Source organism: Psittacula echo, assembly GCF_963264785.1.
Source record: "Psittacula echo genome assembly, chromosome: 21".
NCBI lineage: Eukaryota > Metazoa > Chordata > Aves > Psittaciformes > Psittacidae > Psittacula > Psittacula echo.
Genome location: NC_137757.1, coordinates 6722365 through 6861617, shown reverse-complemented (window position 1 = coordinate 6861617; position 139253 = coordinate 6722365). Strand labels below are relative to the sequence as shown.

At 52.5% G+C, this 139253-nt stretch overlaps 9 protein-coding genes across 30 annotated transcripts; 4 read left to right on the top strand and 5 right to left on the bottom strand.

The window, feature by feature from the left end:
• Window positions 1-12228: 12228 nt before the first annotated feature.
• LOC308228828 (gap junction beta-5 protein-like) lies at window positions 12229-13044 on the top strand (the record flags this gene model as incomplete). Its single annotated transcript, XM_080632413.1, has 1 exon — window positions 12229-13044. One exon carries the CDS (start codon window positions 12229-12231, stop codon window positions 13042-13044), a length of 816 nt encoding a protein of 271 aa, XP_080488539.1.
• Window positions 13045-20979: 7935 nt separating this feature from the next.
• Window positions 20980-21741, top strand: GJB3 (gap junction protein beta 3; the record flags this gene model as incomplete). Its single annotated transcript, XM_080632401.1, has 1 exon — window positions 20980-21741. The coding sequence occupies one exon, from the start codon at window positions 20980-20982 to the stop codon at window positions 21739-21741; it is 762 nt and encodes a 253-aa protein (XP_080488527.1).
• Window positions 21742-23790: 2049 nt separating this feature from the next.
• On the top strand, window positions 23791-27037 carry GJA4 (gap junction protein alpha 4). Of its 2 annotated transcripts, none has more exons than XM_080632372.1 (2): window positions 23791-24223; window positions 24830-27037. In XM_080632372.1, exon 2 carries the CDS (start codon window positions 24851-24853, stop codon window positions 25880-25882), a length of 1032 nt encoding a protein of 343 aa, XP_080488498.1. In that variant the 5' UTR covers window positions 23791-24223; window positions 24830-24850; the 3' UTR covers window positions 25883-27037. The 2 variants fall into 2 exon arrangements, with proteins under 2 accessions (XP_080488498.1, XP_080488497.1); XM_080632371.1 differs by having other exon boundaries at window positions 23861-23982.
• A 4945-nt stretch (window positions 27038-31982) lies between these two features.
• On the bottom strand, window positions 31983-33232 carry SMIM12 (small integral membrane protein 12). Its single transcript, XM_080632329.1, has 2 exons — window positions 33180-33232; window positions 31983-32971 (listed from the first exon to the last, which is right to left on the bottom strand). The coding sequence occupies exon 2, from the start codon at window positions 32953-32955 to the stop codon at window positions 32677-32679; it is 279 nt and encodes a 92-aa protein (XP_080488455.1). The 5' UTR covers window positions 32956-32971; window positions 33180-33232; the 3' UTR covers window positions 31983-32676.
• A 2097-nt stretch (window positions 33233-35329) lies between these two features.
• On the bottom strand, window positions 35330-42085 carry DLGAP3 (DLG associated protein 3; the record flags this gene model as incomplete). Its single annotated transcript, XM_080632238.1, has 10 exons — window positions 35330-35548; window positions 36005-36148; window positions 36315-36406; window positions 36663-37087; window positions 37881-37966; window positions 38074-38414; window positions 38938-39172; window positions 39293-39359; window positions 39958-40163; window positions 41060-42085. The coding sequence occupies 10 exons, from the start codon at window positions 42083-42085 to the stop codon at window positions 35330-35332; spliced, it is 2841 nt and encodes a 946-aa protein (XP_080488364.1).
• Window positions 42086-60928: 18843 nt separating this feature from the next.
• On the bottom strand, window positions 60929-62076 carry LOC308228970 (platelet-activating factor receptor-like; the record flags this gene model as incomplete). Its single annotated transcript, XM_080632639.1, has 1 exon — window positions 60929-62076. One exon carries the CDS (start codon window positions 62074-62076, stop codon window positions 61078-61080), a length of 999 nt encoding a protein of 332 aa, XP_080488765.1. The 3' UTR covers window positions 60929-61077.
• Window positions 62077-63860: 1784 nt separating this feature from the next.
• On the bottom strand, window positions 63861-64770 carry TMEM35B (transmembrane protein 35B; the record flags this gene model as incomplete). The annotated part of the gene is made up of 3 exons (XM_080632541.1): window positions 63861-64225; window positions 64317-64497; window positions 64663-64770. 3 exons carry the CDS (start codon window positions 64768-64770, stop codon window positions 64095-64097), a joined length of 420 nt encoding a protein of 139 aa, XP_080488667.1. The 3' UTR covers window positions 63861-64094.
• Window positions 64771-67277: 2507 nt separating this feature from the next.
• SFPQ (splicing factor proline and glutamine rich) lies at window positions 67278-82523 on the bottom strand. Of its 13 annotated transcripts, XR_013958256.1 has the most exons (13): window positions 81341-82523; window positions 80891-81079; window positions 80493-80794; window positions 80284-80379; window positions 78751-78947; window positions 78377-78461; window positions 77962-78079; window positions 77698-77746; window positions 77497-77618; window positions 68500-74909; window positions 68242-68313; window positions 67679-67748; window positions 67278-67360 (listed from the first exon to the last, which is right to left on the bottom strand). XR_013958256.1 is itself a non-coding variant. In XM_080632312.1 (11 exons), exons 1-10 carry the CDS (start codon window positions 82100-82102, stop codon window positions 68602-68604), a joined length of 1941 nt encoding a protein of 646 aa, XP_080488438.1. In that variant the 5' UTR covers window positions 82103-82521; the 3' UTR covers window positions 67278-68313; window positions 68578-68601. The 13 variants fall into 13 exon arrangements, 2 of the variants coding, with proteins under 2 accessions (XP_080488438.1, XP_080488437.1); XR_013958254.1 differs by having other exon boundaries at window positions 67679-68313; XR_013958255.1 differs by having other exon boundaries at window positions 67278-67748.
• Window positions 82524-92688: 10165 nt separating this feature from the next.
• LOC308228756 (zinc finger MYM-type protein 4) lies at window positions 92689-127676 on the top strand. 9 transcript variants are annotated; one of them, XM_080632304.1, is made up of 30 exons: window positions 92866-92942; window positions 101518-101670; window positions 103475-103517; window positions 103911-104447; window positions 106042-106109; window positions 106704-106874; window positions 109650-109728; window positions 110148-110400; window positions 111001-111175; window positions 111288-111500; window positions 111935-112085; window positions 112734-112849; window positions 112980-113252; window positions 113738-113888; window positions 114149-114321; window positions 114690-114840; window positions 116310-116450; window positions 116733-116770; window positions 117320-117464; window positions 117748-117863; window positions 118228-118399; window positions 119344-119397; window positions 119508-119687; window positions 120461-120555; window positions 121096-121267; window positions 122958-123109; window positions 124352-124463; window positions 125543-125791; window positions 125906-126035; window positions 127468-127676. In XM_080632304.1, the coding sequence occupies exons 4-30, from the start codon at window positions 103934-103936 to the stop codon at window positions 127673-127675; spliced, it is 4452 nt and encodes a 1483-aa protein (XP_080488430.1). In that variant the 5' UTR covers window positions 92866-92942; window positions 101518-101670; window positions 103475-103517; window positions 103911-103933; the 3' UTR covers window position 127676. The 9 variants fall into 9 exon arrangements, 8 of the variants coding, with proteins under 8 accessions (XP_080488429.1, XP_080488428.1, XP_080488431.1 ...); XM_080632303.1 differs by lacking the exon at window positions 101518-101670 and having other exon boundaries at window positions 92689-92942; window positions 111938-112085; XM_080632302.1 differs by lacking the exon at window positions 101518-101670 and having other exon boundaries at window positions 92689-92942.
• The last annotated feature ends 11577 nt before the right edge of the window (window positions 127677-139253 follow it).

Genomic DNA, 139253 nt, shown 5'->3' with positions numbered 1-139253 from the left:
TCTTCACTTATATTTCAAATCAAACAGATTGCACAGGGCTCGGGATCGCACTGCAGTGCTGCAAGGGAAAACATGGGATACATCCTCACACAGCAGCGATGCAGAGGTCTGGAGGTCGGGAAGCTGCTCTCAGCAGCCTCACGAGATGCTGTTAGCAGATGGCTGGATGAGTGGCCTTGGCGGGTGTCTCAAACCATATCCAGTGTCGGGGATTCACAGGGACAGCACCGCAGAGGCTGGTGTGCATTGGGGTGGTGGCTGAGAGGGGTGAAGTGGCTGCTTTGGAAAGCAGCTTGAGCCAACGGGGCCATATCCCTGGCTGCCTGAGCTGGGGATGACCGCAGCAGCCAGATAAAGGGATGAAGATTTAGAACCAGCTTTTCTGGGAGAAGCAGTTTGATGCTGTTCTTGATCTTCCCAGCACAGGGGAATGAATTTCACGTTCTCCTGATTACCACCGAGAGGGAAACAATAACGCTTTCTGGGACACAGCTTTAGCTGGAGACCTGTGGGTTTGATTTAAACCCATTTATTTTGTAAATCATCCCACTTTGCATGCTTTATTTTTCCTCCCATCCCGCTTCTTTCTTTCTTTCCCCCATAAAGGGACATCCAATAAGTGACTTAAGAAAAATAACAGATGGGCTTAACAATGGTCTAAAATTCATGACTGGGGACTCGGAGAGGAACATTCTCAAGCAGTGACATGTGTGATGGTGATGGATCAGGAGGGAAGTGTGCTGGGGAGATGAAATCGCTCCAGACTGCAGCAGTGCCTGTGTGTTGGGATGGGGCTCAGGGTGCTCAGCAGGTCCCCGTGTCCATGATCCCAGTGATTCCCCTGATCCCACTGCCCAAGGAGCAGTGGGACCGGCCCTTCACATCACCGATGCTTTTGCTGCAGGTTGCAGGTTGCTGCTCTGCTTTGCCATGAGCTGGCAGTGATTTAAAATCATCCTGTGCTAATCCATATAAATTCTTTTAATCGTGGATTTAATCTTTTAAGCATGCGGTAATTAAATTACATGCCAGTCAGAGGCACGTCAGTGTAACATGGGAGGTTGGCAGCCCCATGGGCAGTGGGGAAGAGCCTCAGCTCAGCCGGCCCCATGGCTGGGATGTTCTGCCTCTTGCTCCCTCCACTGTTTCCTTGTCATTAGTTTTAATCCCCAGCATCCCAGGAGGGGATCTGCTTTTGGAAAGTCAAAGGTGGGTACCTCTGAGGGTATCCCCTCAGCAGAGCAGGCTGAGGAGCATCCCAAGAGAAGATATTTCCTCCTAAGCCTTTTTAACCTGTCCTCAGAACCTCCCTGCATCCTTCAGGAGCTGAGAGCTTCACCTTGGGCAGGAGCCGGGGCTGGCTGAGCCCCAGCAGTGGAGGCACATCTTCTGCTTCTGTGCTTGCAGATGCCAGGAGAAGGAAGAGGAGGAACAGGTGAGGAAAGATAAAGCCCCAGGCCAGGAGCACTCCTCTATGTGCTGGGATACCCTTGGAGAGTGGGAGGAGACCCAAAGAGAGCTCCAGAGCTCCCTGTGCAGGACACTCTGATGGGCTGGTGGTAATGGAGGAAAACACCAAGGCACAAGGAGCAATAGATTAAACTTTGTGGTGAGAAGGGGAAAGTAGAGCTGAACTGCTCAGTAGAGAGGTGCCTGGCTTTGGGAATGTGACAATTACTGTACTTAATATCTTTCTAACATTAAGAGCCAAATAGCAGCATATATTTAATTCATTAAACCAGTATGAAGTAGCTCCCTCCATCCCAATGCAGTTAATCGGCGCTCAGTGTCTCCTAATGAAAGGGTCCCTGTAAGGTCAGCCTGGCACTTGTTAGCTAATCGGAGACTTATTTGTTTTGCAAATTGCTCTCCCGTTTTGAGCACTGTGCAGTAATTTCCATGGCGGGGAAGCAGGAGAGGGTTCACGGGGCTGATTTGTGAAGCCCTCGATCTGTCACTGGGAGGAGGATGAAAATAGCCTGGGAAAGAGAAGGAGCAGGGTGCTGGGTTTGTTCCAGGCAATCCAGCCCCGTCTCACCTTGCCTGGCCAGGCGCCATCATCCTGCCCTTTCCAGCTCTGCTGTCAGCCTCCCAAGGGAATTGTGTGGTCCATGGGGGTCCTGCTGCTGCTGCCCATGTTCTGTGTCCAGACACCCACATTAGGTGCACAGAAATCTGTGCACAGAACCACGTTACCTGGCTCCCTGGTGACCAACCTGGGATGCAGCTCTTTGATCATGAACTTCTGGCAGTGGTTTTCCCTTGGTTTCAAAGCAGGAGCACTGGGAGCAGACCATGCCTGTCCTGACTGCTCCTTGTGCTTGGCAGTTGCTTGCACATACAGCAGTGTACTGATGGGGTGGGAGAAAGCACCTTTATTTCCCAGTATCATAGACAAAAATAAATAGCCTTTATTTTGATTTCACCCTAAAGTAGTAAAGTCTATGGGGTAAAAGAAGCATTCCAGCGAGGCAGAATCTTTTCCAAAATGTCATGAAAATGCAGGCATTTCAGCATCTGGTTTTGTGTGGAAAAGAGAAGAGAAAGGAGGTTAATTTTCCAAGGTTACATGGCTGGCAGTGCGGTGTGAACCTGCAGCAGGGCCCTGTGCTGTGCAGAGGGGAGCTGCCCTCTTCTCCATGGGAACATTTCAGTTCAGCATCTCCCCATGCTGAGGCATCTCCAGTGCAACATGGCAAATCCTGAACCTTCCTGCAGTTCTCCTCTTGGAGACCTTCCTGATGCTCCTCTTCCAGCATCTCCAGAAACCTGGGATTTGGTTAATTCCTGAAGCAGCTTGCAAGAAGCAGAGACAGCAGAGTAAGAGACAAGTGGCAAAGGCAGCCTGTGGAAGCATCAGCAGTGCCTGTCTTCTGCACAAGGAAAGTCTTCTTGTAGCAGATGGGAGTTGGTGAGTTGGTGTCTCCTTGGTTCCTCCACAAACATTCTTTGTCCCTGGGATAGCTTTGCTGATCTGGCTTCACATTAGTATAGATGGACCCAGTTACCTTCTTCAGGCACTTGCTGAACTTGTATTACGGTGTCTGGCCTGGACATCAGCTTGTGCTATGGGGGCCGGACAGACAGGCTCATGCAGAGTCTTCTTTTCTTGCCATCAAGGCAACTCTGCTTTCTACTCATGGATGGTGCTAGTAGCAAGTTCCATCTTCTTCCAGAGCAGTGGGGCACAGCCCCAAGTGACTGCTTGCCATCGTAACTCATGGGATCTTCTCTCCCTCACAAGGACTAGAGTTTGGGGTGAAGAAGCAGAAAGCGAGAGTCAGAGTCTCTCTCGTGAGAACATAGAATCATAGAATCCCAGCCTGGTTTGTTTTGGAAGGGACCTTAAAGCTCATCCAGTTCTAACCCCTTTCCATGGACAGGGACACCTTCCACTAGAGCAGCTTGCTCCAAGCCACATCCAACATGAAAGCATTCTTAAATCCCAATGACCAGAGTTTCCTCCTGGAGCCCCTTTTCTCCTCCTCCCTGCGGCACAACCTCTGTCTGGCACCAACGCAGTTGCATGAACGCTGCCTGCCGTCATCAGAGCTACATCAAGCATGATCCAAGGCTGACCCTCGTCAGCGTGCGAGAGGCGGTGGAGCTGTACGTGTAATGCATACACATAACTCTGTCTCCAGGAGGCAGGCTCAGAGCTTGAAAGCCACCTTCCCCGGGTCATGCCCTGCAGCGTGGGGCCGGGAGCAGCTCCATCCCTCGCTCGGTGCAACCGATGGTTCCTTGCGCTGCCCGAGCGATGCCGGGGCTCCGGGCTTCAATTGCAGGAGGAGGGAACACTTCGCCTTGATCAGGAGGGATAAGAATAGCGAGCGGCAGGCGGCAGCCGGTGGGGTGCGGATGAAAGGCGGCTGCCTCTCATCCTGCCCCTTCTTTCTTCAAGCCATAATTGCAGGCCATGCCGTGGATGAGTGTCACACTCCACCAAAGCCAGAGCACCGCGAGGCCAGGGCTTCCAGGCTCTCCGTCAATGAGCGGGGAGGCAGGGAGGATGCTTTTGATCCCACTCTTCTTCCTCTGCCACACTGAAGGATTATTAGACTCTGAGGAAGGTATTTCTCTAGCGTGAGCTTTCCCTTGCCCTGCAAAGGAGACCATTTGCTGCTCTGCTGTGTCCAGAGGGCTGTGCTGGTGGCCTGTGCGGCATCAGCCGATCTCACAGAAGATGCTTGTTGGGCTTCAGGCCAAGTTCAGACCCAAAACCAGCGTCTCTGAGCCCTCCACAGCACCCAGACGTTGTGATGGTGGCCTTTCCTTTCAGTGGCTTCTGCTCTTGGACATCATGCTGGAGACAGCCTTATCTGAGGCACCGCAGCCCTTTGAGGTGTTGTGCCACCTCGGCACTGAGATTTCCAGAGCCAGCAGCTCTGGTCGGACACCATGGCCTCCTGCCTTCCTGTGTTTTCTCAGGTGCTTCCTCTGGCTTTGCTTTCATCAATTCAACATGCACACACAGAGCGTAAGTGGGCTCCAACCTCCACATCCAGCACCTGATATCCACTAATTACCCAGCGCAACCCACCTGGAGAAGCAAGTTGTGAAGAAGTTCGCTGTGTCCTTCGGAGCAAGAGATTATCCTGGAGGGCAAATTACGGCTCCAGCAGCCTTACGGGTACAAAAGGTAAAATGAATGAGATGGAGATTGAAGTGATGCACTGGAAAACTGTGAGCAGGTGACACCTTGATCTGGGAGAACTCCAACTAGGGGTTTCCTTTTGGATGAAGGACCTGGCAGCAGTGCTGGAAGGAGATGGAAGGGAAAACCCTGATACTGGTGGTAACAAATGGGGGATGGAGGTAGAAGAACAGCGGGGAAGCCGGCATTGCCTCAGGAGGTTGCCCTGCAGCTCCGTGTGCTTCAGCACATCATCACAATACAGCTGGCTGGTATTTTGGGGCTCTGTTTTGTCCTGGACAATTGTCCTAAATTTCCTAAAACATTGTTTTAGGAAATGCTTTAGATGGCAGCTCATTAAAGTGCTGACATTTTAAGACACGATGATGCGAAATCTCCTGCTTTGAGCCAACTCTGGGCCGTTTGCAGAGGTCAGTTCATGGATTTGCTGCCCAGAATCCCTGGGAGCGGTGCAAGCAAATTAAGAGGGATGATGGTTTGTTGTTAAAGTGGTGTTTTTCTTAGGGTATGAGCAAGATTTTAGCCTTTGGCAGAATGATGTAATGTCAGGCTGCAGCATTCTGGAGGTTCTGAGAGCTCCAGAAAAAGCTGAGCTCCTGGGGTAATGGTTGGACTTGATGATCTTAAAGGCCTTTTCAGCCTCCTTGATTCTATGATTCTCTCTTGCAGAGGTGCCTGTGAAAGTGTTTGAGTTTTGGCTCTGCTGTGTGATACCCAGCTCAGGCAGGGAGAACAGGGGAGGGGGAGTCCCAGCACCATGGGATGGGGTCAAGGGCAGGAGAGCAGCCCCAGAAACGGTAGCCTCAGCCCAGCAGCTCTCCCCTGCAGAAGCAGAGTGATGTGAAGCCCAGCTTTGCTGTTTTCCAGAGGATTGGAAGCTTTTGGGGTACCCCTGGGAGGAGGGGAGGCTGCAGCGGTGCCATTCCATGTGCCATCAGCACAGAGCAGAGATGTGGTGTTGAGGCTGGGGCTGGCTGGAAGGGAGAGAGCTGCAATCAGGAGATGTATTGTGGCTATTGAACTGCCTGCACAATGCAGCAGTTAGGAGACAAAGAGCAAAAGTCACCTTAGCACGGTGGGGATGCGGGAGGTGAACAGGGGGAAGGAGATGCTGGCCCTTCGGTGCAGGAGGGAGCTGGAGGTGATGGGGAGCGGGCAAAAGGGGAAAGAGCACAACTGATTCTGGCTGCTGCACACAGTCCTGGCTCTAACGCTGTGCTGCAGGTCTGCAGGGTGAGCATGCCCATGCCCCACAAAGAACATCCCCAGGCTTGTTCCCAGGGGCCTGGGAACACCAGCCCCAGGGGTACTGATGAACCCAGGCGAGGGGGGGAGCGAGATGCAGCAGGGCTCAGCTTTGAACTCATTTTAAAGCCCTGTTCCACCCTTGTGGGGCAGCCGGGTGCCTGTTGTCACATCTGGACATGCACCCATGGAGCCCCTCCATGGCCGTGCTGGTGCCAGCGGTGGCAACTGGGCTCTGGGGAGCAGCGAGCAGCTCTGTGAGCTCCAGACCCCAGCTCCTCATTGGGAACAAAACAAAACGTGCTGGGAGAAAGCCCTGGCTCAGCAGAGCAGCAGAACTCAGCCACCGTGCTGGCCATGGGGCGCCGCAGCCCGCTTGGTGCGGGTCGGTGTGGGGATGGAGGCTCGGCAGCCTCCCCACCCAGCAGAGACATTTTCTGCTCCGTCATCCTGAGTTTTCCGCTCCGCTTTGCCAGACTGTTCCAGGGAAGGCGGCCGGCGATGCCGCGTTCTCCCAATGCCACCTAGCGTCTGCTCCGGCGCTTTATTCCGAGGCATCAGAGCTTATTTATTGCAGCACGATCTTTGAGGGCCAACAGGCTGCTGGGGCTGATCATTAAGAGCGGTACCTGCAGCACGGGTGACTGACTGGGGGGTGCACAGGTTGGGTTTGGTTGTTTTCTCTGTCACTCCCGTTTCGCACTCGAAGCCCACCCCGGCAGGATGGAGCGAGGATGCAGTGACATGTCTGGGGTGACTAAAGGCTTTCAGCCTTCAGCCACTTGTCTTTATCCCCGACATCACCTGAGGCTTAATCACTCAGAAAAGTGCTGTCATGTCCCATTGTCACCGTATTGGGGCTATGACCTCTTTCCCATTTAGCTGCCATTTCAAAAGAATATAACTTGCCAGGGGACAGGCATGACTCAGGAGACTGGTAATAGGATATAAAGACTATGACCCGTGGGTCGCCCATTCGAATGATGCCAAGGTCAGTGGCAAGAGCAGAGATGTCATTTGCGCGTTCATTATTTGGCCAAACAGCCCAATACAGACGTAACTGGGCCCCTTTGTGGCAGTCAGCAGGGGCTGAGGGCTGGGTTGGACTCTGCTCCCACTTGAGAGCATCCAGGGACCCCAGCCCCTCCCTTGCCTGGGTTTCAGGACGTGGGACTGCCTTCAGTGCCCTCTAGGTTATGAGTTTGTCCTCCACATTCTTTCCTCACCATCATTGTAGGGGCATGGTCTGTACAGACTGGGAGCACTCTTATTTCTCCCTCACAGGGACAAAGTGCCACAGCAGCATCTCCCCTCTGTGCCCTGTTGATTTGCTTCCCAGTACAGAGAAAGGTTTTGCAGGACAGGCATCCCCCTCTCTTCTCCCCACCATCATCATCATCTGCCACGGTTTAGGTCCCTGTAACCTTATCCATATCCTCAGCCACCACTAGCCATGTGAGTTTATCGAGTCAGTTTGATTCCATGATTAATTAAGCCCTCCCTAGAAATGAGGTTACTCCCTGCAGTCTCACTCATAAATGTGAGCAGATTAACGGGTGCTGGCCATGTTACATGGTCATTACCAGGCTGGGCTGAGAAGGGTTTGCCTGATTTCATCCAGACAGTCCTTGAATACAAGTTTGCCAGAGGAGAACTTCTGAACAGACCCAGCGTATCTGCAAACCACCATCCTGGCCGCGTGAAGGAAACCTGTGCCAGGGGAGGCATTAACATCAGCGGCTTTTACGGCAGCTTGGGGTTGGTGCTGACATGAAGCAGCAGAAGGTCCTTTCAGCATCACTGTGCTGGTGGGTGCAGTGGGGTACAGCACATTGCTGCTGTTCCCCTTGTCTCGTGGTACCCACAGGTCCAACTGCAGCAGCATCTCAGTGATGCTGGATGCAGATGCCTTCGCCAGCAGACCCCATCATTAGCACCCTGCCCTCAGCTGCTGCTGTGCCAGGGCGGTTTCATTGCTGTCAGCCTCATCAACAGCTCCTCCTTCTCACCGCCCTCCTGTAATTGCAGCCTCCCTCCTTCCCCAGCAGCACTGAGTGAAGCGCTTTGGATGGGAGCCTCCCGGGGCCTTGTGGGACCTGTTAGAAACAGGGTTTGCAGCCCTGGTTCCCCCTCTCCCTTCCTGCTGAGCCCCTGGCTGTGGTGCTGGGGCTGCACTGGCTCTTCCCACGGGTGCTGGAGATGTGAGGTCAGTCCCATGGCTCATGTCCCTGAGCATCTGCAGGGCCTTTTACTGCTCTGTGCTGGCACCTCCTGCTAGAGGTGGAGGCTAAAAAGGTTGGGAGCCCCTCTAGGAAATCCTGGGGGTCTCTGTAACAGCATTGGCAGCTTGGGGAGGTGGTGAATGCCCCTGTGAGCTCTGGGATGGGGGATGCAGGGGACAGCAGTGGGGAGCCATGGGCTGGTGGATGGAAGGGGCTGACCCAGGCATGGAGCACTCTATTCTGCTGCAGCAGCTGAGCCACCCTCCAGCCTCTGTGTGTTCATTTTCACTGTTCTCTTTGGGGATTCTCAATTATCTGCAAACAAGCTGCCACCTCCTTTGCATGATAGTGGTGCCAGGCACAGGGAGCTGGGGCAGTTGATCTGGGCAGCACTTCCCTGCTCCCCACCCACTCTCTAACTTCACCCAGGACCTGTTTTTCTCTATTTATTCAGCATCAATAATAGGATTCCGCCCTGCTAACCAGCATCTGCATGCAACATCACAGGCAGCAGAAGCGATTCCTGCTGAGTTAGTGTATGAAAGCTTTTGCAATCATCTTGTGCTACACGTCTGAAAGAGGATTTAAATATAAGGCTCTTTAATAAGATGAAAATAGCCCTTTCCCCAGCGCTTTTCTGCCTGCTCGCTCTTGCCACAGCAGTCCTTGGGTTGTGTCAGGGCTCGTCTGGCTGTGGGCTGACAGGTTTCCAAACCGCTCCGAGCTTCTCCCCTCCCTGCGCCATCAGCGCAGTATCAGTATCGTGGTGCTGGCTCCTGCTGCTCCTCGCCACGTGTGTTTGGTCCTAAAACTTCCTCACTCTTTGCAGCACAAGTGTAAACCACGTCTCCTGTTTTTGAACCTGCAGGAGCCACAAGGTTTGCTGTGCTTCACATCTGCAAAGCCTGGCAAGGAAGGGACCAAAAGGACAAAAAGAGCTATTATTATCATCATTACCGTTGTTGGTTTTACTGTTATTTTACAAAGGGAACAAACTTCTCTTGCCATTCCAAAACGTTCCAGGAAAAAGGCACATGCCAGTGGCCCAACAAAGTGTTTTGCTTTTCCACAGCAACTTTTGCCTGATGATAGCAAAACCCCGCAGAGCACAGGGCCAGATGGAGATGCCCCATACAGGGTAGGTGTCCCCATGGCTTTAGAGCGGTGGCATCCTCTGACAGAGGGCAGAAGAGTGCTGGTGGTCTCACCCATGACAGGCATTGAGGAAACCCTGTGCCTCGGTGTGCGCTGCAGGAAAACGGGTATAATCCTATTTACCTGCCTCCTCCGGAGCAGGCTGTGATGTTTGATTCATGTCAGGAGCTTGGCTGGTGACTCCTGGATGAATGACGCTATATAAATGCAAAGCGTTATTAATATTTCATGTTGTAGTGAAAATGTACTAATGGGGCTTGTTCCTGGAAGATAAAGTGCTGCCATTAATACACCTCCATGTCCCCAGCGCCGTGGACTCACATGGGCTGGCTGGGTTTGCCTGGTGCAGGGTGCAGCCTTCAGCACCCCTCTTCTGCCTCTGCCAGACTGAAATCCCCAGCCAAGGTGAGCAGTGGGATGGCAGCTTTGGCCATGGGAGCTCAGTGCCCACCAACCCAAGGGCAGAGGATGCTCCCTGAGCTGCTCCTTTTGGGCTCTCAGTGGCTGGTGTCAGCCCTGTCTGCACCAGAGCAGCTTCTTCCTTCTCCTCACCCTGTTGGTTCAGTTTGTGCTTCCACCAGGTATTTACCTGGTAGATGGGGGCTGATCTCCACGGCAGCTCGGCTGGACCAGAGGGACATGGAGAAAAGCTCTGTGGCCGCCCACCTTCTTGTCCTGCCATCAGAGCAGGGCAGGGGGACCAGGGGATGCCGTGGCTGTGCCCACACTCACCAGAGGGCTGCAGAGGGGTGAGGTGTGCTCTGCCTGCAGCCCAACGCCAGCAGGCACTGCCCATCACGTCTGGCAGCTCCCCAAAAGAGGGGATTTTAACCCAGAAAGCGGGAAGCCACAAGGCGCCCTTTGGACACCCACAAGCCAGAACATCCCCCCCACCCAGCGCTGGGTGCTGCCGTGTCCCCCCCCCATGCCTGCCCCATGGGGAGACACAGCCCTCGGCACAGCCACTGCACAGGCATGTTATAATAACTAACTAAACCCAGGCTTGTTTGGTTTCAAACTGCAGAGCTCTCCCCCGGAGCTGTCCGCAAACAGTGGTAATTTACTTTGCAGCTGGTTAGATTTGTTTCTCTCCATCACTTTTGTTTCCAAACCCAGGAGAACTGCAGACCAAGCGCGTTTGCTCCTCAGGTGACTCCTGCTGTCACTGAGCTCATGCACCCGACGCAGCAGCAGCACCCACTCCTTGGGCCCTGCTCCCTGCTGCACCCCAGAGCTGTGAGCTGGGAGTCAGGCCTCAAAGAAGGGGTTCTCTGCACTGGAGGCTGGCTCCTGGGTCCGGTGGCAGGGCTGGAGTGATGGGGAAGGGACTTGCCCCAGCTTGCAGGGGAGGGGAGCAGAGGAGAAGTGATTAATGAATTTCCAGAGAAATAACAACTGCCCCCCCCCGGCAGGAGGTGGGGAGGGATAAAGGCTCTTTGTAAATCACTGCCATGGTGCAAAGTTTGTGTAAAATGGGATTATGAAGGGAGGTGTTCGCCTGAGCGGCTCCCAGTGCCTCGGGCTCCCAAGGCTTTGGCCACATCATCCCTGCAGGTCCGAGCAAGGGAAGATGGGTGCAGGGAAGGGCTGGGGACCCCAGGCAGCACAGGGCAGTGGATGCAGCCGCTCCCTGCACAGCAGCAGGATTGGACCCTGTGCACTGCGGGGCAGCTCTTCACCCCCGGGGTTCTGACAGCCTACAGGACACGTGGGGACCTGCCTCGAGCCTCATCCCTTCCCCCTTGGGAATCTCCTCCTCGCTCAGGAGCCCAGGGATGACTCACGTGGCGCTGGCACCGCTCGCATGCACCGGGCGATGCGATCCTGCCGTGGGCAAGCACTGACAGCACCGGCCTCAGTGGAGGACACCCCGCAGGTAAGCGGCATGAACCCCCCCTGCTGCAGCCCCCAGCCCTGGTGAGGGGCACATCTGGAAGTGTGCATGGGGAAGGAGAAATGTGGGCTTTGTGTGTGTGCGTCCCGGGATCCAACCAGTGAGGCAGGAGCTATGCGCTTGGGGAGCGTGTGGCTGCACGGGACGGGCTGTGCAGAGCAGGGGGATGGTTTCACCGCAGGAGCCCTGCCAGCGAGGGGAAGTCTCGTTGTTTTACTGATAGGTGAAATGTTTAAGGAGAGCCAATGGCAAATCCAGCCCTGGGAATCCCACTCGGCTGCGGCCCCACATGGCCTGAGGTGCCCTTATCCAGCATAATGCAACCAGGGTCAGCTCAGCTGCCTGGGGTCCTGGTGCAGGCTGAGATGGGTCTGAGCTGATGAAACCTGGTTCTTGTGCATCCCACATTGCTGTGCCCGGCACAGGTCAGCACCGGGATCCTCCCGCGCTGCCGGGCGGGAGCGGAGGCGATGGCAGATTCCAGCGATGGGAGAGGAGCCGCTGAGCTCCGGGTGCGTCACGGCCCAGCTGCTCCCACTTGTGTCTGCCGGGGCCAGGCCTGGCAACGTGAGGAGGATTCATAACAAATACCTGCGCGGCGAGGCGAGAGACGGGGCAGGCGCAGGACAGAGCCGCAGGACAGCGGGAGCTGGGAGGGAGCTTTAAAGGTCACCTTTGAGGGATGGCAGAGGGCTCACATGGACTGCAGTGGGTGGTGAAGGATGCTCTTGCCACTGGAGAGCCATCAAGCTTTGCCAGGCCTCCATGCCCAGTGAGCATGCAGAAGGGGATGGTGCTCTGCAGAGACCAGGTCTGAGCTGGGGCATGTGTCTGTGTGTCCCCATGTGCAAGCAAAGGACAGAGATGGTCCCCAAGGCCACCCAGGCAGGTGTGTGGCTCAGTGCTTTGGGGCACATGGGTGTTCTGAGTGGGACTTCTTGCTGCTTCTTCGGTGTCACTGTATCATAGGATGGTTAGGGCTGGAAGGGATGTTGAAGACCATCTTTCACCTATCTTCTCTCTCCGCCCAGGCCAGCTAACAGGACTGGGGGACCATGAACTGGGATCTGTTCGAAAGGCTCCTCAGTGGGGTCAACAAGTACTCCACAGCCTTCGGCCGCATCTGGCTCTCCCTCGTCTTCATCTTCCGCCTGCTGGTCTATGTGGTGGCAGCCGAGCGCGTCTGGAGCGATGACCACAAGGACTTTGACTGCAACACGCGGCAGCCGGGCTGCACCAATGTCTGCTTCGACCACTTCTTCCCTGTCTCCCACATCCGCCTCTGGGCCCTGCAGCTCATCCTGGTGACCTGTCCATCCCTGCTCGTCATCATGCACGTGGCGTACCGGGAGGCCAAGGAGCAGAGGCACCGCGCCAGCGGTGGGGACAACGGCCGCTGCCTCTACCCCAACCCCGGCAAGAAGCATGGTGGGCTGTGGTGGACGTACATGCTCAGCCTGGTCTTCAAGGCTGGCGTGGACATGGCCTTCCTCTACATCTTCTACCACTTGTACAGGAACTACACCCTGCCCCGGCTGGTGAAGTGCGAGCTGTCCCCCTGCCCCAACATGGTGGACTGCTTCATTTCCCGGCCCACTGAGAAGAACATCTTCACCCTCTTCATGGTGGTCACCACCTGCATCTGTATCTTGCTGAGCCTCATCGAGGCCACCTACCTCATCGGCAAGCGGTGCCGCGAGCACGTGCTGGCCAGCAGTGGGAACAGCCAGGACTGCTCACTGTCCAGCGCCGAGCCCGTGGGCATGGAGGGGCAGGTTTTCCATGGGGTGGACTACAAACTCCCCGCAGCCTCCATCCCCCCCATGGCCTCCAGCCCTGAGCAACTGCCTGAGGAGGAGACTCTTCCCTAGAGCATCCCTTGGGCAGCTCTAGGAGCCGCACGCTTTCATCCCTCTTCTCCTCTTCTTCCTCCTCCTCCTCTGTCCCACTGGTGCAGGAGCACTGGGCTGGCAGCAGCTTGGGTTCAGGCTGTGCTCGAGGGCTCTCTGCCTCTTCCCTCCTGAGGAGGGCACGTTTTGTTGTTCTGCTGAACTTGGGGTACAACCAGGTCCTGTAGGACATATGCAGTCCCCAGGAGCCCACGGGGACAAGCAGCTCTGTGGTGGCTGTGGACTGGCAGCGGTACCTAGAGGTTGAGCTGGTCCTGGGGATATCCTTGCAATGAATAGAAATTCCTATCCCTTAGAAGTGATGGCCAGCGCAGTTGTTCTCCTGCTCCTTGGGCATAATCCTTGCATCATAATCCAAGAGCATTCACTCCTGGGAAGGCATCGCTGCCACGGGCAGCTCCAGGCTGGGTTTGGAGCAGCGGCGACAAACCAAGGCTCGTCCTTGCGCCCAGCAGTGGCCCAACCCTTGCTGCGGTCAGCAGGCACTGGCTGCAGGCGAGCAGAGGGCAGCGTCCGTCGGTACCTCCCTGTAACCCCAGGCTTTACAGTAAATACGTGAATTCTCGATCTCCAACGGGCTGCTGGGCGCAGGCAGGCGCACCCAGAGGTGTGAGCGTCCCTGAGGACCCATGGGTGGCAGAGCCCTCTGCGGCTGTGGGACAGTTTAAACATGGCACAAGTCTTCAAACCAGGTCGGAGGCGGTGGAGAGGGAAGAGGAGCCAGTGAGGAGTCGAGCTCCCCAGGGAGCCCCTGTCCCCATCCCTCACCCTGCACGAGCCCCACCACAGGACCATTTCAGACTGATGTGATTGTCATTAATAACACTCATTAACTGAGTGGGGACAAAAGCACGTGTTCATTGTGGCACCATTGTGGTGCAGGGTGAGGCTTGCCATGGGCTGCTGGCTCTTCCTGCCTGGCCAGAGGAAAACACCTGAGCAAAACAGCTGAATAAAGGAGAGGAAAACCACCCCAACCACTGATTAAACAATAACATTAAATGGCAGAATATGATCTTGTTTATTGCTGTAATATGTCGCGTTCTGCCATGACTCAGGCAGCGCTGCAATTTAAGGCCATCAGCAGTAACTGAGCATTAGCTGGGATGAATAATTAACAATAATTTCATGGCAAATGCACTCGTAAGTAACATGAACATTGAACATGCAGCTCGAGCTGTTGCTGGATTCGCTTTATTTAGAAGGGGTGATTATTATTTTCTTCCATGAGCATTTGCTGTCTCTGCTGGGAAGGACGTGGGATGGGGATGCCATCTCCGTGTCCTTTTGGACCAGGGTGCTCTCAGTTATTGCCACTTCGCAGCACGCCTGACCCAATGAACCAGCTCCCCCTGGAAAGGCTCACGGGGCAGAGCTGGGCTCCTTCCCACAGCCCACCCTGGGGAAAGGAACCAGCCTGGGTGTGCTGAAGGGGGATGCTGAGGGCAGGCAGGGCTGCAGCATCCGGATGGGAGGACAGGGACAGGACCAGCTGCCCCCCAAGGGTGGGGATGGCCGAGGAGCCCCGGGAGGATCCCTGCCACCAGCCTGGGACTCTTGGGCACGCTGACACCAGTCAGGTTGGAAACATGAAATAGAGGTGGATTCCTTCCATCTCTTTTCAAGTGAAGCTGTGCTGATCTCTGCCTTCCTTCTGTCCACGCTCACTGCTGTGCTTGCTGGTTTGGGTTGGAAGGGACCTTAAAGCCCATCCAGTTCCAACCCCTGCCATGGGCAGGGACACCTTCCACTAGAGCAGCTTGCTCCAAGCCCCGTCCAACCTGGCCTTGAACACTGCCACATGAAAACTTTCTTTATGAAAGCCTTTAACATCTGAGGGTAGAAGCTGTTCTCTGTGTGCAAGCCATTGCCTCTGGTTCAGAGAGCTAGGGCTAGGCTGCTTGTTTTCAAGCCTGCTCTTGATCAAGCCTGTCCTCAATTAGCAAAACCCCGAGGTGTTCCCCAGCTGCAAGCACTGATGGCAGCAGAGGTGAGACCAGAGCAGCCACCCTGCCCGCCTGCCCTGCTTCTGCACATCAAAGGGGCAGCCGGAGCTGCTGCCTGTTGTGGGAGACCTGATGAGCCGGTTGCATTTGTTGTTGTGCTGCCTTATCTCGCTTGGAGCGAGCATTGCAGCTGCCCCACAAAGCTCCGGGTGTCTTGCACCATCCAGGCTTGGGATCAGCAGCGGCTGGTGGGATAGACAGGGGGATCTGGCTTCCTTTTGATGTGTTTCTGTGCTCTGCACCAAGGGGAGCTGAGGTTGCCCTGCTTGGTGCTGCAGAAGTGTGGGGCTGGAGGATGCACAACACTAGGTTAAGAGGCAGGATTAGTGTCGGTGGTAAAGCAAATCAGCTAGGATGTCATGGTAAAAGCTCTGTGTTTCCCAGACTTTGCATCATTACACAGATGGAAAATGCTTGTGGGGTGCCCAGAAGGCCCCCGAATTTGGGGGAGAGGGGATTTAAACCAAAACAACCCCTAACTCCAGCCCAGCCAGGGGTGTGGAGTGGTTCACGTGTGCAGCAGCACAGGTCGGGGGTAGCCCATCCTTCCGAGCAGGGGCTCATTTGTTCCCTGCCTGAAAGCTTCCCGCCTGTTTGCTGGGAATTCCGAAAATCCTCTTTGCTGGGAATTGAAGAGAAGCTGATTCGTGTCCAGGCTGCTGGCTCCCAGGCTCCCGTGGCTCCCATGGCCCAGCACTTGCTGGGGAGGTCTCCTCCCTGCAGATGTGGCCCTGGAGCGGGATGGATGAGATGCTGCTGGCAGGCAGGGAGCTGGATATAAAGGCAGGGCTGGCTCCCGCCCCAGCCAATGGCTGCCCCCCGGGGTGCCCCGTTTTAGACCCTTTTAAAGAGACTCTAAGGCTTTCCTGCTGGTTTGGCAGCCGCCTGCTCCGCTGCTTGGGATTTTCCTTTATGGAGGACCCAAGGTCAGGCCACTGGAAGTCACCGGGTGTTTCAGGGATCACATCCAGCACCAAAGCCTTTCACCCGTCACCCACTGGGTTGGAGCAGGGTGCTGTACCCTGGTCATGGACCCAAAGCTCCTCCGAGGGCTCCCCGGCACCGAGAGCTGCTGAACGGCGTTGGCACCTTGCCCCGGTGCCCACGCCAGATCACTCATCGGAAGGGTGGTGGAGGAGGCAGCGGGACTTGCCCTTTGCTGGGACGCCCAAATCCGCTGCTTAGCACTGCAAAACACTGCCAAACACTGCCCAACAAACACTGCCAAACACTGCCCAACAAACACTGCCCAACAAACACTGCCAAACACTGCCCACCAAACACTGCCCACCAAACACTGCCCAACAAACACTGCCAAACACTGCCCACCAAACACTGCCCAACAAACACTGCCAAACACTGCCCACCAAACACTGCCCAACAAACACTGCCAAACACTGCCCAACAAACACTGCCCAACAAACACTGCCAAACACTGCCCACCAAACACTGCCCAACAAACACTGCCAAACACTGCCCACCAAACACTGCCCAACAAACACTGCCAAACACTGCCCACCAAACACTGCCCAACAAACACTGCCCAACAAACACTGCCAAACACTGCCCACCAAACACTGCCCAACAAACACTGCCCAACAAACACTGCCAAACACTGCCCAACAAACACTGCCCAACAAACACTGCCCAACAAACACTGCCAAACACTGGGTGTTTCCATTTCCCACCCAGCTGCCTTAGGGAAAATCATCTGCCCATGCCAAGACACCTGAACTTTCTCCCCATGGCCCCGTGGCCTCTCCTGAAGTTCCAGAATTGGAGACCAGAGGTTGCTGGAGGCACCTGGCCCCGCTCCTCACCTGATCATTACAGGGGCAGGGAGCTGGTGCCTCTGCAAGCACTCAGACCTGCACATGGCTCCCCATGTCTTCCCTCTCTGCTGGGTTTCAACTCAACAGCCACAGCCCCCGGATTCCTGCCGCCTGCTCCGGTTCCCTGCAGCATAGCTCGAATTCCTGATCCTGCCGATAGGACCGGGCAGAGGCACTCGGGGTCAGGGGAGGTTCCTGGTTCCCGGCTCCAGAGCTCCCATCAAGGGTCCCTGTCTGCCCCTCCTCCAGCCTGCCCCTGCTCCGCACCCACGTTCCCAGGAGTGTTTGCTTTGGGTCTCTTGGGTTCCCATCGCTGCGGCCTCTCCCTGCTGCTGTTCCCAGCCCAGCAAACCCTCACATGCTTTGTGTGACCTCCTGGAGCCCAGGAGCTGCTGGGAAAGCGGCTCCTTGTGTGCCACAAGTGCGGGCAGCAAAGCTCTCAGGGCTCCGAGCACCCAGCGGGGCTCTTCAAGCGCGTCCCTCTGGGATGGGTGGCCCCGGTGCGGCACCGGGGAAAGCCCAGCGTGTGCTTGGCAAGAGGAAACACATTCCTGGCCGGGCCACGGGGGTACGAGATGGGGCTGTCACAGGGGGAGGCTCTGGGGAGAGGGACGGGACCTCCCTTGCAGGGACACATCCCGGGTCCCATGAGGATGTGGCAGGAGGCAGGGTCCTGCTGGGTGGGAACGCTGCTTCCATGAGCTGACACCCGTTCTGTGCCATGGTTTGGGAGAGGTCTAATCCAGGACACCCCGGTGCCAGCGGGGCGGTGGCTGCAGGTTGCTGTAGGTTGGAGATACCGATGAGCTGTTGCAAAACTATTACTAAGGCAAAAGTAATGCATAAAGTGGGTTGTGATTGCGTAAGCTGTGGTTCTTAGCAGTGGGTGCTGCCTGACTGCAGCTGGGGGACTGCTGTGAGCCCAGGGTCAGCCCCCGGCTGCCCTGCTCTTGTGCAGGGTTTGCTGCGCCTGGAGCCACCCATGCAGGGACTGAGCATCACCTGGGCAGGAGCTCCTGGTGTTGCTTGTGGAGGAACCCGGCCCCGTCGCTCTCGCTGCAGGATTTGACCCGCCTTTATTGTTCAACCTGAACGTGTGCGTGCGTGTGCGCAGACAAGAGCCTCTACAGGAGCTGTTTGCCAGACTCACCCAGTTACTGGGAGCAGAACAAACCACCCTTCCCTCCCCACACGCTCAGCGCCACGGACACAACCTGGGCACGCAGGAGGGCTGCAGGCAACGCAGACAGGAAAGAGCTTCCCTGCTCCGATCCCGGATCCGACCACCTTCCTCTGGCCCTTTGCCGGCCAGGCAGGTACCTCCAGGGTGCTCACAGGGACCGCAGGGTGTGGGGTGTAGGGGGACAGATCCCATGGTGCTCACGGGGTGCCGGTGGGAGATGTGTTATGGCTGGGGCTGCTGTGCCTGCAGGGCCCCCAGTATTGCACAGTGCCCATTGGGACCCTACCGACAGTGCTGGGGCCACTGCTTGCTGGGGCTGCACACCCAGGTGAGGAGGGCGATGCAGGGGGATGGCATTGCCCAAGGAGCAGGAATGGCCACCCCAGGCCTCGCTCCTCTGTCCCACCGTTGTCCCCAGGGACTGAGAAAGGCTGAGCCTCCCCCAAAGGTGCTGCGCTCGCACCCCAGGCAGGAGCTGGGCGCTTTCAGCCCCACACCCTGCACCCACGCGGGGCAGGACCTGGCACCCAGTGGTGACGCAGGGGGCTGGCACGCCAGGGGCTGGTGAGGGTGCTGGGCTCCTCGGGAGGCAAATCAGTGCTGCCCACAGAGCCCAGCACACCGGGAGCGCTGTCCCTGCTCTGTGTGCTCCTTGGGGCACACAGCACGCACCAGCATGGGGCTGGGCATGGAGCTCCCAACCCCTTCTTGCCCTGCCGCGGGTCCACGGCTGGAGCTGGCGCTGGACTGAGCCAGACACGTGGGTACCGGGGCAGATGGGTGCTGGGTATCATGGGTAGCACTAGGAATGGGCATGGGGGAATTGGCTGGCGAGGGGGCATTCACCCTGGGGCTGTGCAGGGACTCTGGGCTTCAGGCACGAGCACCAGCTTTTGGCTGAGGAGGGGAAAGCAGGGGCTCCGGGGCAGCCCCGCAGGCTCTGGGCACTGCTCCAGGCTCTGTTCCTTCCCTGCAGCCCCAGGACTCCCCGGACGAGAGGACCGTGATCACCCCTGTGCCATCGCACCCCCAGCCATGCCCCGCACTGGGCACTTCCCATCACACAGCCCCTGGTGAGCCAGGAAGGAGCCTGAGCCCCCTCCAGGTACGACTCGAGGGGCCTCGGTTGGGCAATGGGCAGCGGCTCCTTGGGAGTGGGAATTCTACTGTGAGGGTGCTGAGGCGCTGGCACAGGGTGCCCAGAGAAGCTGTGGCTGCCCCATCCCTGGCAGTGTTCAAGGCCAGGTTGGACACAGGGGCTTGGAGCAAGCTGCTCCAGTGGAAGGGGTCCCTGCCCGTGGCAGGGGTTGGAGCTGGAGGAGCTTTAAGGTCCCTTCAACCCAAACCATTGCATGGTTCTATGATTCTGTGTGAGCACACGGTGCTGCTTGACCTGAGTAGCTGGGACGGAAGGAATTAGCGCTTGGGGTTGAATGAAGCTTTTGATCTGGTGGTATCTGGGACGTGTTCCCACTGGAAGCATTTGCCAGCCCCGGTGCCACCTCCTGGGCCCTGGCCTCAGCTTGCTCTGCTGTGCTCTTCACCCCTACACTGCAAACCCCCTGTGCTCATGTCAGTGGCAGCGGGGGTTCCTCAGCTCCTCAAAAGCAGGGTGAGACCAGCCTGGCTGTGAAGCCGTGTGCCAGGGGAGGCACCTTTACAGCACAGTGAGGAGCTGCCAGCTCACCCCTGGGTGAAACCCACCCGGGTTCATCAATCCAGGCAGCAGCGGCGCTCCGGGTCAAAGCCTTGCACTGAGGCAGCCCCAGGCTGAGCCGTGGAGCTGGTTTGGCCGGCGCGGGGCCCCGGGGCCGCTGGCAGTGCTGCCGGAGCAGGGAGGTGCTGGTGACACCCTGGTGACACGCATGGACTCTCGCTTTCAGCAGCCCCATTCTCAGCCATGCACGGCTGCCTCGGGCGTCACCTGCGGCAGCAAACGCTGGTCCTGGTGTCTCCCAGCATCCCAGCTCTGCAGCAGCCACTGCCCCTTCGGCTCTTGGCGTTAGCAAAGCATGGCGGCTGGCTTGTCCCGTTTCACCCATGGAGAAACTGAGGCTCAGGGAAGGCTGGGACCAGCTGGGATCCCATGAGATCTCCGTAATGGTAAAGGGCAGCATCCACCCCCACAATGTGCTGGTGCCGGGTGTGCAGGGGAGGGTGCTGGGGTGCATTGTTGGTCTGACGCTGCACCCATGGGGAGCCAGCTCAGCCCCGTCACTGCCAGGGTGGGTTTCCAGGGGGCTCCTGCTGCCTCCCATCCTTCCCACCATGGAAGGGGAACATGAAGCAATCACTGACCCTGTGCCTCAGTGCTGGGAAGCCAAAGGGGACTGGCAAGGCACTGGGGTCCATCCTGGTGGGCACCCGCACATGTGCCTGCAGGCAGCGGGGGAGGAGGAAGATGCGGTTGGGATGGAAATGTGCTGCAGGGTCTCCTCCCACCCTGTCCCAAGGGACCCGGTGTACACACAGACCTTTGCTTTGCTGAAATCCCAGCCCCGCCCCCCCCGCTGCCTGGGCACGGCCTCTCCCCGTTGACCCTGGCCTGCTCCAGTGGAGCACGCTGCCAGCTTACCCCATCACACGCAATCAGGCTGGATTTGGTGACAGGCACTTGGCTGCGTGGCTCATCCCTTACGGCAAAGGCTCTGTCAGACGGAAGTGCAGTGAGGCTGAGTCACCTCCCCCACCAGAGGAGTGTGGGGATGGGTTTTATTACCTGCAGGTGGGATTGTGCCCACATCCCAAACCCAGGACAGAACCCGGGGGGGATGGAATGAAGCATAGCAAATGATGAGGTGCCTCCATTGCTCTTCACCCACTGCTTCTGCTGGGGTTTCTCCAGGTTGGGTGACTCTGGTCTCCATCAGCCACCATGGATTGGAAGACGCTGCAGGCGCTGCTCAGTGGGGTCAACAAGTACTCCACAGCCTTCGGCCGCATCTGGCTCTCCGTGGTCTTTGTCTTCCGCGTGCTGGTCTACGTGGTGGCTGCCGAGCGCGTGTGGGGAGATGAGCAGAAGGACTTCGACTGCAACACGCGGCAGCCGGGCTGCACCAACGTCTGCTATGACCACTTCTTCCCCATCTCCCACATCCGCCTCTGGGCCCTGCAGCTCATCTTTGTCACTTGTCCTTCCCTCCTGGTCATCATGCACGTGGCCTACAGGGAGGACCGCGAGAAGAAGAACCGGGAGAAGAACGGAGAGGATTGCCCCAAGCTGTACAGCAACACGGGCAAGAAGCACGGCGGGCTGTGGTGGACCTACCTGCTCAGCCTCTTCTTCAAGCTTATCATAGAGATCCTGTTCCTCTACCTCCTCCACAAGATGTGGGACAGCTTCAACTTGCCACGGCTGGTCAAGTGCACCAACGTGGACCCCTGCCCCAACATTGTAGACTGCTACATCGCTCGGCCGACCGAGAAGAGAGTCTTCACCTATTTCATGGTCGGAGCTTCCTCCATCTGCATCGTCCTCACCGTCTGTGAGATCTTCTACCTCATCTTCAAGCGGGTTGTGCGGCGTGCGCGGAGGTGGAAGAAGTCCACCAAGCGCTCAGTCAGCTACAGCAAGGCCTCCACGTGCCGGTGCCACCTCAAGAATGAGGAGAAGGACAACAAGTCCCAGACGAGGTGAGTGACCACCCTGCAGGCCTCAGCTCCCAGCCTCGCTGCTGTCTGATGGGCTGCTGGGAGGGCAGGAGGGAGGGAGAAGTGTGCAGGGGTGTCAGGACCTCAATGGCTGTAAGGGCAGGGGGACACATCCATGGGAAACTCCTGTTTGGGACTATGGGCACGTTCCGGCTGTGCCAGCAGCACAGGCAGGTTGGTGCTGGCTGCCCATGGGCATGTCTGAGGGTCTGTTCTTCCCGCAGAGGAGAGGAGCTGTGAGCTGTGAGCTGTGAGCAAGCCCATCCCAGCTGCCTCGCTTCCCCGTGGCCCAGACGCTTTTCAAGCCTCCAAGTCCCTGAACCCTCAAGGTGCGAGAAATGACTGAACCCAACAACTGAAGTGCCCCAAGAGAGGACCGTGTGCGGCCGAGCAGACGCAGGTAAGGCGAGGGCAGCCCTGGAGCTGGGCTGACTGCTCGTGGTGGTGCCACAGGGCTTGGACATCACAGCAATGCCCTAAAGAGATGCTGAGCTCAGCGCCGTGGCCAGAGCCCTCTTCATGCGCCAGAGGAGTCACAGAGGAGCAGGGCTTGGTTGGCCCCATTTGCCCAGTTGGCCAGTACTGGGGCAGAGAACCAGGCCCCTTTGCTCATGCAAGCACCATGCTGGTGTCCTACCCAGATGCCCTCGCTGGCTCTGCTGCTTCCCTTGGTGCCTTTGCATCCCCCTCACCTTGGACAGATGTCACACACAGCATGAGCTACGGATCCAAAAGGCCAATAAACGTGTTGTCTGTGGACACTGGGATCTGCTTTGTGCGCTGTTAACTGGGGGGACCAGTGAGGGCAGAAGAAATGGATTTGCAAAGGTTCCCCAGGAGACCGCAGCTGGGCCCCCCCCACTCCCACCCATGCCAGTGTGGGTTGAGCCCTGGCACCGGTGTGCCTGGTGTCCATCCTTGCCTCCTCCCGGCTTGTCATGCGTCGTTAAACTCCAGTTCAGCCAGAACCGCACACTGGTCCCCAAGGAAATCAAGGAGGGATCAGCATCAATTATTTACTAAACCTTGATAAATATTACAATAAATAGCAATGCTTTGTGTTTAATCTCTCCTTAAGAGCAGGGTTTGCTGATGGCCGGCCAGCTGTGTTTCCACGTTGTTCATGGCCCCAGCCCCATGAGTGTTTCTGTGGTTTTGGAACAGCCCCTCAGAGGTGAACATTTCCACCCGTCGAGGGCTTGTGGGGCACAGAGCATCCCTGAGGACAGGCACCAAGAGGGGCCATGCCACTTGGGCAGCCACAGCCCAGGGGTGGCGGAGGGGAAGTGGCATTCACAGTGGGATGGCTGGATTCTGCAGCACCCTGGTGTCATGGAGCAGCACATGGGCATTCCTGAAGGGTGGCAATTATCTTCTATTAAGTATCAGGACGCTGTTCCAGCCCTGACACTGAGGAGGAAATGCCACATCCTGGTGTGGGAGAGGTGGCAGCTCCCACCTGTGTGTGCAGGCTGGCCTAGTTTCTGGTTCTATAATAGCCCAAGTCCAAGCTCCCCACAGCCCATGCCAAGCCCTCTGCAGCTCTGCAGGACACCGAGTGGGGGCATACGCAGAGGTTTTGCACCCCCGAAGCCAGCAGGACTGGAGCCTCTGTATTAAACAGCAGCACTTGCTCCCTCGCTGCCCCAGCTCCGTGTTACGAGGCCTCCGCACCCCCGCAGAGCCCCCCGACAGCAGAGCCCCGCTCCAGACCCGGGGCTCGGCCCGGCGGGGGCACGAGGCCGGGCAGTGCCGGGCTCCGGTGGGGCTCCAGCACCACCCAGCGCCCGTCGCGCCGCACGGACCCGCCGCCGGAGCGGGCAGGGAGCGGAGCATCGCGGGGACGCCCCGGGGCTGGCTCCCCTCGGGCAGGGAGCAGTGGGGTCACTCGCTCAGGGTGCGTGCAGCGCCATGGGTCCCCCTCCCGATGAGCGCTGGCGGAGCCGCAGCCGGGGACAAGCGGGCTCCCCACCGACCCCACCGGCTTCGGCCCCGACGGTCCGCGCTGTGCCGGGGGTCCGGAGCTCCGCGGACCCGCCCCGTGGGGGCCGCCCCCCGGGGGCAGCGGGACGGGGCGGCCCCGCACACCTGCGGCCCTGCGCTAAGCCCCAGCCCCTGTTTCCTGCCCGCGCTCCTCCCCCGACTCCCCGGGCCCCGCACGGCCAGAGCCGCCCCGCAAACACCCAGCGCGGCCCGAGCCAGGCGGGACGTGCCCGGAGCGGCGGAGGTGAGTGCACGGCGCCGGGGACCCCCTCGGGGCACCGGGCACCGCTTGGGAACCCTGTGCCTGGGGTACCCACCGCTGCCGGGCGTCCCTTTAACGGCGCAGCCGGCTCCTCTACCTGCTTAATTGGCAGAGGTTAATTAGGAGCCAGGGCTGCGGCCGCTTCCCAGCTCCCCCAGCCAGGCTGGGCTCGCTGCAGCCCGGGGGAGGCTGAGGCACCTCGGAGCAGCAGCGGGTCTGTGCGGTGAGTGTGGTCTTGGGGGTGTCCCTGGGCAAGGGGGAGTGCTCCGGGGCTGGGGTGTCATCGCCCCATGGAAAGGGAGCTGCGTAGGGACTGACCCTTCAGTTTGGGGTGAGCCCTGAGTAAGCATTGGGGTGGCTGCTGTAGCCTGGGGTTTGCGGCTCCCCTCCTGCACCCCTGCTGCTTTCTGCCCTTCGGTAAAGCTGGGCTGTAAGAGAGGCAAATCTGCCCCTGCTGTGCCCCCTCTCTGGGTGCTGTGGGCACCTGGGGCAGCCCCAAACCGAAAAGGCAATGAGCCCTTTGCTGTGGGATGCTTCCTGGGAATCCAGGACGGCCACAGACCACGGGCACTGTGGGTTGGGTGCTCCTGGAGGAGGTAAGTCCCTGCACTGTCTCTTCTCCCCCAGCCCCATGTTTCCCCATTGGGCAGTGGGGTGCTGGAGGAGCACTCCTGAGCCCAGCTCCATCCCTCATGTGTGGGATGTTCCTCAGTGGGTTTGCTGGGCCCCTGTGCAGAGCAGTGTCCTGAGGGGTTTAGGTGGCCCCATCTGTGCTCTCCAGCATGGAAACAGAGCATTGACTTGGCTCCTCTCCCCTCTCCATCGGCAGAGGCACGAGGCTCCATAGAAGATGGGTGACTGGGGTTTCCTGGAGAAACTGCTGGACCAAGTCCAGGAGCACTCGACCGTGATCGGGAAGATCTGGCTCACCGTGCTCTTCATCTTCCGCATCCTCATCCTGGGCTTGGCTGGGGAGTCTGTATGGGGGGACGAGCAGTCAGATTTCGTGTGCAACACCAAGCAGCCTGGCTGCACCAACGTCTGCTATGACAAAGCCTTCCCCATCTCCCACATCCGCTACTGGGTGCTCCAGTTCCTCTTTGTCAGCACCCCAACCCTGGTTTACCTGGGCCACGTTGTCTATCTCTCACGGAAGGAGGAGAAGCTGAAGCAACAGGAGAATGAGCTCCGGGCTATCCACAGCAAGGACCCAAAGATCGAGCAGGCACTGGCAGCCATAGAGAAGAAGATGTCCAAGATCTACGTGTCAGAGGATGGGCGGCTCAAGATCCGAGGGGCGCTGATGTGGACGTACATCACCAGTGTGATCTGCAAGAGCATCTTTGAGGCTGGCTTCCTTGTTGGTCAGTGGTACCTGTACGGCTTCTCCATGGTGCCCCGCTATGTGTGCAAGAGGGACCCCTGCCCGCATCAGGTGGACTGCTTCATCTCCCGCCCTACTGAGAAGAGCATCTTCATCATCTTCATGCTGGTGATGGGCCTCATCTCCTTAATCCTGAACCTCCTCGAGCTCTTCCACCTCTGCTGCAAGAACCTGCTCAGCAACATCAAGAAGGTGTCGGACCCAGCCATCCCAAGCCAGGACGCCTTTGCCAGTGACATGGTCTCAGGCGCCTACCCACACAAGCACTACCCCTTCCTGCCCATGGCCGAGAGCCACACACCGTCCTACCAGGCCTTCCACAAGCTCTCCAGCGAGCAGAACTGGGCCAACTTCCACAACGAGGAGAACCTGGCGCTGGGCAGCAGCAGCAGACCCCTGTCAGACCCCTATGTCCCCAGGACTGCCGATGCCCCCCCCCCAGAGCAGAAGCTGTGCAGCCGGCCCGGGAGCTCAGCCTCCAAGAAGCAGTACGTCTAGAGCCAGGCTGGCCCTGGCTGGCCGGGGGGGCACGTTCCTTGGCCCCTTGTGCCTTGAAGGTGCTGGCCATGGGCAGGCATCTGCCTTCTGCCTGATGCTGTGCGGTACCCAGGCCCCTCGGTGGCTGTGCCCACACTGACCTGCCTGCCATGGGACGTGGTGCTGGGGCTTGGGGCTGAGCACTGCCCTGGAGCAGAGCCTCTGCTCTCTCCTGTTTTCCCCACTAGACCCTGCAAGGAAGGAAACTGCACAGAGTTCCCCGGGACACCGTGTCCCACGTGCTGCGCCGTGGGAAAGGGAGAAATCCCTGGAGCCACGCGGCTGGGAACAGGCTGTCCCCGGGGCCATGGCGGGAGGATGCTGCCCTTTAGGAGCTGCGGCTTGGCCGGACCCTGGGGCTTTCTGGAGCCGCCGCCAGCACCGGGAGATCCAAGCGTGTGGCCGTGGGAAGCCGCTCGCCTCCAGCCTCTGCATGGAGCCTGTCAGGGCGGGGGCACCACTGCTTGAGGGGTCCTGGCCACCAGCCCCTTGCTGTCACCCTGGAGGTGGGACCAGTGGCTCCTGACCAGGCTTTGCTGGAGGAGCTGCCCCTTCCCCATGGACACGGGGGGGTTAAGCCAGCAGCAGGGCTCTGCAGTGACCAGCTGATCCCGATGGCTGCAGGGTCACCACTCGGGTGCCCTGGGAGCGCAATTCCCCCCCCGCGCCTCCTGGCCCTGGATCCTTTCCCATGGGATGCGTGTGTCTAAGTTATTTTTAACCTGCTGGCCTGAGCACCGAGTTTTCTGCCTTAAAGGAGCAGTTGTGCAGGGGCTTGGGGAGCTGTGTCCAGCCTGGCTGTGTGCCCCTGAGCCCGGTGGGTGTTTTACAAAGGGAGGAATGAGCCTCACAACTACCGGTTTGATGTTACTGGTTTTACTGCTTTGCACTGGTCGTCTCCTGCTGTGGGCTGAGGTGCTGGGGAGAGATGGAAGAACCAACTGCTGCCACACGAGCATTGCCTCTGACTGCATCGCACCAATGCTGTGAAAGGGGAAGGTCCTGCGTGACCCAGGCATGAGGCTGGGATGCAGGCGCTGCCCTCCGTGCTGTTCCTTTCCTCCTGGCAGACTCAGTGTTGTACCTTGTTGAATAAAGTTGGATGAATGAACAGAAGTGATGTGTGATGTGACTGCTTCCTGCAGCTGCCTCTGGGATGGTGGTAAGGGTTTGGGGATGAGGGATGGGGATGGGTAAAGGGGAGTTGTGCTGCTGAGGCTATGCACCCACTGAAAGCACAACTCTCACTGCTATAGCATCCTGTCCCCTCGAGCCCAGCAGCAGCCCAGGGTCTGCCTGGGGCCATTGGGCTCCTGGTGACCCAAAGCAGAGCTCAGCCTCTCTCACCCTGCCCCAGCTCTGCTGCAGATAAACCCAGTGGAGGCCGTGGAGCTGCTCGTGGCTGCATAATAGGTGGAAATGAGCCACAGATAAAGGCACACAATGCGGCTGGGGCTGTTGTTTAGGTTCTCTGGCCTAGCCAGCCCAGGGCAGAGCCTGCTGTCTGCTGAGGGCCCCTTCAGCAAGGGTGGGACGGCCTAAAAATACCCTGGAGAGAATGAAATATGGGTGATGATAGGGGTAATATCGCTGCCATCAGCCGCTGAAGGAAGTGCAGAGGGAGGCACCCCTGGTGCAGAGCCTGGGCTAGCAGCGGAGCCTGCCTTTGGCTCCTCTCCCTGCTGGGGATGAGGGGGGTGACATCCCCTGGGGGGGTCTGGGGTGCACGCAGAGCCCTCACCCTCCTCTGTGCCCTGCGTGAGGATGCTGGGGCAGATCCCCTCTGCAGGGACCCTGAGGAACCCTGGTCCTGTTGCCTGGGAGGGATGTCCTGGGGCACCCCAAAGCAAGAGGGGGCCACAGCCCCGTGCTCCCCAGGCACCAGCAGAGCTGCAGCTCTCGGGGAGCAGCCCCACGTCCTCAGCCAGGAGGAAATGCCCGTGTGAAAGGTAACAGCGCAGCCGTGCCGTGTGCTCACCCCTCCGCTCCCCTCTCCTGGGCTGATATTTGTGTTGGCACCGGGGCAGCATCACGCTTGGAAAGCTGGAAAACAAAGAGGGACGAGAACCCCTCTGCTTGGCCACGGTGCCCGGCCGCCGGCGCTGCGCAAACACAGCTCCACGTCCCGCTATTGTTCCCGTGTTGTGACAAGGCGGCTCGGGGTGGCTGCACTGACCCGGTGCCCGTGGCACAGGCCAACAACAACAGTGAGGGTCTCACCTGCGGGGGGGGCCAGGGAGGGGGCAGCAGTGGGGCTGGTGTTGGCAGCAGCCCCCCCAAAGACAGGCAGCCCTTAGGCAAATAGAAGTTTGCTGCTGATAAGGGCGCAGGCAGGGCCTTTGGCACAGCCTGGGGACAGATAGCGGGGGCCGGACAGGCTCGGCCTTTCTCACACCTCCGAGCTCTGTCCTGAGTAAACAGGCTCCTCTGGTCCTTTCCTGGGAATGACACTCGCTATCCCGGTGCTGGGCCATGAACTGTGATGCTGAGCCCTGCGACAGCACAGGCAGCCTGGGCGCTGCGGTGAGGGGCTCTCCACGGGCACCCTGAGACTCAGCTCTGGACCCAGAGACCCAGTCCACGCTGGGCTCCCCCTGCCCTTAGCCCTGTCGTGGTCTGAGGGAGAGAAGCTGCAGCAAGGCTCTGCCCGAGGAGCTGGCTGAGCACCAGGAGTTTATTTTTAAGCTCTCCCAGCATACAGAAAGCAGCAAGTGCCTAAATCCAGGCGCCACAGGAAGAGCCACAGCAGGAGCAAAGCTGCATCTGAGAGGGGAGGAAGGGCACAGCGCTGGGCAGGGCGATGCCAGTCAGGGCCACAGCACGTCCCCCCACACACACAATGCTGGATCCCCCATGCATGCCCAGGGCTCTGCCGCAGCTTCCCAGCGCCCATTTCCTGCAGCCCCTCAGGGTGATCGGGCAGGAGCATCCTCCTGAGCTGGGCACAGACCCCATGCCGGCAGCACCCACCATCGAGGCGACACCAAACCAGGTACAACCCTGCCCTTATCAGCACCGCTGCCAACAGTGCAGAGCGAGGGAAAAGCAAACCCCAAAGAGCTCCCTTCCTCCCTGGGCCCGGGGTTATATTTAGCCCTCCACGCGCGGGCACGGCAGACAATGAATGTGGCCCCGTGTGAGAACCGCGGGCGGGAGGAAACGCGCTCAATAGCCCCGATGACTTCCCGCATCCTGACATTGTCGCTCCCCTCCAGCCACTTCCTTGTGCCGAAGCAGCGGGACCGCGGCGCCTGGCACCCCCTGCCCACCACAGGCTGGGACCAGCCCCTGCCAGCGGCATCGTCCCTCTGCAGCACTGCAAGAGCAGGAGCTGCAGCAGCTTTTCCTGGCATTGGAGGATGATGTGGCCTGAAAGCAATGAGCCGAGATGGGGATGGGGAGTCAGCCCTGAGCTGTGGCTGCGAGAGGCAATGCCAAGTGGGAAGGAGCCATGTCCCACTGTAGCTGTGCCCAGCCAGGACCCAGGGACGTGTCTCAGTGTAGAGCAAAGCTGCTCCTCTCCCACAGCACTTCAGGGCTTTGCTGGCTGCAGAAAGGAGCCATCAGGCAGGGCACGGAGCACATGCGCAGGGAGAGATGAGCAAGATGGGGAGGCTGGGAAAGGACTCGGCTGCCTTCATGGAAAGGGCAGAACTGGAGCCTGGGAAAACAGCCTCGGCTTTAGGACGGGAGGGAGCAGATGCCCCCAGGGGCTGCGGGGGATGCACCATTTGCTCTCTGGTGGAGCTGGGGTGAGCACCCTCCATGTCCTGGGGCTGCAGGGACACCGGCTGCCTGCACACCCTGGGTGCTCCGGGGTGACTGTGCTGCTCCAGGATGGGACATGGGAGCATGAGGCCCTCAGGCTCCAGAGCCCTCCCAGAACAACATCACTCCAGGCCTTGCGGGCTCTGAGCAGCCCTTGTGCCAGCGCAAGGTCACCGTGTCCCAGCCCACGCAGCTGGTGCATCCCTGCTGTGACCTGACCGGACACCGCTGCGGCTGTCCTGGTGTGCCAAGCCATGCCGAGCTGTGCCAAGCGGCTCCCACTGCTCCTGCCTGCACAGCAGCCTTCCCCGTGCCCTGGGCTGACCCCAAAGAGCTGGGGCACAGCTCACCCCTGCACAGCCCCCGTTTGCCCCATCCTGCCTTGGAAACCGCCACCTCTCCCAAGCTCTTTGTGGTGGAACCCCAGGAGCAAACCCAGCACCAGGAAGGGCAGAGGCTCAGCCTGGATGCTGCAGCAAGGCAGCAGGACCATGACAAGAGCTAAAGAGCCAGCTTGCTGCTCCTGAGCCTGAAGCACAGCCACCATGGATTGGGCAGGGACAGGCAGCACTTCTGCAGCTGCCGAATTGTATCCCTGCTCTATGGCACAATGCAGCCTGCCCCAGAAGCTGGACCAGCCCTGGGAAGATGCTCTCGCATAAAACACAGGCCTGGGGACAATGCAGTCCCACTGCAGCTCCAGCTGTGCCATGCTGGGAACAGCTGGATTACCCAGTGCTGGACCAGGCCAAGGACTTGCACTTGAGGGGCTGTGTGCAGTTTCTTGCCATAATGGCTTATTCAACAAAGCTTCCTCTCACTCTTCATGATGCACTGTGGCTGCTCACCCCAGCCCTGACTGCTCGCCGGCTCCTATTCTTGTCCAGCCGGCGCTTCCCAGGCAGCACATTGTTGGGATTCAATGGGAGGAAGGGTGGGTTTACAGCACCAAGGCCTTAGGAGAAAGGCAACTGGTCTCTGGGAAGCAGCTTCACCCAAGCGCCTGCCGGGACTCCACAGCCAGCATCTGCCGCAGGGATGGATGGAAGACACATGGAAACCAGCGGGAAAGGCAGCAGGGCCAGCAAGGCAGTGGTGCTGGGAGCAGGGCAGAGGCTGTCCAGTGAGATGCCATCAGTGCCCTTGCAGCCACATTGGGACTCAGCCCTTCCCAAGGGCACTGCACTGGAGCAGCCCCCCCAGCCGACACCGCTTGGGCCCAGGGGAGGAAACGGGGCAGCGAGGCCCCGACAAAGCCCGATTGTGCCCGGCCGGGCCTGGGAACAGGCAAATCAATGGGCTATAAACAGCCGAGGGAGCCGCTCCGGCGTGGGGAACAAAGGCATTTCAGAAGACGTTTCCGAGCTGGGTCCAGCTGGTCCCAGCCTGGGGGAAGGGACAGGACCATTCCCACCCCAGAGCACAATAGGGAACCCTCAACCAGGCTGGGGAGGTGAGAGGCCAAGGGCAGGAGCTACCTCAAGGTAGTGCCAGGGGGACCACGGTGGTGGCACAAGTGGTGCTGTGAGCCCTAGTGCAGGAGGCAGCAGCGGGGCAGAGCTGGGACAGTCAGTGTTGTCCCCAGCCTCCTCCTGCACTTTCCAGCCCAGCCCCACATGCCGTGAGAGCGGAGGCCTGTGGCTTCCCGGTGGTGCCGGGCTCTGGGCTCGGCTGGAGGGCAGCGATCCAGCTGAGGACAGCAGGTCGGGAGGTAAACACAGCCGGGCAGCGCCGGCATGAAGCTGTCAGCAGGGCCCTGAGGAAGTGGGCCCGAGCGGTGTGAAACACCAAACCGGCTGCTGACCTCAGGGCTTTGCACCAGACATGGCAGATTTATCGTCCCTGCGAGGGGAAGGCAGGGCCAGGGCCAGGCCTCGCTCAGGCACCAGGGGAAAAAACAAGCCGGGAGGCAGCGATAACCACAACACACAGCCCAGGATAACCACCACGCACAGCCCAGCCCAGTGGGACACCCCCCCGCCGGCCCCTGGGACCCTACCCAGCACTGCCACAGCCCTTCTTGTCTAGATAAGGAGCTGAGAGGAAGCAGATGATGTGGCTGGGGAGCTGGGAAGGAGGAACAGCCACAGCACAGGCTGGGATCTCGGTGCCTTCCCCTCCCTCCTGCCTGCCACCCCACTGCCAGGCCCTGAGGTCAGTGCCCGTCAGGGACAATGATGGCATTTCTGCCAGGGTAGAAGGAGTGGAAAACACAGGGAGCAGAAGCACACCGTGAGCCAGGGCTAGGGTCAGGGGCTGGTGCAGAACACACAGAGGCCCAAGGACAGACAGAAGTTTATTCTGGCTGTTTCCATACAGGGCAGAGATGTCCCTGTTCTCAACACACCAACCCAAAGTCACACTCAGAGCTCCACCACAGAAGCAGGGCCAGGACTTGCACCTCCCCTGTCCCTCTTCCTCACTTTGAAGCCTTGGGACGACACAGAGAGGGGTTCCCTGGAGATGTCCACTGCTGCTCAGGCTCCTGTGGGTGTGATGCAGTAGCGTGGTGCTGTGGTTGGGGTTGCAAAGAGCCATGGCAGAGCTGTAAGCAGGGCAGCAGGTCCTCCTGAAGCCTGACCCCAACCCTGTGTCACTCAGGGCCTTGCTTCTTCTATCCTCACACCATGGAAGAAACCAAACCTAAAGAGATGTGGGTGAAACCAAGCCCAGCGGGTTTTGCGCTTCAGGGGCTTGGACAGGCTGACAGCTCATGAGCTGCAGACACGTTCCACCTCCAAAGCACGGCTCCCTGCCCTCCCTGCCCCACAGGAGGTCTGGGTGCTGTGTCTGGAGGGCAAACCCCGACCCTCTGGAGGGTTGCGCGGGGTTAGAGCAGCAATGGGCACAGTGCACTGCCCAGGCACGGTGCACGCCAGGGGTGTGTGGAAGATGCGCAGGTGATGGGGGAGTCCCCAGCCTGGTGCTGTGGGACACAGCCCCAGGGCAGTCACTGCAGGGCTCCCGTTTGTCCACGTAACTCTGCATCAGCTCTTTTCGGGGCGGTTCCTGTTCAGTACGGCGCGGGGGGCGAACTCCAGCTTGTCCTTCAGGCTCACCACCTTGGTCAGGTCCTTGCCCGCGATCTCCTGCAGCTTGCGCTCCTCCCGCTGCTCCGAGATGCTCTTCTCGTCCTCGGCCGCGGGCGGCGGGTCTCCGCGGAGGAGCCACTCCAGGTGGTAGCCCACCAGCCCCACCACGAAGGCCACCGGGAAGGTGACGTACGGCGCCTTGGAGCGCACGGCCGCCCACAGCACGGACCACATGGCGCCGGGGCTGCGCCTGCCACGGGGGGCGGAAAGCGGCGGTCACAAACCGGGCCCGGGCCCTCCCGCGGCCTGCGAGGCGCTGGCGGGACAAGGCCGCACCGTGCGGGCCGCGCCGGTACCTCAGCACTGACCCGCAGGGGCTCGGGCTCGCCTGGGCCGCGCCAGACCCCGCGGGGCTCCCGCAGCCGCAGCCGGAGCGAGCCCCCGGCGGCCCCGCTCACCTGGGCCCGGCTGCCGCCGCCGCCGCCGCCGCCGCCCGCCTCTTCCGGTCAGCGACAACAACGGCCCAGCTGGGCCCCCTCGCGGGGCGGTGCTGCCCCCTGGCGGACAGAACGGTGCTGGAGGAACGGCCCTGGCTGGGGATGGTCCGTGGGAAGAGTGAGGGGGAGAACCGGGGGAGATCCACGGGGAGATCCACGGGAAAATCCATGAGGGAAAACCATGGGAGAGAACCATGGGCAGAGACACACAGCAAAAGACCCATGGGAGGGCCATAGGGAGACCCATATGGAGATACCCACGGAGAGAGACCCATGGGGAGAGACACACAGTGGAGAAAGCCACAGGGAGACCCAAGGGGTGATCTACAGGGAAAGACCCCCAGGGAGAGTCATGGGGAGACACCCATGGGGAGAGCCACGGGGATAAACTCATAGGGGGAGAGCCCCATGGGATGCCCTGCAGACACCCCCCAGCTGCCTCACGGCGAGATCGCTCCCACCCGCCCGACACGAAGGGCAGTAGACGGGGGAAAGGCGAGCCCGGTGCCGGCCGTGTCCCCGCGGGGAGGCGGCCGCTGGCCCGGAGTAACCAAAGTCATCTTTATTAACTGCGTTGGTTCGGTTCGGTTCGGTACAATAAAAAGGGAGCCACGTGTCACGGTCACTGCACGGCGCTGGCCGGGGCGGGCAGGCCCTTCCCGGGCGCATCCCTAAATCCAGGGTGCGGGGGGGAGCAGGGAGGGAAACGGCTTTGGGTGGCTGAGGGGGCGCTGCCGTCCCGCGGGTGTTCAGCACGGGCAGAACGCCCTGGAGCAAGGGACGCCCGTGCTTGGCCCTGGCCCCCTCCTGGTACATGGGGAGCACAAGCTGGGCCCCCCCCCAGCTGCCTTTGATCCCGCTGCCCTGCCCCAGGGCCCTGGGAGACGTTTGGCCATGGATTTCAGGAGCTCCCGGCACCTGCCGGCCCTGCCTGGGGGTGGCTGGTGATGCTGCGTGGCAGGGTGAGGGACAGGGATGGGGTCCTCCCCTCTTCTGCCACCAAAACGGACACTGGGGGGGACAGGATGCTTAGAGAGGGACCAGAGGGCACCAAGCGCATGGCAGCTCCGTCTTGGGGTGTCCCATCCTATGGGAGAAGGGGTGACCCATCAGGGGGACCTCCAGCAGCCCCACACTCAAGCGTCAGCTGCTGGTCATGTCCACGCTCCCATCCAGCCCCCACCGGCAGAGCCATGGTGGTCCCTGGCACCACAGGCAGGTCTCCCCATCACCACCACCTCACTCACACACTGGGATGTGTCTCCTGTTGGTGGCAAGGCACAGGGGGACTGTATCCCCCATCCCTGGCTAGTGCCACGCTGCAGAGGTGCTCCCAGACTCCAGGCTGGCAGGAGGGAAGGACGGACGGATGGAAGGGCAGACGGATGGGGAAGGAGGGCTGAGCAGGAAGGGGAGAAGCGCATGGCGATGCTCCGTGCGAGGGAAGCGGGGCTGTGTCCAGGGGCTCCTGCTGCTCTGGTCCATCCCGCCAGGCAGAACACAGCGCTGGGCATGGGGAGTTTCTGGTTTATTCCTCAGGTTATAGTTATAGATCTATATAGGGAAGGAGCCCTGGGTCCCCCGTGGCACCTGAGCTGGAGGCAGGCAGGGGCAGTGCAGGGGATCCCTGTGTCCCTACCACATCCCAAGGCCTGGTGCTGGTGGGGCTGGGGGTCCCGTCCCCACTGGGTTTGGGGGGATTGCACTGAATACAGAGAGGCTGGGGGGGCCTGCCTGCAGCCCCCTCCCCTCCAGCCCAGGGGGGCCGGAGGCTGGGGGTCACCTCTCTTCCAGTGGGGACACAGGCTGGGGAGGGGGTGCAGGAGGGGTGGGAAGAGGACAGAGAGCTGGGACGTGGCCCCAGGGAGGGCAGAGGGAGGGAGAGCCCCGGACCCCGGGAGAGGCTGTCAGGGGCATGCGGGCAGGGGGGGCAATGGGACGGGGCAGAACCGGGCTTGTGTTCCCCCGCCGTGGAATCCACGAAAGGTCTAAGATAGAAAAGAGAGAAGCTGTGAGCGGGGCCAAGAGCTGCCCCAGGCTGTCCCCGCGGCCCCCGTCACAGTGAGCTACGGCCACGCCGTCCAGTCCGGGTAGAAAAGCGGAGGCTGCGGTCAGAGCCGGGTCTGCGCCTCAGGGATGTAGATCTCGATGCTGTCCGCGCTCTCGGTGGCCGAGCTCTGGCGGAAGGAGGCAGCGCGCTTGGCTGCCAGGAGCCGCTTGCGGGCCTCCTGCCGCTGCCGGTCCACCGAGTCCAGGGAGCGCTCCTTCACCGGGTGCACCTTGGAGCGCGGCGGCTTCTTTGGTATCGGGGGAGGCACCTTCTTCTCCTCCTGCGCAGACAACAGCGGCTTCAGGATGGGCTCTCCGGGAACAGGCATCCCGGTGGGCTCGGCACAGGCAGCAGGAGTGTGAGACGCCTCCGTGCATGGTGGGTGCCAAAGCCATGGTGAGATGGCCCCACAAACCCTCCTGCACACCAAGGTGCACGTCCTTTCATCTGCCTGCACTGGTGTGAAGGATCCTGCCGCAGGCTGCCCATGCCAAGACCCTGCCTGTCCCTATGCAGGCAGCGCTGCCCAGAAACGCCCAGCGAGCCCATGGCAGGGAAACTGCCCCTTCTTTACCCTTGTGTTTTCCAGCTCTATTTTCCAAGTGTTTGCTAAGAGCAGTCCCCTGCAGCAGCCCAGCAAAGCAGTGGTGCTTTGGGTGCAGATATGCTTGAGGAGGAGGTGAAGGTAGGGAGAGGTGATGAGGGACGAGTGCCTGCAGCAGAGCCCTGCCCTTACCTTGGGCTCCACAATCTTCCACCCATTGGCCTTGAGCTGCAGGAGCTCTGCAAACTTCATGCTGACATCCTCAATAGAGAGCTGCAGGAGGTCCCAGAAGCCGGCCAGGTCTTGGAAGGTGGGTACAGGGAATGCGTTGGGATCCTGCAGGGACAGAGTGTCATCCACATCACCCTGTGGGACATCGTTTCCACTGGCCATAGGGTCATCCCGCCACCTCACTGCTGGGGGATCTCTGTCCCCATGGCATTACCAAGTCCCTTTCCCACTGGCCATGGCTGACCCCATGGCACCATTGCCTGGCACTCACCATGTTCTGCTGGCAGAGGCGGTAAAACTGCTGCACCTTCTGGGACATGAGGAGCTGGGCACTGCCCACGGCACTCCGGATCTTCTCCAGGACTGGCAGGGGGGAGAGCAGACAGTCAGCGCTCCCATGGGGCACAGAGCCTGTCCCTGCATGGTGGGGACCTGCACCCCCTTGCACCTCGCTAAACCATGGGGCAACTCCTCCCTCCTCCAGACCCCACTAATCCCAAAGGGTTTCCTGGTGTTCCTTGTCCCCACTCAACCTCTTTAGCCTTGGCAGGGGAGATGCTCCAAAGTGGTCCCAAGGTGGTCCCAGTCTCTCCCAACACCAGAACTCCCCCAAACTCACTCTCCTCCGGCAGGTCATAGTCCTCAGCCTCCCTCTCCATCTGCTGGCACCAGCCCTCCATCTTCTCCACCTCAGCCTGCAGCAGCTTGATGAACCATTCCCCGTCGCGGTGGCAGGGGGAGGCACGTCCGGAGTCGGGAAGGCTGCGGGAGCCCCTTTCCATCCAGGCATCCCGCCGGGGCACCTCCACCGTGTCGTACTGCAGCTGATAGTCCTCCCGGTACGCCCACTGCCCCTGTGTGTGCACCGTCTTGTACACCGCGTACTGCCGGCCGGTCTCGGGCTCCGAGGAATGCCGCTGGAAGGGGCGCCCGAACTGCAGCGCTTTGTCCTCAGTGGCCACGGCCAGGCCGGTGAAGCCCTCGAGCTCCAGGTCCGCCTGCACACCTGCCGTCACACTGTTGGAGCGCTTGAAGCGCGCTCGCCTGCAGAGAGCAAGAGTGCATGGGGACCCCCGCAGCCAACAGGGACAGCCCTGGTTGCCCGTCACCCTGCTGGGCAGGGGCAGGGATTCCCACAGGCTTGATGGGGCCGGGGATGCTGTGATCAGTCTGGATCCTGAAGCATCTGGGGCCATGGGAAAGGCTCTGAGCAGCCGCAGCCAACAAGGACAGCCCCACTGCTCCGTCCCCTCGCTGGTTACCGTGACAGGCAGGGGTTGAGTGAGGGATGCCCACAGCCACAATGGGGCTGGGAATGCCGGTATCAATCTGAATTCTGGAGCATTTGGGGCCATAGGAACAGCTCTGAGCAGCCACAACCTGCTGGTCCCTTATCTCCTCTGCTCTTAGCCCGTTTCCATGGCTACCAGCACTGGACCAAGGATGGAGGAGCATGCACCAGGCTGTGTGGGCACATTGCAGGAGCTCCCCTCCTGCAGGCCATGCAGGTCTTGCCACTCGGCATTCCCAACCCAGCCAAAATGTCATGTTTAGCTACAAGAAAGCCCAAAGCTTTCATGTGTGCAAAGCCCAGGGCTGAGCCTCAGCAGAGGGGACCCAAGCACAGGGAGGGGAGCAGGCAGTCTGCTTGCAGCAGTGAGGTACAAGGGCAAAGACAGGGCAGATCCTGCCCAGGATGGGGACAGTGCTGAGCTCTGGGGGTCTCAGCCAGGGGAGAGAATGAAAAGCTGCTGTGGGGCAGTGATGGAGCGTGCTGCTCAGGGACCCACAGTGCAGTGAGTGTGGCAGGTCTCAGCCCAGCCCGGTTGCGCGGTACCTTTTGTCCTCCTCCACCTGCACCCCAATGGAGTGGAATTCCCTCTGGCTCCGGCTCTCCGTATCTGAGTCGGAGATGGCCTCAACCTGACGAGGGACAGAGGGAGGGTGCTGGTACAGCAGCTCATTATGGCCCATGCCACTCAGGCAGGCTCGGAGCCAGCTTGGAGCCCACAGGGAGGAGCGAATCCCACCTGGACGCCGATGGAGGGACGCCACTTCCTCTGCCGAGCCAAGCTCCGCAGCTCCTCCCGGCCGGGAATGGCCTTGATGATGAGTGTGGAGGGCTTGGGAGCAGCACGGGGCTGGACCGGAGGCAGGTCAAGGGCCACGGACGTCACCTTGGAGGTGTCCAGGCTCTCAGCCGAGTTGCAGCGGGCCGCGGACTCTTTGGACCATGCGGAGCTGCGCGTGGCCTCGCTGGGCAGGTAGCTCTCATGGGCGGACTCAGTGCTGCTCTGCGCCGTGACGGAGATGAGGGGTTTGGCTTTGGTTCCTGGAGGGATGGGAGGTGGAGCTTTTCTGTAACTGAAGGCTGTGGTGGGAGAGGCGCAGGATGAAAAGGACCGTGAAAACACAGACACTTGCTCATTTCCCGCCACGAACAGGGGCCCCAGGAATGGTGCCCACCTCCTCCCACAACAAGGGGCTCGTGAACCCACCAGGTTTGCACCTCAGCTGGATGAGATCCAGGCTGGAGCTCAGGGGGGCTTTTTGGCTTGTTTGTCCCCACTGGAAACCACCCCAGACTCACGCTGGCCATGCTCCCACAGCACCCTCAAGGGGCAGAGATGGGGATGGAAGTGGGGGGATGGAGGGAACAGCAGTCGAGTGCTGGGGGCACAGAGCAGCCCCCTGACCAGGACTGAGCCACAAGCAGGATGCTCGCACCCCACGCCAGGGCTGAGCTGCAAGCAGGATGCTCGCACTCTGCCAGGGCTGTATGGGGCTGGGGCAGGAGTGGGGACATCAGCAGCCCCTGGCATGTTCCCAGATGAAGGCAGGGAGATGTGGGGGTCCCTCACATGGCCAAGCCCTCACCACCTCCCAGGACTCACAAGTGCTGGGCTTCAGGATGCTGCTGGTGATGGACGGCCCGGCTGGGGCCGACATGGAGAAGAGCGAGAGGCAGTCGTCATCCTGGGAGCAGCCGGCCTGGATGGCCCGCAGGTAGCTGTGGCTCCGCATGCGGAAGCAGCCGGGCAGATCCAGCGCCTCCACGGCCTGAGACTCCACCTCACCAAACACCGACTCGCAGACGGCTTCGAACTGGTGGTTGAGCTCATCGTTGATCTGGGGAGAGCAGCGGGTGAGGCTGGGGGTATCGAGATGGGGCCGAGCAGGGCAGGAGATGCTATGGGGGACATCTACGCCTCCCTGCCCCAGCACTGCCCCGCAGCACTGGGACCGTACCTGGCCGGTGGTGAAGGAGCGCCCGTAGCTCTGTCCCCGCGGGAGCATTCGCGGTGGTGTGCAGCAGCTGGGACAGTTACAGATATATGAATCAGAATAGTGCCTACTTGCAAACCTAATGAGAGACAGTGGGAATAGAAGGGATCGCACCAAAAGCAACATATTCAAGCAGAGCATTTGGAAACGCAGCCGTAGTGATGCTCATTATGGCCATTACCACTGTCCCCACTCCTCACTGCCCCAAAACACTGTCCTGGGGGTATGGAGCCACCCCCCAGAAGTGCAAGACTGATGGAGAGGTATGTGCCTGCTCCAGGCAGTGGGAACGGGGACAAGGAGCCACCCTCCAGGACTGGGGCATGTCCCAGTCTTCTCCTTTTGAATGTGCCTCCAGGACTGCGCGTGTTTCAGTCATCTCCTCTTGAACGTGCCTCTTTTCTCCAGCCTCTGCTGTGGCTGCAGCAGCAGGTCCCACCCCAAAGCCCAGCACAGCCACGTTCATCCTAGCACCCACTAAGGACAGCTACAGCTCAGGGGCAGGGCTCAGCACCGCTGCACTGGGCTGTAAGCAAGGATGATGCTGCTCATCCTCCCAGGGAGCTCCAGCCCATGGCCCCGCTGCTGCCTGCAGTGCTGAGATGGGTCTGGGTGGTGAGAGCCCTTACTTGGTCCTGGCCTGGTCGGCGCTGGAGGAGCGGCGGTAGCTGTCTCGCCGCGTGGCCGCCCTGGGCAATACTTTGGAGCTGATGTCTGAGTCGGCGCTGTCCTCGTCGCCCATGGCCTTGATGTAGCTGCCGCTGCGCATCCGCCGGCAGGGAATCTCCCCGTCCTTGCCCACCGCCGGGTACCCGCTCCACTCGTCCTGGGGCACCTGGAGCGGGAGGCAAGCGTGGGAAGATGCAGTGGCTGCGGTCCCGTGGCCATGATGCCAAGCGCCATGCCTGCCACATGGCCTGTGCCATCCCGAGCCCCGGTGTGCATGCATGGCCCAAACACAAGGCTGGTGCCTGCACTCCACAACTCCCCTGCCCTCCCCACAGCACCCCACAGCTGCAGGGACAGACCCTGGGGGCTCTGAGAAAGCCCCTAAATCCAGAGAGCTGAGCCCTCCCAGCAGCTACAGCTCCCTGTGCCCAGTCCCATTCCTAAAACACGGGACAATGCAACATCTCCCACCTCGCAGCCCCCCCGGCAGGCACGGCTGGGCCAAATCCCACCCATGCCAGCACAGCCACCAGCTGCTGGTCCTGCCGGCACCACGGGGTCCTTACCGGGCTGTGGCAGAGGGACGGTGCCCCCCAAGCCCCATGGGGAGGGCAGTGGGGCCAGCCCCCTGCCCAGATGCCCCCGCTACTGGCAGAGAGGGGCCCCAGCCACCCCCCTCCCCTGCCCAGCGCGGCGTTGCCAATCCCTGTCTCCTTCCCCCGGGAAAGGAAGAGAAAAGTTAATTAGATTTTAATTGGAAGGGGGGTGACCTAGAAGGGACCCGGTGACAAGGCAGGGGGTGGCACCCAGCCAGGCACAAGCTGGATAAAAGCCACAAGGAGGAAGCAGACGAGAGGCCACCAAGCCAGCAGAGCCCCAAATCCATCGGGTACAGGGTAGGAGGCAGATGAGGGACAGCAAGGACCAACGCAGGACATGGAGCAGAGCTGGAGCATCCCCACAGAGCCCTGGGGTGCTGGGGTGGAAGGTCTCAGCCCTGGCTCACCCCACGGCATCACCAGCCACAGTCCCTGGGGTGGCAGCCCCTGCCCAGCCCCTCACCTGCAGGTACTGGTACGCTCGGTCTTTGGCCTTTGATTCCTGAAGCATCAAGGTCTTCTCGGTGCTGCCGGCGCTGGGGTAGGCTTCCCGTGCCTGGCTGACGGTCATGGTGTGCCAGGCGCTCCTCTTGACTGTCTGGCCGTCCAGAGACATGGACATGCCGGCACAAGCCAGGCATTTTCCTTCCCCGCCGCCTTTTAGACTCTTCAAGGTCAAGTCTCTGAAGGCACTTTCGGGAGCGTCCATGCAGTACTGGGTGCCCTGGTCGGCAGCGTGCCGCCCGGACACCATGTAGCTGCTGTCGCTGTCCAGGTTGTCATCGGAGCTCCACCAGCCCATCATCTTGGACCGGTGCCGGGAGTCCACCTTGCGGTCCTTGCTCTTGCTGCGCTTGCCGTGGCGGGACTGGTGGTGGTGATGATGGTGGTGGTGGTGGTGATGGTGGTGGTAGCCGTCCCCGCGGCCGTCCATCTTGGCACCGTTGTATTCCCGCTTGGCCGGCGCCTCCAGGGAGTGGGACTTGGCGAAGAGCTTCTGGACGGAGTGGACGAGGTGGCGGATGCGGCTGGGGCTCTCGCTGCGGGGCTCGGCGCCGCCGGCCCGTGGGTACTGCAGTGTGTGGAAGCCGTCGTGGTGCAGCGGGAGCTGCTTCTCGAACTGGTCCAGCAGCGTGGGGGGCAGGCGGTTGATCTTGCTGGTGGGGTGGGCTGCTGTCGCCATGCATTCGTCGCAGGAGTCGTACGGCTGCTGCGCGTGGTGCATCCTCGGGAAGGTGCTGCTGGCGCTGGCCGAGGGCAGCTCGCTCAAGGGCCCACCCGGGCACTCGCTGGCCGCGCCGGGGCTCCGCGCCGGGCAGTAGGGATGCTCCAAGGAACACGGCTCGCTGGGGCTGAGGGGGTACGGCGGCCGGCCCTCGGGGCCGTGCTGGATGTAGTCAGCGGGATGCTGGCAGTCCTCTGGGATGCAGCGGCAACGGTGGCCGGAGGAGGGCTGTACCTGGCTACGCTCCCCATGGTAGCCCTTCATGGTTTCAGCACCCGCCCCATAGCTTCGGCATCCTGCAGGGCTGTCCCTGCGGGCTCATCTGCGGGGATAGGGACAGACACAGCGTCACACTCCCACCTGCACCCCACCGCCAGGAAAACACTGGGGCTCCCCCATGGGAATGGACTGAGAGGGTTGGGAAGCTCTCAGGGCAGGATCTGGCCCTGGTTGAGCCCCTGGAATGCCAGAAACCTGGTTCTCCATGGGGCAAGGGGGGCACAGTGCCGGCAGCGGGAAGGAGAAGGCGCCGCCAGCAGCAGCACAGGCAGCATGGGCCTGCAGACGGCGAGGGAGGACACGCTGCCATCATCAGAAACTTGTTTTCTTCTCCGACACCAAATATTATGAAGTGTTTCTCCATGAGGAAATGGCTCTGGCTGGGATTTTCAGCCGTTGCGATTCACGGAGCCGTTAATGAGCTGCCGCGGGGCGCAGGGGAGCCGCGCTCTGATGCCTCCATCCAGCCCATCTTCCCTGCCCCGTGCCCAGCCGCGGATGGAGACCCACAAGTATCTGCCCCACCAGCTCCCACAGTCCTTCCAGCCCCCACGGATGGAGATCCAGGGAGCGGAGATGGCTCACAGAAGCAGGGGGATGGATGGTGTTGAGCCAGGCTGGCCTTGGGGACACTGGAGCTGTGTGCACCCACAGAGGTTTGTTTTCTTTATGGTCCTCAAAGGCTGTGCCTTTGGTATGACTGTAAATGAGGAAATTACTTATTCCCCAGTGTAGCTCAGCTAATTAACAGGCATCATTAATGCTCTCGTTATCATATGCAGGCAGGGTGCTGTGGGCTGCCTGTATCCAAGACTGACTGCAGGAAAAGGTGACTGTGGGATGGGAAAGGTGACCGTGGGATGGTCCCCATGCACATGGGGTCTGTCTGACACGTGGGGATCAGAGGGACACTGGGAAACCCAGGAGGGGAAAGGGGCTGGAGGCCCCTGATGGTCACAGGGTGGGTAGTGACGTGTGTGTTGGTGGCAAGCAGCAGACAGGATGCAGCAGCGCCCAGGGCACACATCTGCCCTAATAAGCCTCCACCACCTCCTTCCTTCCTTCCAGGCTGCAAGGCTGGATGCTCAGTCCTGTGCCTCTCCCCCTGCCCTCCCAGTCGTGCTCCAGCTCTAATGAGGCTCCCTAATTGCTGCATCTTAACCAAAGTATGCTGCAGCCTCCTGGGAGAGCTGCTGCCAGGGACCGAGCCTGCGATCGGCAGTAGGATGGACAGACAGACACACAGGCTCCCGGCTCTGCCTCCCCCCCCGCGGGCTGAGCTATCATCTGCTCGGGGAGGGAAGCTCTCAGGTGATCCAAATATTGCTGCTGCAGCAGGGAGAAGAAGTCAAAATAGTGGAGCAGCCCATCAGCACGAGCCCAGCGGGGCTTTGTGCACAGCAAGAGCAGGAGTTAAACAAAGCTGGGCCCTGCCACAGCAATCCCGCAGCCACCGGCAGAGCAGGAGATGGCAGAGGATGGGGATGAGCCAAGGTGAAGGATGGTGCATCCCAGCCAGAACCAGCTCACCAAAGCCACGCAAGCGCCTGAGCCCTGGCCAGGGACCACCTGGTGCCCCTGTGGGTACCCTGGGGATGGGGAAGGGGTTGGGAGCGATGCTGTGGGTCTCAGCAGAACAGCATGGCCAAGGGTCCCCAGACCCGTGTCCTGGGGGAGGTAGCCACTTGAAGAGGGAGGGAAAGCTACCAAGCCTGCTCCTCAGTCCTGTCCAGCATGGGCAGTGCAGGCAGGAGGCTGCCACATGGGACAGGGGGATCCAGCCAGATCTGTGTCCTGCTGAAGGCCACTCACACTGCACATCTCGTGGGAAGAAAGGGATTTGTGCCACCAAAACACAGACTCAAAAAGAGAGGGGCAAACCCAGCCTGGCTGAATGTTGTGCCATTTAACACCAGGGTAATTACCACCAGTGGGAACCTACCACCCACATGATTATGTGCTAGGATAAACTGGAAGAGCATAATTACCATTACAAATAACTCACTCCTTGCCTTTATTGCATCCAAAGCCTGGAGAAACTCCCACTGGCGATTCCCCACCACCACCTCCCCTCTGACATCTGCTTCTGCCACATCTCTCCCCACCACGAGGGTCAGTACGGGGAGGAGAAGGGCCCACAGCCTCCAGCCACGCTGAAATCCAGCCTCCTGCTTGATTTCCCATAGGAGCACTTGGCAGAGGCGGTTCTGCTTTCCAGCAGCCGCCCAGTGAGATCTCTGCCTTAGAGGCAGCAACGTACTGGGCTCAGGGACATGGGGCAGCCCCAGCAGGAGCCTGATCTCTCCTGGGACCCTGTGGCACCCCAGGCCCCCCAGCCTTCCTCTAGCTTCAGGACTAGCAGTGGGGAGGTGATGGGACAGCAAACCCCCACCACAACATCTGGGTCCAGCAAACCGCCCTGCACAGGGCAAGGCTGGGTTTTCCAACATCTCCAGGTCAAACCCCAAGAGCTGGGGCTGATGGACCTGTACCTGGGGGTCCTGACCCCCCACTCCACGGGCAGCATGTGCCGGGGTCCCAGTGAAGCCCATCAGTGGCACTTACCGCCCTGCGCTCAGGGGGATGCTGTCCTCATGGCCCCGGCCACCGATGGCTCTTCCACACTGGATCTCCTGGGGGCAGCAGGCTCTAGGGGAGCAACACAAGGGGGATGAAGCCCAGGCAGGAAGAACAAGGATGCTCCTCCCCAGAACCAGCCTGACCCCACTCCCTCTGCATTTTAACACAGCCCAGCCTTCCCTGCTCCCCGGAGGCCAGCCCGCACCAGCGCTGCCTGCACCAGCAGCGATGGGGACGGCTCAGCACGGCCACAGCCACGTGTTTTGCCCAGCTTAGCCCAAAACCATCCCCAGCCCCATCCTCTTATGCAATTCCCTGCCAGCGGGCACCAGAGCTGGCCCAGCAGCCGCCTCGCCATCGACTTTGATTTGCTCCAGATCCAGCCATATGCTCCACAAAGCCTCCTCCTGCCACCCCGGCTCTCCGGCGGGAGCAAAGGGATCTTATCGCAGCCGCTGGCCCGGCAGAGGCGCAAGCTCGGCCCATTCTGCTTTGCAAATTAGCACAAGGTTTTGCCAGCGCGGGTCCTGCTGCGGAGCTTTGTGGCCAGGGATGAAAGCAGGAGAGAACAAACGCGCAGCGAGAGCGCCCGGCACCGCACACGAGCTGGAGCCTGGAGGAAAGGAAAGAGCCCTGAAGTGGTTTTCCCACTTAGGAGCTGAGTGAATCTGAACTACGGTCACGGGAAGAAAACACATAGGGAATATCGCCAGGTCGTTTCCACCGCGCTTGTAATCTATTGACTTTCCCCCAGCTCGCTGTAAGCGAGAAGGGTTGTGGAAAGCAAACATTTTATTTTATCTCTAATTGCTCTGTTATTTTATTAGGCTGTATTAGTAAAATTTACTCAGCCCGGAAAAAAAAATATAAAATGAGAGGGGCTTAGTGAGAAATCGCCTAATTTAGCACATAATTCTGTGCCGAGTCATTATTTTCTTAAAAGTTGAATTAGCTGCAAGCAGCTTGCTGATGGTTCATTAGTGATGTCAGGCAGGAAGAGTGTCCTTAGGGAAAGGTTTGTTACCCCAGGAACATGGGGTAAGGGCTGGCCAGGGGAAGGGGAGTGAGCAGTGTGCAAAGATCGCAGCAAATGTGCTTGGTGCAATCTCGAAATCAAACCCAATTCCTGCTAATAGAAGAAAACCGAGGGGGCTGCAGGTGGGAGGGTTGTGAGGGGCAGGAACTGACCGGGTGCCGCTGGCAGTAAGGGATAACGCAAGACGCTGGGATGTCATGAAGGGCAAATACCCGCTGAGGAATTGTAAAGCTGAGTGGGGCGAGAAGTGTTTACAGAGGCTGCCGACAGCGGCTGCTGGAGCCAGGCTGAGGGGACCCTGGCACCCCGATGCTCAGCCCTTTCCCTGCACATCGCTCCTCACTGGGCACTTCCCAGGTACCAAACCCAGCGCCCCCAGGCTCTAGCCAGCACTGCCTCCACGCACCGGGATGCTGAGGACAGGCTGTCGGGCGGGAGGGGAGGTTGTTAGGTTATTAAGTACAAGATTAATTTTGGCACTGGCTGCCTGGCAGATCCTTCTCCAGGGTTGGGGAGAGCGAGCGTGAGAGGTGCTGCCTCTGCTGATGCAGCGGTTGGTGGGATGAAAAATCCTGCAATGCAGCACTGCTTCTTAATGAGCCATTTGTCTTTGAGTCTTCTTCACTCATTATTATGCCGGGAGAGGGATGGGAGTTGCCCCAAATCCCCATCTGAGCAATTACTCCTGGAGCAGAGCGAGGAAATACGGCCACGATGCGCCCCAGCTGCCAGGGATCCCGCACGGCCGCCAGCACCGGGACTCCCTGGCACAGCGCATGTGCCTCCAGCTGCTGCTGCTGCAGGGAGCAGGACCCCTTCATCCAACCAACATGCACAGCCCAGCCCAGACACCCTGGTACCCAGCGTCAATGTCCCCAGGGCAGGAGCCATGCTCTGAGGTGTCCTAGACAGCCAAAGCATCCAGAGCTGCCAGGACAGAACCAGTGCAGAAGGGAGCCTGGTGCTGCATCCCTACAAAGCCCAAACCTGGATCTTGGTGGAAGAGCCACTTCTTCAAAAGCCCTGTACGAGAGGACGGGGCCAGCAGTCAGAGCCCACGGTGACGCTGACTTAGAAGAAAAGAGGTGGCACAGGGAAGGGGCCATGCCAGCATCCATGGGCGGGAGCAAGCAGAGGCAGGGGTGTCAGGGTGAGCTGCACCTCCGGCCCCCTCAGCCCTGCAGCGATGCTCATCCTGCCCATGGGAGCTGAGACACGACACATGGGACCGACTGCCAGAGGTGAGACCCCACAGCCAGAGCAGCAGAAGCCAACTGGGTTGAGAGACCACCCTGGAGGGACCCTCAGTCCAAGCAAGGCCCTGGGGACCCCATCCCACTGCAGCTGGTGCAGGGTTCATGGGCACTGCACTGCACGGAGGAGCACCCATCACCGGTTATGCCCATGGACAGCTTTCCTCCCATGGATGCACTCGACATCTGCCCATGCTGCCAAGGGCCAGCAGCAGCCAGCATGCTCCCCCAGTGCCTCTCCATTGCTTGGGGAGGGGGGGACATGCAGGTGACCCCAGGGAGCCCCATGGACAGAGAGTTGACACAAAACCAATGTGCCCAATATTCACCTGCAGCAAAGGGAAGGGATGAGCAGAGGCATCCCCCTGCACCACGCTAGCCCTGGGCTTCTGCCTGCATTTCCACTGGACACCTGCTCCAGTCCTAGTGAAGCCCCAGGCGGGCAGTGGGCTCCTGGCATCCTCAGGAATTAGACCTGCCCCATCAGAGGGCCCTTTCCAGGCATCTGGGGCCCATGGCAGCCCCCCCATGCATGCCCCAGGCTGTGCCATTTCTTCCTCCCTGCTCCATCGGCAGGATGGGCCATGCTGCCTGGGCTTAAAAAGCCACTTACATCCCCGGACACACGGTGTAATGACTTAAGCCAGGGATCACTCCAAAGCTGCTTTGGGAGCTCAGGGCAGCACGGTGTTAGCACCAAGCACAGCAGCAGCGATGATCTCTGCCCATTCCTGCTCAAGTAACACCCACCCCAGTCAGTTCCCTTTGCAACACCATCGCTTCCCACGGTTCTTCTTGCAGCGGGGCCGCAGGGGCCAGGATTTCCAGCAAGCAGGACTTGGGAATGGCGAGGAGGCAGAGCCATTGGTCCCTGTGCCGGTAGTGGTGCTCTGGGATATTGTGCCCCATTCCCAGGCTGCATCCCACCCGTGGAGCCCCTCAGGGCCAGGACTGGGATGGGTACACGGAGCCCGGGGCACAGCACAATCCCCACTCACTAGCGGAGGACCCAAACTGCTGCTTTAATGGATAGGCTTAATTTGCAAAGCTGATGAAAACCTAAATATTTAAATACATAATTCTGCACAATGCTCTTAGCACAGCCCACACACAGGGCAGAGTGAGGGGGGTACGGGGTGAGCAGGGGCACAGCAGCAATGGGGAACACTCCGGTGGGACCACGCTGGGCACTGGCATCCCCATCACATAAAGCATGGGGACGGTGCCTGCCCTCACAGCAGGCAGCACAGGCCAGGGGGTGACGGGGTTCTCTGCGATAGGCACTGGGTCCTGCTCTATCACCAGCCTCTAAAGCATCTCATGGGGAAGACGTGGGGAAAAGGAAGCACAGTCATGGAATCACAGAATCAATTGGATTGAAAGACCTTTAACATCACCAAGTGCAACCCTTACCCCAGCACCACCAAGGCCACCACTAACCCATGGCACGGAGGGCCTCACCTACACAGTGTGTGAACACTTCAGGGTCTGGGGAGCCGTGCAGGGCTGCGGGATGGGCCCTGCAGGGATTACAGCACCGATATTCCTGCGACAAGAGCTCAGAGAGAGAAGAGATTTGCAGGATTTACCAGCACTACACATCGAATATTTAATGCCAGCTGCAGGGGAGGAGCGGGGGCTCAGCCCCAGGGGCACAGGGAGCTGTGCAGCAGGCTCAGGGCTGCCCTGCCTCCAGGGAGGCATTTCCAGCCCTAAGGGGTACAATGATCCCAGGGCTGACACCAGGACCAGGCACCCTCTGCCCAACCTGCTCCTAATCCCACCAACGGAGCAGCACAGCTTCTGCCACCATGTGGGAGCTCTCTCGGGATCGCCCTGGGATGAACCACGTGTGTGGCTTCAGTGGCAGGGATGCTCTGGGGGACTCAGGGGGGACCTGGTCCCCACACGCTGCCCATGGGCCAACCCAGAGCCAACACTTGGCTGCTGCTGCTCTGCTGTGCTCCCTCCCTGCCCTGGCAAGGATGTCCCCAACAAGGCTATCCCCGGATGAAGCTGTTTGCCATGGACTGTTCCAGGGAATGAGCCTGGAGGCAGCAGGAAGGGATGGTGGAGCTGAGCACGCTCCAGGATGGGGTGGAGAAACCCCAAAGGGGACCCAGCCACCCCCTGCAAGGCCAGCACAGGGGCTGGGCAGCAAAAGTCCCCCATCAGCCACAGGGACAGGACCCCTGCCCCACCATGGGGGTTCCTAAGGTGCCGCCAAGGAAGGCACCCATCCTGCTTCACCACACCATGACCGGGAGCGCAGCAGCAGCGCGGGTGCTGCCACGGGGCGGGCTGGGGGAGGACAGTGGAAGATGAATGAGGGAGTCGGGAGGCTAATGGCATTGTCTGGAAAGTAGGTCGTGTGCTGAGCACAAAGATATTTATATCAGAGCTCGTTCCCCCGCAGAAGCTCCCGAGCCAGGTGCAGGCAGCACCATGAGCCCATGGCCACAGCCCTGCACCCCACAGCACCCCCTGCCCAGCCCCACACCCAGCGCTGCCATCCCGGCTACCCACATCCCACTGGCCCCAGGGCTGCCTATCGCAGTGGGGTGGCAGTGCCAGAGCTGGAGTTATCCCTGTGGAGCAGGGGCTGCAGCAGCTCTTTGCCTTTTGCTGACCTGGCTGCAGGTGCCAGGTGAGGGCTGGCACTGGGTTACTCTTGTTTTCATATAACATTTGCCAAGGTGCAAAATTCCCATGGATGCGATATTCCCATGGATGCTCCCTAAATGGGCACAGTCAGCCTGTGCCAGGCCGGTCACAGCAGGTCCTGCCCATCATACAGCATCATGGTCCATCTCCCCATCATCAGCTCCAGCCAGTGGAGCTGATGGAGCTCCATCATCCAGGCTCCATCCTGAGAGCCAGTGTCACCCCTGTGCTGAGTTGTGGCCAGGCCTCAGCCTTCTAGCAAAGCTCAGCCACCTTGTTTCCTGCTGGGGGGACAGCCGTGCTCCGAGTCCCTTCCCTCACACCTCTGGCCTTCCTAAAAAGCAGAGAAACCATCCCAGAGAACCAAATGCCTGTCAAGAGGTGTTGCCCCTTCCAGCCATGCTGCCCCAATAGCTGCAGACACAACCCAGCCAGCTCTGCTCTCGTGTCCCCATCGCTGTCCCCATCCCACGCTGGGCAGGCTTAGATCCAGCACAGGAGCAGGTTCATTTCCCATAATAGCTGTGTCGGCTGAATTTACAGCCTTGCTCTGAGTTATTAATAATAATGGCCTCACTCTTAAGTAGGGCTTTTCATCTGCCTCAGAGCCCTTTCCAGAGGACGTCTGCAGCATTATCACCATTTTATCCCTGTTTCTGTGGGCAGGAGACTGAGACAGAGAAGGGACTGTGCCTGCTGCTGAGCAGCGCAGTGTGTGACTCCGCAGGGAGCCCACCCTGAAAACCCCTGGGAAGGCTGGAACACCCCAGCCCGAGGGGATGCAGGCACCGTGCTCCGGTTCACGCTGACCGCGCTGCAGTGATTTATACCGGCAGCGAGCCCGCGCCCCGCCGCACAGATAAATCCACTTCAGGCAGCAGTAAACCAGCGTCACCACATCGGTAATTCGCAGCGCTCCCGGCGCGGGGACAGACCGAGGGGCAAAGCGCTCCCGCCGCCGCTCGCACTCCTGTGCCAATAAATCTCGGTCCTGTGTCAGCAGAGGCGCTGGGGAGGTCTCCAGGGTGGAAATCCCTGGCTGGAGGGGTGGGTTCCAACGAGGATGTCAGCAAGGGGGACCCAGGCACAGGGCACCAGCGTGGGGACGGCCCCAGCACATGGTCCCACGTGGGAGCAGGGACATCCCTATGTGTCACCCCCATGTGATGCCCACCCAGGCACCGCCATCTCTGTGCCGCAGCAGGGCTCTACCAGCAGATTTATTTCCCTGTAAAAGCGCTTTGATCTGAAGTTATTTTTTGTTTACTAGCAACAAGGTATTGTAAATACATCCTTGCTGATAATTATAGAGTCTGGGCGCACACCTTCATCTCCATAAAATATCAGATGCTACAATTTGCCTGATTTAATGAGATTGGAGGCTGATAAGCCGCTGAGGTAAGCTGTAAACTTGGAGGGGGGAGGAGGGAAATGATTGCAAATGTGCTAAAACGCCTTCATCCCCCTCCTCCTCCTGCCGCTGCCACGTGCCCAAGCCCGGGAGCGTGTGCTCAGCACCATAGCCCCCAGCCCAGCTCCCGGGGTGGACCCGGGCTGTGCCGGCAGCAGCTTCACGCAGGGATGGGCATTTAGGGCAAATGGAGCTTTTTATACCATTTACCTCATTAAAACTCCAAGACCTGAGAGCAGCACCGGGGCCTCACCAAGCTGCTCGTGGGCTCAGCCTCGGCACGCTCCGCACCCTGTGCCGCGGAGGGATGCACGCGTGTGCACGCAACATGTGCAGCACTGCCTGGCACCACCGGCCATGCCAAGGACAAGCTGGCGTTGGGGGGTCCATGCTGGAGGGGGCCCCAGCCCATGGGGAGCTGCACACCCAATGCCACCCGCCTGCACGGGCACTGCTGTGACGCCACGTCCCTCCCCAGACAGAGGGGTCTGTGCGGTGCCAGGAGAGGGAAGGGGGGGTCCCCCTCCTGCAGTGATGGGGGGGCCCTGCCTGGGAAGCAGGAGGCTCCTCCTGGTACCGAGCACCACCGTTTCCACAGCAACCTTAAAGGCCTACAGCATCTTCCACCAAGGAACCTGCGCTGGTGGCGCTCCCGGGGGACATGAGCCACATCCATCACCCCAGCCTCGGACCACAGCGTCTCCCCTCACCCCATCACCCCTGGCAGGTGCCTGGGCTCACCCAGAGCCCTCCTCCCTTCAATGAGACCCCAAAGCACAGGCCCCCTGCACCGAGAGGGATGGGCACCCCCAAACCACCCCTACTCCCACCCGGATGGGAGCAAGGAGCAAGCAGTAACCTACAAACGTCAGAGTGATGGGTTAATTAATTCCCTTCTTCCTCAGGCCATTATCAGATGGAAGAAGATGTCACCTGAGACTGTTAATTGGGCTAATTATACCAGGTTCAGATTTTAAATAATTAGTTACTGTTGTCTCCAGCTTTACTTACACCATTTTCTAAAGTCAGGTGGCTCCCAGCTCCCAAAACCCATCAGACAGGGCAGAGTGGGCTGCAGGGGGGGCCCAAATACACCAAGACCCCCACCTGGGGACAGCATGGTTCCCCCCAGCACCACAGTGGGAGTCCACCTCATGCTCCCACTGGAGCTGGCAGGAGAGGGACATCCTATGCCTTGATGGCAACAGGAGGAAACCAGAAGAGAGAAGGGGAGATGAAGGCACAAAGTGAAGGATGAGGGGCAGGAGGCCCTCTCACCAGTCCCCTCCTGCCTCCCTTCATCCAAACAGTGATGCTAAGCTCCCTGCACCAGACCAAGCCACAGTAACTCCCCAGCAGCACCCCAGGGACCCAATTCCTCCTTATTTAAGGTCTGACTCCCATGGGGGAAACCTCAGCCCTGCAGGTTCAGCAATAGGATGTCCATGGGTTTTCCTGGCTGTTCTGCACAGACACAAGCACCATTGGCACTGGATAGGAGACACACCGGCAACACCTGGCCTGCTAAGGGTCACGGTGGCCAAAGCCATACCTGGTGTCCATGGGCTGTCCACAGAGATCATCCTCCATTGGGGAGGTGGGTGCCTGGGACAAGCAGAGCCAGCACCTCATCCTTCCAAGGAGCACCAGCTTCCTCCCAGCCTCACCCCCCGCTATTAATAGCCCTCAGTAGCCTCCTCAGGAGCCATTTGCATATTTGATTGCAACTCTGAGGCGGGGCAGGGCCCTTCAATCAGCCGCTCCCGCAGCCTCATCTGCATGGCTTGACATCCCGCTCTGACACCAGCGCCCGGCTCTGGGGTGGGCGCAGCGTCCCCATCAGCACTGCTCCGGGCCCGCTGCCCCAAGCCCACCGCGCAGAGCCAGCAGCACCCAACCCTTCAGGCTTGGGAGGTGTCCCCGGGTGCCCTGCCCCGTCCTTGTCCGACCTGTGCAGCAGGGCAATTACCAGCGCCCGGTGGCGGGCACGGCTCTGGAGCGCTTGCCCAGCCCTGTCTGGAGCTATTGCACATCAAGGGACAGGGGCAGGCTGGGTCATCCCGAGGGATGAGGGATCCCGAGCCTCAGCGTGTGCACCAGCAGTGCGGGTCGGGACACACAGTGGATGGTGGAGTGATCACAGGTGGGGTAATCACGGGGGGATCAGCACCACTGCCACCATGGCCACTGTGCTCACCATTGCCACCATGGCCACCACCACCAGCATGAACCACACTCAGCTGCCCCACAGCCCCATCAGCAGCCCCAGGCCAGGGACGTGCCAAGCAGGGACGGGAGGAGCCGGGCGGCTCCAGGCCTCAGGCAGACGTGGCCGGGAGCTGTGTCCCGGGACGCCTTTGCTTCCCCCGGGCTCTTGGCAACACTTGGCAGGAAAAAACAACCGAGGGTGAGGCGTGGGATCGAGCCTGAGGAGGGTGGGAAGTGGGAGAGGGCTCTGCTACTTCTCTCCCTTCTGCCTCAGTTTCCCCTGCAAGGAAACACACCACACATTACCAGTTGGTCTCATGGAGAGCAAGGTGGTGGGGGAAATCCATGGGGAGGTACAGAGGGACCCAACTGTCACTGCAGTCGTGCCAAGGAGTGAACTGAACACAGGCAGGGCTCGAAGCACAGATGTCGGCACCGGCTGTGCCGCTCCGCAGCAGCGGGGCCGCCTGGGAGGCAGAGCCAGGGCTCCCCACGGGCTCCAACCATGGGAGCCCCAGCGTTCACAGCCCCAGCACACCGAGCGCCCTGCTCCCATTGCACAGCCCCTGGCCCCCAGCATGCACAGCCCCTAGCCCAGTGCAGCCCTGCAGGGAAAGGAAGGAGAGGGAGGCTGGGAGCTCCTCGTCCCGGCTCCGTGTGCTTCAAGACTGTGCCGAGGCTTGTTTGGGCGAGGGCTGGCCGGGAGCCATACGCTGCACACCGAGACGAGGAGGTGGCTGCCAAGGAGGAGGATTCGGGCAGGAAAGGGTTAGGAGCAGCTCCAAAGGCTGCCGGGGGGCTCCCGCTCTGCTGGGGGGGACTCGGCGGCACCGGCACTGCTGGGCATAAAGTAGGGTTCTCCCACGAGAGGGGCTCTGCGGGGCAGGGACCCCCCTGCACGGAGCCAGACCCGCTCCCATCCCACCCGGCACCCCCTTTTCCTGCCCGCATCACCGCACTCACCCTGCGCCGCGGCTGCTAAGCCATCGGGTCCGCCTGGGAGCACCGGAGCAGTGCGGCGGCCGCGGCCGGATGCGCTCTCTCCCTACAGCATCCCTGCGGGCTGCCCATGCCGCGGCCGGGCCGCGCAGCGAGCGGCCACCACGAGCCACCCCCGGGGGTCACGGCCGCGCTCCCGGGCCCGCGCCGGCACCGTCCGCTTGTGGCGAGGCGGCGGTGGCGGATCCCGCGTCCCCACGCGCCGCGGACACACCCCCGTGCGCAGCCACGCGCCCCCGGGAAGGGGCTGCCCACGCACCGCCCACCGGATGGAGGGAGGGAGGGAGGGGTGGATGAGGGATGAGGGATGAGGGATGGATCGCGGACACACGGCTGCTCCTCACCGCTGGACCCATGTGCACCGCGCCCCACAGCCCCATCGTTCCCACCCCACAGTGCCCCCACACTGTTTTCTATGTGCAGCTCCCCGACACCCACAAACCCACTGGCACCCCCCGCGTGGGGCTGTCCTTAGCTCCCCTCCACCCAGAGAGGGTCCAGAAGAGCCCTGAGCACATGAATGTCATGACATGAAACACTGAACCCATCGCTGGCACCACCACGGCAGGGACATCTCCATCCAATACATGCAGCGTTTCCCCATTAACAACCAGTTCATCACCCCCAAACCAGGGACCCCTGGTTCCGCCACAGCCCCTCCTTGCCCCTCAGTGCTGGAGATGGGACACCAGCAGGTCCCCCACTGGGCATCACACCGGGATTTGGTACCTCCATCTCTCACAGTCCTCTTGCACCCCCACACACCCACAGACAGGCTGTTCTCCCGCTCCGCTCTGCCCACCAAAAACTCCAGCTAATTCCCAGCCCAAACAGCTCCTTGCCCTGCCGAGGAGAGGCCAGGCAGGGAGCGAGGCTCCTGCCACTGACTGGGGCCCGAAGCTGCCTGTTTAAGGCCAAACAAACCCTTGGTGAAACACGGAGCACTGGCAACCACACCGCAAACATCTGCTCTTCCAATGGCATCATGATTCACAGGCTATTAATTGGGGCTTGGCAGCACTGGGAAGTGTTTGCATCCCCTGGCTTCGCTCAGAGCCACAACTCGCTGCCGACCAGGTCCTGGTGCCGGGGAAGGAGCCAAACCCAGCACTTGGCTGCAGTAGAACTGCATCAGGACGGGGCATGGTGCCCAACTCCCACCAGCTCCCCGGGAGCAACACAGAATGAGCCCTAGGAAAGCAGCATCAGCACTTGGTGCCTGCCAGGATCAGCCAGCACCACCAGCACAGCACCACTGCACGGCAGCCCCTGCACCCACCAGCACTGGGTTGTGGCTTTGGCTCCCTCCCAGCATGGTCTGTGGGTGCTGGTGATGCTCTTCCAAGTTCCAGGCTCCAAACAACGCTTGAGGCCCCCGGCACTGAGCCACTTACACCGCGGGGCACCAGAGTGGCATCAAAGGGACCCACAGAGCAGCTCTCTGCTCCGGCAGCAGCAGACAAAGACAAGGAGAAGCCTCCTCCAAGAGGAGCTTTCTACCATGTGATGGCTCCTTCCTGCTCCAGCATTTGGGGAGGGAGCTGGATGCGGGGGGCTCTGACACAGGAGTACAGGGAGGGGGACACTGAGCATCCTCAGCACCCCTGGTGCCGCAGAAACAAGGAAAGTACAAATTAATTCCCCTTAATCTGATGGGCGCTTGCTCCACTGCCACGTGCCAGCGCCATGGCGGGCAGGGAGCACCCAGCCTCCCTGCAGCTCCACTGCATGCCCAGGGTGGCCGGGCCGGTGCCATCTGGCCCTGGGGATGAGCTGCCGGGCGCTGGGCATGGGGAGCAGGAGGAGATCAATCCTGCCTGGCTTGGGGAGCAGAAGGGGCTCGATCCTGCCCAGCTTGGGGGAGGTGAGTGTGGGGTGCTGAGCTCACAGCCTGTCCCCTTCCTTGGCTCCTGGGATGGCCCCCCAGTGCTGCTGCTCATAGAGGGACTGTGCATCATAAAGCCATTGAGAGAGCCACAGCACCTGAAGTTTTACACCCAGTTCTCAGGGCTGGCAGAGCCCCAAGGCCACGCTGATGGGCACTACGCGGGGTCAGCAGCACCAAGCACGGCTCTGCACGTGTCCCCCTCCCCTGCCACCCGCCGTGCCCCGTGCCACCTGCACCAAAGGGATGTCCCCCCCTGCGAGGGAGGCGGCTGCCACCTCCATCCACCCATCACCGGGATGTCCCCAGGACACGTCCAGCCCCCGGCCCTCCCCGCGCGTCCCCCGGCTGCTGGCACGTCTCACCAGCTATTCTTAGCTCTCCAGCGCTGCTCTCTGCCGGCAATGGCACCGTGTATTACTATTATTGCTGGCTGCCAACGTCTTGAAGCAGGCAGCCAGGATCGTGGTGGGGCTCCCACCCCCCTGGCCACCTCTCATTCGGTCCCTGCCGGCTCTGCTCTTCAACAGGCTATTTCAGGAAACCCGATGTGATGGGCAGAAGGAGCACAAGCCACGCGTTCAGCTCCTGAGCTGGATCCAGGCTCCTCGTGGCGCTGCTCAGATCCACATTTTACCTTCGCCCGTGACAGCAATAAGGGCCAAGAGTCACCTTTGGCTCCAGATCCAAATTTCTGGCTGGGTGGGATCCGGGGTTTTGGATCAGCTTGTCAGGGAGACGGGAATGTCTGCAAAACCTGGATCTGGAGCCCCAGCCCCAGCCGCAGCAGCACTGCTTGGTACAAGACCCCAGTGTGGAGCCTGATCCTGCCTTCATGGGTGGGCAGACCCATGGAGACCCACACACCAGCACTGCACCAGCCTGGGGGCTCCTGCATGGGCTCTGTGTCCTGCAGGTCCTGGCACAGCTCTGCCTCGGAGCTGGTGACGGAGAGATTGAAGGAAGGACCCCCCATAACCCCCAGCCTTGCCCAAGGCTGCTGGGGTGCTGGTGGCTGCTCCTCTTGCCCACATGGCACAAGCCCTGGCACTCATGAGGGAGATTCGGGCACTGAGGGCTCAGCACTGACTCGCCCAGGCTGGATGGGGACACCATGGTTGTGTCACCCCATTCTCACCGCAGGGATGTTCCTGGTGCCCAGGCTCGGTGCGGTAACAACACCCAAAGCAGCCCCACACACGGCTCATGCCCACGCCGCCCCGCACCAATACACTCACCACCCCCACAGCCAAGCGGGTCCCTCCAGCTCAGATGCTCCACAGTCACTTTGATGGCGATTTGTCTCTCTGTCAGCCCTGCTGATGCTTGAATAATGCTTTGAAAGGGCTGACGTGCTCCTTCCAGCCTCCCGAGCGTGGCTGTGGTCTCCCAGTGGCCATCCCCACACTCCATCCCGCAGCAGACAGAGTGCCCAAGGGCTGGGAGCTGTGGATGCGTGTGGGAAGACAGCGGGAGCACCAGGAACCGAGGGAGATGGGAAATTACATCCATTTCCTAAAGAAGAACCTGTGCTGCTGGCCGGATCCTGCCCTGATTTACACCACCTGAGGCCACCTGCTCCCAGTCCAGACACCCACAGGAGTAACCAGCACCCAACAGCCCAGCTCTGTCCCCTCCTGCCTGCTCAGGGCTCCATGCCCACCCCCAGGAGCGGGCAGGGACCCGCTGCGGGCACCACAGCTCCTTTTGCCCATGGCTCCCTGCACCCCACGAGGAAGGCGCCGTGCAGGGCTGGATGTCATGGGATGGAGTGAGACAAAGCGGTCCCAGAGCCAACTTGCTCTGCAGGTTTGGCACAGGGTGGAGGGACAAGATCGGCTCCTCCAACAAAACACAATCGTCCAGGGAGGCGACAAGAGAGAGACACCCAGGCCCAGGCCCCCAAAACGCAACCCTTGCCTGCCAGGCCGGGTTCTACCATGGAGCCTGGATGCACGGTGAAAATCACAGCTCTGCCCGTGCTCCAGCACCTGCCGGCAGCCCCAGACCCAGCCGGGACACGGCTCCTGCACCCAGTGCCAACCCTCCCTGCCTCCCAGGCTGGCCAGGGGAGAGACCACCGGGCTGGGGAGGGGTCCTGGGCCTGCCCAACCCTGGCCCAAGCCCTCCACAGGGGGAGGGCGCCTGGATGGCTGTTGTATGGCTTAGGGATGTTTGGGGATGCTTGGGGATGCTTGGGGATGGCAGGCATCGCCTCCTGGGGAAGAAGCTGGAGGGACCAAGATCTTCAGCCCCCTCCCCAAAGCCTCCCGTAGCAGGAGATGGGGGATGCCGGCACTGCTCCTCCCGCACCCACCGGCAGTTCCTGAGCTGTGCCGGTGAGATGCCCCCAGCCATCTTGACAGCCCCCCCCCCAGCACCACACTGCGGGGATGGATGGGTCCCCGTCCCGGTGCCCCGATGGGGAGATCCGAACCGCCCACATCCCCCCGCTCTGAGCACCGCGGATCCCCCGGGATCGGTGCCGCACCGGGCACCGCAGCTCTTACCCAGCTCCCGCTGCCTACATCCTCCGTCCGCTGCCGGGCGGCTCCCCGACGGCCCGGCCCGGCTGCTCCCGGCGCGGCTGCTCCCGGCGGGGCTCGGTTGGGAGCGGGGCGGGCGGCAGCATGCGAGTGGCGGCGACCCCGCAGTGCAGCGCGGATGGGCGCGGAGCGGTGCGGAGCGCAGCGGGGCCGCCGCCGCCGCCGCCGGCGCGGCGCAGCCAAGACACGGCGGTGGATTTTCACCGGGAGTCAGAGCGGGCGGCGGCGGCGCAAGATGGCTTCGGTGCGGCTCTGCCGCCGCCTCCCGGTACCCCGGCCCCCCGGCCCCGATGAGCGGCGTGGAGGGGGGAGAAAGGACGGGGCGGCGGCGGGGCCGGGAGATGCCGATGGCGGGGCTTGGGGCGTGGGTTCTGCTACCGGGAGAGGTGGTACCCACCCGTGAGCGTCCCCCGGGGCGGCGGGGGCACCCTGGAACCCGCCACTCACCCGTGCCTGTGGGTACTCGGCCTGCCCGGGATGTGCGGGGGTACCAGGATAGCCCCTGGTAACTGGGACAGCCCCAAGGATGCAGCAGACAAGGGGGCCCAGTGGCTGCCACCCGCCCGTGGGGCCCCTCGCACCACACTGTGCAATTTGCTAATAACAATAATAACAGCAACAGCACCAATAATAATGGCAATGCGTGGGTTAGGAGTGCAGCAGCACAATAACCTGGCTAATGCGTTGCTGTGCGGTGGTGGGAGTCATGGCACGTGCCTGGCACTGATGTCACACTGGGCATGAAGCTGCCACCATGGTGTGCGGGAGCCCCTGCCCCAAGCGTGGTGGGACACAGCCCATGCAAGTGCCTGGAGTGGGTTTTTAATCATAGAATCTGAGAACCATAGAATCATGGAATGGTTTGGATTGGAGGGATCTTAAAGCTCATCCAGCTCCAACCCCTGCCACGGGCAGGGACCCCTTCCACTGGAGCAGCTTGCTCCAAGCCCCTGTGTCCAACCTGGCCTTGAACACTGCCAGGGATGGGGCAGCCCCAGCAATCACACCATCAGTTATCCAGCGGGATTGGATGGACACGAGTGTTTCCCTGGGGTGGCCTGGGGCAGCAGGAGAGCAAAGTAAAGCCAGACCCAGGCCCTGCTCCCAGCGCTGCGACTCTGCAGAGCCACCCCCACCTGCTCAGGAGCCCCGTGGCACCCATCACCGTCCGCTCCCAATGAACGGTCTCTTCCCTGGACACCAGAGGTGGAGTCGAGGCATGCAGAGAGCCCCCCCCAAGTCCTGCTGCCCCCGGGGAGGGGACCCCCAGCCCGCTCCGGGCCCTGCAGCACCCTGCATTGCCATTGCACAGCTGCTCCTGCTGCATGCGGGGAGCAGAGCTCTGCCCACCCCCCTGCGCAGTTATATAAAGGGATTAAAATTTAATAGGAACTTCGAAAGGGGAAAAAAGGGTCCAGGATGGGGGGGGCCAGGGCCGGGGCAGCCTTGGCCATATCCTGGCTCTGCTGAGACACGGCTCTGAGGCACATGGTGACCAGCTCCATCCAGCTCATCCCATGGGCCTCATGGAGCCAGAGCAAAGTGCCTGGGCAGCACGGGCACCCTGTTGTCCTTGCAGCCCACAATAAGTTAACTGTGCCACGGTCTTCCTGAGTCACCGTGGTGCACGATCCCCATGGCACATGGAGACCCCATCTCCCTGATTCTGGCCTTGCTCTTACACCTTCGCCTCCCCGCCGGCAGTTGAGCAGCCTTTAATATCCCACCACTGACCAGCAGGGCATCACCCACCCATCCCAGTGCCAGGGACACTGGGAGCAGCCCCCGGTGCAGGCTCCTGCTGCAGAAGTGGGACTGAGCTGGGGCTGGGGGCTCTACCAGGGAGCAGGACATGCACCCACCAGCAATGAGACCGGGGAAGCCTTTGGCTCGTTCGTGTTTAATCCTAGCTGAGAGCAGGAGGGATGCAGGTATCAGGCTGGGGAATGCTGGAGAATGGGATTGGCCACAGGAGCCCAAACAGCCCCTTCCCAGGCAGCCCAGCTCATGCCATGGGTGTCTGTGATCACGCATGTCCCTGAGGGATGGAGACCCCTGGGAGGGGACAGGAACCTCAGGGCATCCTTCCCCATCCTGTCTCACCACATCCCACCACGGCTCTGCCCCCCTCACCGAGTGAGCCGCTCTTCCAGTGCCTGGGAATGCCGGGGGCAGGATCCACACGTGAATAGAAGCCGTGGGCCTGTGAGCTCACATCCCGTGAGCACAGGAGGATGCGCAGTGAGCAGAGCAGGGTGGGAGGAGTAGGAGGGGTGCACGAAGCCAGAGCTCCCCGCACGCTGCTCCTCATCCCTATCCTGGCACCAGGGACCCCATCCAGACGGGACTGTGGCACCGGGGCAGGCAGGGGGGCAGGACCCCGGTGCCCACCCTGCTATGAGGAGGCAAAGGAGGACGCGCGGGCGCTGGGCACGGGGGGGGCCGGCGGGGGGAGCGGGAGGCACCGTCCCATCTTGCGCAGGGTCCGCCCCAGGTCGGCGCGGAAGTGCCGGATGGAGAAGCAGTAGACGAGGGGGTCGAGGCAGCTGTTGAGGCTCAGCAGGGCCACGCTCAGAGTGTGCAGCACATCCAAGGTGCCGGGGGTCCCGCAGAGCAGCACCGGGGGCCGGGTTCCCACCCAGGGCGCCAGCGTGAGGTGGTAGGGAGCCACGCACACCACAAAGACCAGCAGCATCCCCAGCACCATGGTGCGCGCCTGCTGCCGGTGTGAGCCTGGCGAGGTGGCGGCGGGCACCGAGAGTGCGCGGGCGATGGAGGCGTAGGTGCCCAGCAGCACCAGGAAGGCGATGCCGAAGAAGCCCACCATGGCGTAGGCGTACGCCCGCTGCCGGCCGTGCTGCTCGAAGCAGGCGGTGGCTCCGGTGCGGGTGCGGAAGGTCTGGTGCGTGGCCAGGGTGGGCACGGCACAGCCCAGCCCCAGCAGCCAGGCCAGGGCAGAGGCCACGGCGGCACCGCGGGGCCCCGTCAGCGGCAGCTCGCGCCGCGCCGCCCGCACCGCGCTGTACCGGTTGAAGCTGATGAGCGCCATGAAGGTGATGGCGCTGTAGGTCGCCAGGTAATAGGCGGCACCAGCCAGGCGGCACGCGGCCTCCGAGAGCAGCCAGTTCCCCCCCGCCAGGTAGTAGGGGATCCAGAGGGGCAGTGTGAGGTTGAAGAGGATGTCAGCCAGCGTGAGGTTGATGAGGTAGATGCGGATGGCCTTCCTCACCTTGCCGCTCTGCAGGAACACCACCAAAGCCACCAGGTTGCCCGGCAGCCCCACGCACAGCACCAGGCAGTAGACGGTGGGCACCAGCACGAACTGCACCGGGTCCCTGGGCACGCAGTGGTCGGGGTGCCCTGCTGGCAGCGGCTCCAGCGCCGAGCCGTTCATCCCGGGATCCTGTGAAGATGGGGGCACAGTGAATGGCACAGGACAATGGCACCAGCAGGAGGTGGTGGGGTCTGGAGGCAGAACCTCCTGCGGGAATGCCGTCATGACGGGCTCAGCCTCCAGCATCGCAGGAGATAAGAGGGTCTGGAATCCTCTCCCAGCCCAACCCAACCACATCTCCCATGCCCCGAGGCAGCAGCCAGAGGTGCTGCACTGGCTCCAGCAGGCAGCTGCGGGGCTTAACGCCTCCCAGCACCCCGAATCCCTCCACAGAGCCCGTCCTTGAGGAAGTCAAGCACCAGAATGGAGACCCCATGGATAGGGGGGCACAAGCATGGGGCTGGCAGCCCCCTGCACCCCAAGCCCTGTGCCAGGCAGGTTTGCCGCTGCTGTTTCGCAGTCCTGGCCATGGAAAACCACCCTGTGCCGCAATGGCTGTATCCAGGGTTGCAGCTTTCACCTCCCATCACTGCCTGCCCACACCTCGCCGACAGCACTGAGTCACCCAGCGGGTGTTTTCCAGCATGGCAGGGCCGGATTCAGCACACGCAGCACCCAGCACGGGGTTGAAACATGGAGGGCATGAGCTGCCGAGCATGGGGGGGAGCCAGGACTCATCCTGGGGGGCTTCAGTTGATTTGCAGAGCCTGCTTAGCCCCCCAAGTACCCCCCAGCACCCTCAGTGGTCCCCCTTCCCCTTTCTTTCCCCCACCCCTGTTGGCATGGGGGATGCTCCATCTCACCCATGCCAAGCTGGTTACTTACCCACCGCACTGGGCTGGACCGGCTGCGTCCCTCCGGCTGCTCCTCGCTGTCTGATCCGGACAGGCTGGGGAAGGCTTTAAGTGCAGGTGGAGGCAGGGGCTGCCTGATCCCCCCTCTGCCACCCGAAGCCCCGGTGGAGTCGGTGCCTGCGGGACAGCAGCGGTGCGGAGAGCACCTGCGAGTGTTTGTAACGGGGGATTCCCTGCTGGAGCCATGCTAAGACCCCTGCGCCGGCTGCTGGGGCCAGGGCATGGGGGGCCCCCCAGACCCATCTCAGACCAATTCCCAGGGCTCTTTTCCCACCCACGCTGGGATGAAAGCGGCGGAGGGTCAAGTTTCCACCCCCGGCAGCTGGGGGAAAAGAGGGATGCCCTGAAAGGGATCAAAGCTGGAATCTGCCTCCTCGCAGCTCTTTGTGCTTGTGTTGGCTTCAAAGCTGGATTGAGGGGGAGCAGCACCCCCAGGCCCCCCCCAGGACTCTGTCAGGATCCAGCTCAATGCTTTGCAAGGCCTTGCAATTTGTGGATATTCCTTTGGGACACCCAAGGTGGTTCAGGTTCCGCTGTGGGTACAGGGGGGGTTATCCCAGACAGCCACTCTCCCCTCCCAGCCATCCCAGCTGCCTGCTGGGAGGTGCAGGGGGTTCAAACATGATCCTGGGGTTCAACCCGAGGGGATGGTGGTGGCTGTGTCCATCCGGATCCCTGTTGATGTGGAGTCCACTGCAGCAAGATCCCGTGTCCACCCAAGGCACGTGGTCGGGGGGGGGGGGTCACGCTGCTGCTGTCACCCCCCTGGATGTGCAGCAAGGGGCCTGGCACATCGCGGGGTGGCTCTGGGTGGCTGGGGGGGCTCCTGTCCCCACACAGGCTCTCCCCTGTCCCCCTGCACTCCTTCCAGGGACCGCGATGTCCCCTCAGCTCCCACTGAGCTCAGCATGGGGGCAGGCAGAAGCAAACGGGAGAGGCAAGACATGAAAAACAAGAGGCTTTATTCCAAAATACGAAAGCCCCCTCCCGGAGAGCAGCTCCAGCCCCAGCTCGGTGCGGCCAACACCGGGGAGAGCCGGGCACCTTGTGCCACAGCAACGGAGCTGCTGGAACAGCATCGCCCCAGCCCCGCAGCGTGGGACACCCAGAGCCAGGGTCCCTGCAGCAGCGGGAGCACGCTCGGTGCCTCAGCAGCGGGTCACAGCGCAGGATGCGACGCTGTTCCCCGTAAGACACCGTAAGGGCACCGCTTCCCGCCTCCCATCACTCGAACTTGGGCTTGGGGGGGTCCGCGTGCCCGCGGATGTTGAGCAGCAGCAGGAGGCCGAGGCAGACGGTGGCCGGGGCGCACACGGCCACGGGCTCCCGCAGCACCAGCAGCGTGTAGATGGCACCTGGGCGAGGAGCAGAGCGTGGGGACGGGGGTCCCTGCCCGAGCACCCCCCCGAGGCCCCGCGCAGGGGGCCCGGCGCCGCCGGCTCTCACCGATCATGAGGACGCTGAGGATGAAGTTGCTGATCTCCTGCAGCAGCTGCGGCCCGAACGCCAGCAGCAGCCCGGCCGCCGCCTCCACCCAGCCCACAGCCTGCAGGTACCGGCCCGGCTCCGGCGAGAACCCCAGCGCCTTCAGCGGGAACACCTCTGCGAACCGCACGAACTGGGAGCTCTGGGAGCGGAGCAGCCCCGAGCCAGGGTTGGGGGCACGATCCCAGCTCTGCTCCGCACCCAAAGCGCTCAGCCCCGCTCCCCAGCCCGCCTATTGTCGGTCGCCAGGCGCCCCAAAGGCTCGCAGCACCCAACCTGCTCGCTCCGCCCGGTGCCCCGTGCTCACCATGTGCCGGTGCAGCTCGGCCGAGAGCAGCTCCGAGAGCTTCACGGCACCCGCCAGCAGGAAGAAGAGCCCGAGCAGGACGCGGAGGGCGGTGAACGCCGCCGCCATTGCGGGGCCGGCCGGGGCGGGGCCGGGGCGGTGCGGCTCGGTACGGCCCGGGCACCGCAGCTTCACCCCGCGGGGCTGCGATCCGCCCCCCTCCATCCAGCACCAACCTCCCCCGAACCTGAGCAGGGGGGAAAAGGGTGAGAAAATGCGGGAAACCGGCCCAAAACCTGGCGGGGGGGGTGGGGGTGCGGGTGCTGTCAGCCCCATGCCAGCACCCGCACAGCGCCGCTGGTTCTGGGGGCTGCGGGGCAGGCAGCGGAGCAGCGGGGTTGGGGTGAAGGAGGCGGCTGCCGCCCTCCCCACGTTCCCAGGCCTGCGTCAGTGCCTGCGCCAGCGCTGACCTCGGTATCCCGGGTGCCGGCAGCTCGGGGTTGGAAAGCCGAGGCCCAGGGGAGCCGTGGGGGCACAGGCAGTGCTGTAGCTCCAGAGCAAAGTCTGCTAATGCCAGTGAGTCATGGAAGAGCAGGAACCGCTTTCCAGGCACTGGGAATGCCGTGTGGCACCAGCATCGACCCTGGCACAGGGGCTGCAGGGATGAAGGCACTCGTTTTGCTCCTGGCAGAGCATCCTTCCCGGGCTCTGCTGGGAGAGTTGCTCCCAGCTCTGGCTTGTGTGCTACAGAACAACAAATGGCAACAGCGCAGGGCCAGCTCCAGCAGAAAACCCCTTGAGGGGAAGAGAGAAAACAACATAAAGAGATGAAAAATCAACATCCAGCTCAGAACAATGGGTGACACCTGCAGCGTGGGGTCCTGCTTTGCTCCCGCAGGAAGCAGTTCAGGTTTGTTGTTAACTGATCCAGGCGGAAATCTCCTTCCCTTGGGAAGCCGCTCCCAGCTTTGCCTGCACAGCCCAGCCCAGCCGGGGCAGAGGTTGGGTTTGTGTAAGCATTGCAAAACCACTTCAGCCTGCTTGCATTTCCCAGGGGCCACGGCTCTGCTGCTGGGGCACCGCTCTCTGTTCATCAACCCCAAGCCGTCACGGCAGAGGGACCTGGTGGCAGGGCTGGGACAGGACTCCCTCACCCTCCACATGTTTATTACCTGCTCTCAGTCTGCTTTTAGTTACTGAGGAGGTCACAGTAACCCGCGGGCTGGTGCCCAGCTGTGGATGGCAAACCTCCACACCATCCCCTATCCGAGCAACAGAAAGGCATCTGAGGACTTTTCACTATTCCCCAAAACACCTCCCATTTCAAAACACCGTTTCCTTGTGAAAGAGTGGTAGGAAGTGAAGTTCAGCACACTGAACACCAGAAACACATCCACGCTGGAGTAGTTTCACAGAAGAAGCACCCAGGGCTGCAACAGTGGCAAAGAAACTGGGACAAGTTACTGGAAAATAACAGAACTTGAGGAAAAAAGGCTGTGTAAGCCTGCAATGACTGTGGAGACAAAGACACCAAAACCAACCCCTTGCAGAGTAGCTATAGAGAAACCACAAAACCGCTTCTGCTGGAGCCTTGTCAGACTCTAGATAACGCCATAAAGGAGTTCAATCAAAGAGTGCAATTCCTCAGTTATCCCACACCTGACTGCGGGATTGCAGGATGAAAAGCAGCAGGCAGCAGCTTTTACTGCACCAGGTCCTTGCAAGGAACTTAAAGCAGAAGTGAGTTGTGTTCCAGCTGGGCACTAACCCCACAGAACCAGGCACCCAGACAAACCTTAAGGATTTCCTATGACTCTGCCAGATTAAATCCCATTTATTTTGGTCTTTTCTAGTCTGGCAAGGCAGCTCCCAGCCAAACATTCATGACTCCTTGTGCCACTGCAGGGCAAAACCTTGCTACAACACAGCTGTATGGCCAGAGCTACCACTGGTGTATTTTAACATACTGAACTACTTTGGATTTAAGGGAAGGATTATATTTAACAAGTGACAGCATGGACTACGTATGAGTGCAGTACAGCTGTCCAAAGAATCAAATGAAGCAACATGAACCTTGGTAGTGTGGGCTGCAAGAGCCAAACCCAGCACTTCCCCAGCTTCCAAAGCACTCAACTTTGGCATCTCAGGTTTAGTTACTGGAGTCCTCACCAAGAAAACTATTAAAAACCCAACCAGGCACATGTAAACCTTTAAAATTCTAAGACCTAAATAGACAGGCCTCGAGATGGGGGAAGGAATGGGTGAAACTTCCAGGAATACTTCAAGTGCCTTAGGTGCAAGTGTGGCTTATAAAAAACCGGAACTGCTGCAGTCACTTTGCAGAGACGCCTGTGGCTGCACGCTCCCAGGAATGCAGCCAGCCTGGGACTGGAGCTTTCTAACTACAAGATAAGCCCATGGCACAACCCCAGCAGGAAAAAATACTGTATCAGTATTTATCAGTCAGTTCTTACTGGTGACGAGTGGTTTCTCTTTCACAGGACCCAACAACCACAGCCCTCCCCAGGCAGCACTCCCTTTCCACAGCCTCATCTGCAGCAGCATTCCCCACTCACCCACAGTGCACTGGCCAGATTTGCTCACTCACTGAATACACTCTGCAATAAAACAGGAACTGCTTATAAAAATATTAAGTATTTTATTGTTGGAAGTTGCATGTTCCTGGCTCCTCTTCTCTGCATTCAGACTTCATCTTCATCTGCAAGTGCAAAGCACACAATTAGGAAGAGCATTAACAATGCTAGCAGAGATAACACGTCATGCCACAGAAAGAGAATCAGCACATCACAATGGGCCGTGCACCCATCAAGTGTTCCCGAGGATCACAAATCCTCGTGTAAGATGTGAGATTAAACAAACAGTATTCACATTTTCATCTGCTTCATACACTTCAAAGATCTGAAAGAGCTTTGTGTTTACTACCCTAAGAACAAGAGGAGCAGTGACCAGTCACACATGATTCAATCTCACTGGCTTTGCATCTCACAGGTTCAACTGTGGCGTATCTGTTACTCACCTGTGACTCGTGAGTTAAGGTACCTTGCATGTTGCTTCTCACACAAGATTTTAAGTATCTGAAGTTCCCCCTTGTAGTTTTAGTGGTAAATCAGAGGGAAAAGGTCATTAATTCCAGCTCCAAGTTAGTTTATTTCCCTAAATCACCATCTGCCTATGCTCTTGTATGTGCCAAGTTTACATTCCAGGTTATTTAGAAAGTTCAACGTTCACTGAAATATTAAAGTTGCTTTTTAACAGCTTCTAGTTGGATTAACACATGAGGAAGCTGCTCTATTGCTCTTTTTAACTTGCTGACAATCACCCATCCCATTCACTGAAGCCAGAATACAGAAATAGTTATTTGTTTGACCATCAACAGCATTCAGGACAGTTTATTTGATGCTGCAGGGCTGAAAAGCCCTGATCAATGGTTATATCCTTGGCTCTACAAAAGAAAGATTCAGAAGTTTTGTATAAAATTAAGACTAATCAAGGGCAAATTCCAGGCAAGAACTATGTAACACCTCACAGGGTGCTGGGCCACTGAGCTCCCACAGCAGTAGAAGGACACTAACTACTTACTTCTCTTGATCTCTTGGTCCCTCCATGTACCACTGGGCATCATGCTGGATGTGCTCATGCTCGGCTCCTGAACTGGAAGAAACATTCACATGTTATCCCCCCACAGTGCTTATGAAACCTCTTCTACAAATCCACACCTAGACAGGTATTTTAACCACTGCTGCCAAGGTACCAAGCCCAGACAGAGTGCAGGTGGTTGACCCCACAGCTTGACAACAGGTACCAAGTATTCACTTGTACCCATTTCTCAATATTCACCGATTCAAAGGTGAAGGTCAATGCCCAGAAGCCTTCGTTACTTCACCCGCTCAGAACAAGACCAGAAGTTATGCTTACTTCCCATGGATGAGCACACCGGTTTCACTCAGCTTTCATCTTCACCTAAAGGATAACAACCAAAGTTACTATAGTAACACACAGAAAATTCTGACCATTTCAATACTAACTTAAAAATAAGTTTTAAAATACATGGACTCGTTAGTTGTGAGGGGGGATTTATAAATTATGCCAAAATACTGAGTGGAAGAATAAGGGGCAGAAATAGGCTAACCTAAACACTTGTGAAGAGATGAAGGAATATGCAGGTAGCTGACTCAAGAACTGCACCTTGTCTGAGCACAAACCGTAAATCACCAGTCTGAGCACAAGAAGTTTGATGGCAGCCAGAGGTATACTATCCCTTATGTGAAGGTATTAACAATTTTGTCAAGCTACTTCAACTCTTACCCTAGTTTGTCTCCTGTAGTAACACCCTCTTTCTTCCCCTTCATGAAGGAGGGCAATGTCCCTGGACTCCTAACAGCCCTTAGGTTCAATAGTCCTAGAAGTGCTTCAAAAGCTAAAGGAAGACACTAGAGGTTAACATGGAGTCTACTGCTTTGGTCCTCGGCAACAGATTCTTCCCTTCTGAAGACCCAGCCTTTTACTGTAGCTAAGATGAGGGCAAACTGCAATGCTGAGCAGCCAAGGGATGCAGTACACACCTCTAGTTAGGAGGCAAGTCACAATGTGATCCGACCGGGCAGGGAGAAGTTTAGTCTCAAACCCACCACCTGGGTTTTATCATGGCCCTCAGGAGCAGAGGTATAGTATGCACATTTTGTTTTCTATGCTATAGCAACAAACACCATGCATAAGGGATACTATATCTTTGTGCATCCTTTTAACACTCCAGATTCACTTCTAGCCACGCTCTTCCCAACCCTCCCCAATTAGCTCTTCAGTACTGGTGTTCAGAAGCAACATTTATAGAGATGGGGTATTCACAGACCACTGCGGGACTGCACAGCCAAGTCCTAACGTGTCAATCATTATCTAGCAGCAATGACAGAGGTGGGAGAAGGCCAATCCTCCCTTTTTTTCCTTTTCCAGTAAGCAGCTATTTAACAGCCCCACTAGCTGGTATGGAGAGGAAAAGAAATCTGAAGCTAATTAGTTGATTTCAAACTTGCTAGTAGTGGAAGAAGCCAAGGAATTACCCACAACAGCATACTTTTTATGCGTCCTTTCCAACATGCTTAGCCTCATTGAACATAATGAAACGAAACACTGGCCTTCCTGATCATGTCACTGCAGCTGGCAATGATTAACAGAGACATGCAACCCCATTACTGCTTGAGTCCTAAAACTACTCACAGGCCTCAGTGTTTAGCTATGGGGGAAAACTGCAAGCAAATCAACACTTTGTATGCTTAATGTTACAGTGAAGCCCCCATACACGCTGTGCTCTCTCCTGACAGCACCAGTATCTGGATCTGAGGGCCTAGCAGTACGCAGATGTATTCTGACACCACACTTCTGAGCTTCAGATAAGCTTTTGAGAAAAAGTGTATTTCACACACAGATAAAACCAAGATGAAACACAATGCAAGCACTTTAATGTCATTTCTGGTACCCACTTGTTACAGACTGACTTAGAGCAGACATGACTATTGCTTTTAAGTTAACTACCACACCAAGTTTCATTACTGCAGTCAGAGCTGGTATGAGACCCATGGTTCAGTCCCAAACTGCTTGCTCCAAGAGTGTCAAAAAACCTGCCAGTTCAAGTACGCAGGACAGGGCAGATGTGCCAACAGCCCCTCCACGACATTCCTGCAGGTCAAGTATCCAGAGCACACTGGGAAAAAACCCTAGGCAGATCTGAGCACTGGCTTAAGGATCAATAATTCAGTTTTGCTACACGACAGTTCACATACTGCCATCAGTTTTGCTTCTCAATTCTAGTCACAGGTAAGAGTAAGCCATCACAAAAAGCCAAACTGACTTTGTGACAAGTGATGTCACTGCTTGACTAGCTGGAGTTGGGCTACACTTGCCGTGGTGTAACCAAAGACCTGCTGTTATTATCGTAAAGTGCAGCTGCTACTTCAAGCTTTCAGTGGAACATAAAAGGATAGCCACAGCAGATGGCAAGACTGGCCAGCAGATTCCCTCTTCAAGCAGCAAGTCTTGCCTGGAAGGTAACACAGAAAGGTCCAAATGTGACAATAATACCAGAAACAAGTATGCAAGGCAGAACTTTGCAGAACAAGCAGGAAAACACGTTACAACACCTCTGAAATAAACTGAACATCAGACAAAGAGAGCTAGATCATGTGCTGAAACAAGGGATCTCAAAATTCAGGTTCAAGAGCTAATGCAAAAGAGCTGGAGATCAGCACATCTGGATGTCTGGAAACATGTTAATTCTGGAGCACTAAAGTCTGTGTTTCTAGTAATTAAGAGTTTAGAATTACATCCCCAAGAATGATGAAAATGAAATTCAGCGTTACACTACCAAGATGACTCTACAAAGCAGAAATACAAAATCCCATCACTGTCAGTTAAAGGCAGATGAATGCTTGTCAAAAAGACAACTGAGATGTCCAATAAGCTCTATAAGCTACTCACAGCGATCATCGTTCAAGCACTTATTCGTATGGCCTCAAAAATGTTCCAAAAATCAGTCTCAAAGCTGACTCCTAGCAAGTTGAAAGTGACTATCACATAGTGCACACAAGGCTAAAGCAGTGATTACTAAAGCATTTCCTATGAGCCAAGACTCTACAAAGGGATGCACTGTAGATGGGCCATGTTGCCATTGCAGAAAGTTTAAACAGTCCTTTTCTAGGCACAGAGAACAGTCAATCCTGTTGACTAGGTTAAGCGAGCTTAAGATCACATTCCCTCTTCCCCACAGAGCTCATCCAAGAGTATCTTCATTACATCAGAACTAAGAAAAATCCACACAAGCCGAGTCGTATGTACAAAGGAATCGGGTCTGAAAATACTTATCTAAGAATCACAGTAAGTTGCTTATTGACTCTGAACAAGACAAAGCTTAAAACCGAAAACCACGCAGAGCTTTGATGCAAGCTTAACATACAGGTATGAAGAGTGCTGCACTGTAATTCCACAGTCAGAAGTGTGATGTCAGAATACCCACAGTATAAGATTACATAGAAAGTCACCAAGTTATATTATATTGCTTGTTACCTACCTGTACGCAGTCGGCAATGAGAATCTTGGAGCAAGCAGGAATACTACATCCGGGTCCTAATGTCCATTGCCATTTGTGGTACTACGTTCCTCACAGTTATGAACTGCAGAAATGCTGGCTAAGTGCAGTTATGTAGCAGGCCACTAGTTATAAGTGTAAATTGCAGTCTCAAAACTCCAGCAAAAACTTGCTGCCACAGTAAATGGTTGCCAAGGAGAAGCCAAGAATTTTTCTACCACAAAAATACCACAAAATCTCAAAAGCAGTTGCAGTTTCTCATCAGCTGTATAAATGATTAGTGTCATGCGTCTACACCAGAAGATAAAGATTATTCTGCATTTATTTCTGATCAAAGTGTGAAGATCTCTGTGTAACGATACCACTTTCTACATGCTGCAGTTTTTAGAGATCTAAGTGTCAAAATGGGCTCACAAATTTGATTAAGCAAGCTAAATTGCAAAAGCCAATGTCCTCCAAGTCCAGTACAAAAATGTGTGACGTGATCCAGACTGTCCAAAAACAGATCTGGCCAACAAAGCACTTTTCTAAATGGTTTTAAAGATTCAATTATATAAATCTGGTTTCATGAAAAAAGTCCAGAACCTCAGAGGAACAGATCAAAGGAACATAACTTTCTCACCTCCCACATTTAGCAGATTTTAAAGTTGACATGTTTGCCAGCTTTTAAGACACCACCTTAAAAAAAAGGCTTGAAAAAGAAGTTGGCTAGTTAATTGTATACCTCTTTAATACATGCAACTCAAAGCAGAACTTGTTTTAGAAGTTCTGCTTCTGCAGCTACAACAAAGCTAGATTTAACCCAACTTTCAGATGTTTTGAAAACTGCCAAATTTTTCAGTAGTTACTCATGGGTTTGCAACTCAGCTATTTTTAATACCTAGCAACGGGAGCTTACGTACAAAACAGGGGTACCAAAAGACAACCTCTGTTAAGGTACAAGGACATCAGCATCCTTCACTCTTCCAAGTTACAGAGCTACAAAAGAACATACTTTAGGATATGCACCGGCATCTCTTTAATAAAGAATGACATGTAATCTGAAAAATAAACTGAAAAAATTAATTTAACGTTTATGTTCAGAATTCCCCATCTCAGACACCTTCACCTTCTGTGGGTGTCCCACGAACACCCTCCACAACACACAGGCATTGGTTAATACTACTTCAATAAAGCAAATTGCATCGGTACTGCTGATTTTTAAACTAAGTATCCAATACAAGTACTCCCAAATACCTGCTATGCCATTTAGGAACTGCCAATCGGGAATTTCCTGAAGAGCAATTCATTATCAACCCCCAAACTTTTCTGGGAAAATAAGCAGCATTCACCAAACAAGCTGAGTCACTCTTTAGTGCACTTGATATTTCAAGTCGGTGTTACCTGGTATCAACACTTCCCAACAGGCTATTTTTTCAGTTAAGGAGTAATAGCACTTGCAGCAAGTACTTCAAGAGGGATCACCTGCACTCTAAAATACTGCAATCTGAAACCAAGTTTTAACCACAGAGAAAATTTAGTACAGAATTTAGAATAAGCCAATGCTCAGCACAAGGAATGGGAAAGATCTTGGGAAGGAATTAAAGCTACTCACAGAATGCTCAGTAGTTGGGGAATCACGTGAAGGTACAGCCAAACTAAGTTTACCTACTTTGTGCCAATGCAGGATATGTCAACCTGCTTAACACCAAGGTCTTTTACACTGGGAAGCCAGGTTCCCAGCTTAGCTGGTACAATGCAATAATAACCAAACAAACTACCTTATCAATGAGTCCAGAATGCTCTGAAATTCTTCTGGGGCTTAATAAAATGAACAGCGAGCTAATGAATTCATCAGATCTTCTACAAAAAAACCTTAAAGGGAGTTTATTCATACTGTGACGTATTAACTTAAACTCCAGATTCAGACACTACTTTTGATGCATTATCTCCAAACATCAATAATAAGAGCAATAACCATCATGCAAGCAAGCCGATTTCTGTATTTTACATACAGGTTTTTAGGATTTGCCCACCAGCTACACGATTTAAGAACAGTTCCTGCAGTCCCCATAAAACAAATGATTGTATTCTGAACTAGGCAAATTAGTCCACTCAGTTAGCATGAGGACATAAGCAAGTTAACCTTCATCACTACAGTAACACTTCTGGTCTTTTTGCCAAGCAGTTTCAGGTAAGTATACAATACGAAGGCAAGGCCAGATCCTGTAATCTCAAAACAGCTTAAGAGCATATAAATATCACATGAACAATCCTTTAGTTAGGAAGTCAGCCAATACAAGTCATTCTATCAATTTAGTTTAAAATAACCATTGCTAGTCTTCTGCTTAAAGTCTTTAAAAGATTCCAAGCAGTAACTGCCAAGGTGGTAAGTGCTACCATCCCACCACCCATTATCCAGAGCTAAAATAGGAACATCGTTACATACTGCACTGCTTGCAGTGTAGCTCAATTTAGAGCATCTTGCAGCACTTGCAAGATTTCCATTTGCTTCCTTATTGCAGCACAATTAATGCTCAAAAAGAGATCTGCACCTACAGCAAAGTTAGGCTACTATTTGACCCAATCTTAAGAGAGAGGCATTTTGGGAAGAGATCTCACTCTTCCCTGCAGTTTCACACCCTGGTCTAGTCTGACCTCTACTCAAGACTCTCAGTTTACTGCGGAAGGTGTGGTTTTTAGCCTCATTATGTTTAACCACGAATGGCAAGAAGAGCTACTACATTTAGTTTTCTATTTATTTGAAGCACAGTAAAAAAAAGTTGGTACACTTTGGGAATTCAGTGGCACAAGGTACACTGCCATCAAGTTAGGGACGTTATACATCAAAAAAAACAGCTAAGTTTGTTTTGAAACACTGCATTACATAATTAAATTGTACTCGCCCAAACAGACCACTTACAAATATTAGGTCAGTAAGTTTTCTAACATCCATAAAAACGTAGCTTTCTTACTAAAATGCAAGAATTAAAAAGTTGGTGTCTAAACAAGACAGACAAAAAACAAACTGGAATGAAACTACAGGTCACATCTAAAATCGGGGCTTTTTGTTTGGGCCTTCATATTCTTCTCTCCCTCTACCATATCCTGTTGGTGTTCCAGGCCCCATTCCTCTAGGACCCTGGCCACCCACGGGCCCCGCACCTCCCTGCCCAAAGCGCTCAGGACGCTATTGGAACAGAATTAACAGTTCATTATAGGTAGTTGATGTCCATTGTGTGTTAAGTATATATTTTTAGAAGGTTCCGTAGTCAAGGTTCGTCGATACAATCACCATTGAGCCGATCCACAGGTACCGGGAACATAGAAAGGAAAAAAGGGTAATTTAAAAATTAGTTTATTGTAATACATGCCTTGAGGTATGTTCCCACTTGATGCATTCTCATACATCTGTTACAAAGAACAGATCCTCCCTGCAGTGCTAGAAACGTAAGCATTAGTGCAGATGTGAATTAACAACTTTTCCAAATGAGCTCTAGCAATTTTCAATCAAGTTAATGCAAATAGCTTGCAAACTTCTCACCTTTAGTGCAGTAAAAGCTTAGATTCCATCACTGTCATTTCCAAATAAGCCTAGCCAGAGAACGTATCTTCAGTTCACTGAAGTATGGGCTGACATTCATAAAATGTCATTGTAAACAGAATGCCTACTCACCAGTTAATGGCATGTGCTGCAATAGAGACCATGTGCTTTTCAAGATGGGGTTAAGACTACGGGTCTGCTGACTAAACTGCAGAGGCCTTAGGCAGTAACCAAAAGTGATTGTGAGCACTACTGGATTGCAAGAAGAAAAACAAAAAGTGTGAAAAAAGCTCGTGACCAGTGATTTAGCTGTACCTAGCCACCACAATGCTCGAGCAAAGGACACTTCGGAACTGCTGCTGGAAAATACACAAACATGTTCAAAGAGCTATTTATCCAGTGTTTCCAGTTAAGAACTCTGCACAAAGGGTTGCGTGCATCTAGCCAGTATCTCCCTTCCCACCCCGCCTTCACCACAAGCTCTTGGAAAATTCACAACTTCACAGCACTGAAAGGTTTCACACCAAGATGTAAAAGCTACATCACCCTGCAATAAAGCAGAGACTTCAGGTATTTTTTACTAGTACCTCTAGTTGCATGTATTTCATTTAGTTACTGAGTAGGTGTGATCAACATTCAACCTATAGAACTAACAAATTATAAACTCAAAGATAGCTTTAAACTTTCATTTCAGGCAAGTTTTCCCACTACCGAGTATAGAACAGTGGTAGGTTGGTTGTTACAAAAAGTATCTGCAACTGAAAATTCACACCTCAAGTTCTTGACTTCTGAAAGTCAGTCTGAATCCTTCCAAGAAAGGAACTTCGGAAGGATTACCTAGGTTCTTTCGGCTTAATTCATGGCAGTTTAAGCTCTTCTCCAATTCTGTTTAAAAAGTACTGGCCCAGTAACTGTGACAGCACTGTGCGGCAGAGATCCCCATCCTAAGAAACTCAAGGCAGTTAAACCATCTTACTGTCACAGCTTTTGACCATTGCACGTTTTCAAGTGTTACACAAGTTCAGCATGCACCTGTACCATGATTGTATGCAGCATTCACCACAGACTGCCTGACTGCTCACGGGAAACTTAGGATCTGCTTCAGTATCAGTAGATTAGATACATTAAGGCCAACGGCACTGTCTACTGAATCACTGATGCTCTGAAAAGTTATCATTCCAAAGATATGGTTCCCCCAAAAAACAGAAGATTCCTGACAAGCTACTATGGTAGCTCACCACATTAAGCCAGAGGCCTAAACCCACCCAAAAATCATTTAGTTCAGCTTGTGCTACAGAGCATACACCCTTTCAGGAGGGTGAAAGCACAGTCATATTGCCACCTAAGCCAACAGTTTTCCACCCTACCCATTAAGCATTTCTTTAACCTACATTCATATTGCTTCAGTGTGATAACACCAAGCAGGCTCAAAGCCCAGTCACACATATAGTGTGTCAAAAATAGTACACTTCGGAAACATATCTCGGAAGGTGAGATATGCTGCAGCTTTATCAAACTACCTACACAGTCATGCCCAACACGGGAAAAGAATGGGCTATCATTCCTTTGTGAGATAGGAATCACAAAATGGCTATAGTCAAGGATCACTGGAACAGGCCTGAAGCTAAACCCCAGCATTTCTGCTCCTCTATAGCAAACATCAGCATACAGAGTAAGTGATATGCTGTTTACCATTGATTACTTAAGTTAATCTGCTGCTTAAATAGACATGAGCGCAGATTTTGGAAATAACATATCCATACCAACATGCATCAACCCTAACTAGGCTTGGAAGGGCCAAAATAAATGCAGTGTTACACGTTGGAAAGAACAAAAATCTCTCTTGCCCATTAATACAGAGTGTGAAATTACTGAAAAACTACATTATGTGTTTCCATCATGAAATCTGCCATTCACTAGAATTTATAAAAAAATCCTTCCAAGCCCGACAGTGACGCAGAATTTCCCAAGTCCAATGAAGTCACAGTTAATTGCAAATATGCTGAACAGCACATTTGAATTCACTTCCAAGTAACTTCCGACTGTGTAAACTACCATAATGGTTAAGAACTAATCTACCAAACTGCCACTCTAGTCTTCATGTTAAACACCTGACAAGAAAGCCAGCAGTTAACAGTGAAATTACACAACCATCCGAATACTGGTAGAGAACTCGATTCCCAACCACAACAACTCCCTTGTGCTAAGCTAAAGCCATCACAGGATACATTACCATGTCACTTCCCATCATAGAACCACTCATGGCTGCTTGGCCAACTCCTGGATTAGCTTCATAACCTATGCCGCCACCACCTCCAAGAGGTGGGAATTTCTGGGCTGCAGAAGCATAAGGATCTAAGGAAGAGAAATACATAATCATATTCTGACACTTTCTAAGTTAGCCACAAAAAGTAATCATTGAAAAATTGTTTACCTCCCATGTTCATTGTGGTGGCACCACCCATCCTCATGTCTCTCTCCCTCTGCACAGAAGAAACAACTTTCAGCATAGGTAACCAACTACTGAAGTCTATACCTTTTCAGGAAATAAAAGCACATGTACAGCCAACTACTACCCTTTCACCTACACAAAGGCAACACATTATCTAAGCTAAGCAAAATGAATCAATCTCAAAAATAAATCCAAAAAATTCCTGAACATGATAATGTATCCAAAAAACATCATGATTTCACTTACTGGATCCATGTAACCCATTCTACTGTAATTCTCTTCCCTCTGTCTTCTCATTTGTTCCTCCATCTCCCGCTGACGTATCATCATCTCTTCCTCTCGCCTGCGACGCTCCTCCTCCTGCCTAATCACCCCAAAGCAGACTGTTAAAACCCAGGAGTGTAACACATTCACTCATCAACACCACTTGCATCAGCAATTTAAAAGGCACCAAGTGATTGCACTTAAGCAAAAAGAGATACTCTATGATGCTCAAGCTCTTGAGGAGAAACTTACACTGCAGTTCAATTTCTCATGCACAAAGTGAAGCAGCGATGGTGTTTCTTGAAAAATAAAAACCTCCATATAAGTAATTGGGGAAAAAAAATAATGAAACAAATGTAACTATGAAAAAGAAAAATCCCATGACAGCCAAACCAACCTCAGCTGAATTTCCTTGCGTTTCTGCATTTCTTGATTATGGAGTTCTTCCATACGTCTCAACTCTTCCTGACGCCTCATGAGGTCTGCAGAAATGAAGCCCTGTCAGCAGCTATTTCACAAACTCATGTCAGATTTACACTCAGATCTGGGAGAGATCAGCCTCAGCAGCACGATGGCAGGCAGCCATGTCCCAAGTGTCACTGGTTGTAACAACACTTCATTTAAATGAAAATTGAGAAACTATCAGTTGCTCTTTAAGCCTAAAATTCTCAAGTTAGCAGAGGAAGCATGAATTTATTCATGAAACCATCAGCCAGCCATTTAATCTAGCACTGAAAGCAAAAAGATGATCTAGAATTCACAGCCAATTACCTTGACGCAAGAGGTTTGCCTGATGCTCATGATAAGCATCTTCCATCTCACTTTCAAGTTTGTCCTTGGCATCTTTCATGTTTTTTGCTACTTGCTCTCTCTGTTGTTTTTCCATTTCATCTAAAGATTTCCACCTCTGGGAATATTCAAATTCAAAACTGCCAGGCTGAGCAAAGCGGGGAGGAGTCTCTCTTTCCCTGCAAAAGAAAGATGCTCATTCAGACTGGGAAAACCTGGAATCTGAAGGTCAATTAAAAAACCACAAGCAGAATAGCAGGATTATCAGGAAACAGCAAAGGAGCCCTGAACATGTGACCTCAAGAGTGCTGTGATAGAAGACTTGTGAGAGAATGCTGGTAACAGTGCAGCAGCATTTTACACACTTAAACAGCAGCATTTCATGTAAATCCTGTGACTACCGCAGCAATGATGGAGACTTCTGCACTGTCACACCCAAGCAAATCTTCCCACTTGCAGTTCTACTGCATGTTTATCTTACCTTCCTTTCACTGCTAGCAACTGTCAATGGCCAAATACTCAAACAAGACAGCCTTTCACCCAAGTATACAGAGCTGCTCATAACAGCAAGACATGGAGAGATGGATTTTTTCAGTGCCAGCTTAACCCAAAGCACTACATGCCAAAGGCAAGTAATAATCTTCACTTTAACTTAAACAGCTTTCAAACTGCCCGAGGGCCAACAATCCATTTTGTCATATAAAGAATCTGGAGTCAAAGACTCAGTAACTAAGGGAACAAAACTTGGGAAGTTCAAAAGCTTTCCATACATTAGCAATGTAAGGCATTTCAGCATTTTAGTAACACCATACTAATGTGCACTGTTTTCAAAGACACTGCCTCTAAACCATTCCTAATTTTTGGTCAAAGCTAGCAATTCTGAACACTTTTTCATACAGACAAGACAGACTGGATCTCTCCCTGCACTCCCTTTTATGATCCACAAAAATAAAGCATTCTTACAACAAACAGGTTCAATATACATATCCTAACTTAAACCTGCTATTTCTGAAGACTCTTATCTACTCTTTTATGCTCAGTGGTCAGCTTCCTGAGGCAACCCTGGAGGCAGTTAGTTTTTATTGATCATTGAATGAGTTACAGTTTTACTTAATTCCTCATTTCACGCCACAAACATCCGTGTATAAGTTCTCTATGAGACCATCAATATGAAATATACCATGAGATGGCAGTTCTCAACAGGATGAGCAAACAGCTAAACTCTGCTTCGCTGTCTATACCAAAACCACCTGCTATTGAGCATCTATTGAAGCCTTTACTGTTTCATTGTGATGCAATGTAGGAAATTGCATCGCGAATGCTTAGTGAATATACTAAGCGAAACTGTACATTACGTTATCTGAAGCCAAACTACCACAAAAAACCCAACAAAAACTGAAAATACTACCCAAAATTCAAAGCCTGTTTCTGAAACACTACTCCATCTCCTTTAAAGCCCAGGACAATACTACGTACATCATCTACATACGCTTAACACCAAAAAATAGTGCCTACTTTTGATACATCGGATTCTTCTGAGCAAGCTTTTCTGGAAGACCATCTTCATCATCCAGCTGTTCCAATGGTTCCACAATAACTGGCCTAGGAGTGCTGAACACAAAATACTCGGTTTACTTTCCCATCAGAATCTCCAATTTGAACAACCAATAGCTGACAGCTTTAGTCAGCTTGCAGCTAAAACTCATCAACCGTAAAATACTTACGTTGTCAACAAGAACACTCCTTCAGTACACCGTTCAAAGGCCTTCCTTGCCGCTGGCTTTGATGCAAACTCAACAATGCCTTTTCCTGTTGATCTACCTCGATCATCTACAATCACAACCGCTCTTTCCACTGGACCGAACTGGGAAAACGCTTCCTCCAGCAACTCGTTGGACACATAGGGTGAAAGATTACGCACTGAGAGAGCAGCAGCATGGGTGGCAAACCGAACACGAAGCTGACGACCCCTCATGGGGGTATCATCCAGTTCTGCCTTCGCAATTTCTGCAAGAGCTCTGGATTCCTAAGGGAAGTTTTAAGATCCGGTTTTAGGAAACCAAGCTATAAATTACTATTTCGGAGTAATTAAACGGGTGAAATTAACAGAACGAAAGCCTACCAATTTAATGAATCCAAAGCCTTTCCCCTTGTTGATAAAAACCTCTCCTGGCTCCCCGTATTTGGCAAACAGTCTTTTAAAGTCTTCGTCTGTTATATCAGCAGGCAAATTCCCGACAAACAAGCGGCAACGCTGAGTATAGGTCTTCTCCCCGGGTCGCCTCAGCAGAGAGAGATTTGCTTTAAATCCCTATAAAGAAGCAGACCAGTTCGAGCCATCACCGCCAAGATGCCGCGTTATCCCGCTAGGACACCGGAGTGCCAACGATATAACCCGCGCTGCCACAGAGATCTCGGGGTCCGCAGGTACTGAGGGAACGCGCTCGGGCCGCCCGCGCTCCTCTCCGCCGCCCCCACCGGGCCCCCCGCGCTCCTCCCCTTAAGATGGCGGCTGAGCAGCGCAGCCGCCGCCATCTTATGGCTCGGGGAGGGGGAAGGGGCCATGACTCACCTCGTCCGAGAGCTTTTCGCCGCCGCCGGCCGGACCCTGCTGCGAGGAAAGGCTCTGCTGTCCCTGGTGCTGCTGTCCGCGGCCCCGCTGGTCTCCGCCCGGTCCGCCGCGGTGCCCCGGCCCGCCTTTGTGCGGCCCTCCGGGCCCCTGCTGGGGGCCACCCGGTCCCTTGGGCCCGCCGCCGGGTGACTGTCCTTGTCCTTTTTTAGGGCCGCCGGCCGGGGTAGGGCTGGGGCTCGGCTTGGGCTGCGCCTGCCCACCCGGGCCGGAAGGAGTCGAGGAAGGTGTCGACACAGGGGGCTGCTGCTGCGGCGTCTGCCCTGAGGGCAGCGCGGACGACGGAGGCGCTCCGGGGCCGGCCTGGCTGCCGGCAGGCCCCGCTGTGGTGGCGGCTGACGAAGAAGACGAGGAAGGCGGAGCAGAGGTCGACGCGGGCGGCTTCGGAGGCTCGGGCTTCGGGCCTCCGCCCGGCGGGCCGCCCGGGCCCTGCGGGCCGCCCCCCATAGGGCCCCGGTTCTGGCCCATGCCCATGCCGGGCGGCGGAGAGCGGAAATCGTGATTGGGGCCTCCGCGGCCACCGCCTCCGCCGCGCCGGTGGAAGCCGCCTCCACCGCCGCCACGGCTACGGAACCGATCCCGCGACATGGTGATGGTGGAGAGAGAAGAAGAGGTGCTCCGGCCGCGGATGCCACTCCTCAGAGCCCGCTGCGCAAAATGGCGGCGAACTGCAGGGCCTCGCCGCCGCCTTTGTCCGCCCCTCATATAGCTTCCCCGCCCCCGGAAGCCACTCCCTCCGCCCCGCCACTGCACCGCCGGCCTCGGCGGCGCGGACCGACTGCTGGAGCCACCAATCGTGTGTCCCTACTCCGCTAACTCCTTGATCCCATTGGTGGGAACCCTGCCCTCTGTCAATTGGCTCGTTTAACCGCCGATGGGGCTATCCGTTAACGTCCTGCGTGCTGATTGGCCAGTTTGATCGGCGGGAGGCGAAGTCACGAAAGACATCCGACTTCCGATTGGCTGCCTGGGGAGTCAGTCAGGCGGGAAGCTGAGTGCGGGCCGGCGGCAGCTCCGCGTTGTACACGGCCGGGTACCCTCGGGGGCCGCTCGCCCGCAGAGCGGACGGGGGCGCGGTGCCTTAGGGCACCCCCGGCTGAGCCCACACAGGCTCCGGCTCGAACAATGTCAAATCAATGTATGTTGAAGTAAAGCCATTGGTGTGCTTCCGGCACAGTCGGCAACCCTGGTTCCGGCGCTGATGGCAAATTTGATGTAAAGCACCCTACGTACTCATTCAAGGGGGGTAGTGGCAACACAGGTCGTTTTCACTCCATTGTGGTTGAAAAGCAAGCTCCCTGTCAATGCTCTTAATGCTGTCTCCTTGGCTGACAAAGTGGGTGTCAGTTCCCCAAAACGTAAAACTCTCAGTAGGAAAATAAAGCAGTTGTACAAATTCATGGTGGTTGTGGTCACTGTATTCCTTATTCTAACATAAAAAACGAACCCAAAGTACTCCCCATCTGTTTAAGGTTTTCAGTTTTCAGCGCGCTGCAATGGACACACCAACGTTACAACACGCTTTCATGCTTTCACTTCAGAAGGGTTTTGCTCCATCCCTCTTCCGACCTCCTGCTGATGTTTCACATTCGGTTTTGGGTCTGAAGAACCAAACCCCACGTGAAACCCAAGTGAAAGCCGCAGGTTTGGTTTATATACACAAACCCCTGTCACTGCTGTATTGCACTGGCAAAACACCACTCAATCTTGTAACTACCTGTGCAGCCCCAGGCAGCCAAAGGGCTGACTTCACAGCAAAGCGAGCTTCCCTGTGGGTTTACATTTTCCAAGTAAAAATGTGCTCTAGATCGATCTTTCCCCCAAATAAGCCCTGTCCCTATGACTTCACCCACCTCCAAGCGCAGCAGAATGGAAGCCCCACGTCGTTTTAAAATGGATTCTCTCCAGATGTCAGCCCCTCTCTCCGAGCAGTAAATGTTTCCACCACGAGGTGTCTCAGAGGTTAAAGCGCTGGAAGAAGGAATTTGGGACGGGCTTCTGCTGCACACAAACCTGGCATCGCCTGGCTGTCACACCTGGCTGCGTCTGTTCAGGAAGCAGCGAAAAACACTGCGTGTAAAAGGGCTGGTTTCGCCTTTGTCGTGTCCCAAGTATTCGTGAACTGTATTTTAAGGGGTTGTTAATTTTCAGCATCCTTTGGAAGAAATAAAGATGATTCTGCTCTCAGTCCCACAAAAACCTGTTCAACTCCTCTAAGGTCCACAAAGTGGCTTTGAATTTCCATGTATCTAGTAGAGGCCAGGATGTGATTACATGTTTTGTAACTGCAATATAAGTGTTTATCAAAGGAACATTGATGTCGCTATGAGTACTTGAAGGAAAAATGACCTCTGGTAACAGTCACCTGTTTTGTAAATACTCACACTAGGCAGCTTGCTGTTTCCATACAAAAACAAACATGGAAGAAAGCCCGAGCTGTTCTCCTCAGTGTGTTCCACTGTAAATAAACCCTGTGTCCAGACTGGAAACCCTTTATGACAACTGCGATGCTATTTAGAAGCAGCTCTGTGGTATTTTTCCATACTCCATATAGATCTGTTTGCGGGGATGTTTAGTGCACACATCCATGAGTTCAGTTTAATAGGAGCTGCTGGGAGAACAGAAAAAGTAGGGAGAAGTCAAGATCTTTCCCTCCTCCAGAATATTAATATCTACTTATAACACCAATGTTATTACTTCTGAAGATTCTTCATACTGTGCAACTGATCTACAGAAGCAAATTAAGCCATGATAAGAGATGGAGAAATATATCAAAGAGGGTATCAAGCTGCCACTGAGGTGTCTGAAGTCAGGAACGTCTCAGCTGCCACCGAGCAGAAAGGCATGGATCTCAGCAGGTGGTTGATTTAGATCATTTTCCCCTAAACCTTTTCCTCCTCCTCTCAACATAAATAAAAGACTGGCAAGAAGATATCTGCATTATCTCTATATTATTAATTGCAGATTGCAAGAGGTAAGAGCAGCATGTGTCCAACCTGCTAATTAAGAATAATTATCCCATGAGGGTCTGTAAGTGACCTGTGTACAAACAGTTAAAGCTCATGAATCACAGTAACATGTACCACCACTAAAGAAGCAATTAGATGAGGAGTGATTAAGTTGTGAGGAGATGCTGTGCCTGCATTCCTCAGGGATTTCTGACCGAGAAGGAAACAGTTTAAGGCCTGTTTGCACAAATCCAGGTATGCCACAGAACTAGAGATGCTCAGGAATTTTAAGAATCAGGAATCAAAGGAAGGAATGAGAGAGGGAATGAGAGCAGGGAGGCATCTAGAAGGTGCAGGCTAGCATGCTTACCCTGCTGCAGCTCCACCAGTCAAGTCCATGATGCACTTGGGTAAATGGGTCTCTGCAGAACAGCTCCAGTATCCTAGAGCTCAACACAGTTTCATGAACAACAGTGTCACCTTTTACAGAACAATTGAGGAAGTAAAATCCCTCCAGCCACATCTGGTACATAACACTGGAGACAGGATGGAAGGAGTGGCTAATAGCTGCTGTGATGGTGATTCAGCTGCACAGCAGAGCTCTCAGCAACCTCCTTGTGATGAGAGTTATCCTCTTCCTCCTGCACTGTTTTCGCTCCCTCCATGAAAACCAAATCCATGACGGATATGGCATTTTTAGTAGGCAATTTTTTAACCCAGATGAATAAAAGTAATGCAGGGCCAGGTAAGAGATTAGAGTGAAAGGCAAGCAAATTGAGAGGCTGAAAGAAGGGATGAGGGGTTGACTGTCTTTGCACAGTAACATCATTGATTTCAGTGGATGTAATCTTGATTCCTAATGGAACAAAAGAGATCAGAATCAGGCTTAAGAGTCTACAAAAAGGCAGTAATGGATCTGCAGGAAGTCTGCTGTTTGGAGCACACATTCACAGTTGTGCTGGAGGCTGTGCTCTCTCAACCTAGAACGTTAGAGTTCAGGGTTTTCCATTTCTGATTTCTCTGAAGTAAATTAAGTTACTATATGCCTTAAGTAGCAGGAGTTTTGAGTCCTCTGTCAAAATCCAAACTAGCACCAAAGTCACTGGAACAACTGCTCTTTCCCTCCCCTGGCTGCCTGCGTTCTCCTCTCTGGGCAGTAGCTGTGTTCTGCAGTGGGCAGTGATGCTTGCACACAGTGTGCATGCCTGCTGAAAGCACACTTGAGCATACCAAGTCTGTCTTCCAAGAGGCTCCAAGAGCCCTCCATTTCCAATGAAGGCAATTAGAGTTAAGAGTGCTTATGGGCTTGCAGAAGCACTCAGCATAGTTATACGACAAAGCCATCAAGCTCCACGTTTCCTTGAGCTGTGGAGAGAAACAAGATATGAATCACTGTCCCGGGAAGTGCTCAAAAACCATGTAGATGAGGCTTTTTGTGACATGGTTCAGTGGTGGCCTTGGCAGTCCTGGAATAACACTTGGACTTGATGATCTTAAAGGTCTTTTCTAATCCAGTTGATTCTATGATTCTATGACAACTAAAATTTTTCCTGCTGCAGTTAACAGGTTCCATTGCTTCTATTAAGAGGATTTAAAATGTCACTGAGAATAAGTATGTGACAAGAATGGGAGGCAAATGCTAAAGAGAATCAATCTTATTCTTCGTTCTTACTGACAAGGCTCAACAGGAAACGGATACATGAGTTCTGCAAGAACACCAGCAGTTCTGAACTGCACTTCTAGTTAATGTTTGGCTATGCAAAGAATGTGTGGAGCAGGAAAAGTGAGTAGCCTCACAATGCTGGATTTCATCAGACTGCATGGGCTTTCTTAACAGCTTCAAAACTGGCAATGTCTTCTCTGTGCACTTTTTGGAATCCACTGGTGTTTCCAAAACATAAACTCACACAAAGGGGGATCATTGGAAACATACAGGAGACAATAATGAGAAAATTAGAAAACCTTTTTTTGCATTATATAAAAATAGTAATGGATTCAAAGAAACATTTGGCAAAAGTGATGTAGTCACAGCACAAAATTCAGGATGGTGTTAAAAAGCAGCAATCATTTGTAAATGAGCACTCCTATGTAACCTACAATAAAGAATCAAGAGGCAACATCTGTGACCCCGAATAGCCCAGATTTTGCAAAAGTCTTAATCACTTTTTTTTTCCTTTCTAATTGGATTTTTTAACCTTATTATAGCAAGTAATACCCTGGAAACATCACTGTATTACAAATAATACCCTCTAAACATCATAGTATCACAATGTGTGGCAGAGCCTGCAGCTGTCCCGAAACAATGCTCACTGAGGTCTTACTAATCTCACCCTGACTTACAGTGGGTGCTCAGAGGGGACAGCTTCTTGCCAACACCAACTCTTCCACTGCTGATCAAAGGTGCACAAGGGCTGTGTCACAGGAAGGACATTTACGTGGGGTGGGAGTTTAGATTTTCAGTAAGGAGAGAAAAGCAGATGAAAAACCAAAAGCAAAGACAGAAAAGCAAAGAGAAAAATCATTATTTCCTCTCTTATGCCATGACACAAAACCCTGCTATGAGCCTTGCCAATAAATCTCTACTGGTAGCACAAGAAAGGTGTGAATATAGGTAGAAAATAATTAATGACTGTTTACTGCAACAAAGATGAGCTTTCTGCTTGTTCCCTATGCCAGCCTCCACCTGCACTCTGCTATGGACTAAATGCATCAATGTCTGGAGGATGTACGCAGCTGATGGTCTACAGTTAAACACAGTTCTCTTCTCCCTCTGGGTTTTGTGCTTCTGCCATAAACCTTTCCACAGCAGATCATCCAGTACAAAAAATAAGCTTCAAAAGTACTGCAAGAAACAGTAACTTATGGATGAGTACTGACAGTTTTGAAGGCTTCAGAATAAAAAAAGACTGAGAGTCACTGAGGCAGCACCAGCTGTTTGAAATACAGAATCAGGTACAAAAGTGTAGAAACCATGTTTGCACATGATGGTCACTATCTGTTTCAATATTTCATGATGTATGCAATGAAGCTTCTTCCTCTCTCTTAACTCTGTGATTTTAGTAACCAGCATACTTCTCATTAGCTGTGTTCTGGGGTTGTTTTCCCATTTCCACGGGGTTGCACAGTGACAATGAATGAAAACAATTTCCGTTGTACTTATATCCAGATTCACTTTGGGGCTCTGAGTTTCTGAACTGCCATATTTGGTGTGCAACAACTGATGTCTGGCATGTTTGGAAACAAAAGCCTGTGTTCTTTAGACTTTAAAAGCAGAAGCAGAATAAATCTGTAATTACTGTGATTAGAATAAAAGCATGATTGCACTGAACTTAAATCCTGGTCCAAATTTCATATCCACCCACCCAAATAGAAATAAAACTTCATCATTAATACTGGATCATTCCCGTTACAAAAAGACACTATTAATTCTTAATGATGCTTGGACTTCTTCCTAGCTGTTTACATCTTTTTACCCTCCAGTTCATGGAGTGCTGAGAGTAATGCAGCGTGTACAAATAAACCCCTCAGAGATGTGGAAGTGACTGCTCCTGCACTCAGCAGACCTGCTCCTGGATGTTCTTATCAAGCAAAGTACAGATGGGCATTTGTTCGCACGACCAGAGATGGAATATTCTCTTTGGAGTTCAGCTTCCTCCTTTTATCCCACCCACCACCAGACACTTCCTGACATTTCTCCTGCAGGCAGAACAAGGCAACTGCTTTTTTTTTTCCCTTCTGCAAGGCTGTTCCTTCAGTAACCTGGGGGTGGGTGGTGGGGGAAGGGGATGTTAATCTCAACAGCAAACACAGCCGAGCAAGTCTGGGACGTGAGGGGGAGTTTGAGGACGAAAATAGGCCTCTGCCAGCCCTCCTGCGTTTGTGTGTCTGTGACTAAGCACGCTGAATGCGTCTCTTTCTAAAACTTGGCTTTTCTCTTTCCTTGAGCTTCGTTGTTTCCAAGCCTCCCGCTCCCCTTTGTCCTCACAGCCCCAGGGGACCTCGCAGAGGCAGGCGCCTTGCATCACCAGTGCCAAGGAAATGCAAATCCTGCCTGTGAGCCAGCTCTGTGTGCTGAGGGGGACAAAGCCAAAGCAGCTCCAGAGCGGGGAGACAAGCCCACCATGCTGCTGCTCCTGCAGCAGCCTGTGTTCCCCCCGTCTGCTCAGGCTCCAGAGGAGACTCCACTAGCAAGTCGTTTTCCACTGCAATACTCACTGGTTTTGCTTATGTCTTTACAGCTGCATCTTGGCCACAGTGTGTCTGCAGTATGGGGCCACGTAAAACTAGGAGGTTTCAGCAGTTCTGCCCACCTCTGGGGCCGAAAAGGCTGAAAAAGCTCTGGAGTTTGCCCGGGAAACTCCACTGGCACATGATTAACAGCACAAAGCATGTTTGCATAGGAATGACTTGCCAGTATAGCAACACTGGTCTGATCTATGCTGGTTCAACCTTTCCTAATGCAGTGTCTTAGAAGTGAGGAGAGAGAACACTTTGCTAACTCCGAAGTCCCATGTTTTTACACATACACCCTACGTTGTTCCCTCCTTGGGCCCCGGATGTGGGTACAACACAGGCCACAGCTGTGTTTCTCAGCCCCCCTGTCCTATTTGGGCACTCACTGAGCTCACTGGAAAGTAAAAGAGATTATTCATTGTAGTAATTGGTGTAAAGAAATTACACAAAAACACAGCAGTGCTGTCAGCACCTGCAACCGCAGTTCTCTGCAGAGAACCTGAGCTGAAGCAGAGGAAGGAGTGTTGAGATCTCACTGTGAAGGGCTGGCAGGTTTTCTGGGTGAACTATATTCAGCTGTGCGTGCCCCTGGGTATGTGGAAAGATCATTCATCCAGTTCATTGAGCTGCAGCCTGCATGTGAAAGGAGTTTCATGGGTTCTTTTTTAAATGTCACTGTTTTAAAGACGAATAGTCTCACGCAGAATTGTGCAGCAGATTAGAATATGGGGGCTCCAGGGGTAAATTAAAAAGCAATTCAAAAACAACACTGTGGAAAAATCTTATCTTTTCCCTGCCTTATCCAGGCATTTATCTAGGTCTGTTCTGCACTAGTTATCACCACATTATCTACATATTCTACAGTGTCTTTTTTAGCTATGTTAGTACATATGCAGTTCATGTGGAGTCAAAAGTAAGTCAGGTCTGAACAAGCTGGAAAACATCCTGCTCTAATTCAAATGCCCTATTTGAGTGGGCTGAGAGATGTCCACAGAACACACTGGGGCTGATCCAGTTTTAAATAGTCCACACTCACTGTCACCCCGTCATCTATCCATAGCATCAGCTTAAGCAAACCTTCCATCAGGGATAGATTCCAACAACATATGGTAGTACTATGATCTATTTTAATGACAGGATCTATTTCTAACAAAATATTTAGGTTAGTGGTCTGAAAGCATTTTCAGTTCCATGCTGGAAGTTCAAATATTTCCATCAACTCCCTAATGTACTTAAGAGAACCATGCAGTGAAATAAAACTGTTTGTTCCTGTTAGCATGCTTGAACAAGTTCCGTAAGTTTTTCATTTTATAAAATATTATGGAAATTGAACATGTACCCTCATGAAGTCCTAACGGTTTTGTCAAGTCTTGCAGCACTACTGGAATTCTCATGGTAATTGAGATTCTTCTGAATGCCCAAGCATGTGGAGTTGGGATTACATGAAAACAGAGGTTTAATTAAAACAAACAAACAACTCCCCACACAGGCTTTCTAAACTTCAGCCTCATAATGTGCAGGCAGTGCACTTGCTGGCTCAGAAACCAGAGGTCAATAAGAAAAAGCAAGTTTGTCCTGAAGATCTTAATTCATAAACCAGCCTCATCTTTTAAGGTCTTTCTCCTGACTTCTGGATACTTGAGTTTCTCAGCATTGTTGCTAATAGTTTAAGTAATTTATAAATATTTATATTCTAAGAGGACTATTGCCTCTTTTTTTCTCGCCCCCTCCAGATTTTCCGCCTTCCCAGAAAATCTCATTCAGAAACATGTGCATTGTCCGTGTTCAATGCACTGCCCATGCACAGCACATCAGTGCTGTTACATGCAGGCTTTTAGCACATCTGTGCCTGTGCAGTGGCCTTTTCTGCACAACATTCCCAGGTCCTGCCATCTACACAGGGCACTATGGATGTGTCCAAGGGAACCTTGACAAGTGGCAACTTCAATATAGATTATTTTTAGCTATTCAAAACCAATACCAATATAAAGTCATATTAAAATCTTTCATTGTTACTAAATTTTGTGCCCATTTAAAACATTAAAATGTTAATTCTTTTCTTCTGTGGCTATCTAAGGATAAAAGGACTCTTTGAATAATTACAAAGTTTCCCATCAAACTCACAGTTTACATATAACATCTTTTGCCATAAAAGAAATCCCAAATTCTTGAAAGAAATTTCACAAAATGACTCATCAATGGGAATTATTTTATGCTTGAGGACAAGGATTATTGTGTAAGTGAAAAGCATTATTCATAGCTTATTAAATTATTACATTAATTACTTCACTGTCCTTGGCATGCAGTCACTTCTGCAGAGAGGCTTGACAGGATTTCCTAAATGAATCCCAATATTATGCATCCAGCAGTCGAGGCCAGATGAAGGACAGTGTCTCTATATGCTGGCTTCATTTGCCATTGAAATGCAGCTGCCGCTTAATACCACCCTTTAATTGTGCAAATCAGATAAAGCTGGAAGCAGAGATTTCTCTCTAAGACAAAGTTTTAATTAGCAGTTAGATTATTTAAGTAGAAGGGAGAAGGTAACATGTTGTTCTTATGAATTCTTGTGGGTGCTGGTCAGGTTTGACACTGTTCACAATAAAAAAGGCAATAGTCTGTATCTTACACATAATTTCACATATTTTCTTAATAGGCCTATGCCTTGCTAACGTTTTGAATGTCTTAATTATTGGAAAGCGTGAAAATTAAAGGCAATGTTACAAAGCTTTAAATACTTAGGTTTTAACCTTGTAAGGTTACACTGATTTTTGCAGCCTAAATGTGACCTGCCAGGTATTTCAGGTTACAGAGACATGCAAATCTTCACGGGATTAAGTCCTCAGAGTCTGTAGAAACAACCCTTGTATGAACTTTTGATCAACACCAGATGAGGAAGAATGCGGCCAAATGTAAACCATCCATTCCAACATTAAAACCATGGCTGGTTTACAGTTGTACCAGCAGATGTTAAATTAATGACAAAATCACATGGCTCTTCATTCATGAGGGCTACAGCAGTGGCACAACAAACACAAACCAGACTGGTCTGTGCTCTCAGGCTGATTCCAATAAAGGAACAACCCAAATGTGCTGCAGATACTCCATGGCGTCTCCAAAACCACCATGCAACAGATTCAGCACAGGCAGGGAGCACTCTAGGCTCCACGGTGGTAGAGAATTAAAAGTGAATAGACTTGGGTTTGAAGGGTACATTAAAACTTTTCACTGCTTTATGTATGGAACTCAGTTTCTTTGATAAATTATGGTTCGTACTTGTGTTGAGCATCAAACAAACGAATACATACCCACTGCAACGGGAAAGCAGCGAGTCCACCATGTCAGCTTCCAGAGCGCTCCTGAAGGGAAGCTGCAATGATCCTGCTCTTCTCCACACCACTGGCTCCATCCCTCAGGGCAGCCTCACCATGGGTGCAGTGTCTTGGGAGAACAGGGAGCACCACGTGAGCCTCGCGCCATGGAGGTGTTGTGCCATGAGGTGTGTCGTGGTGTGGAGATGCAGCACGGGAGCACCATGTTGTAGCCAGACACGCTGGAGAGTCTTGGCTTGGTGGAGCAGGAGGTATGGTGAGGTGAGGCAACGGATGGCGAGAGATGCTGAGATGAGCTGTGTTGCGGTGAGGTAAGATGTGTTGAGGTGAGCTGTGGCGAGGTGTGTTGAGGTGAGGTAAGATGTGTCGAGGTGAGCTGTGGTGAGGTGTGTTGATGTGCGTTGAGGTTGTTGAGCGGTGGTGAGGTGCAGCTCATGGTGCTCCTGAAGCTCTCCACCACTATCGCCACCACAGCCTGTGCCTGGCGGCCATGCCACGAGGTCACAGCCCTGTGGCCACCATGAGGCCGGTCGAGGCCCACCAGGACCTGGCGCACCCGGGACCAGCCTGGCACCTCCTGCCCGGCCCCGCCCGGGTGACCCCGAGCACCCCCGCCCCCCTCGGGCCTGTGGGTCTCTGAGGGAGCTCCAGGCCTGGCCCTGCACCTCCCGCACCGCGCCTGCGCGGGGGGCGCAGGGAGGCGGGGCCGCGCGGTCGGCGCAGGCGCCGGGCGCATGCGCGCTGAGGCCCCGCGCTGGGCTTGTCGTTGCAGCTTTAAGAGGGCTCGCGGCCTGGCGGGTTTGGTCCCCCCCTCCCCTCAGCCGCCCTGAGGGAGCCGCGGCCCCTCCCGCCCCGCGCCAGCCCCGTCCTGCCGCAGCCCCGGCACCCCGCGGACCCCCCCACGGCGCCCCCCGGCAGGAGGTGAAGCTGAGCGGGAGAGAGCCCCGGCCCCTCGCCCCGGGCTGGGGACAAGTGAGGGGGGGGCGCAACATGGCGGAGGCCAAGGAGGAGGGGCCCGCCCCCCGTGCCAGGGTGAGTGGGGGGCGCGAGGGGAGGTCAAAGGGGCGGGAGGGGGCCCTGAGGGCCGGTCCTGCCGGGGCGGAGCTGCGGCCTCCCCTCGGTGCTGAGCGGCCGGGCCTTGAGGGGAGGGACACGGGCAGCCCCCGGACGCGGCTGTCCGGTCGCTGCAGCCGTGAGTAGGGCTGCCCCCTCCGTGCTGCGAGGCATGCTGCCCACTGAGGCTTGGTTAGCGTCCCTTGGTGCTCAGGGAGGAGTGTGTGGGCATCATTTCCGTGAGCGTCTTCGCCTCACCTGGATGATAAACTTACAGGTAGCTGGAATCCATCAGCACCACCAGTCTCCTGGTCTAAAACCCACTGTTCTTGCTGCTCTGTATAAACTCACTGTGATTGTCCATGTCAAACCATAGTCAAGATGGCAGTTTGATTCAGACTCAGGTCCTCGGGCTGTAACTGGTGTGAGCACCATCAGCTGCTGACCCTGTCATGTGGTCCTCCATCAGCATGTTACTGGGCACCCTCCTCTGCTGGAAGAAATATTTTGTCTTTTAACAAATGGAAGGGTCTTTGTGGTCCACACGTTGAAGTAACTATGGAAGAATAACTTTTTATCAGGGCTTGATATAATCTTGCAACAAGTGAAGTCCCCTTTCCTGCATCATGTAACTTTTGATTGAAAGCATCCCTGCAGGAATGAGGTTAAGTCACATCTGTGTGGAAGAGCCTATAGTCCAGTACAAGTCTCTTGAGCTGTCCACTTCCCTCTTCCCAAAGAAGAAGATGTTTTCCAATTTTCCAGCCTTGAGAAAGACAAGAACACTCAAGTTTTCCATTCCTATGCATGACAGCAGTTTAATTTGCTGAATTTATTTCAAGTAACGTGAAACTTGCGATTGTAGTAAAACTAGTTGTTGCTAAACAGAACAGTTGACCTTCCAGGTTCTGACTGGAGGAGCTGCACAGATGTTTGTCTCCTCTGCAGTTCTGAAATGAACATGGTCACTGAGTTGTCTCAGACCTGTGTCTTTTGGACACTTTCAGTTATTTATAAGCAAACCCAAAGAATTTTGTGTGGTTGCTCACAGATACTCCATAAATGTGTAAGCCTTTAGGAGATCAGGATCTTGGCTACCTCAAGAAGTTTAAAGCAAAGAGGCTTTATATAGGACAATAACTTAAGAAATTTTAAACTTCATTCACAGGAATTGAAATGTTAGTGATGTAAGGAAATACATCATGAGGACCGTCAAGTATTGGAAGAGGTTGCTCAGAAAGGTTATGCTCTACTGGTGTCCAGTGGTCTCTTCATGCTCCTTGCCATGATATGCTCAGTTTATCTGTCGTTACCTGGTATTGTCAGTGGAAAAAAAAGATTGCCTTTTTTCTTTTCAAGCTTGCCAATTATCTGCTAAGGAATAGCAAAAAAGTATTGTCAAGTTCATATCATCTTCATTGGCCTCAGAACAAATCATTTCTCTATCGGTTGGCTAATTATCCATGAGGTGGAAAGTCCAGAAGTCTCCATCAATTACTACTCCACCTGTCCCTCTACATGATGGCAAGCCTTATGCTGGTGGCATGGCTCATCCATGGAGGAAAGATCCAGGAAAGTGGAGTTGCCCCACACGAGTGAGGAAAGAGAAAGCACAATTTGCCAGTCTGGCTTGAAGGAAAATCCCTTCCTGGTCCCAAGTCTGCCAGTGAGATTAATCTTAATTGTGCCAGTAAGGTTCCTGTGAGATCTTAACAGAGAGTAGTAGCATCAGTGCACTGTGTTCTGTCAGTCTGTAACCTTCAGAATCTGAGAGGTGAATTTCCTCTTCTCTCCATTCCAAAACCAGTTTATGCACCAATAAGTTCTTGAGGACCATGGGGAGAAGTGAATCCTTCCCAGCTAATTGATTTACTGATGGAGGCTATGAAGAATGAGATTAACATACTGTAAATACAGGACACTTGTGCATCTTCCATTAAAGCCATAATTAATGAGGTCCTGGAAGACCCGTGTGTCCCATTTCTCTGTAGCTGTCCAGTTCCTATTTTACAGGAGGTCACAGTGATGGACTCTCCCAAATCCCGTACCTGAGGAATAATGAGCATTTCTTATAAAAAAACCTGTTTTCTTTCGTATGGAATAAACAAAGACTAATTTAATAACTTCTCCAGAGAGGAGCTGAGCAGGTGCTGGTGTGTTCAGGATTGTTCTTTTCAGTATTAAAATCTTTGGCAAATATTGTTATTCCAGAAGCGTTTAGGCTGGAACTGGCTCTTTGCCAGGCCCGTTGTGAGCAGTTGCTGTGTTTTAGCTCAATCCACCATAATGAGCCACAAAGTAAAACAGAAAGTTTTTGCCAGTGAAAGACTGACGTGGAGGTTTTGTCTAATTTTGATTTAATAGTATCTACAAAGTTTTTATGGCTAAATTCGTATTTTAGAGAAGGTTCATTTCTGCCCCAAATCAAAACTGTTGCATTTTTCTAAGGAAAAGACACCAACATATGTAACTTTTCATAGCTGCAAAATAATATCAAGATTAACTTGGAAGGTGCTTGTATGGGTTTTTTAATTAGTTTATACAAATATTTGTGGCAATTCAACTTTAATTTGCATATTGAATAATATACAATAATATCCTTGTCTTGAATGGTTGATACTTTGAATAGAATGATCTTTTATTTACGCCTGTAGGAGTGCTAACTCCTGTAATGTGACACTCCAGCTCTTGGAAATGAATTTGGTGTGAATAGGTGAACACCCGGTGGCTGCCTCAATAAAACAGCTTTAATTTTGCATGGCTTTAATTAAAAATTGAAGGATCTCCTCATTTAGAAAGGTTTGTGACGGAACTGCTCTTGAATGGTACAAAGACAGTGATGAGAACATTTCTCTGCAAAGGCTTGTGCATCTCTTAGGGGATGCTTTGATGGCAGTTTTGAATTCACCTTCTAAAAACCAAGTGTAACGGATTGCAGTTTTTCCCATGAGGACTTTTCCCATTTTATGAGATACAGAAAAGTCAAGTCAGCTCTTTATGCCCACCTTGAGGCTCTTTGTGTGATGAGGATAGTGGAAATGAATTCTGACGTTATGTCCACTTTTATCTCATGTAATGATTGTTGTATCCCACCATTTCTTCCAGACATTCCAATTAACAGTGGTTTTTCCCTGAGTTTATTGCAGTTTTTTGGTAACAAAACCAAAACTTAACTTTTACATTTGGTCCTTTTCCTTTTTGATAGGTGGTCCAGATTCAGAGAAGTGTTTGAAGTCTTCTAAGAGGTTGGAGAAGTTTAGTATCAATATCTGAGTCTTGGTCCTGAGTTTGCCAAGTGCTTGGTCCGAGATCAGGGTTGAGGAGAGTGTAGGAATAATTGCTTTCCATTTGCAATCTTTTTGTGCTTTCTGTACCCAGATAACAGTTACCTGTCTACTCTCACCCGGGTTCTCTGTACTCTTTCTGCCATCTGATGGGAATCTCTGAAAGATCCTCTGCACAGTCGTGGGGCAGGATGCATTGCTGCTGCAGGAATCTCTTCATTTCCTTTGGAAAAAGAGGGAACCTGAATCACTGGCCTAATAAACTAATGTTTAGTTGTCTAAATTTAGGTAAGAAGAGCCTGAGACAGAATTAGCACAACTGTACAGAGTTATTCCTACAGGAGAAATTTTGGAGTACTTGCTTTCTTTTATTATTTTTTTAATAACTTGTGTGGTTTTTTGAATCTTGATATTTGTTAAAACGGTCTGAAAAACATTTCATCTTTATTAAATGGCTTTATTTGCCCAAGAAAGCTTTTACGGAATACAGTTTAGTTAATGCAGATTATTAACAGGCCTTTATTATGCTTAATATTTCCTGGCAGGAGTTGTTATAGTGCTCTGCAAAAAAATTAAAACTTTCTGTGGTTTTTGGCCAAGTATCTGCTATCTCAAAATTGACTAGGTTGGTTAAATATGTTTTAAGACATATTGGGGTGAGGATTCCAATACAAGGCAAGTGTTAGCTCCATCACTTACCAGCAGGCAGAAGAGCCAAGCAGAGGTGGGGCAGTGGTTGAACTCTCACTCTGATGCTGTTTAAGTACTTGCAGGCATTTTGTGCAGTCTTGTTTGTTCATAGAACAGGGCAGTTCTTGGGGCTGCGTGAAGCCATCAGTCACAGGAGCTCTGATCACATAGTACCAGTGGCGTTTCTGTGGAGTTTTGCTGGTGTTCAGGCAGTTCATTCTCAAGAGCCTTGGTTACTTGTAATAATACCTGCAAAGAAGGTGGAACATCCAACTAAACTGCCTGTTGTAAGAACCACTTCTTCACAGGAAAAGAAATAGTAAAAGCCAGCCAGGGCAAAAACTACAAATGGGGCTGGAGTTGTAGGTTTTATGAGAGTTGGCAGCAAACTCTCACAATAACGGAAAGACTTGCAGAACGTAATGGTAGATAAGCTGATTCACTAGTGTGGGCTATTAACATCTAAACCATTCTGTGAAGGAGGGCTGATGATCCCCGCTGTGTTTATCAACAAGCAGAAGGTGCTATGTTTGTCAATTTGCCCAATTTGCATGAAAACCATCTTGTAGGCTTCCTTTTTGGGGACAGATTATAATGAAAAGCAGATGACTTCAGCTTATACCTTTCACTTTCTTTAAAGATCAATTGACAGAAGGTTGGAGGTTTTCCCCTTTTAGTAATGTAACTATTAGGAAGTCGTTACTGAGGTGGTTCATTATCCTCTTGGAGACATTGAGTAGAAGGATCTTTCTGAGGTTCTAGTGCTGGTCTTCCACCACAGATGCTTACCCTCACTGCTTCTTAGTTGTTTTATATGGACTGGTTTTCCCTTAAAAGATGTGGTGATGTCTCTCTCTTTAAAAGCTACTCAGCTTCTGAATTCAGTGGAATTAAGGGGATTGGGTGCTTTGTAGAACATGATCTTCTAAACAGCTATACTTCTGAAAGCTTGGCCAAAAGTATACATTTGTAATCTGGGCAGTGCTGTCTTCCTTGTGCTAAAATATGGAACTAAAATGAAATACTTGGTTTGGAGTAATTACCCGCTGAGTATCACAGCAGAAACATCCATTGTTATGATACGGACCCTGCTCTGATTTTGGTGATTTTTACATCCAGTTTGGTTTTTCTGACTTAGGCTGTGAGAAATGGGAATTTCCTTTATTTCAGCTCACTTACAGATTTAGTGTAACCAAAATCCCAGTGTCAGTGGTGGCTTTTAGAGTCTTCAACAGCAGCAGGAAAGTTCAGTGCATAGCCATAGTGAGGTTTTGAGGAGAGAAGTTCTTTGTTTTTAAAGGAAAGCCTTTCTTGTGGATGTCTTGGTTTGTTTGCTTGCTTGATGTGTGTTTGGTGTCTGGGTGTGTTTGCTAATTGCCAAAGCCCACACATCTAGCAGGCTTCAAATCAGCACATCAGACTGATGTCTTTCAGAAACCCATTGCAAGGTGAAGCATTCTTTGTGGAGCTGCTTCTTTCTCAGATCCATTTTGTGGGCACATGGGAGAAGGGCTCTGGGTTTTGTAGGTAGGTTAAAACCACTGATCATTCAGAGGAAGCAAGGCAAGCTTTAACTTTCTGTGTGTTGACAGACTCATCTACTTGCTCCTGTAGAGGCTGGTAACAGGCTGCAGCTTGTGTGTGCGTGTTGGGTGGATCTGGAACCATGAAGTCGACAGGGGCTTTGTTTGGCATTGGCCCGTGAATATTCAGGCAGCTCAGGGATGTCTGGAATAGCTGGGGACAGACAGGGGCAATACCTTGATGTGCTGAACCGTGTGCTGTCTGGTGAATCAGTCAGTATTCTAAAACCGCACAAGTGAAGGGCACCAGCATGTTCCTGAATCTTCTTTCCTGATACTTAAAGATTGAAGATGAAAATTGATGGTGAAGTTAGTGAGATGCTAAGGTATGACTGTGCTTCTTAAACAGAAAGATAGGGAGCCACAAGAAACTGAAAAATGCCTTTGTCTGTTTATGTGTAGAGATGGGTGTTCAGGATTTGCCTTTAAAAACGCCCGCCCCGGTCTCAATTTCATTCCACTTAGCCTCGATTAAAAATGATCTTTTGAAGTCTTGAGCGTGGCTCAGATGCCCAGGGAAGCCTCAAGGACTCAGAATCCTCCAGGCTCCCTCTCGGAGTCTCCCCGCCGGCGGCTCCGAACCCGTTCTGTCCTGTGAAGAGTCACGCGTGGTGCCCAGCAGCGCAGGGGCGCGGGTGTGGGCCCCGCGCTGGCCGCAGTCGGGGCTGCTAGGGGGCTCTGCAGGCCCCGCGCCGCACGCCGAGCTCTATGGCTAGCCTGACCCCGCCGGGTTCTCTTCCTGCCGCAGCCGTTCTTTTCCTGTAGCAGGTATCTGCAGCAGGCTGGCTTTGTTACCCTCTTCTCTTCCCTCCCTAGGTGCTCCAGAGGTAGGAATCGATAGGGCTGCCTTGTTTCGGTAGGAAGCAGCTCGGGGAGAGACCCGTTGCTTGATTCTGCTCATACCGCGGAGCTTTCCCGTAGCAGAGGTGCAGCGCGGCTGCCTGCTGCCTGGCATCCCGTCCAGGGGTGTCATGTGTAAAAGGTTAGGGGATGCTTCCTGAGCTCACCTCTCCCGCTTCAAGAATAGCGATTACAATTTCAATTACTTTTTTCTTTCAAGTTGTGTCTTCCTTATCAGTTTAATGATTTCTGAAGTTTAGGGGTGGGGGGAGGGTCGTGCTGTGTGTACGGGGACAGGGCAACTGTACAGACCAGACACTGAGAATCATCTCTGACTAATTTTAATTGCAGTTTTCTTAACATCTGCTTCCTTTCCACAGTTTGCTTACGGATGCAGTAAAACCTAGGGTCAAACTTCAAAAGGCCTGCTAGAAAGATACGTGCCTGTGTATGTAAAGTTGTGGTGCTGTTTTGTTCATTTTAAAGAAATCCTGTGGTTTGCAGTCAAAGCAAGGTTGTAGCCGTAGGCAGCTCTTCTCTTTATATTGCACCAAAATAATGTAGCAATTGTTTGATTTATGGATGCTGTGGCACCATTCGAGTATTGAACAGGTTTTTAGTTATTTTCTATTAGCACATTAGATTGAAGTGTAAACAGTGTTCTTCTGTCACCTGCTCCAAGCAAAGCCAGGTTAGTGCTGAGGATGTAGCACTGTTCCCCTGGAGTCCTATGTGCAGTTATTAAAAAACAGCAACATACCTAGTGGATTATTATTTTTTATATAAAAGCAATACTGTCTTTATATAAATAGTGATCTAAAGCAAAACACATTGATTCCAGGAATACCTGACTGTTTTGTCACCATTTCTGTATTCTTGTTTCCTTTATTTAGTGCAATCAGAGTGCTAGTGAGACAGAGTCACTAAGGAAAATGTATCCTAAACCATTTAATTTTGCTAATATCAAGCTTCAATTGTTCTGTCTTAAGCTCTTAGGGAATGTTCACTACTTAAAAGCACGAAGTATTACTAAGCTATTCTCTGGCAAAATACTAGCCAAAGTGCTTGAATGGAGGTGTTTTAAAATACGATGTCCTGGAGTTTTGTTGTACGGTGCAAGTGCTTTTTGAGAATCATGTTGAGGGGTTAAAGCTTAAAGTATTTTAACAGAAATCTTACTGTTCTTGATCCTTTCCACTCTGTAGTTATGTAGGACTTAATCTGGGATATTTGAGTGCCTTGTCTTTATTCTGTCAAAAGGACCCATAGGGAATGCCATCTGATGGATCAGGTTCGTGTTTGCCTCGAGGGTACTTTTATTCCACTAATGACCAAATCTTTAAAAATCTGAGCAGAAGAAATAAAGGGAATTAAGAGTGATGGCAACTGACCAGGAGTGGTGAGAGAGGGAATGCCTTGCAGAAATGAAATAGAAATAGGAAGGTGGGCCTTATTGTTTACATTTCTGTGTAATACAAGAGCAGTGAAAGCCAATTTATGTGACTGATTTAAGGTGATTTCATGTAACTTGATATACAAAATTTCCTTCTGAGATGGCATTAAACAAGATTGTAATAGGATTCAGGAAGGGAATAGAAATGTATGTAATTGAGGGACTATCCCACACTCATTCAGAAAAAAATGTATGAGCCCTCATCAAGGGCTTATGCCAGTTATAGACTGCTATGGAATGAGTAATTTTTGGGGGGAGGGGAGATATATATATGTATATATTTATGTGTATGCAAATACATGTGTATCCACATAGAAGCATACAAACACTTCCCCTAGTTTCCTCTCTTTGGTTTTATACCATGTGGGAGTTCTGATGCTGTTCACCATCTGAAACTAGATGGTGGTTAGATAAGACTGCTCATCAGATGCTGAAGTTCCTGTTATATAAATATTTCTAGTGAAAGCTTTTGACCACAGACATAGATCTTCCTCTGCATCTAAAACCTGTGAAAGGAAGAAAATATGATGATCTCTTTATTCTGGTAGCCTCACAAAAGAAAGAGAAAAGAAACAAAATAGGGTGAGTTTTTTTCCTAGGATGACCTTGTGGTTGGGAAGTGTTTTGGATTTCTTCCAGGTAGATTGTAAATGTTTTCTAACTTGTCCAAAATATTTCTGGTAGTCTCTAATGTGCTCTTGCAGGTGGCCCCTTGTGCTGACTTCAAATGAAACAGAGAGGTCCAGACTGCAAAATGTATTCTTTTCCTAATAACGGCGTTTCTGGTCTTGTCACCTATTAGTAAAAGATCTGTTATCTCCAGAGGAGGAGGAATACCCAGGGCTTGGATCTATAAGGTAACCGGGACTGTAGTAGAACCTGGAATACTTTTCCACAGGTGCTCTGGATCTCAAAAGAGTTAAAGAACTACTTTGATATAAACCTACTTCAAGAAAAGGATGAGCTAATGTTTCATCTCAGCTGAAAACTTCTCTTGCTTGACCTACAAATTGTCTGAGCCATTTTTGGAGAAGAAAGAGCATTGCTGACAAGAAGCAAGAAAAGCATCAAGGGAGGTCAGTGTAGAGAAAAGGACCCAGGCTATCTTGGTTTTGCCTCCCAGGGTTTCATATTCTGATATTATTATCAAATGGCAACAAGTTCCTCTTTCTGTTCTTCTACAAAACCAGTACAGCACCACTGTGTGTGTCCTCAGCATCTGGTGTTAGCACTAAGCATATCCACTATTTATGGGGATTCATTTGACACTGGTGTAAACTTGGTTGACTATTAGTGGACTTCCAGGTCAACATTAAACTTGCATCTCTGGACACATCCGAGGATCGTTATAGTTGTAGCAGGACTCAGGCCTTCCTGGAAGGTGTTTCCTTACTTTTTCCCTCTAAATAATTACCATGAATTGACTTGCATCAGCCTTGTAGAAATGTGTAACTTTCTTTTTTCCCTTGGGTTCTGTATTCCACTATTTCAACCTCAACTGCCTGTTCAGAGAAGCTGGAAAGTTTTGGTGAAGTATCAAAATGTCTTGATCTTCACAGTGCTGGAGAGATTCTTGCTATTCCATGTGTGTCATATTAAGCTGAAACAGTTAACTCTTCTTGTAGACCTGGAAGTGATAGTAGAGAGAGACTGATGGGCCTTTTGCTGTCAGGTGAACCTTGAGAAAATATGTTGTCGTCCTTTCTCGGAGCTGGCTGCTATCAAACTGATAGTTCCCATCACAGTCCTGTAGAATATTGGATTTATCAACTAAATGACTAGAGTTAAATGAAATTAGAGATCATCCCTTTGCTACCAAATCCCATTACTTTCCTTAAGATGGCTTAAGAATTGACGTGTGAGCAGGATCTACCAGAAAAGAAAGTGTTGAGCTGGAGACGTAGAGAAAGGAGAGATGACTTCAGTGAATTGCTGTTATCTTTTAGACAGAAGGGAAGGATGCTGATGAGTTGGACATTCTAAAGGAAACTTTAATTATGCCGGGTGCTCATAGTTCTTCAGACAGCAGTGCAGCATGCCATCAATTTTAGTGTCTGGCAGAGAATATTTAATATAAATGGATGTTTTGCACCGCTTTCAGCATTGTCAGCTGTTGTTCTGCAGTTACTCTCCCACTGACACCCATTGTCTTGTTACTGTCAGGAAGTTAACCATTACATTTCACTGTTCCTGGAAAGGGGACATTCCCTGGTAGGAAGATGAAACCTTCGGATCTGTGCAGCCCGTGTCAGTGGCAGCTGGATATGCTGCTGTTTTGCCATTTATATTGTTCAGAGGAAGTGAAGGATCACAGAGCATCAAAGGGGGAAGAATCTATGATCCTGACCTGGTACTCGTATGTCACGTAAAAGTGCAAATCTTGACATATCCTTCTCTCCCATCTCTCCTCCACCTTCTCTGGGGAGCAGTGCTAACTCTGAATTGTCATTGTGTCCTTTTTTTATGTACTTGTGAACCTGTTAGGGTAAACATGTCTTCTCAGTGATGTGAGAGTCTTAATCCATAGAACTTTGTTTGGGATGAGAAAAGGAGGAGGAGGAGTTGTGACCCTTCTTGTTGGTTTTGGTTTTCATCGGGTACTTTTTAGCAAAGTCCATGGCAGCTGACCAAGATAATGATACAGTGCTTTCCTTTTTACAGTTTGAAGATAAATCTGATGCGGTATTTGATATTACAGAAAAATGTAAGTATCTTTATTTATTTATATAAGGCCACAGTTTCGAAAACATTTCTTAGAAGTATCATTGCTGCTGAAAAAGACTGCCTTGCCCTTCTCCACGCCCTTGCTGCTCATTCCCTTCGTGCATTGCCTTCTCCACAAGTGTTGCAGGTGACATGAATTTAATGGGGTTTTTTGTTAGTTTTACTCAGTTCAGCTTCTGCTTCACTATGTGGTGAGTGGGACGGAACTGTTCCTTATGTCAGCAATGTTTTACCAGTAATGTTGGCCCAAGAAGGTTTAGAGTATTCAAGGAATTGCAGCATCAAACAGATTAGCAAAGGACACTTGCCCTCGTCCTTTGTTACACGTAAAGTTGGTGAATTTTCTGACTGTTTATGGGTTTTTTCTCCCTAGGTGGTGAAATTCTGGATGCAGAAATGTCGGAAGACACTGACAACAACCTAACACCTGCCCTCGACAGCATATCTTATGGAATACAGAATCGAGCAGGATCTGAAAACTCACTGCTGGATGATGATGATGATGATGATGATTTCTTCCTGAACTCTGGGGATCTTGCAGGCATACCCGTTGTGGGGAGTGACAACGAAGATGATCAGAATTTCACTCCAAAAGACACTCTTTCTTCAGCGATTTCTGATGAAGACCATTTGGAAGAGGGCAAGAGAGTTACAGATCATGACTTGGACAGTGAAAAAGAAATTCAGGTTCAGAATGCAATCCAGAAGGATCTCACTTCACCATTTGAGCAGGGCCCTGTATTTAAATCAACTCGGAAAGATTTTAGCATAACAAGAGATAATGGCAAAGAGACTTTTTCAGCAAAGGACAAGAATAGAGAAGGACAGTTTCAAGATCATGAAAAACGGTTGGAAAAAATCCCAAAAGATACGGATTCTAGATTGAAAAGCAGTTTTCTTGACAAAGCAGGTAACTGTTGACATCGTAGACCTGGCTACCCAGCAAAGAGGAAGAAAGAACTAGACAGAAATCAGCAATAGGGCTAGTTATTAAAAACACCATCTTGTTGAAGAGAATATGCAGAGCTGTACTCAGGGAAGCATTTTATAAAGAACCCTAAACCACGGTGAACTCTGGAGTAGAACCGTGAGTTGCAGAAGGGCCTGGCAGCATTAGGGGGGGTCTCATCTTCCACAGCTTGTTTCAAAGCCTCAACATATCCTTTATTGCTGTAGTTCCTTAAACAAAGCTGGGTGACAATTCAAGCTTCCTTTTGTTTTGTCCTCGCCATATTTTACAGACCTTGGACCTCCTTAAAGGAAAAGTTGATGAAGTTTAGTTTAAGTTGATAGCTGGGAAAGATTTTTTTGGAGCAAAGTACCGATTCATTATGAATGTGCACATATTTAAAGCAGCACGCATTTGATAGTATCAGCACGGAAAGGCTTGCTAGAAATGTGTTAGTGTCTGCAGGAAGTCAGCCAGAGAGTAGCTTGAGATCTGCTTTTCCTGGGAGAGTGCGCTCCTTCTGCCTCAGATACTTGTGTCTTGGACTTTGTCCAGCCAACATGGAGAGAACCAGAGATGCCTGTGATCTGTTTCTCATTTGAGGGAGCCTGACAGTCACCAGTAGTCTTGCTGCCCACACACTTGGTTTTGACTTCCCAAGCTCTGAAAGTTACAGTAGAAGAGTGAATGAAGGAGTTAGGAATAACCAGACTGGAATGTGTGATTTAATTGTATTCAGAAGACTGTATGGAGAGAGGGTTGGTCAGCAAGTGAGAGCCTCCTGGCTGCTTGTTCAGATTCACAGCTTACAATTCTGGTATTTAAACTTTGTATGTCCAGTAACAGCATCTTAAAATCAGTGCTTCCAGGTGGCACAAATGATACAGAAGCAATGCAGATGTTTTTAAAATAAAGAAAGAGTTAAAGATGTCTCATTACTTTTACCTTCAGGTCGAAATCAAGTGAGGAATATTTCTGTGTGAAAGATGTATTTCAGAAAATTGTAAATAGCTACAGTTACAAGGTTGTGGCTGAAAGCTGTGCAGCCTCGGGTAGAACACTCAGTAATTGAAACAGAAATAGTAAGTGCTCATAGGCAGCATCCAGGATCCAGGCAAATCCAGAATTTTTACAAGATATGTGCTAAAAAAGCTCCTGTTTCCTGGGAAAGAGGGCAAAAGCAAAAAAGAGTAGAACAGGAAAGAAAAGGATGGAAGTTGTTGCTCTGAAAGATATTCTGTGGTTTAAATGTTGAAACCCAGGAGAGTTCAGAACCCGCAGGGGTGTAGAAAATTCTGAAGGAACAGTTTGCCTCAGAATATCACAGCCATTTTTCTGGAATAGAAAAATAATGACCCAATAGAATAATAACAAAATGTCAATTCTCTTTAAGGAATACCATCTTATTTGCAGGGAGGAGAAAAGGAAGTAGTTTAACACTTCTGAGGTGCTGCCAGACTATGGGGTTGGGGATCAGCATGAGACTCTAGATAGCTTTAAAGGAAATGCATTGGAATCTGTATTCATTTATATTTAATGTATATGTTTTCCTCAGTTCATAATCAAGTAGAAGAAACATTACGGACGCAGTTAGCTCCACAAACTCCAGAAACTAACTTCAGGGTAAGCTATAGATCTTTCAACCACTTTTGCAAGTGCAGCAATATACTGGAATAATTCAAACTACGTATTTTGTATTTGAGTGTAAATTTTGAGTATCAGGAAAACTGATCTTCTGACTCTTAGCCATCTTTCCTACTTAAGCAGTGCATATTATTTTGTAAAAGTTTGCTGACCCTCTCTTTGGATTGAGGATTCTTTTGGTAGCCACTTTGATGTTCAGCATGGTCTGTCTGACTGGTGAGCCGAATCTAGACCTGGATGCATCCATCTGGCCTGCTGCTTTTTTTCCAGATGAGACAGGGAACAGCTTTATCAACAGGAGACACTGCCCAAACAACTGAATGCCCATACTGACAACCAACTTAAAGAGCTGGGTGGCTTCTGCTTTGTCCAGAGGAGTGAAAAGGATTGGGGGTGGGATGACAGAGGGTGCTGCAGGGAGGTAGAGGCAGCAGCTTGCTGCCCGTCGTGTCTCCCACCTTCCAGTGGCAGGACCCATTTCTCTTGGTCTGCAACAGAAACTCCCCTTGGTAGCAGCCCAGCTCCTAATGGCAGTTGCAGGAGGGTGAATTCTTTTTCATATTATTGTTTCAGGAGTCTAGCTACCTATTTTCTAGTAAGGAATCTATTGGACAAGAGCTGGGGAATTCCTTTGCACCAAATATTAGAATTAAGGAGGAGCCTTTGGATGACGAATATGATAAAGCTATGGCCCCACAGCAGGGACTGTTAGACAAAATTAAAGATGAACCTGATAATTCCGAGGTAAGTTTCCCATTGCATTTCTCATTTTGGTCTGACAACAGACCGCGTAAGCTGGATGTAAATTCAGCGATTTATTTGGTTTGTTGACCGAAATTTAACTAGTTTAGTAGAAGGATTTTTCCCTCTTAAGCTACCATGAAACCCAAATCCCCAACTTTTTGATGTCATGTTACCGTGTCACTGAAAATGTTTTGCTTTTCAGTTAGAGACAAGCAAAGTGCTGTAAAACTCTCATGATTGAATCTGTGGCAATATAGACAGTTTATCTCAACTTGGTCTCACTAGGAAATAAAATGCAGATCATGTTTCACTGAATACTTTGTGAGTAGTCAGAGAGATGTGTAGTTGAAATGACACATTGCTGCTACCCCCGTCTTAAAGGTTCTCTTTGCAAGCACAGTGGTTCGTTGTTTTTCTTGTTCTAAATTAACACTTATAGGTCCTACCTTAGCAAAGCATTCAAATACGTATAGGTCAGTGAAGTCAATTTAAGCATGTGTTCAAGAGACTTTCTCATTTGAGATTGACATTTTTAATGATGATATAGGGACAAGTCCACTAATTGCAAAATGGAGAAAGTCTGACCTACGGATTGAGTGGTGCTGGGGCGAGGATTGCTGAGCTCTAACTGGTCTCTTTGCCACTGGTTTGCTACGGGACACCAGGGAAGTGACCTGTGTTGCAGTTCCTGTCTCCTCACTGCTCACGTTTGGGTTACATGCCAAGCTTTACATGGAATTAAAGGTGTGCAGAACTTCCAAGAACATCCCACTTGCATCGGCACGAGAGTGCTGGTGTTCTTGTGCAGGCGTTAATTTTTCTACCATCAGTCTGTACTTCTGCTAAACCTCCTCTGCTCCCTGGGCCTATCTTCCCAATGTTTTTTCTTCTTTTCCCCTGATACTCTTGGTTTAATAAAATAAAGAAGCAAACAAAGTGTTTGAAACTATTGAGATTTCACTGCCCTTCTGATTTGTTCAGTGTCATGAGATTGTTTGGGTTTATTTTTCCTGAAGCGTATATAATGTCAAACCACGTGTAGGTTGGTTACATCTCTATTCTTTGTCCTCCCAGGGTGGCATCTGTTGTGTGGATTTGTGGGGAATGCAATGCAAGATGTCTGTGGTTATCAAAGATCGTATTAATAAGTAAAAGTGAAGACTTGAAGGATTTAAATATCTGTTGTGGTTTAGATGGACATTATCAAATACTGTATTGTCCAAAATATTAATTCCTGGAGTAAAATCCTGGTATCGTCAACTCTGCCTGATACTGGAGAAGTATGAGAACTGATGAAGGTTCATTTTGTTTTGCTTTAGATTGGAATTAATGTGGGGGTTTGTTGGTTTTTCATTCATTCTGAAAGAGAAGAGCATTTTTGGCTGTGACCAATGGTTGGAGCTGAACTTCTTGGCTTTCAACACAGTTTCACTCCTGTGAAACTATCCTTGATCATGCACAGTTGATGTCAGGATTCGCCTCTTATTGACTAAGGATAAAACTGCAGTTAAAATGCTTAAATCCTGTATGTCTGCAAAAAACTAGTTTTTAAATTGTTCTATTAAAAAAATGGTGCTTTAAACCCCATCATCATGGCATGCGCATGCACAACTTAAAGGCTTCTCTTGAGCTTTGAATGTTTCAGTCTGATGATGAATGAATACCATTGCCTGTACTCCCGGGAAACCTGTTGAGAAAGGGTTTGGTAGCCTTAGTATAGAAACTTGTCATTTTCCCACAGGAGTAAGAGAAGCATTAAGTTTAAGCATGTATTACATGGATGCTGGTGTGTGATTTTAGGAGATGGCTTAAGCTGAGGGAGGAGCTCGGTGCCACTGAGAAGTGAGAGCTTAACTTTGCTCAGTGATTTTGAATTGGCTTACCTTGCACCCAGACAGCAGCTGTGAATTGAGCTCAGTCATAACATGACATCATGCCTCACTACTCTCAGATGACTGTAAGTAGGTTAAATCTTACCATCTCTGGAGTTCCAAGAGATTATGCTTTTCAGCCTATTAAGATTTACATGTAGAGTGTTACAAGCTGCTTTATGGTTCACATTTCTATGGAGAGCATGAAGCATGGTGTCAAAGTATGAATAGCTGCTGTGGAGTAAGCTAGTAATTTACAGTATGTCAGCTACTCCACAAGTGACTGCCTGCAGGGATTTTCTCATCTTGCAGGAAGTGTAAGGTTATTCCCATCTCACTGAAGCCAGGCAGAGCAGGGACTGTGATGGTCTGCCTGTAGTGGTGCCAGCTTTGGTTTGCTGAGAAGCTTCACCTTAGGCTACTCTGAGGTACTTAACTCATGGTTGAGTACCAAATGCTTCTTACCATCTAGGTCCCAGTCTCTATTTCATTATGATCATCTATTAATGTGAAGACAAAGTTGGTTTCACAGGATAGGAGCAAGGACAGCAGAACACTTCTAGATGGGAAGTGTGTGTGATGGAAAGCAGAGGATTCCCTTAAGCTTTGTCTGGGTGAATTCTGAGGTGTCTTGGAGTACGGCTGGCAAGGGGACTGCACCAGCAGCCGTGCTTTTCTGTTTCCACATGAGACCCTGGATTGTAGTTTGCTGTGAGCCTCTGGGCAGGTTGTGTGTGTGGCTGTCATACAGCAACTTCTGTAAACCTGGCCTTTGGAGGAGGCATAGGGGACTCTCTTGTCCTTAAGATTGAATACAACATTATGAAAGAATGAATGAATGAAGGAATGTAACCTGTTTTTACATGTGTGTATTTGTTCTCCTTTTCCTTTCCTTTTGTTTTAGGAGTACGGCCAACAGCCAAAATCTCAGGAAGGGGAGCTGAAAATCAGTGCCGTATTTTCAGTCAGTGGCAGTCCTCTTGGTAAGGAATAGCCAAGACTTAACGTTATTTATATCTGTAAAATATGTCACCTTTGCAAATAGCCTTGCAGGTTATTCTGGACTTCATTTGCTCCGTCTGACCCCAGTAGGAAAACAGAACTAGTTTGTTTTAGAAACAATGAAATTCAGAAATTCTAAAACGATTGTATTTGAGGCATAGGAAAATTGACTGGTTTTTAGGGATGTTAAAAGTGTGTTCTCAGTCTTAAGAGTAGTTGAAAACGAGCACAGAGCATGTAATTATGGAGACTTCATCTGCTATTTAATTCTCCTTTAGACCCTGACAACCCACGTGAAGTCCTAAGCTTTGTGCTTGCCCCCTGCACACAAGTGAGTTGTGTTTTAATCCATCTCTAACAGTTACTCTATGTTTTCTCTGCGTGTTTTTTTTCCTTTTAGCTCCACAGCTGTCATCAGGTTTCCAGCCTGCTGTGGCATCCTCTGGCATGAGTAAAATGCTTCCTTCAGTTCCAAGCACAGCTGTTCGGGTTTCCTGTTCTGGCTGTAAAAAAATCCTGCAGAAGGGGCAAACGGCATACCAGAGGAAAGGCTCTACCCAGCTCTTCTGCTCCACACTGTGCCTCACTGGATACACTGTTCCAGCTTCTCGCCCACCAGCTTCTACCAAGAAAACCTGCTCAAGCTGCTCAAAGTAGGACGGGGCTTTAATTTGCTGTGGTCGTAATTTGAAACTTCTCTGCCAGTGTTGAGAGAAAAGTAAGGGGAAAGTTCAGTTTGTTAAATCTGGCAACAAACAAAACTGTAGATGGGAGTTAAGAGATGGAAAGTTGCAACACAAGTCAGACCGTTTTGGACTCAACTACATGAGGATTAGAAATTGTGACTTTTTTGGTGCCTACCCCATTCTGATTGGTATTTTCGTTGATAAAGGGGGTTATTCCACCCATCCTGCCTTCTAATTTTATTTTTTTTTAGTAGAGACTGTAAAAAACAGTTCCCTTTTCCCAGTTTCTTTTGAAAATAATGACACAGCTTGATGTATTTATAAGCCACTCCTAAGTCCAGGTGCAAAGTGGTTCACAGAATACCTATGTGAGAATTGTACTTCTTAGCCATTTTCCTAATAGGCAAAGAAAAATGAGGTCAGGTATTTAGCTCAGCAAAAAGAAAAGCTTTAAATTAAATTAATCCACCTTCTTCTAGAGAGTGTTTAGTCTGCAGAAAGGGAAAGGACAGCAAGTTGACATGAAGCCAACGTTAATTCTTTATCTGTTTTTCTTTTTATCCATAGAGACATTATAAATCCAAAGGATGTAATCACTGCCCAGTTTGACAATACAAACTTCAGTAAGGATTTTTGCAGCCAGTCTTGTCTTTCTACATATGAACTGAAAAGGAAACCTGTTGTTACTATTCACACTAACAGCATTTCAAGCAAATGCAGCATGTGCCAGAAGAATGCAGTGGTAATTGCAAACTTCTTTTTCATTTTAATTTCCTTTAGACCAGGACAACTGGTTATCTCAGAGGTGAACATACATATTCTCTCTTTGTTATATATTTTTTCTTTTCTTCCAGATTAGACACGAAGTGAATTACCAGAACGTTGTACACAAGCTCTGCAGTGATGCCTGCTTCTCCAAGTTCCGCTCAGCTAACAACTTGACTATGAACTGCTGTGAGAATTGTGGAGGATACTGCTACAGTGGCTCCGGCCAATGTCATGTGCTTCAGATAGAGGGACAGTCAAAGAAGTTCTGCAGTTCAGCATGTGTGACAGCGTACAAGCAGGTATATATTGATAGAACACTAAGAGTATGTCTTTGATTAGATGTTGAGTGTTCCAAGAAGCACCCAATTTATTAGTTGATCTTTTTGGTTACTGTCTAGGTCTAAGATAACTCCTTTTGCCATTCACTGCTTAATCTTTGCCCAGACATGTTGCACTGTTTCCCTTACCGCTGAACCGACTACCAGAGTATTCCAGTGCAGAGTATTCCAGTGTGAGAAGACACACTGGGCCCAATCAGCAGCAGTCCACTGTGATTTCTTTCAGCCTTTGAGCTCCCTGGTTGAACATTCTCTACTAAACTGTAGCATTTGAATTAAGTGGAGAGGAAACTAATAATTGGTTGATAATTATTATATTCATGTCAGTGATTTATTTCCAGGTTAATAAAGACACTTAAGTTCCAAAAGAATGACCAATTTTTGTGTTTCCACAGAAGTCAGCTAAAATTACACCTTGCACACTGTGTAAGGCTTTGAGATCGTCAGTCGAGATGATCGAGAGCGCAAATAACTTGGGAAAAACTGAACTGTTTTGCTCTGTTAACTGCTTGTCAGCATATAGAGTAAAAATGGTTACTTCTGCAGGTAAGTTTATCCTTTCACTTCTTTAAAAGCATAATTTCACGTAGCTCATGACTAAACTAATTTGCGTTGGAAGTTAAGGCTGATAGTCTTTTCTTGGAGGGTGGGAAGTGGCTTTGTTTTTTAAAGGGAGGTGCTGAGATGGGATCTTAAGGACTTTGGACTATAGATAAACCTAACAGTGATGGTACAGCCATTTCAGCTTTGTTCTTAGAGAGTTTAAACATGGCAATAAACCTTAATCTATTTTCTTCTCTTGCAAATGCAGCTGGTATGTTTGCCAGCTAGACAAATCCACTCCTGTGAACGTATGCCGTATCCTTGCTGTGACTGTTCAGCTCCTTGTTCTGCAGGCTGATCAGCTTAACTACCTCTGCCTAATGTTGCATTGAGCTAGGCAAACACGTTCTCAGCTGTTTTTCTTGTAAAATGGAAAAATGCTTACTGACATCCTAGGGATACTGGGAGATTAATTAAAGGATCTGGCAAGCAACAGGCACTGCGGCTGCAGTGTAGAAACTTCATCTTGAGCTTCTGTATGTACCTTGGCTTGTCATTCAGATTCTCTGTTCTTGTATGCACAGTGCAAAATTATCTGCAATACAACCTGAGGTTGCATCAATCACTTTTCCTTCTCTGTTTCACCCTCAGGTGTTCAAGTTCAGTGCAACAGCTGTAAAACCTCATCACACCCTCAGTATCATTTGGCTATGTCTGATGGGAGCATACGCAATTTTTGCAGCTACAGCTGTGTAGCAGCTTTTCAGGTATGACATTTAGGATTTCTTCTTAGCTGAATTAGCAGACTAATGAATTGATGGTGGAAATATCTTGAATGTTGGGTGAAATCTGTAATATTGCAAAATGAGCTCTATTCCTCAATGTGCTTTCCTGCAGAATCTGTTCAACAAGCCTGCAGGAACAAACTCCTCGGTGGTACCTCTGTCACAAGGTCAAGTCATTGTAAGCATTCCCTCGGGGGCAATGGTATCTGCAGGTGGAACCACCTCGACTGTGTCCCCCAGCTCCATGAGCAGTTCAGCTGCAGCTGGTCTACAGAGGCTGGCTGCCCAGTCCCAGCAAGCCACTTTTGCTCACCCTGTTGTAAAACTCAGGTGTCAGCAGTGTAACAGATTGTTTACAACCAAACCTGAACTGCTTGACTACAAGGTAATGAAAATTAGGGCTTTTCAAGCTCATATTTCTTAACAGAAAGCCAAGAAATTGTATATGCAATGGCCTGTCAGTACTGCTCTGTCGCTTACTGTGACCTGCTATGAAGGAATTTGGAACTGATCTTGGTATCATGTAATGATTATTAAAATGAATACTGATACTAGCTCTTTGATCTTAAAACCAGGAAAAACTCTGAAAAAACCCCAAACCCTATGATTGCCTGCCTAGGCAAGCACATTCCTGATTCTTGATCGCAGAGATGATCCTTTTAATGCAAGGACGGAGCATGTTGTTGAAGGCTTTCTGCAGAAAATTGTGCTGTATTTGTTATAAAGCTAAATGAGGAGGCTTATTTGCTGTCCGTTGTTGATTTCCAAGGGCATGATTATGCTTCTGAGCTTTTATTAACGATTAAAATGTATGATTTGGAATGTGAAACATTGAAACATTAAACCCAAAACATTCTGGCTGTGGTGCAGGGTAAAATGTTCCAGTTCTGTGGGAAGACCTGCTGTGATGAATATAAGAAGAAGAGCAGTGTAATGGCAATGTGTGAATACTGCAAAATTGTGAAGATTATCAAGGAGACAGTGCGATTCTCAGGCGTAGACAAAGTGTTCTGTAGTGAAGGTAAGGAAGGGCAGCACTGTGTCTCACACAAATCAAGTCAGAAGTGTTTTGTCTTAAAATTACTGGTGATAAGAGAAACCTAATCTTTTTAGCTTAGAAAACTGTGAATGTTTTACATTTAGAAACACAGAACTTTGTCCACACTATATGTTTTAATCTTTCAACATTATTACAGACATAACTAAACACAAGAGCTGAGCAAATGTCATTTTGATATTAAAGGATGTTTTTTGGTTTTTTGCTATTTTCTCTTCTTTTAGGTTGTAAACTGCTCTATAAACATGACTTGGCTAAGCGCTGGGGAAGCCACTGTAAAATGTGCAGTTACTGTTTACAGGCTTCCCCTAAACTGGTCCAGAATCTCTTTGGGGGAAAAATGGAGGAATTTTGCTCTGAGGAGTGCATGTCTAAATTCACAGTTTTGTTTTACCAGGTAAGCAATATTCTCACATAGCAACCTCTAGAATAGCAGTGTGTTAGTAAAAGAACATTTGTACATCAGGAACTATGTGAACTACCTGTAGTTGAGTTCTGTGTCCTTGGGAATATGTTGTATGTATGTGAGAGATGAATAAATCCTTTTAAACTTTTGAGGACCAGTTTTCTATGTAGAGAAAACCTAATATAGGTTGTGGGAAGATAGGTACTGAATGTTATGTTGCTGTATGTTACCCTGCAAAAATGATGCACCTTGACAGATTTCTTCACGCTGTATTTGCTGAGCAGGGTGCAAAGAGGTTTTTGTACACTTTGTTGCTATTCACAGGTGTGTTTAATTTCTCCCTCACTTTTTTTTCCTAGATGGCAAAGTGTGATGGTTGTAAGAGACAAGGTAAACTCAGTGAGTCCATGAAATGGCATGGGGAAATCAAGCATTTTTGCAATCTGCTTTGTATTCTGTTGTTCTGTAAGCAGCAAATTGCTTCTGACCCTCCACCCCCGAACAACACAGGTAAAACAGGCTGAGGATACTATTGTCTTTTGGTGTGCATGATAGTGATATGGAAATGTATTTGGAAATTGGATTCAGTGAACTTTTTAGGATGTATCTTACTGGGGGGTTGAGAAGAAACCAAAGCGCTTGATTTTCAGACACTTCATAAAACACAGTTTATGGGTAAAATGTACTGAAACCTGTTGAAGACGTTAACTACCTCCTTGTCTCCTGTACTTGACACCACATAGCCAAATATGGTAGAATGTTAATGTTCATTTGACAAAAAAACATCAAGTGGTGAAATCAGTAGACTTAATAGTCGTAAATACAGATTTCCATCTTTGCACTTTAAATAGCCGGTTCTGTCTAGTCGGTAGGCATATGAGGAGTTACCACTTCTGTGTCAGTAAGTGTTGATTCTTGAAGTACCAATGCCAAGACTAATTGTGCAATAGCTGTTTGCTTGCTCATTTTTTTAGCAGATGGAATGGGAAGGGGGGTGGGAATGAAGCCCACAGGAATAGGAACTGTGAGTTTCTGTAGGGAATGAAATGCAAAGGGAAGAAAGGAAGAAAGGCCCATAAAGACAGGAAGAGGAAGCGAAACAAAGGGCAGAAATAGCACTGATCCTAAAGAGGGGCATAATCTCCCACTGAGTGATGGTGACTGCAACAGTAAGGTACCCAACAAGCAATAAAGAATATTAACTGAAAGTTTATAGTGTGTACCAGGCCATATTCAACTCCTCAGCTTTGTGCGTATCTGCTGCTTACGTTAGTGGGAGCTGTTTTCCCTGAATAAGAGTAAAATATATAAGTAACTTTATACTTCCAAGCCATAACTATATAACGTGACATTCCTGATCTTGTCAGTACATTTGGCCGTTACTAAGGAGAGCAAGATGCCTTGCTTCTGCAGAAGTGGGCCTGCAGCCTCAGCTGGGGCAAGTGCAAAACTGGTCTGCAGGCATCTCTCTGTCCTGGGGACTTCCAGGGTGATGGATTGCCTCAGAACAGTATTGTTGGATGAAATGTGGTGATTCGTGGTGATGTGTTAATGAATGGTGCTTTCAAATGGAAAGTACCTAAGAATTCCTGTGAAAGGCTCCTGAAATTCACCTCATTCATTATTTGTGAGGATCTCAGCTGTCTCCTGTACTACTTATGTTCTGTACCAAGCACAGTGAGGCGTTCAGTCCTCTTATCTCCTAAGTGCTCCTCTAATACTCATAATATTAGAAAGAGAAAGCCACTTTTCATCCTATGGCGATCTTCTGAAATGTTCCAGTGACTGGAGAACAGCTGAAGTTTGCTTGTGGAACCAGCTCCTATTTACACTGAAACGCTGCAGTTTGGCACCTACATTCCTTTCTCATGCAGCAGGCTTTTTCATTTGGAGATAAATCTGGAGGGTGGGTGTTGTTTCAGAAATGCTCTTTTATGAATTATTGCTTATTTTAGTTTTCTAATGCACATTCTGTCCAGCAAACCTTTCTATGGCACCAGCTTCCTCATCAGGCCCTCCTTCTTTGAGAAAGGACTCAACTCCTGTCATAGCACATGTGGTGTCCCTTGCAAGCACCCCTGCTGCCCAGCCTACAGTTAACTCCAACAACGTTTTACAGGGTAAGACTGCTGCACATGCCTGTATTTTTAAGTCTCTACTCTTGAACATCGATATTTGCTCAGGGATCTTTTCCAGCTGAGGACAGGAGCCACTTCTTCATTCTGCTTCGCATCAGTGCAGATGGTTAAAGTTTTGTCTTTCCTTATCTAAATAATGACTTACATTTATGTACATACACCAGGGAATGAGGTTTAGTGGGAGTTCTTTTTCTTGACCTTGGCAGAGTATGGGTTATGGTCCTTGATGTACACAGGCTATTGTATGGCTTTTTTCCTTCACAGGTGCAGTCCCTACTGTGACAGCAAAAATAATAGGAGATGTAAGTTTTACGAGAGCCTCTTTTTCTCACTTTTGTCCAGATTGTATCAATAACAAGTAAAGTATCCAAGAAATTTGCACTGACATTTTGTAACTGCTTTTCCTGGTTGTGATTGGAATTTAAAAGGCATTCAGCTTGCAGGTGTGCTTTTGAAATAATGGATAGAACTTGTACAGTATAAAAGTCTTTCTGTGTCCACTGACAGCCTGGTTAGAAGTTTTAAGACAAAGCTTGTCAAATTGTAGCTCTTGAGATGCCTGTAGTTCTCAAGCAATTCATGTGTGGCTTCTGTACTCGAGGCCACCTTCAGTGCCCAGAAATGGGATGTGATGTCAAGAGGAATAACATAGGAGGAGGGGGACCAACATAGGCTGCTGGGGCTTGAAATACATCATTAGCAAGCTGGGTTTGCAATGGTTTTTAGATGATCATTTTTATCACCAAGGGGAGTTTTAGATTGCTCAGTCTCCCATAGTAGAGAGCAAATACAAATCTTGCGATATCCATCAAACCAATATTGACTCTGTCCTCGTGTATTTTTCCACACAGGCCAGTACTCAGACAGATGCCCTAAAGCTGCCATCATCACAACCACCTCGGCTTCTCAAAAACAAAGCATTGTTGTGCAAGCCAATCACACAGACTAAGGCCACCTCATGCAAACCCCATACACAAAACAAAGAATGCCAGACAGGTATGTTTCTAATCTCCTACCTGTTCTATAGAAGTCTGTGTTGCAGTTGAGAGAGCAATGCATGATTTATGTAACAGAGAGAGAGTATTTAAAACTGTATTTTAAAACCTTAAATAGTTTTCAGTTTATTGTATGGTATTTTCCAAGTAGTAGTTACAAGACATTTCCTATTCATTGAAATCCATGAAGCTTCATGTGTGATGAATCTTACGCACACTCTGGAGTGTACCCGGTGGTCATATCTTTAAGCAATTCTTGTTTTGTTCTATTTTTGGTATAACAGAAGAAGTTGTTCAACCCCAGATCATTGTGGTACCTGTTCCTGTGCCAGTGTTTGTGCCAGTGCCCCTTCACCTCTACACTCAGTACACACCAGTTCCACTTGGGATGCCAGTACCTGTAAGTTATACTTCAGTGCACTAGAGAAGTTGTTACAGTCTTGTTCCTGAACAGGATACAGCAGTATCATTGGGTTTTGAGACTAGTCATGCAAGTGGTATTTGAAGTCCTTGAAACCATTTTCTTTCCTTATCACATCGCATTTGATTGATCATCATTATACAAAACTACCAGTTTGTAGGGTTATTGCAGAAATTGAAACAAGTTGTCCAGTCTGGAATGATTTTAAAGTTAAATCCAGTAGTCCTAAAATATATATAAGATTAAATGAGAGGAACTTCCTTGTGTATTTGCTGTTTCCCTTCACCCCCAAACATGCTATCTAATCAGTCTATCAATCTAATATTTTCCACGTGTTCCATAGGTACCAGTTCCCATGCTCTTCCCAACTACCCTGGATAATGCTGATAAGATCATTGAAACTATTCAGGATATCAAGGAAAAGATTCCTACAAACCCATTTGAAGCAGACCTCCTTCAGATGGCAGAAATGATTGCAGAAGATGAGGAGAAAGAAAAAACACACTCTCATGGTGGTATGTGGTGTTTTTAAAAAGGAAAGTCAATGCAGTAAGATGAAGATCCTCTCTCCATGGAAAACAGCTAGAGAAGTAGATGTAGGGCCTGTCTTGGCTGCTTCCCAAGTGTGCATGCCAAGTTAAATGGTCCTGTTGTCTTCCTAACATTTATTTTCCACAGTGAAAGTGCTCATGCAGGTAAAGTGCCAGTCTAGACAGGACTGTAATGCCTATGCCATGTCTTAACAATTTTGATTACTTTTCTAAAATGAGGAGGCCTTCTGGGAATTCAGCTGAACTGTATTTGGAGGTAATTTTGCCTCTGTGTACAATATTTGTTCTTTGTCTTGAAAACGTATTTTCTTTTAAGATTAATTTACTCTTCCTCCATAGCTCCCATTGCAGGTGCTGGATATAGTTGCACCGTCCTGAAGCTTTTGTAATTTCACAAAGGTTTATCAGTCAACATTCAGTAGAGTGAGACTTCTATTGACAGTAACAGATTGCTAGAGGTAGTATCATCATCATGCATTAGGAGGAGTCAAAATCAACAAGACAAAGCATCTGCTTTACAGGAATATTTTCCTATTAGGCTTCTTATGGTGGATTCTTGGAGGGTGATACAGGTTAGACTGTGTTGGACAGTGGTTATCCCATTTAATAAATGTGGAACAAGCTGAAAAGAAATAAATGAAATATCTTGTCTAAAATGACTCAAATAACAAACACGGAGGGATGGAAATGTTTGGAAAAGAAAGTATGGGTTAGTTCTGCATTCCTGTTTCTCCCATAACAGCATGACCAAGGTAGAAAGCTGTTAGGAGAACTGTAGTGGAGAAGAGGACACATCACATGTGTTAGTGTTATGACCTAATACATAGATTTTTGGTGTTCAGGGTATTTTATATTAGTTGTGTAAGCTGTCAGTCATTTGTAATACAGATTTTCTTCTTTTTCTAAAGGATCTCAGACATCTGAGCATGAGCTCTTCCTGGACCCCAAGATATTTGAGAAAGGTCAGTTAGATTTTTTTTGTAAATGGATTTTGATCCTGCAGTATCTTTTCTTACAAACTCCTCTTTTTGTCTGCCCTTACCGATGGTATATCTGATCATTGTCATTACAGACCAAGGTAGCACTTACAGTGGAGATCTAGAATCAGAAGCAGTGTCCACTCCGCACAGCTGGGAGGATGAGTTGAATCACTATGCCTTACGATCAAATGCCCTGCCAGAACCAGATCCAGAACTGAAGCAGTTCTCCAAAGGTGATGTGGAACAGGACTTGGAGGCTGATTTTCCATCAGGTCAGTATAACGTGAATAAAAATGCATTGTTGTTTAAAAGTACACAGATTTTCTGAGTAAGCATTGTACCAGCATCCTGCTTCTGAAGGATATGAGTTTTCATGTAGTAAAACTGGATATTTAAAGCTGCAGTAATATATCAGCCCTGCCAAAAATTACTGGATTTAAAATACTACTGATGTCTTTAAAGATAGTGTTCTACAGAACCTCTGACAGGAGTAGCAGGTAGCCTTGCTTGACTTCTTTGAATTTATCCCTTCTGTGTCCCTAGATATAATCCTAGAATGGTTTGGTTGGAAGGGACCTTAAAGCTCATCCAGCTCCAACCCCCTGCCATGCGCAGGGACACCTTCCACTAGAGCAGGTTGCTCCAAGCCCCTGTGTCCGACCTGGCCTTGAACACTGCCAGGGATGGGGCAGCCACAGCTTCTCTGGGCACCCTGTGCCAGCGCCTCAGCACCCTCACAGGGAAGAGCTTCTGCCTAAGAGCTCATCTCAGTCTCCCCACTGGCAGGTTAAATACAATCTGAGTGTTGCATGAGAATGTTAGCCTGAATGGGTACACCCACTGAGGAGACCTTTTCCCTCTTCTGTGAATTTACTTTATTTACGCAGAAGGTACATGGATTATGTGGCTGTTCAAAGGTAAATCACTATTTGAACATACAGGTGTGATTGTCAACTGTAAGGTACTCCATAGTATCTAAGTGACACTTCTACCTGGGCTGTTAAATCGTACAATTAAACTTTTAATGGTGTTGATTTGACTTCAGACTCATTTGACCCTCTCAGTAAAGGACTGGGTTTGCATTCGCGTTCACGAGCAAGACGGAGACATAGAGATGGCTTCCCACAGCCAAAAAGACGGGTAAGAAAGTACTTCTGGAACACAAGTTCCTTCCATTTGAAGTAATATCGTCATGTGTATGCTTATTCTCAGAAGTAAATAAATACTGCTCCAGGGTGACAATGGGAATTCGATTTAACTATGCTGTATATTTTTTCTTGTTCTGCTATATAAGATTTTCCCCCTCCCCACAGCTAGGTAGAATACGTGCTCTTTTTAGTGCAGAACATTTTTTTATATGTTTCAAAAAATGCCAAAAGTGATGCCTTTTAAGTACAGTCATAACCTACAGGAAAGACTCAATTTTTGCTTGTGTAGCTAGAGCAGAATAGATTTCTATGCATATTTATCACAGTGAGAATTGTATTTTATTGCACCTTTTCTGTCAAACGTGGTTAATATTTGTCCACATAGTAAAAATACATACATACCCATTCAGATTCTGTCATCAGTAGGATTTTGTTATCCTGTCAGCATAACAGCCTTTTATATGAGATCAAGTTAAGCATCCATAGACAAAGCGCTTACTAAATGTTGATTTGTTCTGGCCTTTGCCTGTAGGGTCGGAAGAAGTCTGTAGTTTCTGTAGAGCCCCGGAATCTGATGCAGGGCTCCTACGCAGGATGCTCTGTTTCTGGGATGACCCTAAAGTATATGTATGGGGTAAATGCCTGGAAAAACTGGGTCCAATGGAAAAATGCACAGGAGGAACAAGGGGACCTGAAGTTTTCAGGTAAATTCTCTCTCCGTGGAAACAAATACTTAGCTGAAGAGCACTTCGCACAGAATGTTGCTCAAATAACAATTGGGATTAGGTATTACTGAGCTTTAAAGTATCCATGGGTGGAGGAAAGATCTTACGGAATACTGTTGTATGTCTTCTCATGCACTTAAAAAATATGGCTATTACATTCTTAATTGATCTGTTATCTATTGTAACAGGCTCTAAAATACCAGATTCCTTTTCAGTATTAGAAATGTTACTCTTTTAACCTCCATGTTCATTTGAATGTAGTAATTCTTCAGTTGTAGAAGAGCTGCTCTAGGCAGCTGCAGAGCTTTAGTCAGTTATTATCAGGCCATAATTCTAAGTTGACAACACCAACTTGGCCCCATCATTTTCCTCTGTAGTTAACACATTCACAAAGTATTTGTTTGTCAGCAGAATGGTTTGCTGTAAGAAAATTGTGTGCTGCAACATGAAAAACAGCTTGTTTCTGGGGTTTACAACTGGAAAGAAACTTTCCAAAGTCCACCTCGTCTGTGCTGCAACCTGGCTGAAACTAACAGGTTTTTTAAAAGGGACAACTTGTTCCTTGCGTCTCACGAGGGCGATAGATGATAATGGCAATATAAATGTCACTTTGGTTTTTCTTTCTAATTATGAATTATTTTCTTTTTCCTTACACGAGCCAGCAGTCCTGGGACTTGGCAGTGTCCAACGCCTCTATTCCCAGTCTCAAATCTGTCTTACGTGTTTGCCCTGAGAGTTTTGTGGGCACATTTTCAGACTCAAGCAGAGAATTTCAGTGAGGAATATAATCGAGCTTCTTGAGGATGGTGGGGAAGAGAGCAAACCGTATTAAATACTTGCTGCAGTGTGTAGGACTGACTGTGACAGGGCTTACATAAGAAAGATCCCAAAGGGAAAGATTCTAGTTAGAACGAGATCTGCTTTTTCCTCTTACATGGAATTTGTGTTGTCATTACATGAGAACAGCTGGGTTTTGTTTCCCATAAGAACGGTAATCACATGAGTTACTGTGTTTTTGTCTTGTGGCTAAGGAAACAAATAATTACAGTCAGTTCCAGGAAACTGTCCATCACAGCCCCTCCCAGAAAGGTTCCCTTGTTAGTCCCAAGCAGGCACTTGTGTAAGTTGTGGAGTGCCCAAACCTGGTAATTTCCTTGCAGATCCTTTGATCAGTTCCCTGGTTGCTCTGCTTCTCTTGCCAAATCCCACACGTCCCATTAAATTCTTCATTCTATCTCCCTGCACTTAACTCATGTCCAAAACTACTAGGAAATACTCAAGGTCTTGCTCTCACTCAGGATTCCCCTGAGTCCAGCTATGGAGGTGAAACCTATTTATTAACCCTCTGCTGCCAGCCTCAGGTGCATGCAGTCATTGCCAACGCTACGTCTTTGGGTTCAGCACACTGCCGAACTTCAGCTTTAAATACCTGCAGGCTTGTTACTCACTTGCAGTGCACTCACTGGTTGCACATGCAGGTGGTTTGGCTTTTATCGGCCAAATCCTCATTAAATTGTTAACCAACAGATAGGAAATAGTTCACAAGTTTACTCATACAGGGTACAAGGTAGAAGATTTAATACTTCTGCCTACAAGAAATAATAAGGAATGTGTGAAGATTTAACCTGTTGGATTAAGTTAATTTTTCTAACAACTTTCTTGGCCACAGTTCGCCCTGTGAAGCTCAAGGAGGACATTCTCTCATGCACTTTTGCTGAGCTGAGTTTTGGCTTGTGCCAGTTTATTCAAGAGGTGCGGAGACCAAATGGAGAAAAGTATGATCCTGACAGCATCTTATATTTGTGCCTTGGAATTCAGCAGGTAACTCAGACAATTAGGGTATTGCTGGGAACGTACAGAACTTGCCCTGGTTATTTGTGCTTTATATTCGTAGTCCCATGTAGCTGCTTGTTTTTTGTAGAGGAGGCAAGAATGTATCATTTTTGTGCTTTATTCTTGTCTTAATCCCACATTGGACTAATCTGTCTGGACCATTTTATGATCAAAATGAACAGGCTTCTTCTATACTAGGGAGGAACGTGGCATGGAGGGCAAGGTGTTTCTACCTAGGCACAAATCTTCAGGCTTGGTACCTTTTTGATCGTTTTTCATGTATAGGAAAGATTTGCTCCTCAGAAATACTTGCTTTATCATGGAACGTTAGATCTCAAAGAGTTGCTCTTTAACATGCAAGGAAAAAGTTACTCAGCAAAGACTGAGCTCCTTCAGTGGCCAGACAGGTACCTGCTGTGTTGGCAAAATAAAGAAAAAATGCAATGGGAGTAAGTGCACTGAAATTAATGAATGCTGAAAGTCATCAGCTGAGTCCTTACTACCTGCCTTGAAACAGTTGCAGGACAAACCTAGTATAATATTAACATCTGTTTAAAACTCAATATTCAGTATTTTTCTATTAGTGGCTTTTTTGGTTTTAGAATAGCCTGCTTGTTCCTTTCCTTGAACACTCATTCGGAAATGAGAACTCAAAAGCTACTTCTGCTGTAAAACCTCTCATTTGACTGGGCATTAATAAGGTCTGGGAGGATCAGCAATGTTTTTGTGTTCCGGTTTTGATGTATTTCTTGATACAAACTCCTGACTTGTAGAAAACTTCTTTTAAATGCTGCCTGACAAGAGTTTAAGGGACTTTGTCTTGATGCTGTAAGCTGAGCTCTTTCAGCAGCCTGGCTCTGGGCCTATGTCTGTTGTCAGGAGGTGGTAGCACGTGAAGTTCTTTTCAACACATAAATACTCAGTAACTCTTCTGTGTTTTCTAGACAGACTTTTTTCAAGAGTATTTAACAGAGGGTGATGATTTTTCAGAAAAGAGCTCGAGAGCTTGGAATATTAACAATAATTCTTGCTTAGATCTCTCATTTCATACTGGGGAGGTCCCTGTCCCTGCAGAAAGTTTGAGTTGATATCTCACTGAAGACTTCAGCAAAGATTTTTGGACCATGAGACGTTGGGACATAAGAAAGGAAAAGACTCTGATGTCCTGTATCTTCTCTGCAATGTTATATATAATCGCAAACTGTATGTCTTCCTTTTTTTCTCTTGTAGTACCTGTTTGAGAATGGTAGAATAGATAACATTTTTACCGAGCCCTATTCCAGGTTTATGATTGAACTTACAAAACTTTTGAAAATCTGGGAACCTACAATTCTTCCAAATGGTAGGACAATTATTTTGTTTTGTGTAGCTGCATGACAAAGCCTTATGATAAACTAATATTTTCTCAGTGCCATGGAGCAGCATTCACTCTAGTGTCCTCTTTGTCCACCATGTACTTGTTTGTGGTAGACTAGCATCATGGATTTCATGCCTGTCTCTACCAGTTATGGATTACACTTACATGTATCTCTGCCTTTGATTAATCTCTCAACTCCATTCAAAGAAAAGCTTCCATTCTGGTAGTCAACATGCTCGTTCTTCTCTTCCCTCAAGTTTTATGGTCCATGCAGTTTATCAAGTTGGACACCAGCTGTGTTAGTATGTAAGATCTTTTTTCAGAGTACCAGTGAAACTTGAGTGATGTTGACAATTCTATACATGTATCCATTTAGAAAATTAACTTTTTCTTTAGTACAGAAATAATCCAGTTACTCATAGAGTGCTGCATACAGTGCTGGGGCTTGGGTTTTTTTCACTACAAATGTCTTTTAACCCCCCCATATGTCCTTTTCCTAACTGACTTATGATAATCACAATGGCCTATTTGTATATAAAGATGGTACAATTTAAACTCATGCTCCACATCTTAGGAATTACACATTTTTGTGGTTGGCTGACTGTGGTTTAATACAGTGAAAGTAGAACTTAGTAAGATTCTGCTGGTGTCTGCAGTCTTCCTTTATAGCCTTATCTCCATTCTTCAGGTGCTGGAAGATCATTCTGTTCACAACTTGGTTCTCCGTGCTCCCTCTTATGTTTGTGGATGCAGTGGTCTTGGGTTTATCGGTATTAAAATTGTTTATGATAGGTCTGAATTTGATCTGATACGCAGTTCATTAAGGTAGAAGATTAGCTGAAAGAGGACTTACATGCATCTCTGGCAAAATCTGCCTCCTCAATTGACTCATTTCTGCCTTCCCACCCTGCTCGTGTATGATGTTTCCATTGCTTTGGGAAAAAGTCTGAAAATCTTCTAGATTAGACACAGCCTGTAGAAGCTGTTCATTTGAAACTGAATGTAGGGGCAGCCTAAAACTGCATAAATAACACTCTTCTTTTTTCTTTGCCCACTGTTTCTAGGTTATATGTTCTCGAGAATTGAAGAGGAACACTTGTGGGAATGTAAACAGCTGGGTGCATATTCCCCTATTGTTTTATTGAACACGCTTCTGTTCTTCAACACCAAATACTTCCAGTTAAAGAATGTCAGTGAGCACCTGAAACTGTCCTTTGCCCATGTTATGAGGCGCACCCGAACTCTGAAGTATAATACTAAGATGACATATTTACGGTTTTTCCCACCCTTTCAAAAACAAGAGGTAGAATCAGGTGAGTGCTTTCTGATCACCTCTGGTTTGGCAATTATATTTGCATGGTCTGCTCCTTTTTTTTTAAGGTGCTGTTTTTCTCTGAACTTCTGTGGTGCCCTTTTTGTGTATCCAGATAAATTATCTGTAGGCAAAAGGAAACGCAGTGAAGATGAGGAGATTCCAGCAGCAGTGGAAATGGCTGAAAATACGGATAATCCCCTGCGATGTCCAGTCCGACTTTATGAATTTTACTTATCAAAATGGTAAGTGGCAGAACCTGATTTTTGATCTGTGTATAGATTAGAACAGGCGTTTGGGCAAAGATCCCACTCAGAACTTTTGTGCCTGTGCTGTGGGTTCCTCTCTGCAGTTACTGGTCTCTCAGTGTGAATGGAATCATGGTGATAGCACTTCCAGCATCAGCACTGCTGTTAGACTCAGCAGTGTTTGTTTTAAGTATTTGTTACTGGTGTTGAGACAAGAGTAGAGAGGGGTGTGTTCTTTAAATGCTTCTTTACACATCCACTGGGTATAAACGTAAATGGAGGGCCTTACTACAGTGACCATGGCATTCTTACATCCTTTAGTTCCCATACAGGATCCTTCTTTTGAGAAGATTCTAACTAGTATCCTGCCATCATGTGAAAGAGGGTAGGAAAAGTGTGAATTAGGTAAAACTGCTGATTGATAGCTTTTACCTGCTGAAATGTGAGATTAACTTGTATTTAGAAGTTAGAAAGAAGACTTTATGGCAAGGACATAGATAGGAATCGCCTGCTTCTATATAAACTTCCAATAGATCATTGAGCAGGTGGAGTATGATGTTCTTCTCTTTTCAAAGAAAATACACATGAAAAATGAAGCAGCATCTCATTAGTGTCAGCGAAAATTCAAATAAATCACCATCAAAAATGCACCTACTGAGCTTACTACCGATAGTTCCATTACTTAGGAAAGATGTGCATAGCATCTGTCTCGACTCTTTGCCTCCCTCTTCTTACCTCCCTTGGCTTCACTTGCTTATCATTAGAAACTTTTAGCAGTCCTTGGACTGAGAAAACATTGTCATGCTCCTCCTCATATATTACAGCTGAGCCCCTGCAGTGGTGCAAGCAGCAGTAAAAATTCACTTTGCTGTTTTAATGTGAATATTTCAAAGCCAGGCAGAAGGGATCCTTGCTCTAGAGGGTTTTGTGTCTTCCTACCAGAGCCTGAAAGCTGCCTCAGAGCCAGTCTTTCAAGCAGATGGGCTTACCGTTCCTCACCATGAGCGGGCCAGCTAGGATTTAGTTTTACTAGCTCTTGAACATTCCCTGTGCCGAACTGCACAGCAGTTCTGGCAAATTAGAACCCCTTTCGTTCAGAGATTGACTGTCAAATGCATCTATCAATCATATCAAGATGCTAGTACCATTAATTGGATGATACTGTCATTGAAGAAGCACATCTGTAAAGGAGTCTCTGTAATTGTCTTTGTTTCTAATGCTGAGTGGCCTGGAAACAAGTTAACTGTTCCCTACATAGAAGGGGGGAAGCCAAGTCAGTAACAAGGAGATTTTAATTAGGCTGTTCCGATTAGTGTCATCATCTCAGTGTAACTTTCATTTTCTTTTCTGTCTCTCCTTCACGTTTTTGTGAGTAGGACTGTTGATGCTGCCTTTCGATAATGTGCTCATGCTTTCTTTATGTTGACAGTTCTGAAAGTGTGAAGCAGAGAAGTGATGTATTTTACCTTCAACCTGAGCGCTCCTGTGTACCCAATAGCCCCATGTGGTATTCCACATTGCCAATAGACCCAGGAACCTTGGACATCATGTTAACACGTATTCTTATGGTGAGGGAGGTACACGAAGAACTTGCCAAAGTCAGATCAGAGGACTCTGATATTGAGTTATCAGACTAACTGAGGTGGGGTATTTTCCTTTGACTACACATCAGAAGCACCAAACTGTGAATACGTCCAGCCTTTGGAAAATGTGTATCAAAAAAGCCAAGATAATGTCACCTACAGGCATATTTTGAATCACAGTGGATGTACAAACTGGAACTGGAAGGAAGCAAGCTGTGTAAGCTGCAAAACCCAACGTCCTGTGGCACTGCTAAGTCCTCTGAACAAATTCCAGATGAACTAACCTATTTGAGTGGTGCATAAATCCTTCATCTGTTTAGGATTTAAAACAGTTGTGAGATATTTTAAAGGAAAATGGTTGTGTGAAACCTACCATAACAATATTGGGCATGGAGAGCTAGACTGTGGCTCACGTGACTTCTCAGCCCAGTGGCTGGCAGTCCTTGCTGCCAAAGAACGCGTGGAGCTCCTAGAGCTCTTCACAAGGCCAGGAGAGGAAGTGATGGTGCTCAGGCAGCCACCTTCCATCATAAATACACCTACACCTGCTTTTATAGTTGTTTTTGTTTGGAAACTGGGATCAAGTGGTAGGAAGGCAGAAGCCACTGGCTGTCTAAATGGACAACTGTCTGGCTGCTGTTAAATGGGTCACACGATGCCAGAATCTAGCTCTCGGTCCAGGCCAATTCCAACTCTTAGCTCTGTTTGGTCTTCGACGTGGAAGAGGTGCTGTAGGTCCAACTTCAGAGCGATCATGTTACGGGATGAACATTTCTGGGGTATGTACAGGAGAGTGACTGTCCTGGGGTATGTGCAGACATCCCTTCCCTAGCCCAGTAGCTCTGCAGTCTGTTGATATAATCTAGCAAATACTGTGGTGCGCGGAAATTGTTTTTCCCTTAAGGCAGCTTTCCTTTCTCCTCTTTCCCTACTCCAATGGTTTTGGTTATTTTATAAGGCAAATCTGGAGGGCCTTGTCATTTCAAATGGAAGATACACTCACTCTTTCTCTTTCCACCTTTGCAACGCGTGCAGCGTTGTGCAAAGGCTGCAGTATTACTTTTGACAACTGAACTGTGGTAGAAAATTACTGTGTTTTTTTCCCACCCCACCCAAAGAGATTTAGTCATAGTGTTGGAAATCAAATGACATCTTTTTAAGGCTTGGCTGTTACTGCGTCTTTTGGAAGAGAAAAGCTCCCACGTTGTGTTTGGAGGACAGGACATTATCAGATACTGTCTGTAGCTCCCCTTTTCTCAAGCTATAGATATGTGTTTCTGGTGACCACTGGTCACAAATTCACTGGAAACCCAAACTATTTTTAAAGAGGAGAATTGTATGGTTTTCATGTAGCTCTGGTCAGTTACCCATCTGTAACAGGGGTCTGATATTCGATCTTGTCACTAAAATTTCAAGAGATGAAAATCAACAGCCTTGAATTCTGTTTCCTTTTTTGTTTGTTTTTTTTTTTTTGTTGTTGTTTTTTTGTTTGTGTTTTTTTTTTTTTTTTTTTGTTTGGTTTTGTTTGGTTTTTTGATTATTTTTTTAGCAGTAACAAAAGTAATTTAACAAAAAATAAAATCAGAAAGTAGTCTATTGACGTCGTGTACTCGGTAGTCCTGTCCCTGCCTGTAACAGATTTCACTGATGTATTTTTTAATACAGAAAACTATGTGAAAAGTAAACCTGCCCCTGATTCTGTCTGATCAAAGCCCATCTGTGTCTGTCATTTCTGATCAAAGACGCTGCTTTCTCCATGTCCTGGCCTAGCGGTCCATAATACATACCCTGCCAGTGAACTACCCAGGCTCTTGGAGCTCAGGGATGCTCCTGCAGACTCATACCTTGTTCCATGAACACTAACCTGTCCCTCCCCAAAGTTAAATAGCGAAATAGCAGGCACAGTATTTTGGATTGGAATGGTTGATAGAACATTTCAGGGAAAACAAAATCATTCTGGAAGGATTAGTCTGCATGTCTGTAGGGGACTGAAGAAGTCTGAGCTGTGTCTGTTGCACACGAACCTTGGCAGTAGGAGAGGGAAGGGATCTGGGAATTCTGTGCTTCTTGGGCATCCCTTTGGCTGATTTCTCACTCCCTCCTTCCCTGACATCCCTCCCCTCCAGGGAATAAGCAAGGGAGCAGTTAGGATAAGCTGTCTGGGGGAGGCAGGCTTTGGTTGGGTTGAGATTGCCTAAAAAACAATACCACATCTGAGTTTTCACTTACTAGACATTAACAGAAATACTCCCATAAAGTAGTATATTTGTATCTTATGAGAAATTGCTCATTTTCTTCCTCTGAAGTCCCTCGCTCTTTCTTCTCTGTGAACACTTTCACGTACATTATTTTTTTCCAGGTACTTGGAATGAGACGTTTGCCTTTCAGGCTCTCTCAGCAAGAAAAGATAAATCACTTTTAAGCTTGACTGGCTGAAAGCAAAGTTGCTAGCTGCTCTTACTTCATGGCTCCGAGCTGAGAAGGGGTTCAGTTCAGTTCAGTTCAGTGATACAATTAGCAGAAGAAGTAGTTTCAGTTTTCATTTCCCTGGTCAGATACCTTCTGCTTGGAGGCCCTTTGGCCACAGTGTTTGTTGCCCGGGGTGTGCTTGGGCTATTTTTGCCTCTTGAGGAATTGCTGGTCAGCCTGGCTGGAGTTCACACTGATTTACAAGCTGGATTACCTTGAAGGATTAACATTATTAATAGATTTTTGCACACAAAATCAAAAGTTCTGAGCACTTAAGTTGTTCATAATCGATAGATCCCAATCATTTGCTGACCATGCAACAACATTTATTATTTGAAATATTTTTTTAAGGAACAAATCAAGCTGTAGTCTCAGGGTGGACAGAGGAACAGGAAAGAAGAATTGAAGAGGATGCTTCCTGCTAACAGGGTTTCTATCTCTGTGCTGTCCCACTGCAAGACACATGTTTAACCCCTTCATGGCACAGCTCTGCAGCCTGGTTTGGGAGCCTGGCAGCGAGCGTATCATGTTACTCCTTACCACGCGTGTTCTCAGTGCTGGCTCTTTGGATTTTTGCAGAGATCTCTGTTTAAAGTGCTTCTGGAATGTGGCTGTTACCTTTCCAACCCTAACTATTCAATGATTCTATTCTATGATTCTATGACCTGGCACTTCTCCCTGCGAGGGGTGCTCACTGCAAACCTGCTGCTCTCTCCTGGCTTTGGTTGACTAAAGAAGGAAACAGCGCGTGCTGAACACCGCAGAATTAAGTGCAAATTGAATTATCTTACAAATTATTCTGCCAAGCACTGTCTAAAAGAAAGCCCTGGATTTCTCTGGCAGTCAGCTCCAGCCAGCTCCTCAGAGGCTTGAAATGAAACAGCAGCAAAGGCTCATTTCACGTTTCCCCAGGGTGTGCTCCTGCAGCGGGGAGGCTCCACCGGTGCTGGTTTAGTGCCAGGGGCACAGAAGGGACTCTGAATGTGCAATAAAGTCTTCAGGTTTTGGTAACAATCTCAGTAACTCTTCTCAGTCCCTTGAGCAAGTTTCACTGTTGCCTTAAAAACAAGCAAGCAGAACAAATGCTCGTCTATAACATCCATACAGTGCTCTTCTCAACCCACCAGCACTGTACTCGCTGTCTAGGTTGGAGTTTTGCTTCCATCAGCACAATGGGTTCTCCCCTTTTTTCCTCCACATGTCATCTGTTTTAAACATTCTTAACCGAGCCGAGTGCTAGCTCTGATCAAGGGAGAGTTGCAGCGTTGTGGAATGGTTTGTGAAGTCAGAAAGGCTCAAAGAAACTTGGGTATCTTGGATTCTTCTAGCTGCAGAACTTAGTGTCCATTGGACATAACATTCACTAAGCTGATGATTTTTCACCAGAGGTATGTTTTTTGTTAAAGAAATAAACCCTGAAATAGCTTAGATTATCGCCTGCTTGCAGGGAGAAGGGAATTTGTTTCAATTAAACAGTCAAGCTAAACAAAGCATCAAACACCAGATCTCAAAATGCATCCCAAGTGCACATTAACACAAATCCAGCCCAGCTTCCCGGTGTCCAGACTTAGGGATGGGGAGGCTGCAACAACCACAGCAAGGTTAATTTTATGGTTCATAGCCAGCTATCCGACACGCCAACAAACAGGACACCTAGGGGACTTAGGCCTGTGAACCTTGGACTCTCTATTGTCTCTTCTACATCTGTAACACAAAAAGCCAGACCTTTGGAAAGGCCTTTTTGACCTGCTGGGAGCCCGGCTGCTGCTTTTCAGAGGAGGGTGTGGGTGATGACTTCTGACTTTCTCCCCAGTTAAGCCACCAACTCATCCTACAGCCCAGGGGCCAGTGGACACTTCACTCCCGCTGTACCACTGAAGCCTCATGTTCCGTCCCTTGCCAGTCTGTACCTCGGTTGTACCCCTATGTAAATTGGCCAGACTTTCCTACCTCGTTTGGGCATTATGAGGCTAAATTCTGTAGGATGCTTTGCAGCCCCGTGATGAAAGGTGCTATATAACTGCAAAGTGTTACTTCAAAAGATTTAAATAGGTCACCAGTGCATCATAACCTATATTAAAAAAAAAAAAAAGACTTTTTCTTATATGAGAGTTTATAGAGTTCAATGTATGGTATTAATAAGTGAATTATGGAGACCCCAAAAATAGTTTTTGTTTGAATCGTATCTGTATTCTGGAAAAGTGATTAAAAACCTTTAACCTTAATAAAAGAGTACATCCTCATTTCCTGTATCATGTTGGAATCTGAGCTTAAAAGCAGACTTGCAGAGATTTTAAGGTGGGGGGGATAGTCATTTTTAAGGAAAAAATTTTAAGGGAAAATTGGAAGTACAATGAAGAACGATGGTGTGTGAAGGGCAGAAGCAGTGGGGCAATACTGTGGCCACTTACTGACTGTTGCTTATCTCAGGTAATTAACTGCAGAGAAGAGCCACTGAAACCCAGCTGGCTGCCATCGAGAACCTTGCTCATCTGCGCTTGGGGCACAGCACAGGACACAAAGCACATGCCAGCCCAGTCTGCCATCCATCACCACCACTGTGTGAATTCAACATAGTTTATAACACACCTACCTACAGCCTTCCGGGGAGGAAGTGCAGCACTATAAAAACTCCAGCTAAAATCTGTTCCTGGACCCCTGCAAATCCTGAGGCACTTGATAGGTACTGGGACACCAACCACAATACCCCTGCCTGCAGATCACCTTTATTGGTTTCATTGCTCAAGCTTAGCCACAGCTCTTATGAGGGTGGGCAAGTTGCTGGGGTCTCAGGGGGCTTCCCACTGCCTGCCATGCTACCATCAGACTCCTCATCTTCATTGCTGTTTTGGCTTTCTTCGTCTTCATCACCTGGAGGCTTCTCCTTCCCCTTGGACAACTTGGCACCAATTGCTGCACCGGATGACCCCAGGATAGATGTCAGCCCGAGTTTGGCACCAAGAGACAAACCTGCAGCTCCTGCAAACACACAATGAGGTGTGATGTTCCAAGAGCATTGATGCTGCCCACTGAGGGACCCAGCACAGGGCAAAGATAACCAAGGACCTCTCCGGACCATGCTGAGGAGCGCACACAGCTCCATGAGGGCAACCAGCCCCTTTCTGTTGTCCCTTTCTGGCTCCAGCCAGCACCATTGATGAACACAAGCGCTGCTCTTGCCAGAAGAGCAGATGCCTGCAGCACAGCCCTGAGTCCTCAGCCTTGGTGCCCTACCCAGCACATCCCGACTCTTCCTACCACATCGTGGATTCATCCCTTCCCCACGGTTTTGGGCGATTCACACCAGCAATGGGCTGAAGGTCTGCTGCGGCTCTACACGAACCCGAGCGCGTACCCCTGCGATGAACCCAGCGCAGGTCCCCTGCCCTCCCCACTCACCAATGGACTGCAGCACGGCCACGGTGCTGCCGGCAGCCACACCCCCCCCGTTGGCTATGGCAGCTGCTGACATCATTTTGGCAGCAATGGAGCCGGCGGCGATGCCGGTTCCCGTAAAGCCCAGTGCACCAACGGCCACCGGGATGCCAACGAGCACCACTCCTGCAAGCAAGACACTGCAGGGTTAGCGTGGCCTCGGCGACCGCATCTCCTCCTGCCACCAGCGCCGTGGATCCTGCCTCCCAGAAAGCACAGAGGTGTCAGGGTGGGGAGAAGGGGCACAAGGTGCAGGGATGGGGACACCCAACCCTCAGGGAGAACGGAGGAGAGGGATTGGTGAGGGAGAGGGTGCTCAGGCATTGGAACAGGCTGCCCAGGCAGCGGTGGAGTCCCCACCCCTGGAAGGGGTCAAAACCCATGTGGACGAGGCCCTCAGTGCCATGGGTTAGTGGTGGCCTTGGCAGTGCTGGGTTGGACTGGATGAGCTGAAAGATCTTTTCCAACATAGCTGATTAGAGGAGAGGAGAGAGGACAGCAAAGGGGGGGCAGAGGGAGGTGAGGCCCAGCAGCGCTGCTGCAGCAGTAGGTGCAGGCTGGTTTCCAGCCACAGGCCACTGCTGCCCTATCCCTCGCAGCAGCCCCCCCAGCCCGACCCTGTCCCCCACTGCCAGCCCGGGGATGGGACTGGGCAGCGACCCCGAGCGTGGCTCCTCTGACGCCCGCCCCTCACCTGCTCCGACCGTGGCTCCGATGGCTGCTCCCATCAGTTTACCCACCATGGCTAAAGAAGAAGGCAGAGGGAGGGCAGGCGGCTGCAGCCGCCCCCAGCCCACCTCTTCCCCCCTTCAGCTGCCCGCGGGACAGGTAGATACCAGCAGCGAGGCCAGCGGCAGGGCAGGGCTGGGCCGGGGGAGACGGGAGAGGGGAGACGGGAGAGGGGAGACGGGAGACGGGAGACGGGAGACGGGAGACGGGAGAGGGGAAGCACCGCGGGGTGCCCCTCCCGCCGTACCTGCCCGCCGTGCTGCCTCCCTGCCCGCCGGTCCCGAATGGACCCTGGGCCGCAGCTGGAGCTGGGTCCTTCCCTTCCCGCCCCGCCCCGCCCCATCCCCGTCCCGCCCCGGGGCTGTCCCCGCTCGGCGCGTCACGGCCCGGTGGAGTTGTGCGCTGGGCGGGGTTTATTTGGGGGTCAGATACAGCCGATACAGGGGAACGGAGGAGATGCAGGGGATCGCAGCGTGGGGACGGGTTGGGGGGGGTCACGGCAGACATCGTGAGGGTCCCGGTGGGCATGCGGGGGATCAGTACGCGATAGCCCCGATGACAGCTCCCACGGCTGACAGCACAGCCTTCACGGACGTGGGGAGTCCTGCTGCCCCTGAGAAAGAGGAGCAGAAATCAGCCTGAGCCCCCCCCAGCCACGGCGTGGGGTCTCCACTGTGCCCCATCGCTTGGCGCAGCCCCCCAGACCTCACCATCCAGCATCCCCATGGCCAGCACAACCACTGGGGTGGCGACGGGCACCCCGAGCAGACGGGACCCCAGGTCCCCCCGCTCCTGTAGCCAGCCCAAGCTCTCCCCACGCTGCTGGTACCACCCAGGGGAAGCCCAAACAGCCCTGGCTGCCCCACAGCACCGCACCAGGAGCACTCACCAAGCGACTGCCCTATGGCCACCAGGCTCCTGGCAGCCACACCGCCACCGTTGGCTATGGCAGTGACAGACATCAGCCTGGCGGCCACGGATCCGGCTGCGATTCCGCTTGCGGTGAAGCCCAGAGCGTACAAGGCCGCGGGCACCACAACCACGGAGACCCCTGCACGGGAGAGCAGCAGCGGTGACCTCCCACAGGCACACGCGTGTCCCCAGCCCCCATTCACTCCTGTGTCCCCCAGCCCTGAAACGAGGGGTCCTGGAGGCAGAGCTCCCACTCGCCCGGAGCAGCCCGGAGTGGTGCAGGGTCCCGTGGCCAAACCTCCCCTCCTGGGGCACCAACGGGCTCCCTGGGACAGGCCAAGGGGAAGGGGCAGCACCCCCCGAGAGGGGTCTGTGTGTGCAGAGCAGCAGCGCGAAGCCGCAGGGAAGTGACTCATTTCCCCACAGCATCACCCATCGCCGTGTCCCCGGTGCCTTACCGATCCCTACGGCCGCCCCGATGGCAGGGCCAACAAGATCTGTAACAGAGACATTGAGGGCGGTCAATTGGCCCGGCTGACAGCAATGGGCAGCAATACCAGGGGCTCCCCGCACGCCGGGGACCCTCCTGCCCACCGGAGCATCCCGGTGCCCGCCCCCCCCGCCCCGGATTCCCCCCTTCCCCAGTCCCCCCCCCCGGCCAGCCCCGGCCCCACGAGACCCCACTCGCCCACCCCTGAGCCCCCCCTGTGCGCACCCCACACCGCCCCCGTGCGCAGCTCACCCATGGCTGGAGCGAGAGCGGGGCCGAGCCCGGTCCTTCCGGGAGCGAGAACAAAAAGCTCCTTCCTAGGGCAGCAAACAGGAGCTCTGCGCGCTCACGGCCACCCCCTGCCCCGCCCCACAGGAGCTCCCCCCAGACCCTGGGGCCCAGCCCAATGGGGAGCAGACCCAGCTTTTGTTCCTCCGCCCCCAAGGGGGTTTTGCTGCCAGCCCCCATCGCGGGGTCCCAGCGCCACCGACCTGTCCCTGCGCCGCCCGAGGCCGGGGCCGGGCCTGGGCCTGCGCGGGGCCGCGCCTGACGTCACACAGCGAATTCCCAAGAAACGGGTTTCGGTTTCCCCAGTTCCCGGCCCCGCGCCCGGATCCCGGCCCTGCAGGAGCGGGAGCGGGAGCCGGAGCCAGCGGCGCTGCAGCTGCCCCGTCCCCAGCGGCCGGACCCCAGGGCTGCCCCCATAGGGACCCCTCTACCTCCTGGATCCCACCACGGGATGGGGCCGCGGGGCTCGCAGCCAGCCCCCCCCCGCGGGCCGGGTTCAGCAAGCGGGCAGCGGGTGCCGTAGCGCATGCGCCGCTGCAGCTGGTTGAAGGGGACCAAATCCAGTTGCAAGTTGATCTGGTTCCTTTTTACCAGCCCCAGGGACGCATCGTCTCTCCGGAGGCGCTGCCTGTGCCGGTGCTGGCGGTGCTGGTGGGGAAGGACCCGGTGCGGGGGTCCCAGCCCAAAGATACATACTTCTTAACATTCCATAACGCCGGCCGACTCCATATGGGCATATGAAGAAGTATGTAGGGTTGGGAGGGAGAGGTGGGCAGCGTGGGGCTGACGGGCACCATCAGCGCCGGGGGATGGGACACTAGAAGGAGCCGGCGGCCGCGGCGAAGCATCTCCAGCCCCCGGGGCATCCCCCTTTGGTGGTGGCATTGCCCGTATGGACCAGTAGTGCCCGCAGCCACCCTGGAGCAGGGGGAGCTGCGCGTCTGGGGAGCAGGACACGGCCGCGGCCAACGCATGTGCCCGGGATGCAGCTTCTGCACCAGCCGGAGGATGCTCAGGCTGGCGATGCACCCACTGCGGGGCGGTGGCTGCCCTTTGCGGGTGCTGGGGTGCTCCAGGACGTGCCCGAGGCTCGGCTCTTGGGCGTTGGAGCACTACTGAGGAGATGGGGCTGTGTCCTGTGAGCCCGCAGAGCTGGGACCCCATCGGCCCTGGCTCTTGGCAGGGTCCCCACTGCGGCTGCGGTGCTGGGTCAGGATGCACCAGCTGCATCCCAGCACCCTGCAGCACCCCCAGGACCCCTCACACCACCCTGTCCCCCTCCCTGCTGCAGCCCATGCACCAGAGCAGTGGGTGCATCTCAGTGCCTCTGAGGCCAGCACTGGGGGCACCCAGCACCCTCTCCCCATGCTGCAGCTCTGCACAGAGGAGGCTGGAGGTGCCACTGCCCATGGAAGGCGCAGCTGAGACCTCAGGGGCTTCAGACCCTACTGGGCCTGTGGGGGAGCTCCCCAGCCCCAGCACAGTGCCCAGGTCAGGGCAATGGAGGGAACGAGCATCACCACGGCCCAGCCACGCTCTGCCCCCCATCAGTCCTGTTCCCACTGCTGCCTCCCTATCCCCAGTGCCCTTCCGACCCCTATATCCCTGGCTGGAGCGGTGCGATGGCAGCTCCCAGGCCTGTCCCCTCGCAGCATGGGGGAGCAGGACCCCGGCAGGGACACATCATGGCCGTGACTCAGCGCCGGGAGCTGCGGCCACACGTGCTGCAGTTCTCTGCAAGGAGCCGCTGGGTGCCAAGCGCACGCTCACGGCACCCACAGGCAGCAGAGACGCTGTTCCGTGGGCCCCAGAGCCACCGGACATCCCCATGGGGCACAGGGCTGCAGCCAGCACAGCACCAGCCCCAGGGATGCTCCACCAGCACCCCAGGACCTTCCACACGGGGACCTGGCACTGAGGCCCCCCTGCGACGCAGCTCCCAGGACCCAAGTGCCTGGCGCAGAGGCAGAGCCTGTCCGCGTGGAGCAGCTCCATCGGCCCCGGCTGACCTTGGGCAGCCTCAGGATGGCAGGGCTGGAGGTACCAGCGCTCACGGGGGTCCGCACGGGCCCGACCCCACCGCACGGCCCCTGCATCCCTCGGCCGGGCTCCGCTGGTGACCTTGGGCTGCACTCAGCAAACGGGACATTCGCTGCATCCAGGGCGCCCATTGCCCATCTCCCCCAGCCCAGGCAGCCCCTGCCCTGCCCCGCAGCCCCCCCCCCCCCCTCCCCTGTGCCCAGCCATTCCCTGGCACCAGCACAAGCCCCTCTGCAGCCCCCAGCCCCAGCGCTGCCCTTAACGGCTGCAGGCACATCCCCAAGCAGAGGCTCTTCTGCAGCTCCCTGTGCCCCTGCTCCATCCTGCACCCCCAAGGGCTCTGGGCAGGGCGCTGGTGGGCACCAGGGGCCCTTGGCCTTGAAGGGGGCAGGCAGAGGAGCCGGGGGGGCTGCTTGGGGCTGGCTGTGGTGGCATCCAGGATCCTGCACAGCACCCAACAGCCCCAACCTGTCTATAAAAGGAAGCAGCTTTTCCCCCTGCTCCCCCCAGCGCCGTGCTCTGCAGTCGCTGCCTCGCAGGGGCCTTTCCAAGTTTCCCTGTTCTGCGCTGCCCCCCCAAGCGGCTCCCCCCTGCTCATCCATCCCCAGCGAACCCACTGCGGCAGCCGCTCAAAGCAGCACCGCAAGGCCCAGCGAGGAGGAGGGAGGTGGGTGCAAGAGGAGCACTGATGGAGGGTGCCTGGAGAACACCCTGGACCCTGCTCGTCCTGCACCCCTTTGCCTGCAGGCATTGCCCGTTTCACCACACGGCCCGTGAAGCCCTGGTGCACCCGGTCGTGGTGCTCAGGCTTCTCCTTGTGCGTTCAAACCACGATGCTGGGATGCCCGGGAGTTGGGCTTCTCTTCCTGCCCCATCTCATTGGCATGGGGTGCCCCTGCTTTGTGTGGCCGAGCCCCACTGCAGGGGATAACCCACGGGAGACGGGCCAGGCTCTGCTCCGCTGCCTGCGGACCCAAGCACCCAGCACCCGCGACCGCCCCGCGGCCAGGACCTGCCGGGGGTGCTCCCAGCCCCACAGAGCTCGCTGCTGCCCTCACTCCTGCTCCCGGGCTGGCCCGGAGCTGCGCTGACCCCAGCCCCACGGGTCCCCTCCGTGCCCACACTGAGCTGCAGGCAGGGGCCGGGCGGCAGCAGCATCCCCAGCCCGCGCGGGGCTCGCTGAAGGTTAAACGCTGCCGGCGGGGAGATCCCCGCTGCCCCCCGCACGCCCCGCACGGTCACTCACGGTGCTGGAGGTGACACCGCCCG

Coding starts and splice junctions, on each gene's coding strand:
- SFPQ (XM_080632312.1), bottom strand. CDS start 82,102: ATGAGGGGCGGACAAAGGCGGCGGCGAGGCCCTGCAGTTCGCCGCCAT. Junction 78,462..78,750: donor GGCAAACCTCTTGCGTCAAG/GTAATTGGCTGT, acceptor TCATTTCTGCAG/ACCTCATGAGGCGTCAGGAA. Junction 78,080..78,376: donor CGCAAGGAAATTCAGCTGAG/GTTGGTTTGGCT, acceptor TGGGGTGATTAG/GCAGGAGGAGGAGCGTCGCA.
- SMIM12 (XM_080632329.1), bottom strand. CDS start 32,955: ATGTGGTCCGTGCTGTGGGCGGCCGTGCGCTCCAAGGCGCCGTACGTC.
- LOC308228756 (XM_080632302.1), top strand. CDS start 92,901: ATGGCGGAGGCCAAGGAGGAGGGGCCCGCCCCCCGTGCCAGG. Junction 104,448..106,041: donor CAGTTTTCTTGACAAAGCAG/GTAACTGTTGAC, acceptor TGTTTTCCTCAG/TTCATAATCAAGTAGAAGAA. Junction 113,889..114,148: donor CAAAGTGTTCTGTAGTGAAG/GTAAGGAAGGGC, acceptor CTCTTCTTTTAG/GTTGTAAACTGCTCTATAAA.
- GJA4 (XM_080632372.1), top strand. CDS start 24,851: ATGGGTGACTGGGGTTTCCTGGAGAAACTGCTGGACCAAGTCCAGGAG.